The 109,801-nt window shown below is 38.5% G+C and overlaps 3 protein-coding genes across 6 annotated transcripts; 2 read left to right on the forward strand and 1 right to left on the reverse strand.

Moving 5' to 3' along the window:
- Nucleotides 1–7,414: 7,414 nt before the first annotated feature.
- On the forward strand, nucleotides 7,415–21,536 carry LOC113589894. Its single transcript, XM_027029761.2, has 10 exons — nucleotides 7,415–7,750; nucleotides 8,186–8,485; nucleotides 8,670–8,954; nucleotides 9,101–9,388; nucleotides 11,072–11,152; nucleotides 11,322–11,351; nucleotides 12,493–12,798; nucleotides 12,995–13,288; nucleotides 13,437–13,709; nucleotides 20,781–21,536. The coding sequence occupies exons 1-10, from the start codon at nucleotides 7,663–7,665 to the stop codon at nucleotides 20,804–20,806; spliced, it is 1,971 nt and encodes a 656-aa protein (XP_026885562.2). The 5' UTR covers nucleotides 7,415–7,662; the 3' UTR covers nucleotides 20,807–21,536.
- Nucleotides 21,537–33,689: 12,153 nt separating this feature from the next.
- On the forward strand, nucleotides 33,690–107,055 carry LOC113589895 (E3 ubiquitin-protein ligase rnf213-alpha-like). Of its 4 annotated transcripts, none has more exons than XM_035526126.1 (69): nucleotides 33,690–33,812; nucleotides 33,923–33,992; nucleotides 34,439–34,494; nucleotides 34,573–34,651; nucleotides 38,712–38,791; nucleotides 43,192–43,246; nucleotides 45,635–45,662; nucleotides 46,611–46,736; nucleotides 51,856–52,043; nucleotides 52,880–53,130; nucleotides 53,431–53,645; nucleotides 54,541–54,705; nucleotides 55,731–55,914; nucleotides 57,550–57,608; nucleotides 57,999–58,179; nucleotides 59,708–59,797; nucleotides 60,040–60,135; nucleotides 60,627–60,749; nucleotides 63,956–64,115; nucleotides 64,431–64,613; nucleotides 65,104–65,220; nucleotides 65,537–66,105; nucleotides 66,513–66,669; nucleotides 67,981–68,198; nucleotides 68,723–68,866; nucleotides 69,146–69,316; nucleotides 70,022–71,531; nucleotides 72,414–72,607; nucleotides 72,925–73,080; nucleotides 73,488–77,015; nucleotides 77,114–77,250; nucleotides 77,420–77,515; nucleotides 77,874–77,989; nucleotides 78,198–78,320; nucleotides 78,659–78,705; nucleotides 78,832–78,973; nucleotides 79,040–79,181; nucleotides 79,479–79,661; nucleotides 82,312–82,436; nucleotides 82,589–82,749; nucleotides 83,081–83,266; nucleotides 83,453–83,634; nucleotides 83,801–83,921; nucleotides 84,006–84,103; nucleotides 85,769–85,936; nucleotides 86,077–86,228; nucleotides 87,018–87,102; nucleotides 91,258–91,363; nucleotides 91,474–91,651; nucleotides 91,858–92,054; nucleotides 92,566–92,676; nucleotides 96,233–96,334; nucleotides 98,489–98,704; nucleotides 99,072–99,165; nucleotides 99,509–99,543; nucleotides 99,663–99,757; nucleotides 100,888–101,041; nucleotides 101,298–101,463; nucleotides 101,697–101,788; nucleotides 101,987–102,229; nucleotides 102,602–102,740; nucleotides 103,036–103,110; nucleotides 103,231–103,387; nucleotides 103,502–103,700; nucleotides 103,858–103,929; nucleotides 104,310–104,507; nucleotides 104,604–104,693; nucleotides 104,942–105,111; nucleotides 106,098–107,055. In XM_035526126.1, exons 1-69 carry the CDS (start codon nucleotides 33,768–33,770, stop codon nucleotides 106,255–106,257), a joined length of 14,511 nt encoding a protein of 4,836 aa, XP_035382019.1. In that variant the 5' UTR covers nucleotides 33,690–33,767; the 3' UTR covers nucleotides 106,258–107,055. The 4 variants fall into 4 exon arrangements, with proteins under 4 accessions (XP_035382019.1, XP_035382020.1, XP_035382021.1 ...); XM_035526127.1 differs by having other exon boundaries at nucleotides 79,043–79,181; XM_035526128.1 differs by having other exon boundaries at nucleotides 58,002–58,179.
- Nucleotides 107,056–108,380: 1,325 nt separating this feature from the next.
- On the reverse strand, nucleotides 108,381–109,481 carry LOC113589896 (patr class I histocompatibility antigen, A-2 alpha chain-like; the record flags this gene model as incomplete). Its single annotated transcript, XM_035525933.1, is given in 4 exon segments — nucleotides 108,381–108,453; nucleotides 108,685–108,794; nucleotides 108,796–108,962; nucleotides 109,196–109,481. Coding segments are annotated over 4 exon segments (636 nt in total), but the record flags the coding sequence as incomplete, so codon positions are not given.
- Nucleotides 109,482–109,801: the final 320 nt, after the last annotated feature.

Consider the following 109,801-nt stretch of genomic DNA (forward strand, 5'->3'; position numbering starts at 1 on the left):
TTTCCTGTTCTAACACCCTCCGTGTTCTCTTGGATGTATTTGTATTTTATGGGTCATAAAGTCTTAATCGGAGTGTTATGTAAAATCAGGTTCTAAACCATAAGCGTGAACTAAAGATTATCAGTTTGCTGCTAGTCTTTCAATTTCACTTTTCCTTTCTGTAGCCATTTCTAACAAAGCCTGATCTGACCACCACACTGACCCGGACTATGGTACATCACTGCTCAGTCGGGGCAGGGCTGCAGCTCCATGGGGTCCTGAACCAGCCCTGGTCCTGGAAGAGTCTGGATTCTCTACAGCAGAAACATTCTCACCAGGCCTTATCACACAGTCCTCCCCCTAGGCCAATTCCTTATTCTAACACCTTGTGGATGTATTTGTGTTTTGGCAGTCATAAAGTCTTAATGGCAGTGTTATGTAAGGTCAGGTCATAAAACATCATAAAAGTGAACTGAAGATTATCAGTTTGATCAGCAGATAACTGTTAGTCTTACTGTCTTCCTCCAAATATATAAAGTTCAGCAGCTGCAAACATCCTGATCAAACAATTATGTGCACTCTGCACTTTTTCTCCCTATAATGAAACTTTCCCTTTCTGTAGCTCACACTTATCCCAGACTTGACATTTACCTGGACTATGGTATGTCACTGCTCAGTTGGGGCAGGGTTGCAGCTCCATGGGGTCCTAACATGGACACTGCACTGTGGGAACTTCATGAGGCTCTCACACAGTTTCAGGCACAGCACCGGGACGCTGCACTTATTGTGGTTGGGGATTTCAACAGCGCTAACCTCAAGCGTGCGGTGCCCAACCTTTACCAGCATGTAACCTTCCCCACCAGGGGAAATAGGACACTAGATCACTGCTACACCCCATACAAGGACAGCTACAAGGCACTAGCTCATCCACCGTTTGGTAAGTCGGACCACGCCGCCATCTTCCTCCTACCAAAATATAAACAACGGCTGAAACGGGAAGCTCCGGTTCAGAGGGAGGTCGCGCGCTGGACAGACCAATCGGTGGCCGCTCTGCAGGACGCTCTGGATGACGCGGACTGGGACATGTTCCGGCGCAGCACTGATGATGTCAGCGAGTTTACAGAGGCAGTAGTAGGATTTATTGGGAAACTGGTGGACGACACGATCCCAAGAATCACCATCAAGAAGTTTTCCAACCAGAAGCCCTGGGTGGACAGAACCATCCGCGAGGCTCTGAACTCTCGAACTGCTGCCTACAATGCGGGGATCATCAGCGGGAACATGGACGAGTACAAGTGTGCAGCATACGGAGTGCGCAGGGTGGTGAGGGAGGCGAAGCGGCGCTACGGGAAGAAACTAGAGACACAGTTCCAGCAGAGTGGCTCTAGACCCCTGTGGCAGGGACTACGGATGATCACGGACTATAGGAGCCCACCCTCTGGGCTGATGAGTGCGGATGAGTCTCTGGCGAACGAGCTGAATACATTCTTTGCTCGCTTCGAGGCTACATCTAGCAGCGCTAGTGCTAACAGCGCCAATGCTAACGGCGCTAGTGCTAACAGCGCCAATGCTAACGGCGCTAGTGCAAATGGCACTATCGGCGCAGCCAATGGCACATGCGCGGGGCCCACCATGGAACAGCGCCCTCCCATCATCACGGAGAGTGACGTGAGGAGAGTGTTTAAAAGGGTGAATACCAGGAAGGCGATGGGACCAGACGGTATCTGCGGGAGGGTCCTCAAAGCCTGCGCAGATCAGCTAGCCCCGGTATTCACCGACATCTTCAATCTCTCCCTGACGCTCGGTATTGTCCCGTCCAGCTTCAAGCGGTCCACCATCGTCCCCGTCCCGAAGAAACCTCGACCCTCCGACCTCAATGACTACCGCCCAGGAAAATAATCTCCTCCTAAACGTCAGTAAGACAAAGGAGCTGATCGTGGATTGCAGCAAGAAGCAGGAGCGGCACTACCAACCTGTGAGGATCAGTGGAACCACGGTGGAGAGAGTAGATAGTTTCAGGTACCTTGGTGTTCACATCTCGCAGGACCTGTCCTGGTCCCGCCATACCAGCTCCCTGGCAAAGAAGGCTCGTCAGCGTCTTTACCACCTCAGACGCCTAAGGGACTTCAGACTGCCCTCCAAGGTACTGCGGAACTTCTACACCTGCACTATCGAGAGCATCCTCACGGGGAACATCACAGTCTGGTTTGGAAATAGCACCAAGCAGGACAGACAAGCACTCCAAAGGGTAGTGCGTTCAGCAGAGCGCATCACTCACTCGGAACTTCCTGACCTGCAGACCACCTACTACAAGCGGTGCCAAACCAAGGCCAGGAAAATTGTGAAGGACCCCACCCATCCCAACAATAGACTCTTCTCTCTGTTGAGGTCAGGGAGGCGCTTCCGCTCCCTGAAGGCCAAGACAGAGAGGCTGAAGAGGAGCTTCTTCCCACAGGCCATTCGGGCCCTGAATCAGGGAAACTGATAAACTGTGGGGACCACCACCACCACCACGTAACATGACTGTATATCTGTACATCTGTATATATAGATTTAGATTTATACTCAATTAACCTGTTACAACAACTGTAGATATGGTACTATACAATGGATCTGTACATTCTGTAGATTGTGTACATATATACTCAACCATATACATTGTACATTGTGTATATAATCATAATATACATATATTGTACATACATTGTTAATATATTTTTGTACATACATAGAATATATATTTATCTGTATATATATTTTTTTCTCTATGCACCCCTGGTTCTCTTCCTCAGTTTGGACAGAGCACTCTCCACCATTTCACTGCGTGTTGTACTGTGTATGACTATGTATGTGACAAATAAACCGAACTTGAACTTGAACTTGAACTTAAACCAGCACTGGTCCTGGAAGGGTCCGGGTTGTCCACAGTACAGACACTGCCACCAGGCTTTAGCCCAACACTCCCAGACCTTACCCCAACACTCACAGGCCTTAGCCCAACACTCACAGACCTTAGCCCAGCCCTTTCAGGCTAAACAGGTCAAACCACAGGGGGAAGCACAGTGGAAGGTGGTTCACACTGCAGCACAGTGGAAGCTGTCTCTCCACACTGCAGATGACACTTGGTCACGCCCCTGATGCCACAATAATATCAGTTCACTAACAGCCATTGACATGATATCTTTGATTAGATGTTTTAAGCCAGTTTGATAAGCAGAACATTTTGCTTTCATCTCTAGATACATCTTTAGATATGACTTTAGATACACCAGGTCAACAGCACTGAGACACGTGAGAGAAGTCATTCCTACATATACAATAACCACAGTCACTGTTAAGGGGAGGCTTTGATCTGAGTTTTCTGTCCCTCAGAGCACAGTGCTGTTCAGGATTGGTTTCATAATCTCTATTAAAACAGACATACCAATGTTCAATGTTTTCACTGAAAGTGTGTAAATGAATTTGGTCACATTATATTGTTATTATTTTCCAGTTGAGGAAACAGTGACTGTACACATAATACATTTATGGCATTTGGCAGTTGCCTTTGTCCAGAGCAACTTACATAAGTACTTTGGAGTCTCTATCTGTGACATTACAAAATTAATCAGATGCTTATGTATGAAAAAAATAAATTTTATTCATAGTCTTAACAAGGAGAGGGTCAAAACAAAGACAATGAGCTCTGGAAAACAAAATCAAACACAACAGGCAAAAGAATAGTTGAGGGGAAAAAAATGGGTTGTAGTCAGATATGCTTTTGACACAAAAACACATCCTCACGCTAGTATAGTTAAGCGCGTTCAAGCAAGTTTACGCCAAAATGTGAACACAGACACTCAATAATGCACAATGAACAAAAAGGGATTGGGCAGACAAGAGGACACAAGTGAGGCTGACAGACAAGATGACACAAGGTGTTTAAAGGTGTTTAAAGGTGTTTAATGTAAAACATTTCATATGCTGTAATTATCTGTATCAGTGGTCATTAAGCAGAGCAACACGTTTCAGTTCCGTCCTGTGAAGTGACACTAGAGGGAGGCATCGAGCCTCCTCGCAGTAATTGGGTAATTGGGGACATTCATCCACACCAGTAATCCAGCCTACGGAAGAGTAGCTAACAAACTCCGAGTTCTGACAAATGGCAAAGCCTGTAATCTGGATAGAGCCCTCCGAAGCCCTCTTCAGTTTCCTTTTTTCCTCCTTTTCCTACCCTTCCTCTGTTGGGAAAGCTGTTTTATGTACTATAAGCTTTCTTTTGTTCTTCTTGTTTGAGTGTGTCGACCCTAAACATATATCTGCTTCTGTCCCGTCTGTTAGGCTCTTATCAAGGAAGTGTGTCTGGATGAGCAGTGGAAAAGTGAAGCACACAAACCTCTGCCACTGGCAGCTTTAACATGTCTTAACATGTCAGCTGTGTGAAACATTCTTCATAAACATTATGTTTCTCTGCCACATGAAGTGGTGACAAAGATCTAAAGTAATGACGTTTTACACATATTACATATTAGTGGAAAAACATTCCTCGTATTGTCAGATTTTTTGACAGATGATTCATACAAAACAGAGAGACTCCCAGCACAAACCCAGGACTCATATTTATACATTTTCCCAGAATAGGTAGGAAAAGATTTGTCTCTTATTTATAATGAACTTAATGATGGAATCAGATCCTAGATCTGCTCTCTTCCTCAGACAAGCTTTTTAACTATGAAAGCGCTGAGTGTAGTTTGCGTTCACCTCTTTTGGTAGTAATATGCTACAATACTATAGAATACTGATTAATTAGTTCAGTAGTATTTTCAACTTCTGTCGAGCTGAAGCTGCCCATAAAGCCACCTGTTGTGGACCACAGCTGCCAATCCACCCACTGATCCCAGACCTGCTGAGATATTTATCCACGTTACATCTTAGTGTGAAACTCAGAAGAAATATACAATTAAAGTACCACTATTTTAAACGAACTGCTTTGGCAGCACTAACTGGGAAGCGTTTAAAGCAGCTACAAAGTGAGAGGACTGTACTGTTTATTCAGAGGAAAATGTAGTGAGGGTAACAGCACATCAGCACTTCCACTGAGAACACTGTACCTAAGAAATGCATCAGGTCACATCCCAACCAAAAGCAGTGGATGAATTGTGAGGGGCGGTCCTTAATGCACTGTGAGGGGCGGTCCTTACTGCCATGTGGGGGCAGTCCTTACTGCACACATCTCTGGTGTTGCTGCTGACTACAGAAAGGCCAGGTATGACCTACACAGAACCAGGTAAACGTAAAGCTCACAGACTATCAGGACAAGAGCAAACAGCCATTCCACACCACCAGATGATCCAAATGATTTATATGTCGGCTTTGAAGCCTTCGACGCTGAACCACAAATAGAGTGTTGTGACAGGGAGAAGCACCTAGAATGCATCACTCACTGTCTCACTGACGGACATCAGCAGTGCGATGAGAAAGCAGCTGTGTGTGTACATGTGTGTTGGCCAAGACAACATCCTTGTGTGTGTTTTACTGAAATGATTAAATAAATCCAGCATTTTTGTCAAAATGATTTACTGAAAATCAAGTTTTTGCTTCTTTATCCTGAAATGTACTCCAGCTGATTTATTTAGAAAATCTGTGTAGGTTTAAAGGTTGAAGGTTTGTCATTGCTAATATGTTATTGCACTTTGAGTAATTCCAAGTGAGAAGACAACATGTGCAGCTGGTTTGGTCTGCGTTTCAGTTTCACTGAGAAGGCAGAGAAAAAACAACAGAACCAAAGGAGGAGGAACTGGTTTCTATGGCAACACATGCTTGTGTAATGACATCACGGTTCTGCCAGAATCATATTTCTCTTCTTTAGAAACACTTTTCATTAATCATAAACTGTTGCATCATCCCAGAAATGACTTTATTTTGTTTATCATTTACATTTGAATGGTTAAACATGTGAAATTTAACACATTCAACAAAGTGTATTGTTTATTGGGAAAAGCACTGTAGTGTAAATGTATCTGATTTTTCTGGAGTTCTGCATTAATAAATGCATTTACAAGCAGTTTCATCATTTGGGTGTTTCAGCCTGTTTCTCAGTGAGCATAAAGTTACACTAGTAAATGTCGCCTTGCTTATTGTTTAGTGGTCATTACAGAATTAAAGGCCTAATAGGTCAAAATAATGTCAACAATAATTGTCCTTGTACATGCATTTAGTAATGCAGTTTTATTAATACAACTGAATATCTCTACAGTTCTGCCATCTAGTCTTAACAACTGCTTTCTGATTTCTGTTTTATTGTATGTTGCACAAGCTGTCACATGTTTTCACAAACTCCAAAACATCTCATTTTTCTCAAGGAGAGCAGTATTTCACTCTGCGCAGTGCAATTCTGCACAGTGAATCCAGGTTCTCAGATCCAGGGAGGAAGGGGAAAATTGGTGACAGTCAGCAGGTCTTTCACAGCATTTACTGCTGCTAAGCGCATCAGGTATACTGACATGGCCTTCAAAGTAGCCTATTGCTTAAAATGAATGACACACTAAGTTTTACAAACACTTGAGTACAAACATGAGATTATGACCAATACAGACTAATTCATTTGGTTAGCCTAAGAAACACATGAACACTAATAGCATCATATCATTCATTACTGCCATAATTTTCAGATCATATAATAATTCATCTAGTGTTACCAAGCTACCATGCTGCCTCCCGGCCAGACTCAAAGAAACTCAGACAGGCAGAAGGACGCACAACCCTGCTCTGCCAAGAACGTAATCTGTAGGAGGTCTGCATCGCCTGAATACTAATTCTACCCACCTGTGCATAGTTATCTGTTGTGCGTATATAGCTGTTCTTCGCAGTTCTACATTGCGAGGTATTGCCGATTCTTTGCAATGCATACTGCGCGGGTTCTTTGCCCTGTGACTTCTGGTATCGACTTTGTTCATGTTTCTGAATACGCCTTTTGGATTTGCCCCTGTGTTTGCATTGTTTGTTCCGATCTGTTTCTCACCTCTGTATGTTTTATCCTTTCATGTCTGGATTGCCTTTATAATAGTTAACGGACAGAAATCTTTTCAAAACACCCTAGCATGCTTTTCCCTCCCTTTCGTGGAGATTCAGCAGAACCCTTTGCTTGATTTATGGACAGTTACTGGCCTGTAAAGTTACTGTCCAATGCTATGAAGGAGACATGGAATTGAAAGGCGATGACTGTAGCAATAATGGTTTTTACGTGAATTTTAAACTTCATACGTATTAAGTCATTATCAAAGTAATTACATGCATTATCATCAGTAGGAATCGGAGCTAAGGTAAGAAACGGGACTATCAAGAGACCTTTTTTAGAAATAGGCTGTTAGACGTTTTTCACTTCCCTTTTTGGCAGTGATGTTGCTCGGTTGTTTATTCTGGGCTCGAGTCCCCAGTGGTTTGAGCCCAGGCACAACATGTTTTTCCTCTTCAGCAGCCAGAGTTGAGTGTAACGATAGTCAGGGGTTACAATTTTATCTGCTATAATTAAGCGCAAGACTGACTTAAAAAGAAAACAACAACTTTATTCTAAATAATCTTGGAGCGAAACAACTAAAGCATGGGAGATCCAAAGATTACATTATAATTTGCAGTGATTTCTTTGCGCGATACTTCTAGTTCGCTGAACTTTATAAAAATCTTTCTGTCCTTGGATGTAACTGAATGGATGTAAATGTGCTGGTTTTCTCCTTAGACATGAATAGCTACAGAACCCTCGTGTTCTCCATGTTACTTCTGCAGATCTCTGTCAGTAAGTCCATCAAACTGAAGTCTGTCTTGTATCAGTACATACTGAGTCATTAAGATGGTTCAGTTAGAGAATACATGTTTTCTGCTTTCTTTTCGCAGTTATTCTATATATTATTAATGTTTGGTATTTTTAGTGATGTTAATAGTTTTATTGGATAGTGTGTTGGGTGGGGTAATATTATTTGTCATGCTGTCTGTGATGTTCAGGTTCTTCATGCCTAAATGTAATTTGTTTTTCTCCAGTATCTCTAACATCAGCTTTCTGATCTATATACTCAGTGATGCTCATCGTCTCTATTGCACAGACACACGTTTAATGCATACGTTTGTTATAATAGATTCACCCAGTTGTATGAACATCTGTGTGATGTGTAACTGAACACACAAAGTACTAAAGTGCCGTTTGTGTGTGTCTAAGTGCTTTGATGTTCTCCAGTTCTTCCTCAACAGATTATAGAGGTGAAGCAGAATGAAGCTGCTACTCTCCCCTGTAATCGGATATGTTCTGGTCTGGTCACATGGACAGTGTTCCTGAAAAGACGCATAACCCCATATGTTGTGGCTGAGTGTAACCAGACATCATGCCAGTTCAAGAAGAGATTTAAAATGTCCCATGATCAGTACCTGAAGGGAGATCTCTCCCTCACCATCACTAATGTTGATGTCAGTAAGAGGACAAGGTACAAATGTGAGTGCGATGGTGTAAAGATCTGTGATGTGAGATTACGTCTTGAACGTAAGTAATCCTTTACTAGAACAATCGTGTCCTGTTCATATATCAAATGGAACAGTGGGTTAGCACAGTCTCAGTCTTTATAAAACTAGATATAGTGTGACTTTTGAGGAGTGTTGGAGACTGTATTGCTGCAACATGTTCATACATGTAAAGACATTAAATATACTTGTTTCTGTGTGTCCAGCTCTCAGTTTGGCTGTACATGTGAAGCGTGGACAATCTCTCATCATGGATGTCCCAGTGTCAGACCTAATTTGGTTGTTTTTTACTGGTGATGCCAGTCAAAACCATGTCAGACTGTGTGCCCTTTACACATATGAAAAAGTTAGTTCTAACTTTTGGAATGAATATGAGAATAGAGTGTTCTCCAGTACCGGTTTCCAACTGAGGGAGCTGAAAGAGTCTGACAGTGGCCTTTACTCCATACAGAGTGATTTTTTCAGTGAAGTCTTCAGAGTGAATGTAAACGGTACGCCTTGGTTTGAGTTTACTGTCTCTCGGTGTAGACTGCTGTTCAGTCAGAGATGTGCTTTCATAATTTATAACATTTTTATTAAAAAATGTAGAATTTTTAATTTTTAAAGGGTTTATTGTCTTTGCTTGTTTTCTCCTCAGCTTCCAGTATCCAGCCTGGAGTAACTCTTACCCTGAAATTGCCTTCATCCGCATGGCTGGGTTTTGCAAATGTGTCAGTTAATAAGGCTGATGATGACACTGCAAACTCTGTCAGGATGTGTGACATCTTAATGTATGATACAGAATGTATCTCTGAGTATGAGAAGAGAGTGTCGTTAAGTTTGAGTCTGCAGCTCAAGGAGATGAAGGAGTCTGATAGTGGCGTTTACACCCTATGGGACATGAGGAATGATGAAGTCATTGCTACATACACAGTGAATGTTAATGGTAGGTCTTGATTTGATGTTACTGCCTCTCGATATAACCTATGGTGAGGGGAATGTTGGTCTATGTAATTATAAATATATTAAATACATAGACTAAATAATAAATACACCACATAAATATATATATTTTTGATCCATTTAACTGAAATCCATTAAAATAGTTTGGCCATTTTGTCTTCTTAGGCTCAAGTTCAAGTTCAAGTTTGGTTTATTCGTCACATACATAGTCATACACAGTATAACTCGCAGTGAAATGGTGGAGAGTGCTCTGTCCAAACTGAGGAAAAGAAAACAGGGGTGCATGAGCTGGAAGTGGCTGTGCAGTCGTAGGTGTACAGTGAGTAGAGCAGGGGGCTTAGGACACAACCCTGAGGAGCTCCAGTGCTGAGGGTGAGGGTGGATGAGGCGCAGTTGCCCACCTGTACTGATTGTGGTCTGTCTGTTAGGAAGTTGGAGATCCAGTCGCACAGGTATGTATGCAGTCCTAGATCCCCCAACTTAGTAGTGAGTAGGGAGGGGATGATAGTGTTAAATGCTGAACTGTAGTCGACAAACAGCATTTTAACATAAGTTCCCCTCCCTTTGTCCAGGTGAGTCAGTGTAGTTATCTTACCGTGTAGCTGTACTCATGCTAAGCACTACTGCACATGAAAATAAAATATAAGAATATGTGACATACCACCATTGGAAGGATCCTAGTCTAGGGCTTAGCATAAACATAGGCTATAGCAGCATCTAAGATTATAACAGTACTCACATGATCAGTAAGAGATTTCCTATTTTAGCACCTTTTGTGTTCTCGTGGATGTATTTGTATTTCATGAGTCATAAGTCTTAATGGCTGCTTTGCTGCAAGGGGGACAAATAAAACAACCGGGGCATATATTCCTTCAAAGGAATGGAGGACGGGAAAATGGGAAAAGAGAGATCCAAGGACACCACGGGAAGAATGGCAGCCCTGATGCCCTGGGGAAAACCAAACTAAAACTTCCCAAACAAAAAAACAGAAAACAGGGAAGAACTGTAACGGCTATGGGGAACTTTGGCAGAGGGGACAGATTTGAGGGGGAAAACTGGAGAGGGGAGGGGACGTGTAAAAACACGAACACCCTCGCAGTGCAGAAGCAAGGTGTAGCATGAGGGCTCGCAGACCTCAATACCCAAAGTTACTGCCTCAGAGCTTGGCTCAGAACTTTAGCAAAGACACAGCACTGACCGACTGGGTCACAGGGCTTATATAAGGTCTAGCCCAGCTGTTGGACATTAAGTCTGATTGGTAGCGTGCCTGACTCGAGGCCTCCCTCTGGTGGCCAGAGGGGGCTTCAGCCTGGCACCGACCCCTACAGAGTGGTCATGATCCACCATGTTTTATTAGTGTTAATCTGGGATGTTTAGCTATAGTCTCGATCTGAACTCTCTCCCTTTAATGACACTCTCTTTGCTTAGCCACCACTTCCATCCATGACTCCTGGCCTGATTACAATGACTTTTATCCCATAGTCCCATTATCTCACAGTCCAGTCGGCCTGCAGACCATGCTTGGCCACACACCCAATGCCACTATGCTGTCAGTTCACTAACAGCCTTTGAAATGTTGTTGTATTTGATTAAATGATTTTGTTTATATTTTAGCCAGTTTAATAAACAGGACATTTTGCTTTCTACTGTCTACTGTCTACTTTAGATACACAGTCAAGCCAGGTCGACAATGCTGTGACAACTGCGCGAGAAGTCATTCCTACACATACAGCAACCACAGTCACTGGTAAGCGTAGTCTTGGATTTGAGTTTACTGTCTCTCAGTGGACATTAGCGTTTAATCAGGGGTATGGTTACATAATCTTTTTGTAAAAACAACCGCCATAGCAATATTTTTCACAGAAATATTGTAAATAAATTTGGTCAAATTACATTTTTATTATTTTCCACTGCAGGAAACAATGACTGGGATCCTTCTAATAGTGGTATGTCATTTTCTTATATTTAATTTTCATATTGTGCTGTAGATGTATCTTATCACGAATACAGTTAAAAGCCATAATAACTTTTAAGATTATAACAATGCTCAAATGATTTGTTCATTTCCTGTTCTAACACATTTTGCATTCACTCTTAGATAAAGAGTGTTCTAGTGTTCTCTGTCCTTAACCTGAGAGGGTTATGAAATTATTCTTTAACCTGAAGATTTTGGGGGTTCTTCCCTCAGCAACAAGGGGATGTTTAAATTTGTACCTACAAAATGTAATAATCTTTGTTGTCTGATATTTGAAAGGTCATAAAATAATATTTTTCATGTTGTAAAAAATATCTGAAAATTTTAGTTCTGCACCGTATGCTTTAGAGGATGCTGGAAACAAAGCAAGAAGAACAAATTTGTGAAAGTTCTTAATATTTTGGAAACATAGGTTAATTATAAAGGGCCTTGATTGTAAAGTTTTACATAACTGATAGTTATATGTTTAATTAACTTGCTAATGATAATTATTCATATATAATTTAAAATCTATTACAAAACATTTACACCACAACCACCAACTCTTTTTGGAACTTTAGTGTTTTTTACAGTTTAAAGCTATTAATGTTGTAGTAGTGAGAGTCAGTTAACTATTGCAAGTGGGTTTTACTCAGAACATGGAACAAGTGTAACATTAGGAGGCAGGATGCAGCGGCGAGCTGTTGTTCAAACAAACATAGACGTTTGTCAACACAACAAAGAATGAAACTAAAACACGAATGGCACTACACTAGCAGACAAAGCACAATAGACAGCTGAACACAATCAAGCACAGTCAACACCAGAGGATCGTGTACAACATGGGGTCTATCACTGACAAAGAATGACAATCAAATAGGGCTCTAAATACACACACTAACAAGGACGACAACTAAGGACAGATGTGACACCCGACCAATTAACATGATAGGGGCTTGATAATGGAGACACACACACACACACACACACACACAGAGGGGTCTAGTAGGAGGGTGTCAACAAGTAACTGGAGGTTTTGTGTAACTGAACACACAATACAAATGTAAATGAACACAAAATAACAAATACAAAAGTGCTGTTTGTGTGTGATTAAGTGCTTTGTTTTTCTGCAGATGCTCATCCTAGAGTGTCCCAGATTGTTATAGAGGTGAAGCGTAATGAGACTGCAACTCTCCCCTGCAGTCAGACGTGTTCTAGTTCGGTCAGATGGACTGTGTTCCATATGTTTCATAGTGTTCTGGCCTATTGTCATGAGAAAACATGCCGATTAAATGTCGAGGGATTTCAAATGTCCCATGACCAGTACCTGAAGGGAGATCTCTCCCTCACCATCACTGATGCTGATTACACTAAGAGTGGCCGGTACACCTGTGAGTGTGACCATGTAAAGATCTGTGATGTGAAACTACGAATTGAACGTAAGTAATCCTTTACTGGGACTGTCCTGTGATGTTCATATTTCAGATGGAACAGTGGGTTATAATAGTCTGAGTCTTTATAAAACTAGATATAGTGAGAATTCTGAGGAGTGTTGGAGACTGTATTGCTGCAAAATGTTTATATAAAATTAAATAAAAGAATCGATGTTACGCATACTTGTTTCTTTGTGTCCAGCTCTCAGTTTGGCTGTTCATGTGGAGCGTGGACAATCTCTTGTCATGGATGTACCCGTGTTAGGCCCAGTGGAAGTGTTTTTTACCAGTACTTCTGATGCCAGTCCAAACCCTGTCAAACTGTGTGACATTGAAGGACATAGAATTTGGTGTAACTGGAATGAGTATAAGAACAGAATGTCCTTCAGTTCCAGTCTGCAGCTGAGGGAGCTGAAAGAGTCTGATAGTGGTGTTTACACCATACAGGATGCGGTTTCCAAGGAAATCTTGGCAACATACAGAGTGAATGTAAATGGTACGCCTTGGTTTGAGTTTACTGTTTCTCAGTGTAGACTGCTGTTCAGTCAGAGATGTGCTTTCATAATTCATAACATTTTTTTATACAAAATGTAGAATTTTTATTTTTAAAGGGTATATTATGTCTTTGCTTCTTTTCCGCTCAGATTCCAGTGTCCAGCCTAGAGAGACCTTTACCCTGCAATGGCCTTCATTTGTGCTAGTGATATATGTGTCATTTAGCAAGTCTAATGATGACATGGCACACCCTGACTGGATGTGTATGATTACAAGGTTTGGTACTGACTGTAATGAGAAGAGAGTGTTGCTCAGTTCCAGTCTGCAGCTCAAGGAGATGAAGGAGCCTGATAGTGGCGTTTACACCATACGGGACATCTGGAACGATGAAGTCATTGGTACATACACAGTGACTGTTAATGGTAGGTCTTGATTTGATATTACTGCCTCTCAAAACAAATTACTGTGAGGGAAGTGTCGATGTCTATGTAATATATATACCAGCTTTTGTATGCGGAGCAACATTGAAGGCTTTCTTGTAATCAATCCAGGTGGTGCACATGTGGGTCTATCTGGTGTTAAAGTCTTAAGAGACTATCCACCGGTAGCTGGTGCTTGGCACCTCTGGTGTTCTTGGCAATGCCTTTCTGGGCCCTTTCATGTATTGAGCCCTTTGCCTACTCATCTTAACTTCACTAGTGCCTGACAGGAGCTTCCATGATATGCAGAAGCAGGTTATCAGCCGGTAGTTGGATGGAACTGCCCGTTTCTTGGGGTCCTTTAGGATCAGGATCAGTTAACCATTCAGGGTGGGTTGCATCCATTTGCAGCTGGTTCATCTGTGCTGCCAGATGCTCATGGAGTGCAGTTAAATTTTTTAGCCAGATCTACACACTTGAGACCCTTTCTTGGATATTTGCTAGTGTGATGGTTACTGGATCCTGTTCAGAGAGGCTGCTGTATGTGATGGTCCAGTGAAAAGGCACATGGGTCTGTCTTAGGTTAGGATGCAAAAGGAGGTGTTTATTCAATCCCGGTGCTCTAAGTGAAGAAAATGCAAATTTGCCCACTCAAAAGAAAAATATTTACAAATATATGGCAGTGCACAAAAATACTCATAATCAATTACAGATCTTGATTAATTTTTCAAACTCCCACACTTAATCCAACTCTCTTTAAGTCTCCTTCACTACTAATAGCAGGCCTTATATAGTGGTGTGCCATCGCTTCCCATTTTTGGGCGGGAAATTCAACTATAAAAGCACACCAATCAAAAGTTGTTTTTTTTCTCCTTGAATGAAGACATGGCTGCCTTTCTCTGGAAACTAGTAAGTACTCTTCCTTTCTAGTTTAATTCTAATTTATGTAAATAAAACATATTTTGTTACCCATCATTCCTGGCCGGACATAAAACACTTAAACTGCACGCTAAGGAAACATACATTATAAGAATACATTAGTGTCCCAGTAGTTCCTGTTCATCATGCAGGTTTTCTTCATCTCCTCTGTAGACAGTTAAGTTAATCATTATTAAAGGTTATTTAAATAAGCATGTGTTTCTTAGTTTATATATTTAAATATCCATATTAAATCAAAGGCATATTAATACATTTAGATGTCTATATCAAATGTCTTTTCATATATATTGTGGTGGAGGGCATCTCCATCACATCACATTACTTCAGTTGATGGAAGGGAGTCAAAGACACTTTCTCAGCAGCTCTGGACAATTAATCTGCTAACATGTTGGAAGAACCAGTCCTGTATTTAGCAGTATATTTAAAAGGTTGCATAGAGATGCCACTTGGTGATTCTAACATTTGAGTCCTTCATTTTGTTCAACTACACGAGCTCAGCGGTATGCTTCCAGTCTACCCTAAAGGTAGTATCTTAGAGTCCAGTGCTCACTTCACCAGCAGACGCTCCTCTTCAATTGTGGATTATCGAGTCTTTCAAAGACACTCGGGCTGATGAAAGCCACTGGTCATCATTCCTCTCCATCTTCCTGCAACAACATGGCCCCCAGTCCTATACTTGAGTCATCGATTTAGAGAATATAAGGCCGGGAGTCTGCAAAACCTTGTCTTCACATAGAGCCTCTTTCAGGTCTTCAAATGCCTTTTCACACCTATCTGTCCACTTTATAATTCCTGGTGCTGATTTCCTTGTGAGGTCAGTGAGAGCTTCTGCTCTGGTGGGAAAAGTGGTATAAATGTCCAATGCCACCCCACCAGACTCAGGAAAGATTGAAATCTCCTCTTTGTTGTGGGTACAGGAATTGACTGTATGGCTTCAACCTTCTCCACTTGATGTCGCACCAGTCCATCACCTAGCACATATCCCAGGTATGATTTCCATTTCTGAGCAATGACACATTTCCCTGGGTTAATGGTTAATCCAGCTGTCTGGATCCTATGAAGCACATCCTTGAAAAGTGACAGATGTTCCTGCCAGATGTGGATGAAGAGGGCCACATCTGTAATGTTGAGGAGGCAGAGCAGGATGCGGGGACAAGTCGCATAAAACCGATACATACATTTATTAGTGCACACAACAAAGACGACGTAGCTCACAGACTATCGGGGTTAAACATCCACAACATCCATGACTAGACAAGAGACTTATATATGCACACAATAATGACACAGAACAAGGATCAGGTGAAATAAGAGAGGGAGTGACCATGCAAATACACACTCACACACACACACACACACACACACACACACACACACACACACACACACACTCACACACATGAAAACTTCAAGGGGGAGGGGCCATATCATGTAAGAACCCCTCTCCAACGGTGTGTCGGCGCACCTGCCTTATCAGGCTATGGCCCCAAAACGGATGCCAAACTGCGAGGCAGGAGGACCAAGTGACCTGATACAGGCCAGCGTGAGCAGGACAGAGGGAAGGGAGTCTGGGACTAGGATAATGACAAACACAAGGCTGGACACATTAACGGTGACATGCACAGACACAAAGGAGGACAAAGTGAATGGTATACTGTCCTCCCTAGCAAACAGTTCAAGACTGTTTACTTCTATTTAGTGTGTATTGAGTAAAGATGCAGACTCTGGAACTAATTGAAGAGAAGAGCCGGTCTCATCTTTATTCTGAGCTCAATGTTACAAAAGAAGCGTTGTCTGGAGAACGTCTAACAGTCTCAGGTGGGCAACCTTTTATACTTTTTCTTCAAGGACCCTTACATCACCATTTTTATTTTTATTTTTTCATAAAACTTGTCCAGGTTCCACTATTGTTCTCCAAACGTTATTCAATATATGCAAATTGATATTCAATACTTACACCAACCGGTTCTAGGTACCATTATGTTCATCCTGAACTACTTCTATTTTTTAAAAGGTGTCCTATTCTATATCACCGGATGCCTGTATTGGTTCTTCTGGTGATGTCCATATTGTTTCTTCTGCTTGACTGGGATGTCCCTTCCTTGAACCCAGGCTCCCCCCTTGCCTGAGGCCCCTAGAGGCCTGTTAAAGAGGCCTCCTGAGGATTTACACTGCAGCCTACAGAGGCCTTTCCTGCATAAAACCAGTTTATTCTGGACCTTCCATACATTTCTGCTTACAATATCATTTTATTACCTCAATACTAAGGGTGACGGGGACAGGTACTGTGACACAAACAGGTATATACACAAAATTACACGACAAATTTTGAAAAAGTCTGGGGAAGTCTGCAGGAACCCCACCCTGTCCCAAAGTTGTCAGCTGGGTTGAAGTCCGACTGGCCTGTAGGGGACCGTTTCCTCACCAGTTCGGGTGGTGGTGGCTTTCCTGGCTTAGGCGCGAACTGGCCAGGAGGCGTACCAGCTGTTTTGCCTCTCTCTGGGGTGTGCACAGGTGACGCTTCCCTCTTGCCTTTACAAGGCTTAGGCATAGGTGCACAGGCTCTGGGGCTGTGTTCCTTAGGTAAGGGAGTGTCATGATGAGATGATGACATTGCCTCTCTGTGAGTCACACGGGGCAGCTTACTGGCTCCAGAGCAGGACACCCTGGGCAGAGCCTTGGGTGCCGGAGGCTCATCACTCTTGGAGTCTGCTGCTGTGGTGTCCATAACAGAGGGAGGATCCTTATGGAGGACTTCCTCCACCTCCATCAATGGATCCCCCACACAGTCGAATTCGGAGTCCGACTGGAAACTAGTGTCGCTATACTCCCTACTCTCTCCATGATCTGCATAGCTCTCCTGGTAGTCCATATAGGGATTGTAGGACCCTGCTGAGTCCAACTCTGGGTACTGGTCATCACCGTACCAGTCCCGGTAGTCCACTTTAGGTTTGTAGGACTCCGCAGAGTCTGACCCTGGACCACACTCAGGGCCCCCCCCCAAAATCCTCCTGCAGCACTCTCCCCTTTTGTGAGAGTCTGGAGTGTGCCCAAGAGCATGGAGGGTTTCCCCAAGAGGGCTATGGGAGGGCATTTATGTCCTTTCTTCCCCTTCCTCTTTTTGCCTTTTGTCGCAGGCATCCTTCAGTGGTCTATGTTTCTGTTATGTTGAAGATGCAGAGCAGGATGCGGAGACGAGTTGCATAAAACTGAGACATACGTTTATTTGGACACACAAAACAGACAATGTAGCTCGCAGGCTATCGGGGTTAAACATCAACAACATCCATGACTAGACAAGAGACTTATATATGCGCACAATAATGACACAGAACAAGGATCAGGTGAGAAACATGAGAGGCTATGACCATGCAAATACACACACACACACACACACACAGGAGAAGAATTCAAGAGGGAGGGGCCGTATCATGACCTGATCTAGCTATGCTGCTGAATTGTCTGCTGTACCCTCCATAGCCTTGTCCATTAATCACTGAAATATTGCTGGCACCCTCTGTGGGCCAAATGGCATCACCATAAACTGGAGCATGCCATACAGTGTTCTGAAAGCAGTTAGTTCTTTTGCTTCCGATAATAAAGGTACCTACCAGTACTCCTTGTTCAGATGGATGGTGTCAATGTATTTGGCAATACCCAGTCTTTCAATCATGTAATCAAGTCATGGCAATGGGATATTCTCCTTGAGATGGACCTTGTGTTGGACCATGGTGGTATATCCAGGCTTCTCTGTGAAGAGTAACAGGTCCAGGAGATTTGTTACATGCTCTTGTTCTGTCAATAAGTGAGACAGATCTGCATGCTGTCCTGTTGGTTGAGTGGGGAAATACTGCTCTTTCACTGCTCATACCATGAGTTGCTGCACTGTTTTGGTACCTCTATGATACTCTTTCAATAGTTTGATGTGGAACTTTTGATACTTCTTGCTCAACTCAGGCATAAAAGTTCATACATCATCGGACCCATTTCCTGGTGATTTTGTACAGTCCATGCCACTTTGTCAGCAGCTTGCATTTGCTAGTAAGCAGTAACACCTCCTGTCCTGACTTGAAATCTTGAGTGTGGGCTTTCTGACCATATCAGGCACTCTGTCTGCTCTGTGCCTTCTGCAGATTCTCCTGGGCCAGTGCTGTCATTTCCTCTAGCATCTCCCTCAATTGTGTTACACTGGTCACCACATTCTGTCCAGTGGCCTTGAAATCCTCCCACTGTTCTCTCAGAAGGTCCAGTGGGCCCCTTATATATTAGCAGTAGATCATGGCTGAAGTTGTAAGGTCCTTGACTCCTTCTTGCAGTAATGAAGACCTCAGCCAGCTGTGCTGCCTGCTCTGTGGTCTTGGGGCTTTGGTCCTTGATCCACACCTCCATCTCTATGTTTACCATTCACAGGAATTGCTCCAAGATCATAATCTTGGATATCTCCTTTGCTAATTTCTGCCCTGGTCTGACCCATTTAGAAAACAACTTCTTCAGGCAGACATACAGTTCAGGTGGTGTCTCTTCAGGCTAGACCTTCATTGCACTAAACCTCTGGTGGTATGTCTTGTTATTTTATGCTAGACAAGAAAAGGAGCCTTGACTTTCTCAAAATCATGAGCCTGCTCACTGTGCAACTTCATTACATTGCTGAAGTGTGATGGAAAAAAAAGATGTCTTGGTGATTGTTGACAAATTTTCCCATTGGACAGAAGTGTATCCAACAGAAAGGGACACTGCTAGTGTTGGACTTCATTCCTCATTGGTGCCTTCCTGAACAAATTGAGTCAGACTAAGGAATTTTGAAAATAAACTGGAAATTGCAGACCACAAGCTTCAGGAGAGATGGAACATGGACAAAAAGTGTCATCAATTAACTAAACTAATTAACTAAACTCCACAATCATGGGGTAAAATGGACTGAAGCCCTACCTGCTGTAGGCAGGTAGGCAATATAAAGGCAACCAGCAACAAAACAATAGTCCTGAGTCCCTCCTAAATCATTATCGGGAGAAAAATGATGGTCCCAGGAGTGATTGACCTCAGACAAGCAGATGTTCACTTACCATAAGACTCACTCCTTAAATACTGTCAGGTTCTAAGCTAAGCAGTACAGGGAGCTCAGTCAGGACCATGATGTCTGGTTCCCTCCCGAAGACGGTGGACATGATACTATTCCAGGTCAATGGGTCATGGTGAGGAAACACAATAAACAGACTTTAGAACTGTAATGAATTCCACGACCCACACTCATCCCAGTACTGCCATGCCTACCTCTTCCCACCGACATCTTCGATCTGTTTTGCCAGAGTACTACACCTAATGACTATTCTCTCCCTTACTACCCTCCTATTTAATCTCCCCTTGCTCATACACTCGTTGCGAGGTATTGCCATTCTCTTGTCACATACAGAGCCTTCCATGTACATGTTTGTCTTCCAGGTTGCCAAATCCTGCATTTATTACAGACCTTGTCTCCTGCCTGACCCTTGGATGCCTTCCAGACTCTGCCTTGTGTTTTCGACCTCGGACTGACCTGACCAAGATTACCTGCCTAAATCCTCTTACCTGACTTGGAAAGCTCCAAGCCCTACAACCTCTCCCTCCGGTTCCTACCTGCCCCGTAAACTAAATAAAATCTCTAGCAGTTGGATCCTCTCCATAGTGTGTGTGCCTTCATTACAAGCACCTAGGTTGGATGGTCCTTTCAGGTTCTGTTAGTTACAGATTCTGCTGTTAAGGAAAGAAAACATGGACACGTTTCTCACTGTAAAGCTGTACCTGCTAATCAGAACTGAGCATTAGGGACAGTCAGGGGAGGGTGAGAGAAACACTCAGAAAATGCTGTGGTCTTTAGGCCATGGGTGCCACCCCTGCAGATGAAGATTTCAACTCACTCTGTGGAAACACAACAGCTATCTCCTATGGACATATTATTTGGAGAAAGCAGGGAAAACTAACAGTTGTTAGAAACCAGTTCAAAAGTGATCAGGAAAAAATGAAGGAAAAAGCTTGAATAATTTAGAATTACTGTAGCAGTGATGAACAGTTCACTGTGCACATTTCTCTCTCTCTCTCTCTGTTTCTCTTTCTGTGTTTCTCTGTCTGTCTATCTCTCTCTCTCTTTCTCTGCTACAGATAAGGAGCTGATTGAGATGCCATGATGTAGCCTGGTGTCTGAAAGCCCAGTTTGCAAGGTGAACAACAAGCTGATTTCCTGATAACCATTGAGGACTTGTAGGATCTTTTGTGCCACAATGTGAAATTAGGAGTATCTAGTGTTTGTCATCTATGATATTGTCCTCATTATTGCATGTCTGCTACTAAAACTAATGGTGTCATGTCTGTACTCATAGCAAGATCATCTGAAATTGGTGTAATCTATTTTAGCACAGTGAGGTAATAAAACGATATTGTAAGCAGAAAAATGCAAATGGATTAAAATAAACTGGGTTTAGGTAGAAAAAGGCCTCAGTAGGCTTCAATGGAAGGCTTCAGAAGGCCTGTGTTAAGCCTCTAGAGGCCTCAGTCAAAGGCCTCGGTCAAGTTGGTACCGGAATAAACAATATTGCCACAATGGGCACCAGGTGGTTTGAATGAGATCACGTAAAAAAAAGAAACGAAAAAAAGTTTATGGTTGGATATAATGGTACCAAACTCTAATTTGTATAAGTAATGAATATCAGTTTGCATATAATAAATAATGCATGGTTTCGACATAATGGTGGAAATGCTGAAAAGTACTACGTTAAAAAATAAAAGCGGTTATGTAACTGTTCTTGAAGAAAGTTTATAATGATCGAGTCCTCCTCGGACTTTGAGACATTCTCTGGACTATGCCTCATTTGTACGTTATATTGAACTGCAAATAAACCTGCTATTCTCCTCAATTAATTCTTGAGTTTGCATTTTCATTTTTCTGTTTGAGTTTACTTAATAATATTACTGGAATTTGGGAAAAAATAAGGAACCACAACAGAATGCAGAATTGAGGTTTGACCATGTAGATTTTTGTCTAGATAGTTTTTGTTGAAGGGCAGGTTTGCCTGGCTAGCACTCCTGCGTAGGTTGACTCTCCATGGTGTAGGTTAACTAAACTTGTTTTTTTATTCACCCTTATGGATAATCAGAGGGGGAATTGAAGGAATCCATATGCATTTGTTTTATTTTGTGATTATTTTGTGATTAATTTTAATTGTTTTATATTTATATTTCTGTGCCTTTCTGAAGGTCTCTGTAACTCTTCTGTGCCATGGTGTCTGCTTGTGAGGTATCAAGGTCAGGAGGTGATAACTCCCATGCCTCATCCACCCCTCTTCCTATATATCCCCCATATCCCCCTCCTGCCTCCTGCTTCTTAGGTTTGATCTCACTCCTGTGATGTACTGACCGGCTAGTGGTAGACTGGCACCCTTCTTTCTTTCTAAGAAAAAAAACTGATCCACAGTTTCTATATGCACACAAATAAACATTGAGACTGCAGATCAATACAGGCTCATAACTCTTTATTGCCAAATTTGTAGAATTCCTAACAGGTTACTCCATCCAATCAGGTGTTCTCTGTTTTTAAATGAGCATTCAGTGATCAAATGCTGGGAGCATGCACTCTGAGGCCCCTCAGAGCTGAGTGCCAGCTTTTCCCATGGTGAGAGAGTGTCCTGCTCAGTGACAGTGATTCAAAATGACTTAGATTAGGTACAATTATGTTTACTCTTCGGAGGGATAGAAATGTCAGTCAGTCACTCCCCCCTAAGTCACGTGGTACGGCCTGCCGCATGCACGGGGATCCACATATTTACTGTGTTTATTTGTTGTGTAACCATGCCTGCCGGGATTGCATACATGTGTATAGGGTTTGTCGTTAAGTGTCATTGTGTCTATTTAAACCCCTATCCGTGTGTGCTCCCTTTGTTGGTCATTGTTGTTATGTGTGTGTTGTGTGTTTAACTAGGTCTGTGTAGCTTTGTGTAGTTTTCGTTAAATGTGTAGACATATTCTTTTAATGTTAAATGTATAGTCATGTTTATTGAAAATGTTGTGTGTTAGTGCCACCACTGTCTCACATGTTTATTGTTATTAAATGTTCTGCACAAAGGAGGAAGTCTGTGCACTCTGCCTGTGCCCTGCAGCACTCGAGCCACAAACATTACAGAATGACCAACCACCACAGGATGCCTACTTCCCCGTAATGAAATGGACCTCCTAGTGGATGGTGCTTAGGCAGGTCCCAACCTGCAGCCTGGATCCCATGAGTTTGGGGAGAGTATCGTGACCTAATATCGCAGAAACTCGAGTGGGAGAGGAACACCCCCTGGAAAATGTTTGGGGGGGGCCTAGGGCGATAGAGTCGACGAGATCTAGGGGCAAAGACCCCGTGTTCTTCTGCTTCAACGGACCCACCATGAGGAGGATTGGAGGGGTCCGCCCAAAGTCCCCGAGCAGGATTTCCTCTGGGGTGCTCCTAGAGCAACAGGATTAAGGAGGACCCATTAAAGGAGGCTGCATGTACGGAACCACGGCGGACGTGCACCCTCGTGTGTCCGATAGGCCCAAGGACATGTTAACAGTGCCTGTGGGGGTAGCTCACACTGCAGCACAGCACCTTATATTTTTGTTGATTGGTGCTATTGTTTGTGTGTGTCTGCACCTTGTATGTGCTTTTAAGCACATCACACTGTGGGGAGTGCATCAGACTGATCAAAGAGAGGCAGGCACTCTGCCATTCTTCCTTGTTTGAGGAGCTCTCCCAGGTGGGAGGTTCCTGGCCCACCTTGTGCTGGGTGGGCACCAGGCAATACCATGCAGCGTCTATTTGTGTGCATGGCAGCCTGGAGGAGTCGTCGTCGAGGTATGCCTCCTCCCCGTATTTCACATGGAGCGTGCCGGAGCACCCCGAGAGAGCCAGGGACACTGCCTTTCTCCTTCCGGAGAAGTCTTCCTAGATGGCAGTTCCTGGCCTGCCTTGTAGTAGGTGGGCACCCAGCAGAGCCGTGCAGTGTCTGTCTGTGTGTGTATGCATGGCAGCCTGGGATTTGCAGTCCCAAAGGTGGACGCTTGGGGAGCCACGCCCCTTGGGAGGGGTTCTGTCATGGACTGCTCCTTCCCCATAAGTCAGGTGGTATTGCCTGCCATGTGCAGGGGGATCCACATATGTATTTGTTTTTTAACATGTATATGGTTTGTCATTAAGTGTGTCCATTTAAACCCATATCCGTGTGTGCTCTCTTTGTTGGTCATTGTCGCTAAGTGTATACGTCTTCTAGGTGTCGCTATGTGTATATGTCTTCTTTTATTGTTAAATGTATAGTCATGTTTATTGTAAATGTTGTATGTGAGTGCCACCTCATTGCAGGCTGATAAATGTAATTAATATACTAACATCTATCGCCAGCATTATTTAGAGTTAAGCATGATTTTAACTGCTGATATCAATTTGATATAAAAAAAAACTAAACACCACACCAAGAATGGAAAAAGGGAGAGCAAAGGATGCCACGGAAAGAAATGGCAACCCCGATGCACTGGGGAAAACTCAAACTAAAACTTCCCAAACAAAACCAGAAAACAGGGAGGAACTTGAACGGCTAAGGGAAGCCTCAGGAGGGAGATAGACTCAAGAGGGGAAAACTGGAGAAAGGGGGGGATGCGTAAAAACACCAACACCCTCACAGAGCAGAAAAGAGGCATAGCACAAGGGCTCACAGACCTCAATGCCAAGAGTTACCAGCTAGGCACTTGGCTCAAAACTTTAGCAAAAACCCAGCACTGAATACGTGGGTCACTGGGCTTATGGGCTTATATAAGGTCTAGCCCAGCTGTTGGGTGTTAAGCCTGATTAGTGGTGTGGTTGACTCGAGGCCTCCCTCTGGTGGCTGGAGGGGGCCTCGGCCTGGTGCCAACCCTTCCATTACTATAAACATTCAAACTTTTGTTCAAAAAACGTTTAGAATATTTTTAATAGATTTAAAGATTTGTCTCTGTGGTAAGCCTTAACTTCTCAGCTTCTTCTTTTCTTTTCCTAGCATGTAAAAACTATTGTTAGAGCTCAAGTGGCGAAATTTTCTAAACATTTATGCCACAGTGTTTTTTTTTTAGTAATGTAATTAAAGATTCATGTTTGCAATAAATGTCCTAGCCACAATTACACAGATTTGTTTCCTAATTTAGTGATGTGAAAGAGTTATATTGCAGTCATGGAATCTCATTTAGAATTTATCACAAGCTTGATACATTTTTCCCAAAACACTTGAAAATTGAAATAATATTCATTACAACTAAAAAAAAAACAAAAAACATGCAAGCTTTTAATGTGAATCACAAACCTGATTCCAGCTACTTATTCATATTGGTGTTGAGTCTAGTATTGTGTTCAGTTTTGCACATTAGCCTTTAGAAAATGTATATATAATGATCTACCATGGAGAGAATACTTCTGTAAGTCACTATGGACAAGAGCAACTGCTAAATTTGTTAAATATGTCACTTATGTAATGTCACTTCTTTATATGATCCTATTTGTCATTACAATTTTGTCTACTCCTGACAACTTTTGACTAAAGATGTGACTAAAGATTACCTCATACCTGGGTTACTCACATCTGAGTTTCAGTAATCTTTTTCCACTTTTCCACAGACCCACATAAAAGCACAGGCCTACATGAGTGCTAGCCCTACAGAAATGCTTCATGTGAAAGCACCAGCTGGGTATCTATCTATCTATCTATCTATCTATCTATCTATCTATCTATCTCTCTCTCTCTCTCTCTCTCTCTATATATATATATATATATATATATATATATATATATATATATATATATCTCCAGGCTCACGGGTAAAGCTCACACTTGGGGTGCAGCGCTAGTCAATAACGCATTGCCCCTGTTCGTTTGGGAACTAAGGGCTGTGTTCGACCACCCCCATCAGGGGAGGTTCTGCAGACAAGCCCTCTTGCGTCTGAGGCAGGGTCTCAGACCAGCTGCTGAATACACCATGGAATTTCAGACCCTGGCTGCAGGAACAAGATGGAATGAACCTGCACTGACCGACGCATTCCTTGTAGGGCTAAGGGCAGAGTTGCAGGCAGAGTTGGCTTGAAAGCAGGAAGATGCCTCTTTGAACAAGGTAGTGTGTCTCGCCATCACCTACAACCGCTTCCTGCAAGAGCAGCGTCGGTACCTCAGCGGGGGATCACCACAAAGGGAGGGAACCTTGACAGCTGGACAGATTGACCCGGCAGAGGAGCCTATGCAGCTGGGCAAGGCAGGAGTATGGAACCGTTCCAGGGAACAAAAGAAAGGCAACACCAAATATGCTCGATGTGTAAAATACTGGTCGAGGTGTCATATAAAAACCACCTGCTCTCTGCTCTAGCCTTAGTAGACTCTGGGGCAGCTGGTAACATCATGGATTGAGGTTTTGCGAAAAAGGTCGGGGATAAGAGCCATTTTGCCCCTCTACCTCTCTGGCATCGGCCGGGGTCTTTTTTGTTAAAAGGACAGGGGCCTAAGACTTTTTTGAAATTTGAATAAACAGCAAGTCAGACGTGATTAAAAGAGTAATTTAATAAAGAAAATAGGACATACAAAACACAGCTGTGTGAGAGCTAATGCTCTAAAGCAAAAGCTCTAAAGGGGTAGACTGACTCTGTTCCTTATATCTAAACTTCACATCCCGGAAGGGTTGTTCTGTTATCCTGTTTACCCATTTCCTGCTCCTTATCGCGCTGAACACTCTTGCACATACCAGGACACACTGTTCCACCAGGAACAGGACACAGTTTGCTAGTTCCTCTTTATCAGCATTAGTCGCACAACACATGCAAGATCACGAAGCAGCTGATTCATAAAGCAACATTCCAACAGTCGTTTTGTTCACACAATATACAGAGACAGAGTATGCAGACTAAACTATTCATACAGGATTATATAATGAAAGGATTAACATGATTATATATGATATTACACATGATAATACATGATCGAATAATATTTTCCATCACAGTAGATTACCGAGGGCTAAACAAACTATTGGTTCAATACTCTTATCCTCTCCCACTGGTTCCAGCAGCACTTGAACAGCTGAGGGGGGATAAATATTTCACCGAACTGGACTTACGTAGCATGTATAACTTGATACAGGTGAAGGAGGGGACGAGTGGAAAAATGCTTTCAGCACGTCCATGAATACCTGGTCTTACCATATGGCCTGGCCTGGCCTGGCCTGCCATATGGCCGTATGGCCTGGCCATAGCCCCATCCATCTTTCAGGCCTAAATCCATGAGGTTCTGAGGGAGTACTTGGGAAGATCTGTCATCACTTACATCAACGACATCCTGATCTATTCTTCCTCCTGGAACCAACACATGCTCGACGTGCAGGCCATGCTCCAGACTCTGTTAAAGAACCACCTTTACTGCAAGGCAGAGAAGTGTGAGTTCCACCGTAGGGAGGTATACTTCCTGGGGTACGTCCTCCAGGAGGGCAGTGTGCACATGCAACCAGGCAAAGTGGAGGCAATGAGGGCTTGGCCTAGTTTCTGCGCTTTGCAAACTTCTACAGAAGGTTCATCAGGAACTTTACTTCCATTGCAAAACCCCTCACAGACCAACTCTGGGGACCGGTTAGGCATGTCAGGTGGACCTCTGAGGTGGAGACGGGCTCAAGGTCACTTTCACCACTGCATGGTACTACAGCAACCTGACCCGGAGAGGCCCTTCATGGTGGAGGGGGGCACTTCCGATACAGGAGTGGGCGCCACGTTATCCCAATACATGAGAGGGGGATGTAAACCCACTGCCTACTTTTCCCGGAAGCTAAGCCCTGCAGAACAGAACTACAGTGTAGGGGACTGCAAGTTGTTAGCCATGAAATTGGTCTTCGAGGTGTGGCGGCATTGGCTTGAGGGTGCACAACACCCCTTTACGGTATACACCTACCACAAAAACCTGGAGTACTTAAAGACCACAAAAGGACTGAACGCTAGGCAAGCCCGGTGTTCTATTTTCTTCTCCAGGTTCAAGTTCCACATAACCTACAGGCCTGGGGAGAAAAATGCCAGGGCATACGCGCTGTCCCAGCAACACCACACAGAAGCCCTACCAACAAGTGTGGAGCCTGTTTTTCCTCCCTGGTGCAAAGAGAGCGAACGGACTTGGGAGGAGACACATCAGCGACTGTGCAAGGCAATCACTGCGTTCAAGAGGATGGAGGACAGGCAAAGGGGGGAGACCCCATGATACGCACTGGGACAGAAGGTGGGGGTCTCAACCACAGATGGCTGCACAGGCACCATGGGAAACTGGCTGCAAAATACCAGAGCCCATATACAGTCAAGGAGAGGATCAATGAGGTAACCTACCAGGTTGGTCTGGCAGGGTGTAGTCTGGCTTTCTGGGCCTTCCACATTTCTGCATTGAAGCCCGTGATGCAGGGTGCCCTCGCTGTGGAGGACAGTCCCTCAACCAACCTGCCTCAGCCCCTGGAGACAGAAGGGGCCCTGGCGTACAAGGTGAGGACCCTGCTCGAATCCTGGAGGAGAGGCAAGGGGTTGCAATACCTCATGGAGTGTGAGGGGTACAGCCCTGAGGAACGTAGTTGGGTCCCGGCCTCCCAGGTTTTAGACCCTGGCCTCATCGCCTCCTTCCACAGGCTGCAAGCGGAGGCCTGCCTTGCAAGTGGGGTCTCCCCCCTTTGCCTGTCTGCCATCCTCTTGAACGCAGTGATTGTCTTGCACAGTTGTTGATGTTAAGATGGCGCTGGTGAGGTCAGCTGCCATCACGACTGCTCCGTCCACACCTGGCACTTTTTTCGCTCTTTTCGCTATCTTTTTCGCTCTTTTTGCTCTTCCCGCTACCCCTGATTTCTCCGCAGCCCTTCTCTACACACCACGGTGCGTATCTCGTACAGCAGAGATGCCCTTATTTCTCTTAATCTACATAGCACTCACCTCAAGCCGTCTGTAACCCCGGACCCAAGATGGCCGACGGAGATCCTGAGGGAAAACAGGATGCGGCGCGAGGAAAAGGCCTCGAGGGAAGTGAGCCGGCGCCAGGAACAGGCTGAGAGCTTGCGCACACCGAGCTCCCTTACCTAGCATCCTGCTAGCCAATGTCGAGTCTCTGGACAACAACCTCGATGACCTCTGGGCCAGGATAAAGTTCCAGAGGGACATTCGGGACTGCAATCTCCTCTGCTTCACCGAGTTGTGGCTGAACCCAGCGATACCACACCATCCAGCCGGCCGAGTTCTTCTCGGTTAACTGCATGGACAGGATGGCAGATTCGGGGAAGTCGAGAGGCGGCGGAGTGTGTGTGATGGTAAACAACAGCTGGTGCAACAATGCCAATGTTGTTACTCTCACCCGCTCCTGCTCACCCAACCTGGGGCTGCTCGCCCTCAAGCTTCTTCCTTTCTACTTTCCCTGGGAGTTCACTTCGGTCATCATCAACACCGTGTACATCCAACCTCAGGCTAACATGGACACTGCACTGTGTGAACTTCATGAGGCTCTCACACAGTTTCAGACACAGCACCGGGATGGGGCACTTATTGTGGTTGGGGATTTCAACAGCGCTCACCTCAAGCGTGCAGTGCCCAACCTTTACCAGCACGTAACCTTCCCCACCAGGGGAAATAGGACACTAGACCACTGCTACACCCCATACAAGGACAGTTACAAGGCACTAGCTCATCCACCGTTTGGTAAGTCGGACCACGCCGCCATCTTCCTCCTACCAAAATATAAACAAAGGCTAAAACGGGAAGCTCCGGTTCAGAGGGAGGTCGCGTGCTGGACAGACCAATCAGTGGCCGCTCTGCAAGATGCTCTGGATGACGCGGACTGGGACATGTTCCGGCGCAGCACTGATGATGTCAGCGAGTTTACGGAGGCAGTAGTAGGGTTTATTGGGAAACTGGTGGATGACACGATCCCAAGAATCACCATCAAGAAGTTTCCCAACCAGAAGCCCTGGGTGGACAGAACTATCCGCGAGGCTCTGAACTCTCGCACTGCTGCCTACAATGTGGGGATCATCAGCGGGAACATGGAAGAGTACAAGTCTGCAGCATACGGAGTGCGCAGAGCGGTGAGGGAGGCGAAGCGGTACTACGGGAAGAAACTAGAGACACAGTTCCAGCAGAGTGGCTCTAGATCCCTGTGGCAGGAACTACGGACGATCACGGACTACAGGAGCCCACCCTCCAGACTGATGAGTGCAGATGAGTCTCTGGCAAACGAGCTGAATACATTCTTCGCTCGCTTCGAGGCTACATCTAGCAGCGCTAATGCTAACAGCGCTAATGCTAGCAGTGCCAATGCTAACGGCGCTAGTGCTAACAGCACTAATGCTAGCAGCGCTAGTGCTAATGGTATTATCGGCGCAGCCAATGGCGCATGCGCAGGGCCCACCATAGAACAGCGCCCTCTCATCATCAGGAGAGTGACGTGAGGAGAGTGTTTAAAAGGGTGAATACCAGGAAGGCGATGGGACCAGACGGTATCTGCGGGAGGGTCCTCAAAGCCTGCGCAGATCAGCTAGCCCCGGTATTCACCGACATCTTCAATCTCTCCCTGACGCTCGGTATCGTCCCGTCCAGCTTCAAGCGATCCATCATCGTCCCCATCCCGAAGAAACCTCGACCCTCCGACCTCAGTGACTACTGCCCTGTTGCCCTCACATCAGTCGTGATGAAGTGCTTTGAAAAGCTAGTCAGAGATTTCATCACATCTTCACTGCCAGCCTCCATGGACCCACTGCAGTTTGCATACCGCCACAACCGCTCCACTGACGATGCAATTGCACATCTGCTCCACACTACACTGACTCACCATGCGCGAGACTACCATAGCTTACACTCTTCCAGTTAAGAAATGAGTAGGTTACTGCATTGTAGTGCATCAAAGCAAACCTTTTGAATGAGAAAGGTTAGCTTTAATCTCAATCACAGCATATGCATTCCTGACATCAAAAAGGACACAAATGTGACAGATTCCAGTTTGTGAATGCATCTATATGATGTTTTGTGCAACTAATATCTGCTTATGTTTATGCACATCTTCACATAACACACTGTTATGTAATTGATACTCAAATATTTGCACATTTCTGATATAAAACCACAGCTAGTAGTTTTCTTTTACTGGATACAAGGCGTGGTTATCAGTTATCAGTGCAGAAAACGGCATCCTAGTGCGTTAACAGTTTCCTAGTGTTTCTCGGAAATCACATGACTTACTAGTCTCTGCTGGCTTTATTGGCAGTTGGACGCGGGGGTGGGGTTGGGGGTGGGGTTGTGGGTTGGGGTGGTGCGGAGCTATATAGCTGTATATGTAAATAAAGTCTGAAACACAGGTATTTTGAATCTGACATTCTTCACAGGTAAGCTATCAGTTATGATGTATATTTTGTAGATATGCGTTTGTGTTAAGTCAATTTTATATAATGTTATGGTTGAATAAACTGGTCGCTTTTGGCAAGTAGGTGTGCATTAACACCGTATAACGATTTCTGTCTTAATATACATTTTTTATCCATTGAATATATTGTGCATTAATCGAGCATATGATACACGGCATACGTATATATGGCATAAACTGCAGTATTTTCATACAAGTCGACACAAACCGACCTTCATAAATCACGTGAAATGTGAGTGATCTTTTGATTATTGGTCACATATGTGGCTTTCCTTGTAAATTGCTTTTGATCTGTGATCGTTTTTAGAGTATAGGTTATGACCATTTGATTTTTTCATTTCTCGAGCTTGCCTACCAGATTTTGTTGCGTGTAAATTTTATTCATAGCGTGTATTTTATTCATAGCGTGTACTCTCAGTATTATGTGTATTCTGATCGTAGTATCAACCTGCCCCTTTCCTCACTATTCAGTGGTTGAGTCGATTAAAATAACTTCCTGGATTAAATCGAAAGTAAAGAGTAAGAGTTTAACTTTCACAGAACATATGTTGCATGTTACGCTTGCTCTAAAACGCATAAACATTTTTATGCCGACCAAATACCACCTAGTTGCATTCAAACTAATTTATATTAATTTATAATGTATGTATGCCGTGAGCGGTAGTGACTCGCCTGCACAAATCTTCTGTCCGACGGTTACATCCAAAAAGGAGGAAAACCGGATGCTGGAGGAATGACAGCAGCAAAGTGCACATCAGAGAAATTTGTCTATAAGTGTGCTCAGTAAAGTTGACTCTGCGTTCAAGAACATATTTTTTAAAAAATCTAGATATTAAAAAAAAAAACCAGGAAAAAAAAAATACAATTGACTTTGAATACAATTTCTGCTTATTGTGGAGTTGTTCGCGTGCATGATTTACCGCGGTCAAGATAATTCGCCTATAGGTAGTGAAGAAATGGTACAGTAAAATTTGTCCAAACTTACTCTGATAGTCAAGGGCTCCTGCTCTAATGTGGTAGTGGAGCACTTCAGTGTAGATTTATTAAAAATTGGTGCAGTAGAATATTTTCAAACTTGATGATAGCCAAGGGCCACCACTCAATTGGCAGTGGAATTTTTCATCCCTGGAGTACCCCATGCCCTGCACATTTGCAACAATTCACTAGCGATAACTCCATTTCTAGCTGGCAGTCAAGTTGTATAATAAACCTCTGTGAAACATTATAGAGAAAAAGCATGTTGCACAATGCTTATTATGCTATTTAAATAAATTACTAAATGTGTTTGACCTAATGATGCAATTGACTAGTTCAATCAAGAAAACTGTATTTTGTCATTTTAAATGTAGTAAAAGTACGTGTCCAAATGTCTTAAAAAAAAACGCGTCTCTGTTTCTCTTAAGGAGCGTTAGTCAGGTGAGCAGCGAAATACCGTAAAATCGCACATATAGGCGAGGTTAAATTTAAAGCGCGAATAGCTTGACCGCGGTCATGATTTGGTAGATATTTAACTGCTAGTAAGCTTATTCAAATCATTTTATAACATGAAAATATAAAGCTTTAATGTTGTGAGGGGAAATATATCATATGCTATGTAATTAATATATCTTTATGTGTATCCACAATCTGCCTTCAAAAAAATACACTGCTATGTAGTTGATACCAAGATATTTGAAGATTTCTAATATACAAATACAGCTAGTATTTTTTTCTGGACACATGGTGTGATTGTCTAGTGTAGATACTGGACAGTGTAAACAGTATCCTAGTTTTTCTCTGGAATAATATAACTAACAAGTCTCCAGAGGCTTTATTGTAACTACTTTCCATCAGTAGCCACACCACCTGGGGGGTAATTATATGATGTATCTCATTATTTAAGTCTACCTAGTGTTCATGACCATTGTCAGTCATTAACATTACGTTGGCTTCTTTTGTTGTAGTCACTAAACTTCTATGTATGGTGTCATTTTTGTTACTCTCATTAAAACCTTCAACCTTCAGTTGTAATTAACCGTAATTTAATTGTAAAAAACCTTTAATTAATGGTCATGGAACCAGTTAAAGATGACTTGTGCTTTGTGACATGGTGCATTAACATGCTGGAAATAGCCATTATAAGATGATCATTTCTGACCATAACCAGATACACATGGTCAGCAACAATATGTGGCTTTCAAACCATATTCCACTGGTATATAGAGGATCAGTATCTGCCATGAAAACATCCCCCACACCTTTACACTACCACCACTAGAAGCATAAATTGATGACACAGGAGGTCAACATGGATTCATGCTGTTCATAAGAAATTCTGACCCCATTTGCACAGTGCTGAAGAAATCGAGCTTCATCAGACCAGGCATAAGTCCAGTTTCTGTGAGCCTGTGACCACTGTAGTCTAATTTTTCTTGGTTGACAGGAGTGGAACCTAACGTGGTCTTCTGCTGTTGTAGTACATCAGTCTCAAGATTCAATACATGAATGATTTGAGACACTTTTCAGAAAAGAGTGGTTATTGGAGTCACCATAGCCTTCCTGAATGCTTCCTGTAAACAAATAAACAATATAAAAATGTTTTTGAAGTTTAACACTCTTGACTAAACTCAACATCTTTTTTAGGAGTCCATTTGTAATTTGGCTCTACATCATTTTTCCAGTTAAATACTACAGCCTAAATGATGAAAGGTTCATACAGTTGAACATGGATCATGTATTACAACCAGAGACCTCAGCAAAAACAGAAGAGGTAAGAAAATTGCAGGACAATTTTTGCTGCATGGGAGCCCTTCTTAGAGACTTAGATTACTATTAAGTGTGGAGATGGTTTGCCATGTTCCCACTGAAATGTCTTATCAGACTCCTGAACCTGCTGATTCAAGAGCTGACCACATGGAGTTAGACACCGGTGAAGTCAGGACATTTGAAGGTACTAAAATTAATAAGTACTCAAATAGGTTTTTAACATTTTGAATATTAACAATTTCATTTTCAAAAAAAAAAAAAAAATGAGCATGAGATTGTGCCCCACAGGCCATCGGCGAAAGTGCACTGGGCCGGCACATGGTGTTTTCAATCACTTGCTTGGTTAGACAAACCTATTAAGGATCTCTTTATAGATATCATGATTGGTTCAAACTATTCCCTATCTCCCACCCCCTTGTATTTTTCTAAGAGATGATTGACCAAGCATTAAATAGCTGATGAAACACGAAAATATCATACCATGCAAATTCATGACTCCTACAAATGTTTTTATATATATATATATATATAGCAGGCATGATTATTGGCTTATATAAATACCAAATTTACCTAGTATTGGTATTATATTAGCTGTAATATAATAATACCTTCAAATATCTTCCTCTTTAGAAAACCCTGTCACTTCAGGACAATCATCACCATTAACCACCAACACAGAGACTGAGGTAAGAGGATCTGAGAACAATAATGTAAATCACAAATAAATCCAATTTCTGAGAAATTTACATTTACATCATTTCAAGATGGAGAACCAGTGTGCGACACATGCAAGACCAGAGAGAGCAAAAGAACCTTCAAGTGATGCACAGGAAACCATAGCAGGTACATTGACTGTGTCTGGTAACCTATCTGTTTTATTATTTACAATTAGATCACACTTATATAAATATTTTTATTGGATAAATCAAGTGACTGATTAGTTGTCCTAATGACTAATTGCTTTGTGACTAATTAATAAATTAATTAATTTAATGACTAATTGCAATTAATTGCAATGTGCAATTTCAAATTTCAAGAAAGTGGCAGTAAGTAAAAAAAGAAACCAAAGAGGAGATTTGAAAAAAAAATGTAAAACTAGCACTTGACCTTATTTGCTTATATGTGGCATTCTGACCGGTTTACCTAACAGTTAGAACTGGGCTTCTGCATACAAGGGAAATTTAGTTCAAATTCAAGTGAATACTATAGCTCTAGCTTTCTTCATTGTTTGAAAAAGCACAGCTCAGAAAAGGAAAGCAACAATCTGTTACAGTACAGAGTTCTTGGTAACATTAATATAGTCATCACCCAGGAAGTTACCTTCACAATGAGATTCAAAATCAGTGAAAAGTATTTAAGTCAGAAGCAAAAAGGTTCCTGAGATGAGGAATGTAATACAAGACAAACAACAAATAAATAATATAAACAAATTAATGAAAAATCTTCAGTTTTTTTTTATTTGCTTTCAGAACAAAGCAAAAACTGTAATGATATTAGAGGGCACAGACAAAGCACTGATGGTTGTGCCTTAATGTTTTTTGGGGGTTACTGAACAGCTTTAATGAAGATTTTATGACATTAGCAAATGTACTGGATTTCCTTTTTGACTATACAGCAAGCAAAACATCACCAAACAACGACTCTCAGGAACAAAGTGTAAGTGTTTCATCGTATTAATTATGTGAAACTGAAAACTCAAATACACACACCAAAATGAAATTCATGAATAAAATATTTGTATAAATAAACAAAATGGGAGTACACTCTCTAACTATTAAAGAGTTTACTGCCACTATAGAAAATAACCTGAAAACAATGTATATGCTAAAGTCCAAAACATTATGCATGGATTTAACAAAATTCAAAATTATGCTATCAAATCTGACAATTTTCGACACTTGAAAGGCACTTAAAGTACAGTTGTGTAGCAATGAACATTTTCACACAGAAAATGCCCATCAAAGTCTACCCAATAAGACTGGCCGTGAAGACCCATCATGCTGCAAATGAAAAATACACAGGAATTACACAAAGCATATTCAGCAAAATGACCACACGTACGCTACATTTCTGAAACATGGTGCAAATTCAAAAAACCAGCCACAACACAACAGAAGTGTTTTCGGAGGACATGCAGAGGCAATGCATTTCTGTGAAACCAGCTGTAGCAGAATAGCTGATGAAAAATAATTATATTTGTGATTACTATGGTTATATTGTTAAATTGGTTAGGCTGATACAGAATGAACTGACCTATTCATGCTCTGCATTCTTGCATATTTACTGTTTCTAGGTTGAACAGAATGCATCGTTAAAGAACACTGATAAAAATCCCATTTAACAGATAAAGTGAACAAGTTCAGTGTTAGGTTCGTGTTCATATGCGCTTTATAATTATGTGGGGGGGGGGGGGGGGGGGGGGGGGGGGGGGTTTGACTGAGCTTTTTTGCTTTTGACCAAAGATGGAAATACTTTGGTGTGAATGTCTAATGCATGAAAAAACTGCATCTGAAAATAAGAAATAACTAGGAAACTAATTCAATTGATAAATAAAATAAATAAATCTAGATTAAAATAGTTTTCAATGTAAGTAATTAAAAACCCATCTTACCATTTTATCCCACAGGATCTTAGCATGGTCATTCTCCACCACCTTCAGGGGTGTATCCCACTTTGACCTTGGAACTTCCAGTCTATAATCAGCATATCTTTTTCTGTATACTATGCCAGCCACTTGGTTATGGTGTTCTGTGTACGCTCTGCCTGCTAGCATCTTCCATCCTGCTGTTATATGCTGGATTGTCTCAGGGGCATTGTTGCACAGCCTACATCTGGAATGCTGCCTGGGGTGGTAGGTCCAAGCCTCTGTTGATCTTGTATTCAGAGCTTGTTCCTGTGCAGCCATGATTAGTTCCTCCATGCTATCTTTCACCCCTGCCTTTTCCTGCCATTTGTAGGATTTCTCCATATCAGCCACTTCCACTATTTTCCAGTGACATTTACCATGCAGATGTTTATCCGCCCATGACGGCCCCTGCTCCTTGTCATTCCCATCCTCCTCAGGTTTATGTTGTTTAAGGTGCTCACTAATCACTTAATCATTTGAGAATGAGTGACAGTCCGTAGCCTCTTACTGTAGTGTTTAGGTTGGAGAAAACTTGTGGAGGGATCTTGGACCTCTCTTCCATGCAGAACATTTTGAATTGGGTTCAAATCTGGGGGGTCATTGCAAAACCTTGATTTTGTGTTGCTTTATCAATTTTGATGTGCTCTTTGGATCATTGCTTTATTTGAAGACCTAAGCATTGCCAGTTTCAACCTTCTGGCAGATGCAGCCAAATTTTCAGCAAAAATGTTTTGGTATTGGATGGAATTCAATACATTGCTGACCTGGACCACTGGCAGCAAAACAGCCCTAAAGCACTGAAAGAGCTCCCACCACCTTTTATCCTTGAGTATGAGGTTCTTTGTACTCGATCCCTTTTTTTCACCAAACACGGCAATGGTGTGCATGGCCAAAAAACCTTAATTTTTGTCTCATGTGAGCACAACACATGAGTCCAGTTGTAAATGCTGGATGGGATCAAGACACTGGGATTTGTGTCTTGGTCTCAGGCTTTTTTCATGGACCGTATACAAAAAGCTCCTGGTCATGAAGGTAGTGTCTTATTGTTAATTTTGAAATGGTGAAACCCCAAGATACAACTAAAATTTGCAGTTTTAAAACGGTGATCTGTTAGCACCACTGTATGTGGTGGCAGTATGCAAATATGTTCCCTTCCTGACAAATTATCAAATGTTCCATACTTTTTAAATTTCATTACTGTGGCCCTGATTGTGCTAACTAGTAACTTCAACTGCTGACCCATTTTTTAGATTCCAAAATGCATACAGCTTCTTTTCCCATTTGACCTGGGAGCGCCTGGGTTTTACGCATGTCGATATTGTTGGGGAACATTATTTATTGCTATTGCTTGTGGAGTCTAGGAACTTTACTGTTGTCTGTGACCATATATTTATATCCCAGTAAAACATGAAACGATCTTGTACAGCCATCTACATACATTCATACAAGCATATATATATATATATATATATATATATATATATATATATATATATATATATATATATATATATATATATATATATATATATATATATATATAATATGATCCTTTAAAGATTTATAGATAATCAGTAACATCTCAAAAGATTATCTGTAACATTGTCATGAATGAATCAGTCTAGAGTTTGGCTACAAACACAATCAGGTTTACTCACAAGTGGAACAGTTGAAGAGTCAGACACCAGTGATAGGTGATCAGATCAGTCAGACATCAGTGATCAGTCAGACTTTAAACCAACTCAACTAGCCTCAACCTCAAATGAAAAACTAATCCTAACCATCACCTTGGGTCTAATCCTGACCCTAACCCTAGCGAGGACCCACTTAAAATCCAGTTAGAGAATGTTGTCAACAGCATGTCTGTAATAGCTTGTTGAGGATGCTAAGGTTGTATGTACTATACATGTTACATGTTCAGTGATGTTAACATGTTAACATCTATAGATATGAATTTGGACGCACCAAATAATATGAATAACAACTGCATTCATCAGATTCTAAACAAATCTTATTAAACAGTTAAAAAGTCTCTTGATTAATCTGCTGAATATATTCAAATGCTTCATTACTGCTACATCATGGATATTAGAGCACGTTGAGTGTTTATTTAATCTAAAAATGACCACCTTAAAATCCTAAAGATGTGAAAAATTAGGTTAGTCGTTATGATGGGTAATCATGATGAATGTATATAAATGTTTTGAGTTGTCTCTGTACCATTTTGATACCTACTGAAACCTTTGGACCTGATCCATGGTTCTCTTCCTTACATAGGTACTCTACCTGGATTAAATGATACTGAAAAGTTTGATCGTCCAGATGATGTACCTCAGAATCGAGATGATGAATATGTGGTAAGGCTCAGTTTAACACGTTCTTGTGCGTAGTCTGTACCTATACTCAGTGGCACTTTCCTAAAAACATCTTAAATATTAAAAGGATTTCTTGTAAGTTGGGTACAAGACTTTCTTGTATGTTGGGTTAGAAACATATGAAACAAAGAAAGCATGGTTTAGGACCAAATCCAGACTCAAAATACAGATTTCAAACTTTCATTATGCCTTCTGCAAATCACCCTTCACAACAAAATCATAACAAAAAAGGGTGGTTTTCTTGTTTGCAAATATACACTGTTGATGGTAACACTGGTGGATTTGCTATGTCCTAACTCCACCAACATCAGCCACAGCACATAAGCCACAGAGAGAGCCTAGAGCATGCCTCATTAATTCATAAGTGTAATGTATTGTTTAATGTATAAAATGTATAACGGTGATTGGATGCAAGTCCTTAGAAGAGCAACTTTTACTTTACTTTTACCAGCTCTTCAGAAGGTTGCTGGTTCAAGTCCCACCACTGCCAGGTTGCCACTTTTGGACCCCTGAGCAAGACCCTTAAACCTCAATTGCTCAAAGTTGTGTTCAGTCAAAATTGTAAGCCACTTTGTATGAAAGCATCAGCTAAATACCGTAAATGTAAATATACTGAGAGCAAACCTAGAAACATGGTCAAAGGTACAGCTCTGGATTGAAAAGCAGGCAGATTTAGAAAGGAAAACAAAATTGGAATACAATACATATGTAAGAGACAAAACATGAAAACTAAACAGGATTACAAAAAGAACCAAACATTGAATAGGTGAATAAAACAGGCAGTACCTAGAACTCAAAAGCATAACATGGAGAAAAGGGGCATAGTGCATAAACTCAAGTGTAATGACCAGCAACAAGACAGGGAATACACAGGGTTTAAATACACAAACTAACAAGGGCTAATGAGACACAGATGAGACCAGTAAGGGGCACAGAAAACAAAACAAAGGGCTAAACACAAACAGAACTAAAAAAAAAAGAACAAATGACTAGGTATCACCACGGGAACCATGACACAAGTGGAGGGGAAATCATGACAATAAGTTACATGTAATCAAATCTTGTGAACTTTGGAGCCTGTTATGTGTAGTGACACAACACTTGTATGTTGCCACATAAGTTCTGTTTGAATTAAATAGGCTCTGTAGGGGTTTCTGTTGGTCTATTGTAACAGATTGATGTGAGGCAGTATGCAAGTGCTAAAATGAACATTTTTTGGGGGGAAAATAATCCATAATTAAGATATCCATAAAAGCTCATGTAGCTCTTATGTAGCTAAGAAACAGAGAAACATATCCTGAAACATAAAAGCAAAACATAGAGTTAGAAACCCCAAAACAGACATAATTACAACAATGATTCATGAAGAACACAGGAGGGCAAAAGTTATACATGTACATCTAGATTAGGGGCAGAGCCTGAGCTGGACCTTTCCCAGGAGCAATTTAAACATTCAAATATCAAATAGAGATGCAGACTTCAGAATTAGTAGGAGAGAATAGCTGGTCCCATCCTTTATTACAGGTTAATATTAACAAGCATTATTGAGGCACCCTCTGGAGAATGTCTAACACCCAAACAAAGTACCCACATTTTTAAACTTTGGTCAGAAATAATTATGTATTCACCCCACCTTCTTTTACATACTAGTGCTTGCATTCACCACCATTACATCCAAACCATACATTATTCAATATATGCAAACTGATATTCAATACCCACAACAGCTGGAACCTGTTACCACCACATTCCAAGAGAAGACTTCTCTATACCTTGTCCTAAAGAAGATTGTTTTTCTATACGGCCCTGAGCCTGGTGAAGAGGTCATATATCTTACCCTAAGAGCCACCAAAGCCTACCCAGGATCCTTTGCAGAAGACTGCACACAAATAATTCTGAAAGGACACAATCTCTATACTCCCTTATGTTTTTTGTTATTAATATGTCTAATGCTTGGTTAGGTCGCTTTTTCCTGTTAACACACGTTTCATTATCTCACAACCCTGCATTGTGTCTGCCCACTCCTAAAGTAGGATACTTTGTAAGTGGTTCTTTGATTAAAGTTATACAAAGCTTGACAACCAACAGGCATGCTCTAAAATAGTGCTGGCACTGGTGCAAATACATAGCGCGCTTGCCTGGACTCTCATTGTCAAAGTGGGGGGGATCCTGCGAGGGTCCCGTGAGGAGCTCTTTTCTTCAAAGGGAGGATAAGGCTGGAGACAAATTCAACTGAAATGAAAAAGTCACCAAGTGGTACATGAAACGAAATGCAATGAACGTCAAGACTATTAAGCTACTACAGTGTAGCGGTATTTGTTTAAAATGTATGCATTATTGATAAATGGGCACAACTCTAGATATAGGGAAATTATGATTAATTATTAATGATTCATTAATGAAAATGAATACTGTATGAGTCTCTTTCTGAAATTAGATTTCGAAATGTGTGCAGTGACCTAATATCATTGGTCAAAATATACTAAAAAGCTGATATTTATCTGTAAAGTGTCCTTGAGTTCAAGAAAGGTGCTCTATAAATATAACTACTAATAAGTCTTGGATAGTTTTCTGGAAATTATTTTCATAATATTGGATTTACCTGAGAAAGTTCAAACAGAGTCTAGAAATAAAAACAAGTAATAAAACATCAACAATATAAAGAAAACAGTTATGTACTTTCATAATACAGGCTACTTAAAGACAGAAACTAAAGTAGCTGTATTATTTTCCACCAGAGCACATTGTAGCGGTTTTAACACTTTAATAAATTGTCAATCACAGTTGTTATGGTTAAATTGGGGCACCACCCTGAGTAACCCAGAGGGAAAATGTATAGTTTTATCTAATTTATTAATGATTAATAATTCAGTCTTAACTCGTGAAAGTCACCAGTTAGATAATGTGATTATTTCTCATCTACCAAAAATTAGAACATCGCTCCTTACTCAAAGACATAAAAACTAAAGTAAGTAGAGAAGAACATGAGAACAGGAGAACATGCATAAAAATCATTGATGAAGATTCTACTAATGACCAGAGATATGGAGTCTTCCAAAATTGCTACAACAAACTGTAACGCATGTGGCCTGAGTGCCGAAGGGCGAGGGGCAGGACGCACAGGCTCCAGCGACATGGACGAACATTTAACATATAAACACAATAAACACAATGGCACTCACACGTATTACAAAAAAGGAACATAAAACGGTTAACATTAAACAAACACGATAAACAGGAATACATTTACATTAACACGTTACATCAACAATGACCAACAATCCTGCACACTATGACGAGGGTTTAAATACACAGACAGGACGAGGTACAGGTGTGTGCAGGCGTGGCCACAAATGTGGATCCTCCCACTGCACGTTGCGGGCCAAACCACATGACTCGCGGGAGGCGAGCACTAGATAACAAACTAGATTTGTGGTGACTAACAAGAGAAGAAAAAAATGGAAAGGAAAAAAAACTATTTAAGTTAATTAACTGTATAAGTTATTCATCTGCAATGATTATGAATGATCAACCCGGCAATCTCTTTATCAAACTACAACCAACAAAGGGAAACTTATTAACCAAGCCAGATTTGTGGCGAGAGAGCATGACTATGTATATCAGGAAGGCTTAGAAGAGAGGAGAAACTGTTGTGAAACAGCCTGAGATAGGATATCTGTATCCACATATGAGAGGGTTAACTGATCTAGTTTGATGTATAAACAGTAGATATACTACTCATGCCAACTGTTAATGTAAAAAGCAAAATGACTGTTCTTACATGTCATTTGGCTCAACCATGCAAACTGCCTGGATGGCACCAAGAGAGAGTGTCTGTTTTCCATTGAAACCATCTGGATGGCACTGAGAGAGCATGTCTGCCTTCCATCAAAACTGCTTGGATGGCACTGAGAGAGACTATCCATTAAAAAAAAAAAAAAGTCTGGATGGCACTGAGAGAGCGTGTCACAGCATTGCTTTCTTGACAGTGCACGAGCAGTGTAGGCCAATGACTGGCCAGGATTCTCAGTCCATGGGATTGGCTCTTCAGAGCTGGCTCAGTTAGATACATAGACCTTCATGGACAGGCCTTTCTGAACAGGAGTTGTGGATTCCTTGCTGTCCGCACAATGTAATGTCAGTCTTAATCAACAAAACCAGGTGAGTTTGGTTGATATATACGCTGTGAAGAGTGAATTCTGACAAACAAAACAAACAGAGAAAGTAAACAAACAAAGTAAAAGGGTGAAAGTGCTGAAGAGAGGGTGAGCGGTCATTCTCTACTACAATAATCATTGTGTTGCAGACTTAACACAGGACTAAATGCAATTTTTTTACTAACATTTTCTTTTTCAATTTATCATTATTTTATTTTTTTTCAGCTGGTGCCTGAATATTTGCCAAGAGAAGACAACACTGAAACTCAACTGCGTACAGGTATCAAATCAGTACAAACTACTAAAACTGTCAGTGGTGATTGTGTAAGCTTGTGACTATATTATTATTCAGATTCTGGAGAGGTATACTCTCTCCCACCACTCAGTTGATTGACATGAGCCCGGCTGGCTTGATCCGGGCACTACTGTGCAATGTTAAAACTTTTTTGCTTATAATTCCTTTGGGTAAAGTCTTTACATGTTTGGATTTGGGGTGGGAAAAGAGTATAGAATTTCTCCAAGTTATAGACTCAATTCTTTTTTATTAATCCATGGATTCAAATAAATTTATTTTTGTCATGATTAATTTTTTTTATAATCAAGCACCACAAAACCTAAATGGTAGGTAGAGTTACAGTACAGTTACAGTTAGGAGCTTGATAAGAACATATGTAGTTTTATAGCTGCCACTGGGGTGTGTACTAATATTTCTACAAATGAAAACAAATATACTTTATAATTTTTATTTTTCAGTAGGCCTACAAAACAACATTTTACAATGTGCCCCCATGTTAATTGGCTATAGCTCCATGAAGAGTCTACTAACTATTTTTAAAAATTGGTAAATTCCTCCAAAATATCATTTTGAAGAGATTTGCATTATTTGGTAACAATCTGCATCAAGGAAGACTACTCAAACTACTCAGACTACAGGGTTAGAGATAGAAATCTAATCAAAACAAAGAGTACGTGGTGTTAATTTCCAATCTTGATACCAAAGGGGGAATCTATGACATATATTTTTATCTATTCACACTGCCTAACTAACATCAAGGTTAGCTGGGTGCTCTAATGGTTTCAGTGTAGGTATCTTGTGAAACCTTGTTTTTCACAACAAAATACTGTATAATTGCATGAAAGAAGGAGACAATACCATTTCTTCTCCAATAAAGGCTTTTATTCAATAGTATAGTCTCTAAAAAGACTCACACAGAGAACCAGCAGAAACTGTAACTGAACTTATACCATGTTATACCATGTATGACTATGTATGTGACAAATAAACCAAACTTGAACTTAATGTGGAAAAATGAGAACCAAAATTCAGGCACTCACAAATAGAGTAATACATTTCTGAAATGCTAGTTAAATAAAACAAATATTAAATAACTCAACTAGATGATATATAACTCAACTAAATGTAGCTCTACAAAAGATATTTATTGGCTAAATGAGGTTTTAGCTGTCTGTCTACTTAGCAAATGCTATTTATTAGATTAAGCTTCTTTCAATCAGTGAGGTAATGCAATCTTTTGTTTGTAAGGTGATACATGCATCTTGTGTTGGCAAAGGCACAACAAACAGCGCAATGCAAATTTGTACTGTTTAAAGCATTTTTCATTGTTACACATATCCAAACAGAATTGTATATACTTACAAGGGGTGGAGCTAGACTCTTAGTACAGAGGGAGCAGAGCATTCTCAACGGGCCCTGCTGCTAAGTTTGTCATTTTAAAATTCACAATTATAAAATATCTGATATATTCTATTCTACTCAAATATAAAATAGACACAGTGGTCTACATCACTACAAGACCTGATCAAATCCAAGTAGACAGTCTACAGTGCCACAGATGGTGTGGTAAACATGGACTTCAAACAACAATATAACATTCTGACTAATTTCTTCATAGCCAAAATTGAAATGAATAAAGACTAATTATGGGTGTTTCAGTCTCCAATTGTTGTCTCTACTCAACCTGCTGTAGTTTAGTGTACTGTAGTCCACGTGTTCCTCCATCTAGAAAAAATAAACTGAACAGGTTATCTAGTTTGTTAGCTAATGAATTTTATATATCACGGACCCTTTTTAAAACTACATCAGTAACATTGATCCATTCCATCATCACTGTTTATGACTGTCAAAGTTACTTTATTAGAAACATGCATGTATTAGAAATACTTTATAGGCATACAGTTAAGGTGATAGTTATCAATCCTCATCCCTTCAACAGTGGTCAGTTTCTCACCACAGGACTACACTTAGTTGGATATTTCAGGATGGCAGAACACTCTGTCCGGTAGATATTAATCCAACTGATTAACATGTGAAAGCAATTTTCTTTCTCATGTGTAATACATTCATATCAGCTCAGCATTTACAACCATACCTCTACTAAGTCACTGTAGTCTTTAGAGTGGTCTCCCACCCTAATGATGTTCACTGAACAGTGGTCCTTGGTCAGATACTGACCAATAATGAACAGGATAGAGGGTGGCTGGAAGATTGTGTATGCCAACCAGTACACATATTAAATGCAACTAGAAGATAGATGCACCTTAAAAAGTTGCCAGTGAATGTGAATAAGGTAGGTGTTTCTTAAAATGTGGTTACAAATGTTTATATTTCTTATTTGTAATATTTATTTATAATATTTATTTTATTTAGGAACAGACGATCAACAAGATCATTACAGGTATGAAAAATTATCTTTACATCTGGGTAAAATGGAATTTAAAAAAATTCCTTATCCTCAGAAATTTTTCCTTTTGGGGGGCTTTCTGGAATAGACAACTTATGAGTCTGCCAATTTTACCAAAAGTTGACACTATTATCTCTGCTGATCTGTATACTATGGATTAGAGTTGCACCAATTGATTAGCCAGTGACCAATGATCAGCCATATTTACACTAGCACACCACATGTAGCACATTAGCACATAGGCTTAATAAAATTTTCTCTGAATGTTGTCCAATAACCAACCTGATATGTTTAATTTCTCCTTCTAAAATGTATTATAATAAACGTTTCCACACAGCACAAGCCTCAGATCATCACAATTTAAGATGGAAAGACATTTTAAAACTGTAATTTGGTGGTGATCATTTCAAATATGGGCCCTAGCCTATTACATTGTGAATGTTTTAATTATAAAATATTTAATGTAATTAATAGGATTTGGGCTTCACTAAATTGGATCATTAATTGACACAAAAGTAGTGATTCACAAAATTAGTTACATAATGTATTTTGGCATTTTGTGCATGAAATGTTACATCTGGTGCCTCATACAGATGTGTTCTTGGTCTTCTAACATTGAGATTTGTGGCGCAAAAGTGTGTGTTTTGTGTTCTGAACACCAGCATTCTAAGTATGTGTTTGTTTTGTGTTCTGAGCACCAGCATTCTAAGTATGTATTGCCAAGTCTCGGATTCCATGATTGTTGATGTGCATTTTCATTTGTGTTGCTTAGTTCAGTCACAGGGACTTTAATGTTAGGTTATGTTAAAGTAAAGAAACATGAACAGATGAATATCAGAATATATTCTTATAAATTAATTTACCAAAACAACTTGTGCACTGAATTTAAAATGTTACATGAATGACAAAGTCTCAGCTATAACAAAGATTTTTGTTTAACAGTGGAATTGAACCTGAAACAATTTGTGTGAGATTTTATGCTGTTCTGCGAAATGGTGTCTGTTCTGACAAGGAAGTCTTGCATCTTGTTACCTCCAATGGACAGAAATATCCATTGAAATTTAAAAGGTAAGCTCATAAATCAAGTTTTAAAGAAAAGAACGGGGTTCTAGTGGGTTATACACCCAATTTACCTGATTTCAAGTGAAGACTTTAAAGTTCTCCCCTTTCTGACAACCAGGATATTTTACAGATGTTCACTGTTTATATCACCCCTTTTCGATATAAGTAGGCGATGTCACTCAAACAGTAAAATGTAAATGTAATGGACAGTTACTTTATCCATAACAAACAACTCTGTTGAGAGGAGTAATGTAAGTCAGACAGATGATACAAAATAATAAAATAGAACATGATCAAATTAACATAATAAATGGAATGTCTAACAAAAATAAATGTAGTACCATCATAGATAATAAAAGCACTCTGCTCTAGAGTACACTCACACAACTGAGTAAATATCTACAAATGGCATGACCCACACAAGAAGACAAAGTATATTTGTTTGAAATATTGCTACAAATCTATAAAATGATGAATATTTTTTACTATTTACAGAAGGAATGGAACACATTTATTTTTTATGAAAATAATGTATCGCACTTTCATTGCATACTGTAGCAGCATACCATAACATCTGTCTAAAATGTGTCTCGGAGCATCTTAGGTACGTTTATACCTGCATTTTCATGTGGATAATATCTATCCAGATATAATCCTGATACTCGAGATACAAGAAATGACCAGGTGTAAATGGGGTCTCAGAGATGCACTGTAATTCCATCATTCAGACCACATTTTGAGGTGGTCTGAGAGGCCTCAGGTCTACACTACCTCTTTACTGTGAAGGCTAATGTGTCCTGATGCATTCTCGACAGCAATGAAGTACCACCCATATCAACTGCAAGCTTTGTTTATGGCTGGTGTACAAGTAAAAAGAAATGCATAATTTCCATTTGGGCTGAGTGTAGTGGTTGATCAAAAGTCTGTTATAGCCCATACTGGAATGTGAGTGAGGATTTGTGTCACAGACATTTCTGTCTGTGTCATATCGCCCAATTCCTCATCACACTACAACACCCAGCAGGCTGTTTATGACCCAACCCAGGACTCCACCAATCATGAACTTCATGTCAGATCGTCATCACCAGAATATTGAAATCGCCTGTGCACTTGATTATTTAAGCCTGTTTTGAACATTAGGACTCTGCGAAGTGTTGCCTCTAGAATCCTATGCATACTCCCTGTTACTACAATAAATCCCTGTTTTTTATCTGCGAGCATCTGATTTTTGCCTGGCCTGTAACAGAATACTTCACCCCCATGCAGATAGCAGATTCAGATGAGTTAAAGGAAGCCTTGGCTAACCATGATCAACTAATCCACCAACACCACCAGTTGCTTGAGGGTTTCACACGGGCAATGGATACTATAGCCAAGCAACAATCGGATCAACAAACTCAAATGTTGGAACTAGGACAAAGTCTCAGAGAACTTACCTCCCAGCTACAAATGATGACTACTCCTTCTCAGTTCAGTCCCACGCCTGCACCTACTACCACCGTGAGCAGTCTTCCACCAACCCCTGAAAAATATGACAAGTGTCGAGGTTACAATGTTCATTATATTTCAATAGCCTTCCAACCTGTTCCAATCAAGATAAAATTAACTTCATTACCTCTCATCTCACTGACAAAGCTCTTGACTGGGCAACTTCCATCTTGGCTAACGTACAACTGGCATCTTATGATGATTTAATTGAGCAATTCAAAGCTGTGTTCGATCACCTGCATGAGGGAATAGCCTGGGGGGAGATACTTAGAACATCTAGAACATCATGCCCCAATTATACCATGGTCACATAAGGAAATCGCTCAGTGGTTGTCTCAATGCCTAAGAAATTGTTTGTCATTACCAGTTGTCCGGTTATGTTCCACCACTGTTGAGAGCCTTGCTGATACACAAGCCTTTTCCCTCTCTCCAGAATACCATGATCTCTCTTTGGTCTTTAGCAAGAAAAAAGCTACCCTGTTAACTCCCCATCATCCCTATGACTGTGCTATTGAACTCTTGGAGGGAGCCGTGTTTCCCAAGGCTTGTGTTTATCTTCTCTCCCAGGAAGAAGAGAGGATCATGGAGGAATGTATAAATGAAGCATTAAGTCAAGGCTTTATTATGCCATCCACTTCCCCCATGGGGTTGGGATTTTCTTGTAAAAAAGGACGGAGGTCTTGACCCTGTATTGACTATCGAAATTTCAATCATATTTCCAAGAAACATGAATACTGATTACCTCTCATTCCCATCGCTCTGGAACTACTATGAGAAGCCAAGATCTTCACCAAATTAGACCTACGTAGTGCATATCATTTGATAAGGATCAAGAAAGGTGATAAATGGAAAAACACCTTTATCACCACCAGAGGTCACTATAAGCCCAAAATCATGCTATACAGTCTCAGTGTGGCTGCATCTGTCTTTCAGGGTTTTATCAATGATATCCTCCATGAATATATTGGAAAGTTCGTTATCGCTTATATTGATGACATCCTAATCTATTCCCACAACATTAAAAGCCACATACAACATGCAAGAAAAGTATTGAAGAGTCTTCTGTATAATAGGTTATATGTCAAGGGAGAGAAATGTGAATTCCACCTTCCTACCATGACTTTTTTGGGATACATGATCAGCCACGGTGGGATCACCATGGATGACAAGAAGATCAAAGCTATCATTCAGTGGCCTATTCCGATCAGCGTTAAAAAGATCCAGAGTTTCTTGGGGTTTGCAAACTTTTACTGACAATTCATACAGAATTTTAGTAGTATTGCAGCCCCTCTCACAGCCCTCCTGAAAGGAGCAATGACCAAGTTATTATGGAATCAGGAGGCTGACCAAGCATTCAAAAACCTGAAACAAACTTTTAGCATGGCTCCTATACTTAGGCATCCGGATTCTTCTATTCCCTTTGTCATGGAGGTTGATGCTTCAAACATCGGGGTAGGAGCTATACTTTCACAACAACAATATAAATCCAAGTTAAACCCAATATCTTATTTTTCCTGTAGGTTATCACCAGCAGAATGTAATTACAGAATAGGAGAATGTGAACTTATAAGAGTGGAGGCATTGGATAAAGAGGGCGAATCACCCCTTTCTTGTTATCACCAACCACAGAAATCTGGAATACATGCATACAGCTAAACAACTGAACCCATGTCAAGCCCGTTGGTCTCTGTTCTTTTCAAGATTTGATTTTAAGGATGCATTATCCCGACGTTTTCTTGGAGGAGACAGGAGATGACCCTGGAAAAACAGAAACCATCCTTCCTAGCTGCACCTATCATCTATATGATGGGAAATAGATGATGAAATAGAACAGGCCATGCAAGACACAGTCATCCCAAAGGAGTGTCCGTCGGGGAAACAATACATTCCTACCTCTTGCCGTGACCGCCTATTGATGGGGGCTCATTCCTCGTTAGTTTCAGGGCATCCTGGAGAGACATGTACTCGATAGCTTCTGGCTAACTGGTACTGGTGGGAGACCATGATGGGCGATGCTCATAAATATGTTTCTTCATGTTCGGTTTGCAGTCAAAGTAAAACACCTAAGATTCTCCCTGGAGGAAAGCTCATGCCACTTCCCATACCCAACAGACCTTGGTCTCACATCGCTTTAGATTTCGTTACAGACCTCCCATGTTCTGAAGGTAACACTATGGTCCTCACTATAGTTGATCGTTTCTCCAGGGGTGTGTGGTTCATTGCATTCCCGAGTATGCCTACAGCCTTCCAAACTGCAGAAGCATTGTTTAATCAAGTGTTCCGTATATTTGGCATTCCTGAGGACAAATGATCAGATTCGGGACCTCAATTTACATCACGTGTTTGGGCATCCTTTTTTGAACATGTAGGGGTGGCTTGAACATATAGGGGTGGATTGGTTTCAGGGCATCCTAACCGGTACTGGTGGGAGACCATGATGGGCTCCCAGTGTCCTTTCAGATTTCCATGCAAGGTTCCCGGAAAGGCCTGCACCTCGCCCTCGGGGTCATCCTCTCCGCCATACCGCTACGGAGTCTTGTCCTGAAGCGTACTCTGCCTTGTGTACTGGGAGTCGTCACGGGTGACCTCGTACCTTGGCCATCCCGGACTCTTTGGAGGGGGTTACTGTCATATCGCCCGATTCCTCATCACACTACAACACCCAGCAGGCTGTTCGTGACCCAACCCAGGACTCCACCAATCATGAACTTCTTGTCAGATCGTCATCAGCAGAATATTGAAATCGCCTGTGCACTTGATTATTTAAGCCTGTTTTGAACATTAGGACTCTGCGAAGTGTTGCCTATAGAATCCTATGCATACCGAGCGTTCTTTTGGATTGTTTTTCTGTGTACCGAACCTTGATTTAGTCATTCCAATTTCTGATTTTTGCCTACCCCTTTTGGATTCTACTGCCTGGATTATTGGATGATATTTATGCTTTTTTGACATGGACTCTTTTTCCTACTTTTGAGTTACTCCCTTTTTTGTGACCATTTCCACTACCTGTTACTACAATAAATCCCTGTTTTTTTATCCGCAAGCATCTGATTTTTGCCTGGCCTGTAACAGTCTAAAAACTATGTAAGAAATCCAATTGTATGTGGTCACTCAAGACACATTAAAAAGGCCAGGTATAAATGCCATGTGTTTTGATGTACCCTTGTGATTGGCTCACCCAAGGTGCATGTAATGCCAGGTGTGAACAGGGCCTAAGCTTTTGACTACCAAACTGTAAATTCATTTGGTTACAATTAGGATGAAATCTAAATACTATTGAAACAATTAGGTTTGAGCTAAGAGCTGTGGAGCTGTTATCCACACATGCATTAACTGGAGCCTTAAATATAACAGATCATTACTAGCACCATCATTAGTATGTGTATATTAGAAAATTACCTTCAAAGATGTTACTCAGCACTCTGGCCACATGTTCTCAACCTGTACCATTTGTTTTTGAAAAACAAATGAAAACAAACTGTCTTTTCCACAGGCTTGTTTTTTGGAAAATGAGAATAAAAAAGAATATGACTCATTCGTCAATATGAGAGAAATTAGATTAAAAGCTATTTGAAAATGATCACTTATAAATATATTTTAACAAATATTTACCCTTTTTTCTCTGCATTGTGTCTAGGAAAGATCAAGCTGGTTATATGTTCACGTGTGACCTCTCTGTGAGGAAAACAATGGTTGAAGAATTCTGTTATACCTATTGTATTACTTCTACTGTGGATAGAAGAGACTATTTTGAAAAGCTTCAACATGAGGACCGTTGCTATACATACAGAAAATTGCTTGGAAATAGCTCTATGTCTCACAAGGGTGAGTGCACAATGATTGTCTTAAAATAGTAGGATGACAGGCAGAGTGCTCTGCTTCTTGACAATGTGTGGGCTTGAAAAGTTCCTTTTCTCCCATATGTGAATTGTGAGCTTTAAAAGTCATGTAGGAACAAAGTCTTCTGCAGGGTCCAGACCAAAAAAAGTCTGATATACTGCCAATGCAGCAACACAGTATTTGCCAACGGTTGGGCTTTTGAATGTTGTGGGAAGTGATGTGTCCACTTTCCACTGCAGATAAGCACATTAATGAAGTATGTAAACAAGTGTGAAAGGTTTTGCAGAGAAAAAACAGGTTATAAAAACAGGATTATGTCAGAATAACACATTTCAAGCTAATGAAGAAATGATTTCATGCTAAAGGTGACTTTTAAAATACTTATATATATTTGAACTGTTCTCATATAGAAGCCTATATGAGAAGTTTTGCACAGACATAGAAATGTTTGAAAACACAAATGTGCAGAATTGCATATGAGTTTACTGAGATTATATACTTTGACATTGGAATTATCTTTTTTAATTTGATTGGTAACCAGAACCAGAAGGGTCCTGTACTTCTCACAGGGTTTTACAATGAAACTACCATCTTGAACTTCTTATATCAATGAAATAAGTCCTCATATAACTCCATTATAGACAAGTGAATATTGTTGTTTAATATATGCTATAATAATTACTAACACACTATCAGTCATCAAATGAAAACTTGGAAATCACCAGTAGTATACTATTATTATGATGGTACTTACTACTGAAGAAACAAGTAATGAAAATGTGTAAATAAATTAGAAATGTTTTTGTTTGTCATTCTTGCAGTTTTCCACCAGTTTGATGATGTGTGCCTGCTCGGAGGAGCACATACTTTTTTCGGATTATCAGTGGGAGGCAAAGCCACAGTGGTTAACAAAACCCGCAGCAAATTCATTCAAGTAGCATTAACAGACTTAATGCTGTGCACAAATAAAGATCTATCAGACATGCAAACCACATCTGTATTTTTAATGAACTGTTTACAAATAAGGCTTGTTTTCATGAATGGACATTGTGCAACAATACCAGCATTATTGGTAAGTACTACTGATGTATGCAGTACATGATGCTTATGAACATTTGATGTTGACTGTCCTGTAAGTTTAATTTATCTGTAACTAAAAGTATTCATTATGTAGCTAGAACAGATATCTAAACCTAGCCTAGGCATCATCCAATTTTATTCCAGCATTCATCCCTTTTGCCATTTCTGCCTATACACATTTAATAAGATCTTTTTCTGTTCTTCCACTGAAAACAAAAAAGTAAAAACCACTCAAAATCATCAAAGTGTATATCACTACCTGTTTTATCGTATACTCTTTCCTCTTTTTCAGCATGAAGACCAAAAGAAAATAACAAAAGCATTTACCCGAGCAATTGATAGTCTGAAAAATAACTCAACTGTTCAGTGTGTTCTTGCAGCTGCATTTCTTGCAGATTTTTTCAAAGTCAGTCTTGACAAACCTAGAACTGAAAAACTCTCTGAAATAGTTCGACGAAATGGTGAGCTACAAGGCTCTCTCGCAAGTCTAGAAGACTCAGCAAAATGGTGAGCTCTGTGTTTATATTTTCGCTACATCTGCTAGATTAAGCTTTTATCTACCCTGAGCATGACCCCACACGAATTCTTGCTACAACTGTTAAAATGGCAGTCACATCACAGTTTTCGTGTAAGTATTAATTGTGCTGAATCTATAGACAGTTTTAATTTATACTTGCTTGTGCTTTATTGGGTTAGCCAGCTGTTCCACCAAATGACAGCTTGAATTAAGTTTAATGTTAAGTTCAAAATAATGAAAATTTGTTTGGTGCAAAAATCACTGTTTAGCAGGAGTACTTCAAGGATGCTTATTTCATTCTCCCATGAAAGTTAAAGTTGTACTGAAATTATTTCAAGAAATAAAAAAGTATAATTCACTAACAAGTATAGAGCTGGAGAGCTGTTACTAATGTTGTGAATCAGGCTTCACTCAATGTTTATTATCTTCTACCTAAAAAATTTAAATGCTTGAACCCCTCATCCCTGCATGTATCATCACTACAAAACTCATGTCTATGAAAATTCTGAATAGGTAAATTAACATTTTTCTGTGTAATAGACAATTTTCCCCGAAATAGTAAAATTTGAACTTTAGTGGTTTATCCTGTGGTTTTGGGTTCAGAAAATTATGCTCAGATGTGAATTGAAGTGAATCCAGTTTTAACAAAAATAGCAGTCCAAAAATATAAGGGTTACATTATTTAAAAAACCCAAACCATCTGAATTAGTCTTTTGTAGCACATAGACCATAGTTCCATTTTGAATGAATTTGTTTTTGCATGAGGCCTATTGAGTGCTATATTATCAAGTAGCTGGGCTAGTAATAATGTCAAAGAATTACTAGTAACAGTTTCTATAACTTTGCAGTTCTGTTTTACTCATAAAAATGAATTCCCTACTTTAGTGTAATTGCCAAGGCTGTGCAGTATGTCTTCGACCAAGCCTGCAGAAACAAGTCAAAAAAAGGAGCTGTATGGATGATGTCACTCTTTTATGCGGTGTTGCCAGCAGATTATGATCAGATGCTAAAATATGGACAAGAATATATACCATGGATGTCAACACAAAGGTTTAGTTACTTTTCATCTACATACATGAGTATCATGTAAATCATAATAAATACTTAATAATTGACTAATTTTAAGTTACAGAAGTTGAAATGTCAGTGAACCAGATTAAAGATAGTACAGGGGTGTGGTGACAGCAGTAATACTTTCATATATGTTGGAAATAATGCCCATGATGACGAGCATAAAATAATGCAATTGTGCTTAATATTTAGTTATAGCAGCAATGAGAATGAACTGCTTTGATGTGTTGATTTGCACTGGATTGACCTTTTAAAGTGTATATGGAAAACTTCTACTGAGGCACCCACCAGCGAATGTCTGAGGGGTACACAAGAGTTTAATTTTTATACAGTTTTCCAAGGGCAATTATATAATTGCCCTGCCTTTTTTTAAACTATTGATCTTTGCAGTTTTCACCATTATGTCCAAATCATGCATTTTTTACCATTATGCAGATGAATATTTAATACGTATACCAGTTAGAGTTTAGTACCTTTATATTCAAATGAGAGATTTCTTTTTTTTAATGATCTCATTTTGCACACCTACTATTGATAAGTGTTTCTTGTACCACTTGATACCTGTTGCTAAAACAGACGTGAATAATCCACTTTGCTCCTGCTCAGTGGCCTTGAAGCTCTCTGCACCATGTCCTGAGATACCTACTGAAACACATTTTCATGCTTTCAAACACACTTTAAACCTGAAAGAGAGACCCTAAAAGGCCACTCTACTGAGATCACAGATCACCTTATGAGAATACAGGCTCACTACTTTACCTTTCTTTTACTTAAACATTTTATTACATTAACCCTGTACAGTAAAACTAAAGTTGAAGTAATATCAAAGCCTCATTATAACTAAAGTGAGTGAAAATTTACTGTACACCTAGTACAACCTTTAACTCAACACCAGCCTTTTAGTATAAATTCCTTTGCATAAAATAAATGTAGTTTTTTTTAGCATTTAAGTTGATTTATTGTAAATATACATTACTTACTAACCTTTAATCCATTTTTTTCAGAGACCTTTGTGAAATGATCAAGACACACTCTAGCCAATTAAAGAAATGCAAAGGATTTACTGCTTCGGTTTTAGATGTGTTTGATGTGGAACATGACGAGATGAAGCTTTTATCTACCCTGAGCATGACCCCACACGAATTCTTGCTACAACTGTTAAAATGGCAGTCACGTCACAGTTTTCGTGTAAGTATTAATTGTGCTGAATCTATAGACAGTTTTAATTTATACTTGCTTGTGCTTTATTGGGTTAGCCAACTGTTCCACCAAATGACAGCTTGAATTAAGTTTAATGTTAAGTTCAAAATAATGAAAATTTGTTTGGTGCAAAAATCGCTGTTTAGCAGGAGTACTTCAAGGGTCCTTATTTCATTCTCCCATGAAAGTTAAAGTTGTACTGAAATTATTTCAAGAAATAAAAAAGTATAATTCACTAACAAGTATAGAGCTGGAGAGCTGTTACTAATGTTGTGAATCAGGCTTCACTCAATGTTTATTATCTTCTACCTAAAAAATTTAAATGCTTGAACCCCTCATCCCTGCATGTATCATCACTACAAAACTCATGTCTATGAAAATTCTGAATAGGTAAATTAACATTTTTCTGTGTAATAGACAATTTTCCCCGAAATAGTAAAATTTGAACTTTAGTGGTTTATCCTGTGGTTTTGGGTTCAGAAAATTATGCTCAGATGTGAATTGAAGTTAATCCAGTTTTAACAAAAAAAGCAGTCCAAAAATATAAGGGTTACATTATTTAAACAACCCAAACCATCTGAATTAGTCTTTTGTAGCACATAGACCATAGTTCCATTTTGGGAACCAACAACTGGGCTATTGGTACAACCAATCATAATTACCCTTTGATTCATCCGGGCTCCTGCCGACAGTGCTCAACCATGCTTCAGATGCCACTTTCTTTTTATCCTGTTGTGTTCACTGATCAAAGATCAGCAAAGATTTCAGAAGTGCTAGTCACTTTTTTGACTATCAGCTTGTGTTGCTTTTTTCCCAGACTTGAGCTTGGACAGTGTCAACAACTCTACACTTTTGTTTAATCCTCTTAGGGATAATTCTTTTAGGAAACACTGTTCTGAGATATATTGAAATCTGGAAATTCACCCTTGAGTGGTTTCTGCAAATGAACAACCTACATATCTTATTACCACTAGGATTTTTATAGTCTTAAAAATATTAAAACATAGAGGTCACGGTAAGGGAGGCATTTTTAAAATATGTCTTCCTAGACATGGCTATATTTACAATTATGGCTGTAACGGTGAGTAGTAAGGAGGTGGACGCATGTGTGGAGAAGAGCAAGATTTATTAGGGGCAAATCCAGAGTCGTAGTCATCAGAGTAGTCCAGGGCCATATTACCAACACAGAGAGTTTTAGGAATACATGTTAGAATAAATGTTAACTAGACACAGGTGCTACAAATGAAGGTCAGAGAAAACGAAATACGGAAGCAAAGCAATCACATGAGACATGGAAACAATAGAAACATGGATACTAGGCGTGAACAACCATGACAACAACATTTGGCAGACACTGTTATCCAGTGCAACTTACAATGTATAGATGTGGCAGAGCAGGTTTTTGCATTTGAAACATAATTTTTGCATAATTTTGAATTTGAAAAATGGTGCCAAAGACTTCATACATTTGTGTCTGTGCCTATAGTGTCTGATCTGAAATATGTGAGAATAGCTGTTATTTTACAAATATATGTTACTTTCTAAATATGTGATAACTATTGAGTGCACTTATGAATTAGGCATTCAGAAAGGATCTGATGTGCTTCTGATTTAATCTTGCAGAAACTGCATAGAGTTGTGAAAACTATTGCTGAGCAGATCAAGGAGTGGCTAAAAGAAAGGTAAATTGATTAACTGAAAATGTATTGGTATATCTACAGAATAACTGCCGTATATGTATTCTTTGTAGCAAAGAATGCACCAATACCCATTCTGTATTTAATTCAGGATAGCATTAGTGACTTTCCTGTATTAAATACAGATAGTTGTGTGCAAAAGCTGCATGTGGATTGTTATGTTTTGTATAGTTTTTGTTCACATAAAATGATTTAATCTAATAACATTCCAATGTTCCATACTGTTATAATCTCTCCTTATAGCAATGCTGACCATTCATGTTTGGCCCTTTATATTTATATATATATATATATATATATATATATATATATATATATATATATATATATATATATATATATATATATATAATTTTTTAATTTTTTTTTATTAAGCAGCGAAGAAAGGTCAGAACTGTCAAAAAATGATGTGCACTGCTGTCTGGTGACAACGATGGACGTCGTTAAAAAGTCTCTATCGGATGCTGGTCGGATAACGCACTATGAGAATGTTCTCTCAGTATTATGGCTTTTGAATGCCTTCACTGTCTACTTTGTCTATCATCCAGATGATGAGGTAAATTATCTTACTTACAATTTTGATTACAAATTATATTTTTATATTATATAATGGCTAAGAAACTGATCTGAAGTAAGTAATGCGATCAAAAATATAATGCAATGCAGAATCAAGCATCATGTGTAACGCTGAGTGGTAAGGAGGCGGACGCATGTGCGGCAAAGAGCAAAATTTGTTCAGGGTAAATCCAGAATCAGAGTCGTTAAGGCAGTCCAGGGTCAAAGAGGCGACACGGAGAGTACATGGATACATAACAAAAACACATGAAGGCAAACGGGAGAAGCAGGCTATAACAAAAGACACTTGGAAAACTCGGGGCTAAGAAACACAAAGGCTGGGAAAACAAACTTAAGCACAATGATTCAAATATACATACACGGAGTCAAGAAACAAGCATAGCCACATAAACAAGGTAGAAACTAGGGACAGGTGTTGAAAATCAAACGAAGGGTAGAGAAAACGAAACTATGGAACGGAACTAAAAAACACAAGACAAGAAAAACACGGAACATGGGACCTGGAAGGGACTGATCGTGACATCATGATCATTTATGCATTTGTGATCACTTGGAATGTTGATGACTAGAACTGGAAGAACGTGGGGATGACTGGAATTTTAAAAAGGCTTTTCCTTATAACAAATCCCACAGATGGCTCCTGTACTTATCAGGCTCTTCTCCAAAATCCTACCTGACCGTCTCACTGATCATGTTTTATGCAACTTAGATATTTTGAGTAGGTATTTTAAATAAATAATATTTAGAAATTTTTTGAAGGTTGACGAAGAAAGGTGAAATAAATCGCACAAATATGACATGCCTGTCAACGGCTGGTCATCTAGTAAATTTTATTTTGACCACTTGTAGGAGCCCGAGTGCTGCAGGACACACAGACTCCCTCGACGCAGACAGACGTTTATTACACAAACACGAATAACAAACACAGTGGCACTCACATAGAACAGACAAGGAGAACATGTGTAACCTCGAACACGGCTTACAAACATAATGTGCAACACGTACGTGAACATGATCAAGAACAAAGACCGACAGGGATGCACACACCAACCGGGATTTATACACAAACATTACAATAATAACCTGGTGCAGGTGTGTGCTGACTACATAGGCATGGTTACAAACAAAATGATGAACTCCTACAGCACGCGGCAGGCCATACCACGTGAAGAGTGGGAAGGGGCACATTCTGTGACACCTTTTCTGATGATTCCAAAGGCCAGGAGATATTCATATTTCCTGTATTATTACAATGATTAGCTCCAGTAAAAACATTAAGAATGGTTTCAGATGTGTGAGACACTGGACTTTTTCAGTGTAAGATCTGGTTAGATATTAGATATGTTAGATTCAAGTGCTTGAGGTTTAAGCAGATGGCACAAAAGCAAAATTACAGAATATTGTTTGAATTGGAAGGAGTGGATCATTTTTGGCTGCTGTTCCTTTTGTCAACAGATACTAAAGGGATTTTGCAGAATGTACACTGTAATGTGAATTTTTAATTGCAGATTTTAGAGACTCTTGACATTTCAAAATTAATGCAAGAAATGTCATTCTGCATCAGAAGGCAGAAACAAGGCGGGGCATTGACCATGAAAGTATGTATATTTCTTTCAGTTAATTTTGCAATAATTAAATATTTCCTTAATCACATTTTCTATGTAAATTGGCAAGTATTCAGAAAAAAACTAATTAAATATATGGATGTTGTTACTATGTAAAGCTCTGTACATAGTGCTTAAAATAATTAATACCTGTGTTTCATTGCTAGAAATAATTCACCAATACCCATTTTCCATTGCTAGAAATACTAAACTAATGCAAGTGTTTTCTTCTTCAGGACTGGAATACATTATTTGAACTTCCACTGCCAGATTTTTGGCAAAGACAGTGGGAGAAAGACTTAAAGGCACTCTTCATAGAAAACCTGCAAAAGGCAAGTTAAAGACATAGTTATTTAAAAGGTTCCCAGATTTAGAAGTGGGCATGCATAATTTTTTCTATCCCATATCAATCCAGGTAGGCAATGATTAATATGTCATTTTATAAGTATAACTATAATGTAATTGCACATAGTTGATGGTGGAGTTAGGTGATTACCTAGCTATTTCTTTCAATTTGAGAAGCAGTCAGTTGCTAACTGCTAGCCAGAATGGCAAAATTGACATTATACATCATTATACACATTATACACAATATAGACCTAACAGTTTTACAGTCAAGGGGCATTAAAGTCAAAACAATCTCTAGATATTAACACTTGCCTAAAGGAACGAGGTAATGCAGAAAATACAGTGACTTATCTTTCTACCGAAAAGTCTTTGACTGAATTCTTCCATGGATACTATGTTATTATTTATATTTAATGTTTGTTTCTCTACACAATATAATACATTTGAACCCCAACACACTAATGTGTTTGAACAGAAAAGTGACATGGAACAAGTGAGAATCTACTGTGATAGGTCTGCTGTTTGTCCAGCAATGGAGGATTGTCTGTCAAGTTGTGCAGAAAATGCAGTTAAAAGATTGATATTGCATGATTTCAAGGTAAGATATATAGCCTAAAGCAGTTAAAAGTTTGATATTGCATGGTTTCAAGGTAAGATATATAGCCTAAAGCAGTTAAAAGATTGATATTGCATGGTTTCAGGGTAAGATATATAGCCTAAAGCAGTTAAAAGATTGATATTGCATGGTTCTAACTTGGAAAGAGGTCTAGAATGTTGTGTAAGCAAAAAAGAACAACATTGCAACTGTCCTGTTCTGTATTTATTGTATGTTACCTAATCCTATAGCGGAACACGGACAAGCTAACAGAGTACACTATGCTAAAACTATCCAATAATATGGGGCACCCACCCACATACCTAATGCGTCTGGACAAACCACGTGTACCTACATGGTGAGGGATGTAGATGCGCACATATGCTAATCTGTCTTTAATCCAAATAGGTAACAAACACAAGATGGAACAAACACAAATTACAAACACTAGGACACAATACACAACAAACATCCAGCCAAGATACTCAAGACATATAGGGGATAAAAATTGCAATATGAGAAGACACCAAAACATCACTTTTCTAGTTGTTGGAAAGAGCAAGAGTCGGATCATCTTGATAAATAATGCATGCTCTCATTGAAATTGTTTGAAAGTGTATGTTAGCTGCTTGAACCTGAACTTAACAAATCACCTTAACAAATCACCTGTCACATTTATCAGGCATACTTAAACTGTTGGGAAGTTACCATGGTGACAGTAGACATGTTACCACTTATTTACCATGAGAATCACTTTTGCCTTCACCCTCCACATCTTTTCTAGCTCGTCTTTCAGCCCTTGGTATTTCTCAAACTTTTAGTGTTCCTTGTTCCTTGTTCCTTGTTGCAATCACTTGGGACTGCTACATATGTCACTATGGCCCTCTTCTACTATATGTCCATCACTACTAAGTCTGGTTGGTTAGCCATTACGATTTTGTCCGTCTGTATCTTAGCTTGGTCATTCTCCAACACCTTCTGGGGTGTACTTGGGGAATTTCCGGCCAATACTCAGCACAGATTTTTCTGTGTATTATGCCAGCCACTTGGTTATAGCATTCCCTGCATGCTCTGCCTGCTACCATCTTGCATCCGTCTGTTATGTGCTGGATTGTCTCAGGTGCATCTTTGCACAGACTGCATCTGGGGTCTTGCCTGGTATGATTGATCTTGTATTCAGAGCTTGTGCTTTTGCTGCCATAATTACACTTACATTAACATTTTACATTTTAAATGATAAGTGCCTCTGTGCTGTCTTTCAGTCCAGCCTTTTCAGCCATCAGTAGGATTTTTCCCAAATCAGCCTGTAGTAGAGAATGTAGACTTCTCTTGATCCTGACCACATTCTCACCCCTAAGATAACCCACAACCCACAACAACACCCATCCTACAGGACCTCAGTTATCGAGACCAGAACCCTTCCTGGTTCAGCGAGGGAAAGTTTCATTTCAACCCTCTTATCAGGTCTTCAAAGCTTTGGTAAGAAAGGTTTACAAGTCCCGCAGGGACACATGTCTCATGCAGACTTAGCTTTGTGAACTCAAAGACCATACAACACAGTTCATGGAACTTTCAGATAAATTCACATTCCAGAATAAGATGTATTAAAAGTCCACATTCCTGAAGGACCACTGAATTCTAACCTTTCTCAAACGTTGCCTCCCAAATATGGCAACAATACCAAACTTGAATAAAGGTTTTTTTTTTCTTCTTTTTCTTCACACTTGACTGTGTGAACTTTGAGTCCACAGTGCTCCTCAGTGACTGCAACAGGGTCCTGAACCTGGATCAATTAATCTATTTTAACAAATGGTATTGCACAGGATATTAACTAATTCGGAATGAGACTGATATGATACAAATTCACCTTCAGTAATTAATTATTAATAATTAATAATCATTTCCCTATGTTTAGGGTGTTGCCCCAATCAAGAATTCATAAATGTATGCATTTTTACTACACAGTCAGTGGTAAATACTGTGCAGGGGTTTATCTTCCTATGATGGTTCATGCTTCTCTTCATTCTGATCCTCCTCAGGTCTCTATGGTCTGTGGTAGTAACTAAGCACTTTATCACTTGGGACCATCATCCTGTTGTACCCGACGGATCTTGGTTGCTTAATCAATGGCTCTGGTGCTCACTAGTCCTCAGCCCCCCTTCCTTCTACTTAGTGTATGCTCTCACAGTGCTGGATTCGGGACGAATCCCACCATGCATTGCGAGGAGTTTCCTTGTCTTGATGTCAGTGGCTTCTAGCTCCTGTTTGACCATCTTATTATGTCAGCAGGTCTGATGACTGGTAATGTGTAGGTGTTAATATCCTGGATCCTGTCCTTCCCATTCATCTGACTTCTCAGGACTTGCCTCACTCTTTGTAGGTATTTGGCTGTAGCTGAACTCTCTTTATAATTCCCATTTGTCTGTGGGATTCCAAGGTATTTGTAGCCGCTTTCATCATCTATTATGTTGCCTTTTGATAGTACAATCCCCTCAGTTCTAACTACCTCTCCTCTTCTTGTAACCATCTGATCACATTTATCCAGTCTGAATGACATTCTGATGTCATTGCTAAATATCTTGGTGAGGTGGATTAGTTAGCCAATATCTCATTCACTTCTGGCATACAATTTGATGTCATATAGAGGATCCACTCTTTTTGAGGATTTCAATGATGGATTCTATGCAGAACAGCACCAGGCATCTCTAGCAGTGGGCAATCCCCCACTTGATGGTGACTTGTGCTATTGGCTTGGAGTGGGCCTCTAGGGCTGTCTTCCAAAGCCCCATTGAGTTCTTTGTGAAGGCTCTTAGAGTCCTGTTGATGTTATACAGTCTCATGCATTACAGGATCCATGTGTGGGGCATGAACTCATTAAATCAAATTTTCTTGCAGTAAATCAGGTGGTGCAGGTTTGTTTTACAGTCTTGGGTTTGAGCCACCAGTAGCTGGTGCTTGGCTCCTCTGGTGTTCTTACCAATGCCTTTCTGAGCCCTGCATGTATTGTGCTGCAGTGATGCCTGATAGGAGCTTCCATGTTGTGCAGAACAGGTTATCAGTAGTGTGTGTGTGTGTGTGTGTGTGTGTGTGTGTGTGTGTGTGTGTGTGTGTGTGTGTGTATTTGAAAAATATCAAAAATATTTTCAGTTTATGTACAGATTGTTCAGTGGCACATTTTTACAAATATAAAAATCTGTCTTTTCAACTAGTTTAATCTCTTAAAGAAGATCTCAGAGACTGAAAGACATAAATATGGAAATTTGATGTCAGTCATTATTGAAAACAAACTGAGCAACATAAATTGGAGCTCTGAAGATTACTTTTATCTACTTTATGATAAAGAACTGAAATGTGTTTTCTCGATTCTGGGTAAGACTTTCATCCTGTTTTTTTAAATTTAGATTAGTTTATTAATACACTTTTGCATTGATAGTGTTTTCTGTATTTCAAGTGCAGATGTCATTAATAATTTGTGTGTGTGGATATTAGAATAACCCTTATTAAAATCCATTTTTGAGGAAGATCAAGAATAAGTTGAGATAAAGTAAAATTAACTGTGATCAATTATCATTTAATGACTGAGTTACAATATCTTTATACCCACACTTGCCACTGAGTAACTGATGTAATCAACTGAAATATTGGATATTTCACAGTATATAACCTCTTCTCATCCTTTTGCAGATGAACACCAGCAAAAGCACAAAGACCACATGGCAAACCTTTCAACACAAGCACAGAGCCTGATTGACAGAACTTACACACTGATGGAGCAGTTGCTTGAGGAAATTATGAACAAATCAATACCATGCAAACTAATTAAAACCATCATTAATGAGCAAGAAAATGTCAATAGGTTCCTACTAGGTAAGGAACTTTTTGTAAAATTGTGGAAAGCTTGAAATCTAATTTTAAAAATTTAATTAAAAGATCACAGATCATTTTTAGAGTTACATTTTCTCTGTAATGTGTTTTTTAAAAAAGGTAAATCACCTAAATGAAGTAATGTAGAAATGTTTTGCATTGTGTGACTAGTTTTTCTACTGAAATTTGCTCTTCTTTTATATTTATACAGTGCAATATATAATATGTATTTAATCAGTTTTAATCTTTGGTCTTTCTTAGTTCAAGTTAGTACAGTAAATTGGATGAGAGTTAAGAATTTCAACATATACAGTGTGTTCCTAAGACCACAAAATTAAAACTGCACATGTGTAGTTTTAATGTTTTTTGTTTAATTTAATGTTGACACTTGTTGCATAGCGATGTACTGCCAAAGTTAATGAAAAATGATGGATAGTTTCATGTAGTTGGGTAGTGATGTGACTGTAATATAAATAAACTGATTTTAATTTAGGAAACAACAGCAAAAGATTCCAAAATGGATTAGAACAGGCAAACAAGGAGATCAGATCCTTTGAAGAAAGGAAAAGCCAAATAAAAGCACTCTATGATCTCAGCCAGGGCATGCAAGGTAAGATTTGTTTGTTACCTTTGTTAAGTTGTTAGTTAAGATTGACATTATTCTTTCTAAATTAACAAAAAATTGACAAACAGTTGGACATGAAGCAATTTTTAAATGACAGTGTTGCACAGAAAACCAACTTTGGTTATGATCTGGTATGAAACTGAGATGTGTAGTAATCAAACCTCTTTTTAGTTACACTGTTGATTACATAAACAGGTTCTGTTGGAAGCACTAGACTTACTAATCATTGTGACTGCCCTAAAAGTGTATATGTATTAACTGAAGGTAAAATTATTGTAATACTAATAGTTGTTTTTTTCAGTTGATGTAGAACTGCTTGAGTCTACTTCTTCAATAGACCTTGTCAATGAAAAACGTTCTCTGAAAGCTATAATGGAAATGTTGCTCAAGGAAGAACCTGAATCAGAAGGTGGAAATTATACATACTTAATTGATATTCAGATGTTTGAAAAGATTGAGGTCTTGTATAAAAGTACATATTTCAAAGAAACATGGAAGGAAACAGTAAAACAAGCCAAGGATACTGACTTTAAAAATGTTGAATTAATTCCACTGGATCAAGTCCATGGTAAAATTTTCAAACCGACATTAGAAAAAGTTAGAAAATCATACGAGGAGCTTAAGGATCTCTCAATGAAACTGCAAGACTTCGAGAATAAACTGGGCAAGTTTAAGCATTGTGTGCACAAGGAACTGCAGATAATGGCTGAAGTTTTTAGTGAAGATGCCAATACAACCTGGATTAATAACACAGAAGAACGCATTAACCGTTATAGAGAGCTTCAGTTTGCAGAAGAAAATGCAAAAGTGATCAATGATTTAAAAGGTCATCTTCAGCTTGGAGACTTTGGTGTGATTGAACATCTTGGGGTATGTTATAAATTATATACATATTTTTTCCCAGTCAAGTTGAAATATCATAGGGAAAACACAATGTAATTTTACCACATCAAAACAATGGAAAATAGAGGGTGTTTTTGTTAAATGGGTTTTTTATTTGATTGTATTTTGTACTCAAACCATTTCCAGTGAAAAATCTCACTCCTTTGAAAAAAACAATTTCTTTCACTTAATCATTTAACGTAAATGCAGATATTGCCTATTAAAATCCTCAGTAATCCTTCAGTTATTAAGAATATAATGACAGGGTAACCTAGAGTCAGTCCAGTGGCATGTGCCCTTCTATGATCCATGGAGAATCTGATGACTGTAATAGTAATTATGCCTTTTGTTTTTATGTGTTCAATTGATGGTATATTGTGTAATTAAAACAACAGGATATTGGCAACAAGTGCTTGCATGATCTCACTCACGACTTTTACAAAGTTGGGAACAAAGTGAAGGATATCCCAAAGGATGCAATTGGTTTTGTGAAAGAACTTAATGAATGTTTCAAAAGAGGATTCATCTCCTGGATTAAAGAGATTATAAAAGGTAAATGTACAAGCAATGAATACACACACACACACACACACACACACACACACACACACACACACACACACATACATATATATATATATATATATATATATATATATATATATATATATATATATATATATATATATATATATATATATATATATATATGCTTTGTCCCACAATAAAAATATATCACAGGAATCTCAGAAATATGTTGCAGATGATTTGAGTTGCAGCTGATCCTAGGGAGTTCCATAATACCTGCCTCAGTTGAGCAAGGTGGTCATGAAGGGCTATAATGCTTCAAGATAATAACAATGTAAAATCTAGGCCAAGAATAAGGCTTCATAATCATTGCAAATCTTAGCAGTATTTGCAGAAAGCCAGTATTTGTAAACAGAATAAGGGTAATTATCTCTAACTTACTTTTACTAGTAAGGATACAGGCTGCTATGTTGTAAACCAGCTGAAGCTTACTTATAGAGTCAGCAAGGCTTCCTTATAGAGTCAGCAACAGTGTATAATCAATATACAAATTAAAGCCAAATTATGTCTGTGAAATGTCCAGAGAGCTGTTTATAGAAGAACAATAAGGGATGTAAAACAACTCTGAAAAAACATATTGCACTCATGTTCTGAAAAACTGAAGCAGTCTGTCAAATAGGATCAAAACCAAGGGCTAGTTTACCTAAACAGACTATGCTAACACTTACTTCTAAAAGCTCATTTAGAGTACCAAAACATACAAACAACATCAACAGCCACTTCTTGTCATGATTTTTGTTTGTATAACTGGGTTTGCTTTTCAATAAAGAACCTTGATTTGTGTTTTGATGTCATCAAGTTCTTTGCTCAGTATCTGATGTACCAGTCATCCCATTAAAAAAAAAAGGATAAATAAATAAAATATTATTACATGTATTTATATGTATAGGTAAAATGTATTATATAGCTATACAAAAAAAAGTATATGAATAAAGATATGTATGGAAAAAGAATAATTTATTCTTTGTTTTTAATTCAAATTTATTTGCAATAGCAATAATGAAAGTACAATGCTTTATTATTAAATAAGGAAAAATGAAATAACATTGCAGAATAACCTTGTAATGAGGAAAATGTACCCAAAAACACAAAAAGTTTAGAATAGCCTTCTGTCTGTTGAGGGAACATATTTACTTTGAGGATCCCAACTTATTGCTGTACAGAACAATGTTGCCATTGATTTCTTAATTCTTGATCTTTTGAATATTTGTTGTTTTCATTACATTTCATTACCATTTATTGATATAAATAATCAATGTATTTTTGTTTTTGTAGACACTGGAGAGCTAAGTGCATTTGTGGAGCTTGCGTCCATTTCTGCTGGAGAAAATGCCATGGATATTGGCAAAGTGTGCTGCTTCAGAGATGCCATATCTGCTGCTGCACCAATAATATTTCAGCTCTCTGAAAAATCTGGAGTTGAAGACCTTCTGCAAGCCATCTCCAAGCTCACCTCTGCTATAGAAAGTGACAGAAACCTTGAAGTTAAACTGGTAAGATGACTTGTAACGTGTCCTGTGGATGGTGACATTAGTTCAGTGCTCTGTGTGAAATGCCCCTAGTGGCCAGGAGCACTTCTGTTGGCAGTGACTTTAAAGGGTTTTCATTTTGCTTAATGCTATCAATGCTGTTGTGTTTAATAAAAGCCAAAATCCTATCTGAGTTGCACAGGTGAGGGTGTCTGTCCCAGACCCAAGACACCCAACGAACCTTCACTCGTTCATCACTGAAGATAGGTTTATGTTGCACAGCAAGTTGTATTTAAGAAGTCTTTGCAAATGATAATACTCTAAATCTAGTCGCCTTATGAAAGAGAATGCAGTGTTTTAAAAGGCAGCCATCAATAAGACTCAGGTGCTTCCAAATGTATCCAACCTCTGGTGCACCCGGGCTGCCTCTCTGTCCCACAGAAGATGCTCGGCCATTACTCCACTATCACAATCACAATCACATTTCTGCTTCAAAAACATGCCTCTTTATAACATATCATAAACACTTTATGATCACATATTTTTAGAGGGATTCCTGCAACAATAGGGAGTGGCTGAAAATAGCCTATGAAACACATGGATCTGTGGAGAGGTCATCCTTGCGGCAGGCCACAGATATAAATCAGAGTGGCATTTACATTATTAAAAACACATCTGCACCTGGATCAAAGGTACATACATCAAATGTTAATTAAGCATTTTTCTGGTCATACATCACAGTCTTGTAAGTCAACATAACTTACATGTCATCAATTATCTCCTAATTCAGAAATTTGAAAAGGTTTTTTGCTTTGACTGTTGAGTTAGTTTCAGCACATTTAAGATGCAGAGCACAGTTTTAACTGATTTGCTTAGAGTTAAAAACTTTGATTTAATTTAATCGAATTATGAAAGTAGAAAAGTTATTCAGAGTTTTGCCCAATATTAATTGTTGGATAAATTTATCACAGATTACTCTGGAAAACTGCATCACTTTAAGGTGCAAAGAAAGCTCAGTAGATGGAAATGATGATAAATACAGGGAATACAGCTTGTCTGAGCTTAAAGACTTGCAAAACAAACTCATGCTGATTACTGCCAGTGCTGAAAACCGTGAGGATGAAATCACGATTTACACCGAGGTAGGCCTCATGTTTATGTTTGAGATTATAATTCATTCCATGACATTCATATCACAATTAAACTTTGACATTGTGTCCAAGTGTCCAAGACACAAGTCTCCAACTGAAGTGTTTAATGAATTGAACGAAAACAAAACCAAACATAAATGTGCACTACCATGTACAAAAGAGCCAACATAACGTTAATGTCCGACATTGGTCATACCAACTAAACAGGCTTAAATAACATAATAAGGCAACAGCCTGGGCATGTGGCTACTAATGTCTAACATACACCAACTGAGGGAGGCGTGGACAAACATAAGACATGTGATAAGATAAAAGCAAGAATAATGGTTGCTGGTAGATGTCAGTAGTGAGGGGAAGCAGCATGACATTAAAGGCCCCCTCCTCAACATTCCCACTTCCCTATTCATAAACACTTTGGGCAATGGCAGTTGATTTTACATGTGCTCTATAAACAAATTTTATTTACTTGGCTACATGAGCCTAAAACAGCACGTAAACTGACTTGGTTCAACTACATGATGGCCGCAACGCACAATAGATATTATATATAATATTTGTTCACCTTTATTAACAGTGTAGCTGGACCTAGCAATTTAATATTTATTATTATTGTTTTTGTTGTTTTTAGAAGTAGTAGGAGTATTACTAGTAGTAGAAGCACCAGTATGAGTTGTATTTACTTGATTTTTCCCACAGGTTTTAGAGCATGTAATCAATGTGGGGGAATCATACCTTGAGCTCCGTGATGCTGGACATATTCTGTTTCAAGACTGGGAGATGAGAGCATACTGTCAACATACACAGGATGCAAAGATCTGGGTGAAATTTGATATCACAAATGTGGACATTAGGGGACACAGACCTCTGCTTGATGAGCTGAAAGGCCTGTGTGAAAGCATGAGAGGTTGTCTCACTGAATGGCTAAAGTACATAGAGCAGAAGAGGAACATGTACTACAACTTGAATCATTTCACAGCGAAACAGTTGGTTTATCTCTGCTGTTCTGTGGCAGCTTTCAAGAAGGATAAGAAAAGTAGTACTGGCCTCCTTAACATGTTGTCCATCATGAAAGAAGACATTAAAGATAGTGATGTAGAACATGCATTCACCAAAGCACTCCAAACCCCAGCTGAGACTGGTGGGTCACAAACTTCACTTGATCTGAGGAAATTCCTAAACGATTTTCCAGACATGATAAAATATTTTCTTGATAGTGGATTTAGTGAGGAACAGATCAAAGCTGCAATCATATTTTGCGAAGAAAACAATCAAGCACCAGAAGGGTATGGAGAATCTGAGGTCACTGATGAGTATCGAGATATTGTGATGGAATGTATTGATAAAAATCAAAATGATGAGGAATGGGTCCAAGAATGGTGTGACAAATATGAGAAAATGAGGGACAGTGTCCTTAAAAATCAAGTGAAATTCAAAGGGGGGCATGGAACTGATGAAATCTCTTTTACAATGACAGAGGACCAGATTGCAGCAGCGTTTGAAAACCTACAGACTTCTGATGAGAAGATTGTAATGCTTTGGAAGACATACCACAGCAAACTGTCAGGACTTGTGTCAGATAAATTTGTGGACTTAGATGTGCTGGGGGAAACACTGAACCATCTTGCAAAATCTGCAACATTTACTGTTAAAAGAAAACTGGCATTTAGTTTGGAAGAGGATAAACCCAATCTGATTACCTGTAAAGGTGTTGAAATACTTCCACTTTTCCTATCACTGTATAGTGATAATGACCAGCCTTTGCCAAGTATTGATGAAGTTCTGGTCTGCACCCCTGACACCACTGCAGAAGAGGTGGAGCTGATCATTAGAAGAGCTGTGCAACCTGGCAGTACCCATGAGAAGATCTACTCCTTACTGAATGCTGACAAACTCAACCATGATGTATCTAGAAAATTTGAATCAATTTTCTACAAGCTGTCCAAAAGTCTAGGAGACACTTGTCCAAACAATTACCATTTAATAATTTTCTGTGACTCAAAGGCACATCATAGTTATGTTGCAACTGCTTTTGATGTATACAAAAAGACAGTTACTGAGAGACCTAATCGGAATGAGGAAATTAAACAGTACCTTAGATATAAGCATCAAACATCATCTGAAGCTAAGACTGGATTCTCAAAATTACACAGTAATGAGCAATTTCAGCTGAGGACAAAACTGATTTTATCAGAACATGCCGGAATGGGTAAGGTCCATGTTTCACTAAAATGGTAAAGCCTCAATATTGCTTACAAATTTGAACAGATTTGTAATTTTTAAAATAGTTTTTCTAGCAAAGTAACTAAAGATCCAACTTTCCCCTGTTGAATGCAACCATATAAATCATACTTCTGTTAAAAATGATAAACATAATTTGATAACACTTTACTAAAGGGCATGGTTTAGAAGGTTACAAGGCACCTACATAATCCATTCATGAAAACTGACATGAACATACATAAACATTTATAAATGCTTCACTTGGCAAGCTGTGTCACCCTAACATAACATAAAAAAAGTTGAGTTTCAAAGTCAGTGTCAATGGTCCATGTCATTTCACCCCACAAAGTGACATGGCATATCCTAATGTCACCAAAATCTGTGTCAGTTGGCAAAAACAGCTGTTAGGACATTTTACACTTGTTGGAATAAACATGTATAAATGCATATGTATGTTTGTCAGTTGTAAAGAAGGGCTTATGTGTCATGTAGCCTTCTATACTATGCCTTTTAGTAAAGTGTTACCTATCATCTTTTAAACATTATAATGGTGTTTAATGAAAAGAAAATCACTAGATTTTCTATTCTACAAGATAAATGCAAAACCTTCAAAGATAAAGAAACATAATGTTCCTTAACATAATGTTCCTTAACTACATGCACAAGCAAATGACCACTAATTATATATATATATAATATATATATATATATATATATATATATATATATATATATATATATATATATATATATAATTTTGGTTTCATCTTTCTTTTAGACTTTTAAACATTGATCATTTGACCAATTATTTAATTTGTAATAGTTAAATGTATTATTTTTAATGCATCACACATTCTACATTTAACAGGGAAGTCTCTGTATGTGAAAAATCTTGTCAGTGTGTCTGAAGAAAATCTCAAAAGTGAGGGATTTACACACAAAACCATACGGATAAGTGAGTCACAGATGCGGACTGAAGACATTGCCACCCAGCTACAGCAGTATGAGGACAAACCCCTGGATAAAGTCCCAAGAGTCTTCCACTTTGACATTCCTCCTGTGGTAAGTGCTATTCCCCAGCTCCTAGCTTTAGTCACCTGGAATATGAGTAGTTTAATTCCTTTAATTTCTGCTCTGTGAATTGATATCTTTATTAAAAACTTTATCAAACAAACCTAATAGATGTATTTGTAATATACTGATTCACCAGAGATTTTCAGTAAGTCATAGAGACAGTCAATACAATTTATACAAGGTAAAAAAAATATTAACTCTTGGGGTAAGAGGCCATAATACTGTAAACAATGCCAAGCTTTTACTAATAAATATAATCTAATTATTTTACTACATTTCTTTATTGACAACTGCTATTATTTCAGGTGTCCAAAGGTCTGTACAGGTTCCTTATCCAGCTGTTTGTGTTGAGACGTATCCAGTGCCCAGATGGTCGTATCTGGAGGTGCAATGACTCCCACATCTACCTGGTGGAATACACAAAAAGAAAGAACAGGGAATGTGATCGACACAACTCTGAGGTCATAGCCACTTTTACCAAACCCACTTATCAAAACTAAGGTTGATGCAATGGTTATGTATTTGAAAGCAATCAAATATAGAAACTAAAAGTGTAGAAATGAATGGGATCAAATATAGCAACCTTTACAGACACAATGGAGAAAAATCTAAAAAAAAAATTAAAAATGAAATAATTGAAAATGATCAAAAACATTCTTCAAATATACTTTATGCAAAGTATACTCAGTGATTTTCAGCCCTGATTTGATGTAAATAGAACAATGCTGGATGAATAAAATACATCGCTGTAACTCAGCCAAGGCCCAAAATGAGTGTATTTTGACTCACAACTGGTTTTACACATTATGGTGGCTGTCAGTGAATTCATTCATCTCTGAGATTACTTAGAATTCTTTTTCACTCACAGATTTCATCTCAAATGGAAGACATATTTCTGGAAATGTTCCCAAGTGTTAAATGTCTGTCACCTGAAGAAACAGTGACACATCCAGAACAGGATGGCTCTTGTGACAAAGATTATCAACTGATGCATAATTCAGAATTTTGTAGTGAAGCCTTTCAACGCACATATCAATACTTTAAGAGATACAAAATGAACAGTCTTGAGAATTTTTTCTTCATACCTGGATCTGTTGAAGATTCACCAAAAGAATGGTTAGAGTGTCTTTTACACTTCTGTGACATCAAAAATCCCTCTTGGGGAGAATTGAGGAACTTTACACACTTCCTAAACAGCCAGCTGAAGAAATGTGAACAGTCTATATTCTGTAGTGAGGCTGTGAGAGACTGTCTGACTGGCTTCAAAACATTTGTAGTAAAATTCATGATCACAATGTCCAAGGATTTTTCTATGCGTTCACTGACAACATCTGATGACAGTGATGAGAAAGAGTCAAATGCAGTAGGAGAAGACACTGTTCTCAAAGAATTTCAGCTCCGAAGACGCTGGGAACAACAGGCTCATCCTTACATCCTGTTCAATGCTGATAATGAGTCCATGTCATTTTTAGGATTCCACATTCACAAACTAGACGCTGTTGATGCTCAAACTAAGGTTGTCGTGGAAAAGAACATAATTGATAAGAGACTGTTTAATCAGTTAAAGACACAACGTGTGCCATTTAACATTGATTTTGAGACAATGAAACGTAGTGCGCAGCTTGAAATTATAAGCCGAGTCCTTGGAGTCAACAGTGTGACAGACCCAGATGACACATATCAACTGACATTAGATAATGTGATGAAAATCCTTGCTATTCACCTCAGATTTGAGTGTGACATTCCTGTCATTATTATGGGTGAAACGGGATGTGGAAAGACCCGACTGGTACAATTTATGTGTGATCTACTCAGATCTGGGAAGAAGAGACAAAACCTGATTGTGGTGCGGGTGCATGGAGGCACAACTTCAGAAATTATTTACAAGAAAGTGAGAGAGGCAATTAAGATTTCCAAAGAGAATGAAGTTCATAAATTGGACACCGTGCTGTTTTTTGATGAAGCCAACACAACAGAGGCTGTGAATGCAATAAAGGAAGTGATCTGTGACAAGACTGTGAATGGAGAACAAATTGATGCATCTCGCCTTAAGGTCATTGCAGCATGCAACCCCTATAGGAAGCACTCCAAAGAAGCCATAGAGCAACTGGAGCAGGCTGGATTAGGGTACAGGGTTCGATGTGAGAATACACAGGAGAAACTTGGTCAGATACCCATGAGGCAGTTGGTCTACAGAGTTCAGCCACTGCCATCAAGCCTGACACCCTTTGTGTGGGACTTTGGAAAGTTAAATGAGCACACACAGGAACTCTACATCACACAGATGGTCAAGACTTTCTTTCAAAAAGAAAACCTTCCACATGAATACAAACCTTTGTTCACAAAGGTAATCTCTGCCTCTCAGAAACATATGACAGAATTAACTGATGAATGCAGGATGGTCAGTCTTAGAGACATAGAACGCTGCATGAAAACTGTTATGTGGTTCTACAATCAAAAAGAGAAATTGTTTACTGAAATCGATAAAATTAGAGGAAATAAAGGAAGGATGCATGATCTAGTGAGGTCTCTCATTCTTGCAGTGGGAGTCTGCTACTTGGCATCATTACAGAATCGACAGGCATACCTGGTTAGAATTTCAGAAGCTTTCTCTCTGTCTGACAGTGATATCGACACAGAGATTGATCTTTGCAAAAAAGCTTTCATTTCTAATGTTGACTGTCCTTCATCAGTGGCAAAGAATGAAGCACTAAATGAAAATGTGTTCATGATGGTTGTATGCATAAACTTAAGAATCCCTTTGTTTCTTGTTGGAAAACCTGGAAGTTCGAAATCTTTGTCCAAGACAATTGCTGCTCATGCAATGCAGGGTAAGGCCTCGCAAAATGACCTTTTCAAAGGTTACAAGCAGGCACAGCTGGCCTCTTTTCAGTGTAGTCCACACTCATCTCCTGATGGCATCATCTCAATCTTCAGGCAGTGTGCCCAGTTCCAGAAAGCAAAAAATTTGGATGAATATGTTTCTGTTGTGGTTCTTGATGAAATTGGATTAGCCGAAGACTCACCAAAAATGCCACTGAAAACATTGCACCCTCTTCTGGAATATGGGTGTACTGATGATGAAAATGCTGATGATTTCAAAAAAGTTGGATTTATTGGAATTTCCAATTGGTCATTAGATCCAGCAAAGATGAACCGTGGGATTTTGGTTCTAAGAACATCTCCTGAGACAGGCGAGCTACGAAACACAGCTTGTGACATTTGTTCAAGTGATAATGAGCACATTAAGACTGAGATCGAGTTTTTGATTCCCATGCTTACTAAGTTTTACCTCAATGTACTTCATAATCAGCCCACTGAATTCTTTGGACTCAGGGACTTCTACAGTCTTGTGAAGCTGATTGTGTCCTATGCTACAGAAACAAATGGAAGACCATCAGATGAGAATCTAACAAAGGCTGTGCAAAGGAATTTTGAAGGTTTGGATTCTATCAACATTTTGGAAATATTCTGGGATGTTTCCAAACAAAGAACAAATCAATGTGACACAATTTCACTGCTGAGAGAAAACCTTGACATGGGAACCTCTGGATTTACATCCAGGTACCTGTTATTGCCGACAACCAATCACGCTGCTCTTCAAATTTTGAAATCACAAAACATAATTGATGAGAGCAATGTGGAAGTTATCTTTGGATCAGGATTTGCACATGATGAAGAGTACTCGCAGGTTTGTCGCACAGTAAACAGAGTCAAGACCTGCATGGAGACAGGAAGGTCAGTTGTCCTGCTGAATATTCAGAGCCTTTATGAAAGTCTCTATGATGCTCTGAATCAATGCTATGTCAAGTTAGGGGGGATTTACTATGTAGACCTGGGACTTGGCTCTCATCGTGTCAAGTGCCGAGTCAAGGATGAATTTCGACTAATCGTCATTGAGGAGAAAAGCACAGTGTATGAGCAGTTCCCTACACCACTACTGAACCGGCTAGAAAAACACTGCTTGGACTTCAGCAGTATCCTCCCAGATCATGCTAAACAGATGCTGGCTGAACTGGAAGACTGGCTAGATTCATTTTCGACAAATTATTCAGGTGAAACTTACCAGCTCAAAGAAAAGTCATGCTGCTCTAGTAGAAAATATGATGTCATAGTTGGATACACAGAAGATACATGTGCATCAGTACTTCTACAGTGCTGTCCACAAATAGTGACTCAAGAACTGGATCGTGATGAAAGAGAGGTAGTTCTTGAAAAGGCCAAGGAAATGCTTATCCAGTGTGCAACGCCAGATTCTGTTTTAAGAACACCAAAATACCTGGAGAACAACTCGGAAAAGTTGCTAGAAATGTATTTTACAAAGCAGACACACAGCAACCTGATAGCTGTGCTAAAAAAATACAGAAAGACCATCCCTGGAGGAATCTGTCTTGAGGTATGCTTATTATGTTTATAACATAAACATAATATGTACTTATGATGATGATAATGATGATATTTTAATCTGAATGTTTATGGTTCAATTGGATGCAGGTATCCACATATTCCCGACTTCTCAACAAAAGAGATGTGGAGCAAATCAATAAAGAACTGAACATTGAAGAGAACCTTTCATGTCTGTTCCTACTTAATGAGTTTTACACAGAACAGTCATTTTCCCAAACAGTAAGGTAATGATTTTACTACATTATAGAGCGCATTTTGTCATATTTATTTCATCAAAATGAATTAAAAAACAATATGTGAACTAATCCATAACTCATGTAATACATGTCATTATTGTGACAATGTCATGTGGTGATATATGTACTATAAGTGCCTGGTTATGTTTTTGTCTAGTCAATTTCTCAGTGATGGAAAGGCACGGAAACTACTATTACTGCAGTCTTATTTTGATGAACCAAAACAAAGCCAGCGGCTTCTCTTCTGTGTGAGGTAAAAAAAAGAAGAGTAAATTATTTTTCAACTATATATGAAATTTTATATTCAAAACATAATATGGATAAGTTTATCCAATGAAAATTACTCTAATAACTTAGTTAACTAGCTGTGTATACAACTCAGTCTATTGCCTAAATGAGTTCATTTACCCTTGATTTGCAGCTTTGTTCAAAAGTATTGAAGCAAACAGTTCATCCAAAGATGATATAATTTTCAGGATTTTCTCTAATGGTTACAAAGATCTTAACACTGTTCTTTTCAGACAAATATCTCATTATTATTTAATTATTTCATATTCCACCTTAATTCTTCAAAGCGCAGCTAAAATCTCCTTCTCACATATAATCTTTAGACACTATATTACGCAACTCAGAAGGTCAATCCATGAAGGGACTGCCTTTGATGTGGTTCTTCTTACACGATTGCCACGGATTTCAGGAGGATGTGGATACATTGCTTCATTTGGAGGTTAGTTCTGCTTTATGTGTTGAATTTATTGTTTAAATGTAGAAAATGTTTTACACAAAGTTTTATACAAACATAAATTGAACATACAGGTCTCATCACAAATGAGTTTCTTGGTATGGTTTCACCTTCATCATCTATATGTGTCAAGAAAACTCTTGTACACTGTGGCATCCATTTCATCTTCAATATACAAAACCCTTGCTTTTAGATGACTGGACTTCAATACACTTGGATGAACTTATCTTAACTCCAGGATTCCTATGTGATATATATGAGCTTCAGAAAAAGACTGTCTCCAAGATTCTAAAGACAAGTTCCTCCTATTGTAAAGGTATTATTAATATTTACTTGCATTCGTATATACACTGCCTGGCCAAAAGAAAAGGTCACATGCTCTAATATTTCATTGGACCGCCTTTAGCTTTGAATTATTTATAAGATTGATCCAAATATTGGTTTCAATTTCACCTGCAATATTCTCTATACTTTTATGATTAGTAACAAGTTCAATGTTACATTTCATAGGAAATAAGAATGCAACATGTCATTATATATATTTAACAGAATTTATTTTGTATAGTTAGGATAAAAGATTCTGTCTTGTGTGGAAAACTGATATCTATGTGTTATTTATGGAGTGTTTATTTAGCAATTCTTTCACACATACAGAGAATCAAGACACAGAGAGTGGCCACACAACAAACCCTGAAGAACAGGTAGGCTGTGTACATCACTGTAGTTTTTAAAGTAGGTACTGGATAACAATTTTAATACAAAACTTTGGAGAAAAGTCATTATTTGTACTAAACATTAAAATACAGAATCCTTGTTTTCTATGACAGGACATGTTGGTTGATCCACTGCTCCTGGTGAAGAAGTCTTTGCAGAAGGGCATTATGCAGCTTCAGGACAAATTAGACAACTCTCAGAGAGCAACAGAACGTATAGAAATACTCCATGGCCTGCTGCACAACAAATATCCTGGTGAGAATATTTTTGATGACTACTGTGTTTGGTTTTTACATTTGATCATAATTAATTTCTCCTCAGCAGTGTCTGAGCCCTTCATACAATCACTGGAGAAGAGAATTGTCAATCATCTTTCAAGGCAAGAAAAAATGGAGAAAAAAGAGAATTGGGTAATTGCTCAGGCTTGGTCAGATCAGTTTGTTGCTGAAGGTGGCTCATTCAGGTAAATGCAAGTTAATTAAAAATAAAGTTCACTTAAAAAGGAGTGGCATATGACAACTCTGACATGTAATAATTAATGTTTAGTAATGTATTAATGCTATTTTATGATGCAATTTTTGAAGGAGTAAACCTTAAACTCGTTCAGATAAATAAACATCAATTGAAAACAAAATTCATTTATAAAGGAGTTGCATAAGATAAAAGTGATTGAAAGTGATAGAAAGAAGCTTGAGGCCCACGATGGCTACCAGTTTTCACTAATTCTGATGTGACTGTCCTCAATATTTCCCCTTTGCAGACACGTGCTCTGGGTGCATCTGGAAGACACTGTAGCATCAACCCTTGCCCAGATCATGGCAGTCATTGATGGAGACAACAACTTGGATAACCTCATTGATGATCAGTTTCCCGAAAAGTCAAAATTGTGGCTGAAAATATTCCAAGGGGATCAGTGGGATCTGCTGAAAATCCCAGTTACTGAGTGAGTACAAGAGTACAAGAAGGCCTTTTACATTTACATTCATGCCATTTATCCGATGCTCTTATACAGATCGAGCTGCAAAATCCAGTCCCTTATCCGGTGTTTCTTCTTGACTTGAATTGATTTTTTTTGTCATTTGAGAAACGCATGCCTCTGAAAGCCTGTTGTAGGTCATTTTTGCATATTTTTTATTAAGCCCACATTTAAGAACAGATCCTAACAAGTAAATCACACTGAAAAGTGCACAAAAGCTTAAGCTTTTGACAAAAAAAAAATTCTTATAAGAACTTATCTAATGAAATTAGTCAACCTTTAGACTCATTATAATACACTGTACTTGTAATGAGTGGAGGCTATGCAGGATGCAGGGACGAGGCACGTTAAACACATACGTTTATTCACACAGAAGTATGATGAATGAAGCTAACATAACATCAAACACTGACAACAGACAAGAGAACCATAAGGGCTTATATACATACGTAAATGACAGGCAATTACAAACAGGTGTGACACATGGGGGGCGTGGCCACACGGACAAACACACATACACACAAACACAAACACAGGGAGACACTTGGGAGGAGGGGCCCTACCGTGAGAGTAATGGTCAACATTGCTGTGTAATACATATTCATTAGAATGAAAACTCAATTATTTTAATAGCTTTAAATTCAATTAATTATTTTCTAAATGATCTAAAAATGTTGAGTATTAAGGAATAATATGCAGTCAGTTGCATGTCTAGGTCTGGCTTTAGTAGTGACACCATAATATCGTAAGTGTAATGTGACAAAAATAGACAGATGCTTACAGACATTCAGTGAAACAGGTTTACCGGTAACAAGAGAGACCCAACACATAAACTGAAGACAAGCAAGGATCAAAACCAGTACAGAGTAACCAGTACAAAACAGGCGAGTCCACAGAGTAAACTGTGACAAGCGAAGATCAAAACTAGATAAGCAGAAAAAGTGCCACAGTATGCAGGGGCTAAACTGAGTATACGATATCTGAAATACAGGCAGGGATTAGTAAACAGAGAAACCATTTCAAGAAAAATATGCTCAGTATGTTGTAGATACATTGGCAATACCTCACAATGTGGAAGTGGTAATAACAGGCTTAAATACACAGGCAAACTAGGAATAGCTGAAACAAATCAGCATTCCAGAGATGCTGACCTCCACTGGTTTCCTGGTGTATTGTGGGAAGCTCAGTTCTGAGCAGCAGGACAGCAGGAGGGCAGCATGACACTAAGCTGTAATTGGCTAACTAACTCAGTGGCAGGTCCTTCTAGCCAATGAAAGCATTTGATATGTAGATAGTTACAGCAGGAATGTGTCAAGAATATAGTTAGTTAATGGTTGATCAACTTCTGGGGGAAAAAAAACAAAACAAGGAAAAATGTGAAGTACTTGTAATTATCACAGATAACTCCTTAATTTGATGTAGCTAACTGGCTAGCTAGGTTACTTAACATACAGTATGTAAACTATAGATTGTTAAAAGACATATTACACAAAATACTAAACGGATTCATATGACTATTTTGCAGCATGAAAAAAGTGAAACTATTTATACATTGTTCAAAAGGAAGAAATCAAAAACTGCTAGTGAGGGCTGTGAGCCAGCACATTAGGCTAGAGGCTGGAGTCCAGACAATGATAGGGTGTACAACCAGATCCTGCAGCCTGGGCTAAACTCCACTGTAAAGGCAACACCTTTTATAAAAGGCTACTGGTGCATGCAAACATCTAGTCCTTATTTCTCTGTGAGGTCACAAAACAAATTTAGACAGTAATCATATACAATAAAAATAAACCACCGCAAGACTGTCGATAACTGTAGGAAACGTTAAGTATCAAATAGGTATTAAAGTATTAAGTTTAAAAACTTTTAAAACTTTTAAAATGCCAAGTCTATTATTAGGTAATGGTTGCATCAACACAAACCTTAAATTTTAGATTAAACGTGCATCTAACAAGGGAAAAAAAATCTGCATCAATAAGTGCTAATCAGTAAATTCCTCATAGATCACTTTTTTTTAGTAAGCATTCATTTGTCCACCTTTGGTAATACTTCAGGCATTAAAGTTTCGATGAAACTTTATTTACTTAAATCTTATTATTGATCAAAAGTGTAGTAATCACTGTCAGTTAAAATTACTTGTGTTATTTGTCATTACTTAATGAAAAAAAAAATTGTGCTATAAGTTCAAGTTCAAGTACGGTTTATTTGTCACATACATAGTCATACACAGTATAACTTGCAGTGAAATGGTTTGAGAGTGATCTGTCCAAACTGAGGAGAAAAAAACAGAGGTGTATAGGGAAATATATATATATATATATATATATATATATATATATATATATATATATATATATATATATATATATATATATATACACACAAAATATATTAACAATATATGTACAATATATGTATAATATGTTTATATACACAATGTTCAATGTATATATGGATATGTATAAGTGTATGTACACAATGTACAGTGTAACAATGTAACACAAAGGGTCGCTTAAAGTGTGTGTCCCCCTCAGTTCACACAGTCAAACATGTCTGGACACACCACTTATAGCAGAGACTTTAAATATTTTCCTTGGTTTCTTTTTCCTTTCTTTAGCTCTCAAGGCAAGGTGTCTGTCCTGTCTACCAGTGGACATAAATCAAGGACGTGCCTTTTCCCTTTTAGCTGGCTGCTAAAAGACATATTTGAGCAGATGTGGTTAAACATGATGAACGTGGAAGGTACGATCTCAAAAAAACACCTGATTATTATTTAATAGATCGCTTCTCAGTGGCATTAGTTAGTCTGTGTGTGTGTGTGTGTGTGTGTGTGTGTGTGTGTGTGTGTGTGCGCGTGTCTGTCTTTGAATTTTTTATATACACTTTTCAATTAGGTCTAGCCCGTGCGCCAAACAAGGAGTACATAGAGAAATTTGAAGAACTTATACCCCTGCCTTGGATTAAAAACATCAAAAAAGACCAAGACCTATTTGCGATGTTTTCTGAAGATCTTGTGAACATCTCAATGCCAGCATACCCATCTGAGCTTAATAAGGTGAAAGATCATTAAAGCCTGGTTCCTTAAAAAAGAGTAGTGTTTGGAACATGTGTTTAGAGCTAGATATTACTGTATTAGTAAATATTTGAAACTGGTTGGAGATTGTGATTTTGGAGTAGCTGTTCAACAAATTTACACCATTTATAAAATATTGATTATTGTCTTCTAATATGATGGCACCTTTTTACTTACAGACATATAAACATATATAACAACCTGAATATTCAAACTTATTATTACTGAATCCATAGTTATTCATTGAATGTAACCTGTTGCCATACAGTAGCAGAAATGTAGAAGCCTGTAAATGAACATTTGTGTGTGACAGTCTTTTTCAGACACACTCCTCAGACTCACCCCACGTTTCTATCACGATTTAACTGGAAATGACCCTGAGAATGTCTCTCTACCATGGCTGTATGTTGCTAATGAATATCTGCATAACAACCATCAGCTTTTCTACAATTTCTACCTCCAAAATAAAGACTTGCTAACTGCAGGGGAAGCAACTGAGGTGAGTTTAATTTATAACAAGGTTTTCATTTATTTACTACTAAATTATGTGTCTAAAGAATAATCAATATATTTTATATGTTGATATTTCAGTGGAAAATAAAGATGAATGTTGCTTCCTGCTAGGAAACCTTAATCCTGATTCTACCTGCAAAACCTCCAACTTTTTTTCTTTTCATTTTTCAAGGCACTCCGACAGACACTACAATGCCTTCAACCAAAAGAAAATCTATTGAAAGACTTTGCTAGTTGCCAAGACTGGCTGACAAGAGTGAAGTCATTGTCTATGACTGTTGACCTGATCCTTTCTGAGGATTCTTTGGTGACAAGACATGGTGAAAATACTGCAGAACTAATTGCAGATATCAGGTAGGCCCTGTGTCACAGCTGCTCATATTATTTCAACACATTACTTCAAACTGCATTAGGCTATTTAGATATCTTATACTTGTGAAAATGTATAACACTGCCAGAACACATAACATGCTTGCTGCAAGTAAAAACAACTGAGGGTAACTGAAAATGATATTTCCAGACTCTTCTGGAGAAGCACTTGGATTATCTACCTTCTCATGGATCATCTCCTACAGAATGAGTCAGAAATGGAAAAAAAACTACTCACCATTCTTGTTAGATACCTAATATTTGCTTGGAAGGTATTACACACTTATTTATTCTGGAAAGGTTTTATAGATCTTTAGTTTTACCTGGGAGTAATTGGCGATGTTTCATCTGTATAGAAACTGAACACAGAGGAAGGAAAACAGATGGAATACGTGATTGAACAGGTCACAGGAACACTAAAGAAATGCAACAATAATGCATGTAATGTGTTCAGGTGAGTCAGTTGTTTGAATTAATGGGTGAGTCTGCAAAAGTTATTGTTTCTGATGTTAATAATGAGACTCAGGGTTAAAGATGTTATAATTCATAACGGATTGTAAAACTGGAATAGTTATTTACATTAATTTAAAAGAAAGGAAGGTGTGGATTGCTGTTAATGTTTAATAAATCTTGTCAAATCTGATAACTAAGACATTTAAATAAATATCCATGTAAAAGCATATGTGAGTCCAAGAAATTCTCATAGGCAACATCATCAACGCAACATCAGGGGCTGGAGTAACATGCTCAGAGGACAGTACCATTTACTGCTTTCTATTCAGCCCCTTTGTCACCGAGGCCTGTGATTGGGTGTTGTCACTTTTATTGATAGAGGAGAGCTCTGAACGCATCCTCCCTGAGAGTGCAGTGGGTTTACATCTGCGTTGTGTATCAATCTTTTATTTGTGACCCAAGTGATGACGCCAACACAGCTTGACTTGAAGGGGCATTTATCTCATCCACCTTCCTCTCCTGCCCTTTCCTGCATAAAGAGCACACACAGCAAAAACAGGCTTTAGCAGGCTTGTCTCTCTCTCTGCTGCATCTCCTCCCAACAGGGCGTTTCTCAAAGAGCATACATTTATCAATTATCAATAATAAAAATTTTTTTGAAATGACAATTTAAAAAAAATCAGGTGATATGAATTACACGCTTCCCACTTACTGAACAATATACATTTCATATACATTTTTAAGAGAGTAATTTAACATACCTGCATAAAAAGCACACACAGCAAAAACAGGCTTTAGCAGACTTATCTCTCAAGTTGCACTACTAACTACTAAAGTAATAAAACTAAACTCTAATAATGAACATTGGAATACATTACAAGTCAAAATATTCTGGCAATGACTAGCATCCATCTCACTTCATAATTAACATTCAGATTAGCATTACCCTTTATCGCAACTCGCACCCAACAATGAACAGAAAAAAGTTCCTAAGCATATAAAACAGCATTCCAGCCACACAGACACAACCAATACGTTACTGAATGAACCTGGCCCATGTTGAAAATGAGAACAAGATAGATATTTGGAGCAAAAATTGTGGAGCTGCACCAGCACACACCTTCTCCCAACAGGGCATTTCTCAGGGAGGACTATTAACTTGCCTTCACTCTCCTCACACAACGGTTGCCAAAACTCCGCCCACGTCCAACCCACAACAATCCTGCCCTGTCCTCACTGGGTTGCTCCCACACAAAAAAACAAAAAAAACAAAAAAACACTCCTACTCATCTCAAAACAAAACCTAAAGGCTATAACAGAGTGTAATAACATTACACTGCTAAAAGAGCACAGCCATTTTGCTCTCTCAGGCTTCCAGCCACAGATGCTTGTGGTATCATCGGGGATCAAACTTACAATCTCTCCATGATAGGGTGAAAGCTTTTCTGCTGTTCTATACCATGCACAGTATCTTGGTAAGGGTATATTTATATTTTTGATAAGCCTATAATAAATATCAGTGAGAAAGGTAACTGATTAATTAAAAAACTGACATAAGCTGAGTCTATAGCTCTCCAATATAAAGCTGTTGTTGTTATTAATGCACTGTCAAATCACAGTGAATGTGAAATACAGTGAATGCAATTATTTTTTCACGTTTTGTCAGGGTCCTGTGTGGGTACTGTCGTAAGGAATTCACAGAGGATGACACAGCTGAACTGCAGTGTGGACATATGTTCCATATGTCTTGTTTAAAGGACCACAGTGACACACAATGCATAAAATGCAAGAAGGAGATAAACCAAGATTACAAACCATGCGGACCTGTTGATATGTAAATGTTTTGAATTCTGTATAAAAATTATGCTGTTCAATTTCACAAGTGCAGTGATGTTTAGCCAAATGCATAACTACATCTTTCCTTTTTTATTTTCCTTAAGTACACACCAAAGAATTTTTTCTTTCTTTTCTCAGACAAACATTCCTTAAAGTGAACAGATTTAGAAGAAAATGCAACTCTTTTTTTGTGGAATTTATGTGGAACTTTGTCAGCAGCAAAGAACAACTAACTGACAAAGTAGTGAACAAACTCATGGACTATGTGAGATGTAGTCCATCTACTGAAGGTAATTAATGTAGAGCATTATGTGAGATGTAGTCCATCTCCTGAAGGCAATTAATGTAGAGCATTATGTGAGATGTAGTCCATCTACTGAAGGTAATTAATGTAGAGCATTATGTGAAATGTAGTCCATCTCCTGAAGGCAATTAATGTAGAGCATTATGTGAGATGTAGTCCATCTACTGAAGGTAATTAATGTAGAGCATTATGTGAAATGTAGTCCATCTCCTGAAGGCAATTAATGTAGAGCATTATGTGAGATGTAGTCCATCTACTGAAGGTAATTAATGTAGAGCATTATGTGAGATGTAGTCCATCTCCTGAAGGCAATTAATGTAGAGCATTATGTGAGATGTAGTACATCTACTGAAGGTCATTAATGTAGAGCATTATGTGAGATGTAGTCCATCTCCTGAAGGCAATTAATGTAGAGCATGATTTGATATGTAGTCCATTTTCTGAAGGTAATTAATGTAGAGCGTTATGTGACAGCTCAAATAATAAATATTATTAATGCACATTTAATATACTTTCTACCAGTCCTTCAGTGGGTGCCATGGGTGAACTGAGAACTTTGTTCATATGATTTCTGTATAATTATTGTGTGATACCAATATAACACAAATCTGTGCATGTTATATACCAATTAGTGACGCAACATAACTGCCTTGTGTCTGTATAAAATATACATATAAAAATACAATATAAAAATATTAAAATCCTATATTTCTAGTAAAAAATACACACCAAAACACATAACTGTTTGTTCACTGCTGATTATCTATATCTACAGAACCTGAGCAGTCCTCTCTGCAGAAGTATATGAATCCTGACCCTGTTGTCCAGTCCCTGGTGCTCAAGATTCTACTGAGATGCGGGTACTGGACTCATTTCCATGTTTATCTGCTTATGATCACTCAGGAGACATAGCAAGCAAAATGTATAACATGTATGTGGCTTGTCATATGTAATATAATCTATTTTCACCAACGTATGAAATGTTTTACATGTTTAAATTGTAATGGTCCAGCTTGGGGTTGGGCGCGCAGCTAAGCTAGCCACCAGAGGGAGCCATGGGGTCACTTCACAGTAGCAGCACCTTTTCACCTAGCTACTTAAGAGTAGCACACATGCTCTCATGTGCTAAGTCCTTGTTCATTGTTCTGAATAGACTAGGCTGGTATTTCAGGTAGGGACCTCAAGGGCTGTCTCTTGGGTCTCCTTTCTCTCTACCCCTTGAGCTTCTCTACAGTTTTGAGTTTTGCTTTTCCACCCATTTGTCTCTTCCTGCATTTCTTTAGCCTTCCACATCCTTGGTTGAGAAAGAGTGGTGGTTCAAACCTAAGATTTGTGGCCCAATCCTAAGGGTGGTGGTTCAACCCCTGCCTTGAACTCCCCAAACCAGGACCCGCTTGTATTAGCTCCCCTTTGGGTCTGGTGTTTCGCATTTGTTTCTTTGATTTAGTTTTTCGCACTCTCTAACTGCACTGCACTTGCGTTCTCAGTCCTACTTTAGCCTGCTGGTGCCTCATACAAGTTCACACTGGTCTCTTATATACAGGGGCCTATATTTGAATCCAGCTTGGGGTGACTCACCCTGTTGTACAAATGCATATGAAATGTATTACTTCTTATGTGTATTTGACCACAGACCTGAAATTGGGGCTCTATCATATGGCTTTATAGTGACATAGTCACATATTATAGTCACATATGTTTCATTTCTTGAATATCCTTCAAAATATAGCTGGGAGGAGGCTAGGTGATACTATTGTATATTGCATAGTCCCATAGACTCCCAAATAAAAATATAGGAAAAATTATACATACTCCACTTATTTTGTCAAAACTTTTACATTTGCAGCTGTGCATGATTATTATAGAAATATTCTCAGCATCATATAGGACTGATAATGGCAATGTAGGTGATGTGAATGCAGAGTGGGACTTTGTTTTTGGTATTCTGTCAATTCAGAACATTGGAAATTTATGGCATATGCTCAGTGGACACATTAAGTACAGCTTGCTAGTACTGGTTTGGACCCCCTTTTCCCTCCAGAACTGCCCTAATTCTTTGTGGAATAAATTCACCAAGGTGCTGGAAACATTCCTCAGAGATTTTGGTCAATGTTGAAATGATAGCATCATGCAGTTGCTGCATATTTATTGGCTGTCTATCCATAATGCAAATCACCCATTCCACCACATCCAAAGGTGTGACGCTGGTAGCACAAAGGTAGTGAGAAGGCAAAGGAGTCTTTATTCTCCATTATTCAACATACGTCAGGAAGCTGCAATGCAGCGATAAAGAAAACAGAAGTGACTTAAATATATAGAGTTAGAACTATGATGAAGAGCAGCACGTCGTTCAAAGGTCCACTAATGTGCTGTGCCAACTTCAGGAACCTGTGGGCTTAAATAAAGACAGACAGGGGAAACAAGGAACAGGTGAGTATGAGCAGTAAATGGGTGATTGGGACCGGGGCAGGTGCTGTGCATGGTTCTGTGCAGCAGTGGGTGTGTCCCTCATGCAGAATGACTGACCTACCATGACAAAAAGATGCTATATTTGATTGCGATCTGGTGACTATGGAGACAATTTGAGTACAGAAACTCAGAAATTGGCATGTTCAAGAAACCAGTTTATGACATGACATGTTATCCTGCTAGAAGTAGCCATCAGAAGATAAGTACACTATGGTCATAAAGGGATAGACATGGTCAGCAACAATACTCAGGTAGGCTGTGGTGTTTAAACAATGCTCAATTCATAACCCCCAAGTTAAAACCCTCCAGTTTTAAGATCATTTTTTAACGAATTGTACTTTTTCACTTTAACACTAGTTATCTGGAATTGTACACATAGCACAGTGATCATTCAGGATTGAAACTGAAGTAGGCACTTTGGCTAGGACATTCATTCACATCCAGGCTTATTTTTCCACAATTTAGGTTCCATTTGAGCTCACCTAATACAGAAGAAAATGTCAAAAAATCAAAAAGCGCCTTTTATTTGGGGGATTTATAATGTGTATTTGGATGCTGGAAAATTCATTTTCAGTCATGCTCTACATTTCCTGAGTCACCAGGGTGTTGTCAGATAAAGTGAACAATATTGAGCATATACATGAAATTACTCAGGAGCTACACAGCATTTTCCACTAGGTGACCTAGACATCTCCAGAGTGCCCAAAAACCTCTCCAAATGCACACAAAGTCATCAGTCACTATAGACTGAGTGTGCAAGATTTATTTTACTAAAACATCACAACAATGTTCAACATCTTACTAAAAGACAATATTAGCTTCATTGCTATTAGGCTAAAAGGTTATGCTAGAGAAAATACTGTAATACTGTAAATAAAGAGCATGCTTTCTCATTTATACTAACAATTTGTAGCAGGATTACAAATTTCTTCAGCATTGAACGGAAACATTCAGTGATTTGCGATACATTGTAGTCCATGATAGAAGCCATCCCTCAGCTTTCAGCTCATAACTGCATCCAAACATAAACTTAAAAACCATATAAACTTCAGCTAAAATAAGCTTCTTACTTTCCATGATGCCCAGAGGTATTTCAGATCCAATCATTCACTAAAAACAATATCCAAGACTGCATCAGTTTCGCCAAAGTGTCACACGCATGCGCTACAGTTTTTCTGATTAGAACACACAAGCAATGTTTTACTGTGCATGTAGCTCTAGCTCGCACAGTGGGTGACCAAGTGAGGTGTCTATGTTTTCGTCTAAGCATCCTCAATTTGTAGAGACGTCTGCCACTCACAATTGTGCCTGGAAAACACTTGTGAAATAATTTGATAGCTCCCCACAACACCTTGGTACTCCTAAGTGTGAATAAGCATCTCTCAAAGAAAATAGCTCTTTATGGCCCAACAACAACCACAGAATCTCAAAGAGGAGGGTGTTAGCTGTCTATTCAGGATCACTGCTATGTAAGTAATGTGCATTTAGTGGTAATTAAAGGCTTTCATATTTTGTGTTAAGTTACGAAGGAAAGGAAGGCTTGTTTTTGTACAAAGATGTGAGCTCTTTTGCATACCTTGGTTTTAACAAGTGATTGAGTTACTGTTGCCTTTCTATCAGCTCAAACCAGTCTGACCATTCTCCTCTGGCATCAACAAGGCATTTTTGCCTAGAGAACTGCCATTCACTGGATATTTTCTATTTTTCAGACCATTCTCTGTAAACCCTAGATAAGGCTGTGCATGAAAAACCCAGTAGATCAGTAGATACTCAGACCAGCACCAACAACCATGCCTTGTTCAGTCATTTATCACTAGTATGACTGAAATTTCTTAGTTCTGAAGACATCATCCCTATTTCTTGCCAACCATCAGAGGGCCATCCACCAACTTTTATTATGAAAATGCCTGACAGAGAACCATTAAGACTGCAGCTGTGTTGTGCATTATGTTACCTGGGTGATATACTGTAGTCACAATAAATTCCAGTAGATCAGCAGTTTCTGAAATATTCAGACCAGCCCCTCATTGTTAAGCACCAATAACCATGCCACGTTCAAAGTAATTTAATCACATTTCTTCTCCACTGTGACGGTCAATTTGAACTTCAGCAGATTGTCTTTTCCATGTCTAAATGCATTGAGTTGTGCTGCCTTGTGATTGCTTCATTAAATACTTGCGTCAACAAGCAGTTGAACAGGTGTACCTAATAGAGTATCCAGTGACTGTAATACTCTTAAATTTCACTCAGCTTTAAACCCATGTTTTGCATTACACCTTTAATGTTGTTCAACACTATAGTTTTTGTGGTGCAGTATAGTTGAGCATGACTTTATTTTGAAAAGATATCATGTTTACATTAGGTAGGAATTGTATTGCAATTTTTTGCAGGGTCTCTTTTGTTACTTTTTAATAACCAGGCCATCCTTGTGTGAATGTCTGGTGAATAGCAAGCACTTAGCCTGCTTTAACACAGAACAAGGACTGGGCTCCTACTTGAGACTTTTGTCCTCCATTATTCGCAAGCACCTCTCTGTTGTTGGACAGAATGGACGAAACGGCACCCCAGCTGCAGAGGTTCATTGAAGAGGCTGTGAAGTCTAATCAGAGAAACACAGATGAGCTCTACTTCATGGTGGTGCGCAGCATCGAGGTCTGATAGCAGTTTGGCTCTTCATTCATACTCATCCTAATACACCGATATTACAAAAAATATTAATCATAATTTAGAGTGAAAAAAGTTCTCTATATAATATTTTATAGGATCACATTCATTCTTCAAGTCAAGGGTGTCTCATCAAGAGGGCAATTGTATGTCTTGACAATGCCGTGTTCATAACGTCTGATCAAACAACGATTTCTGAGGACCTACACACAATTGCAACATTACGATTTGCCATCTCTGTGGCCTCTGACATCATCAGAAGTGTACTATCTAAAGGTTAAAGTTTTATTTAAATTTGATTTCTATGGAACTTTTTGTTAGTTGTCAAATACCTGTTTTGTGTGTGTGTGTGTGTGTCTGTGTGTGTGTGTGTGGGTGGGTGTGTGTGTGTGTGTGAGAGAGAGAGATTTTGCTTGCTTGCTGGGCCTGGGGGTGTAAACTACTAAAAATATATTAATTGGGTAAAACAATTCATGTTCTAGAGTGTGCTGCTGATTCTGAGGAGAGGGAACAGCTTCTGAAAAGTCTGAAACAGCTCATTTCAAACACAAAGAATCCATTAATACAGATATTCCTGTTATGGAATTTATACATAGTACATGGAGTCAGCATAATCCATGATCTTGGACAGAGTCATACATTTCAGTGGACAATACCACATGGAATCTTCCAAGAACAGGTAAAATTACTAATTCAATAAAAAATCTATTTACATAATCAAACAATTGGGAATTTGACAGTTACTTTCAAAAAGTAAAAAACAAAACAAAACAAGACCTGTACATTACAGTTGTACAGTTTGTACAAACAGTCCCCCATTCAGGGTCTGAGAGGAAAGGCACCATTGTCAGAACTAAATTTATTATTGTCTCAAAGGTACATTCACAGATATATTAAACAACACAGTAAGAAGAACATGGCAAAATAATGCAATGTCTGCAAAATAAAGTAGCAAAAGATGTATAACAAGATGAACATACATCTTGAAAATACAAGGTGTATATTCATTTTGCAATAATAAACTATAAGCAAATATATTTAAAGTTTTGGGTTTTTTTTGTATTTTTTGATGCATAACTGATGCACAACTATGTTTAGTAGTTAAAACCTGAGTCATCACACATCACATAGCTGAGGATGTTTTTGACTGAACTTTATTTGAACATATTTGGCTTGAACCCACCCACTAGGACATGCATACTGGGCCAGTGGATCAGTTCCTTATGTATGGAGACGTGTATGAGAGGATCACCATTGACTCAGTCAAAGCATTGGAAGAGCCAACATATGAAATTGCAGAGGTAATATATGCTTATTGTTGTTATTGTTCATTGATATATAGTTTGTATTAGCTGGTTTTAATAGTTTAAAGTAATATTCCAATGCTAAATCTCATTTCCTGCACTTTAGAGACATTTATTATTATTATTATGTAAATCTGATCTGAATTTGAGAAGATCCTATTTACAGTATCTGAAAGTGTAACACTGTTCCTACTTATATAAACATGTCATTGTCAAAACATATTTGTCTGAATTGTACCATACCCATAAAAACTGGCACTGATGGATGCTAGACACTCAGAGAGTTATGGAGAATATGCTGTTTCAGTAATGAAGAGTGACTTGAGAGTGGATGCAAGCATTGAGAAGAGTGATCCTTATTTTGGGCAAATTCATACAAAGAGTCAGAAGTATGTTCCAGAGTCGAGTAACCAGAAAATCCACAGACAGACATGCAACTGGAATACATAAGATGGCTAAGGAACAGAGCACAGGAATCCAGAGAGAGAACTAGACTTAACAGAGAGCACAGAAATAGGATAGGTACACTGAATAACAAACAGGGTACACAGTGACCAGCAACATAACTTGGGAAATGCAGGGCTAAGGATGACTAGAAACAGGTGAAACGAATAAAAGACTAGGAACTGAAACAAGGAGGCCAAGCTAACAGACCAAGGAGCAAAGCAAGGAGCAAAACCAAGACAGAGAGCATGTGGAATCCATAGCCAAGGGAGCTATGCAGGAAAGGGGGAAACTGTGATAGTTATATTGCTTTTATGTTGCTACACGAGGAGTATATTAGAGGGCCTATCAGGTAGCTAATATTAGCAGAATCAGTCATTCTAAAATAAATCATTTGAGAAATGAATATTATAAAAACATTGCACACAAGGTTTCCAGAGAAAAAGGATGCTTCAGAGAGGGAATGATCATCAGCTGGTGCAAACAACGTGCTTCTGAATTTGTAGTAGGAGCCAGTTTATATTAGAACAAGTTGAAGTCGAAGTTGACTTCATAACATTCATTCACATGGTTCGTAAATTCTTAGATGAGTGTAGATGAGTTTTTTTTCTTTGAGTTTCCAAATGTCATTGCTACTATAGCAACAACTGGCCATGCAAACAGATATGTCATTAGAAACTAGTTCCTCCTCATAACTGGTTCCTTTTCCTAGATATACTCATTACTTGGAGCTTGCTCCTAGCTAATTTTATATGTATTAGATAAAATTACTTGTTTTTGGTGTGAACAGCAAGGTAAATTAAAACCATGACTATCTAGATGCCTTGTCAAGTAACACCTCTGTGGTGGACAAGATAATGCTAGCTAGAAGGCATGAGCTATAGAGTGAGATCTCTAAACAACAACGCAGAAGCTAACAAGCTAGCTACTTTTATGTTTATAAACTATAAATTATGTGGAAATGTACTTTTCCAGGGCATTGTCAAAGATGCATTTCATATTGTAGAGACTATTTAAAGTCCCCTATTTGAATGGAGGACATAGGAAGCAAAATAAAATGAATCCTGTAAATAAGCTAACTAGGTCATCATACTATTAGTTTGTTTGCTAACTTAGCTATTCTAGCCAGTTTCTTGGAGCTTGCTAGTAGCTAACCTTAGTGTAACGTGTTTGGCCCGAGTGCCGAAGGCTGAGGGGCAGGACGCACAGACTCCAGTGACGTGGACGAACATTTATTGTTACATAAAGACAGCGGCACTCACATATAACACAAGAAATAAACAAACACGAAACCGTTAACATTAAACAACAACAATGATAAACACGAATACATGTAACAATGACAATTGGAACAAGAATACAGCGACACCGCTAACATTTAACATCAACAATGACCAACGACACTACACACACTGATGCAGGTGTGTGCAGGTGTGTGTAGGCATGGTTACAAACGAAGATCCTCCCACTGCACGTAGCGGGCCAAACCACGTGACTTGTGAGAGGCAAGCGTTCTGTGACACTTAGAGCTGTAGCTAAATAAGCTAGGTCATCATACTAATTACTTGGAACTTGCTAGTAGCAAATGTTACCTATATTAGCTACTTGCATTTGATCTCGACAACAGCACAGTACATTAAAATCATGGAGCATTCAGGCATCCAGACGTATAAGTTTGAGCCTGCATTGGGGGATATTTCTGTTCCCAACAAAACAGATTTTAATTGACTAGCTAAATGTCTTGTCAAATGACAATGGTTTCCACTTCAGCGGTGGACAAGGTAGCATGAACTTGAAGGAGTGGGTTAGCTAGCTAGCTATAGAGTGGATATCTGTAAAGAAAAGAGCTATATAGTTTTGTTGATGAACTATAAATTAAAAAATACACAACACAAAATAATTTGTTGTTAGCTAGCTAACTCACAAATAGTTGTTAACTAGCTAGCTCACTATGAAAATTTCAACCTAAGATGATCTGGCTTCAACCAATAAAATGTAGATAAAATCACATAGCTATTTAGATGTTGCGGTTGGGGTTGTGATGCCAGTAAAGTTGGAACTGCTCCTTCAATGTCAGTGCTTTACATTTATATGTCAGTTATTTCTAACCAAGTAATTTGATTAGATAAAATACATTCCATGAGTGCTGATATAGAGTATAACAGCTTTGCAACATATCTTGCAAAACTGCAAAAAAAACCAGCATCAAATAAAATTATGCAATGGTCATAAAGAGAGGATGGAACAGAGGAAAGAAGCTCACTAAAAGGTTACTGGGAACCATCCATGGAGAAGATCTGTCTGATCACACTGTCTGATTAAGCTTTTAACTCACTGGACTCACACATGAGACCAAAGTGACTATCAGCAGACTCTTATTTCACTGGTTGCACAATAAATGGAAACACAGATACATGTAACTACATGACAGAAAATTGCAGTCCTGCGGTAACTTACACAAGTAGAAAATGTTTGTATTGCTTAGCATCAGTCCAGTCTCAGTCTGTTTGCTGGAACTATTTGTATTGGTGGAGCTAAATACATTATTAATCTATCTATATCTATCTATCTATTGTCATATTAGTGTTAACTAATAAATTGCACTTGAAGGACTGTTAAAACCAATATCACACTACATGTTGTGCTTTGTATACTGAATATCAGCACAGCTGTGATTGTCTTCAGCCAAAATTCAGTATAACAGCACTCCCTCTTATGTGATTATTGCTTAATTGAAGGAGGTGACAACAGAGTTTGAGGTTCACAGTATGTCAGTTCCATGTACCAAACTCTCATTATTCAACTATGCCAAGGTAATAGTTGTACAGTTTTCCATTCTATGGCACCTTATGCAATATATGAGATCTTTCATGAACATATGGTACATCATGGATATTAGGCTCCGATCATTAAGAATGTTGCTAGTAGATGCCATTTGGAGCAAAAAAGTCTAACTGATTTAAAACCACTGATTTGTATGTTGCTTCACACCACCATCCATTATATATCCTAAGGTGATCATTAATAGATTACAGTACATTAAAATGTGAGGTGCAATATTGTTATGCCTTTGTTAAATGACATCGACTTTATCTTTCATTTTCTACAGGAGTTTGATGGGAGGTCTCCACATTTCCCTGTGTGTATGGCATTAGCTGCAGTGAGACAGGGCACACACAACAGATCCACACAAGAAAATGAAGGGTGTCTGGTGAGATTTTCATAGTTGTACTGACACACTCTTAGTAATCACTATCTGAAATGACTATATAATAGATCATTTATTATGAGTATGAAGTTTAATTGCCTGATATTTTACAAACACAAGATGTGACTTTAACAAGTACTGAGATGATTTACTATACATTGCATTTAACAAACATATGCATGTTTTACAAATACCAGAAGAAATGGAAAGAAATCAAGGATGTTTGTAAATAAATCACATTTTGAAATAAAATCTAAATTTGTAAAAATACAAAATTTAAACAATCATACACCTTTATAAATCATGTGACTTTTGGCATGATTTTTTTCCACTGTTTTAGAATTTGTGGGTCAAAGATTCTTGGAAAACAATGTTTTTGTAAGAGCTTATTTGTCTGTCAAAATCACTTAAAGTTATCCTTGTTAAAGGTTGTTCAACAAGCTACTGAATAGTTGGATGTACTTATATTTTTTCCACAAAATGTACATTTTTGCTAAATACAGTGCATTCATAGTTTTCAGACCCTTTTAAGTTTTCCACATATTGGTATGTTTCAGACACATCTTAAAATTGATTCAACTCTTTTTTTATCAATCCACAGACAATACTCCACAAAGACAAAGCAAAAACTGTTTTTTGTAATATTTTGTACATGTAAAAAAACTAAAAGACAGCATTAACATAAGTATTCAGAGCCATTGGACCGCTGGTGTATTTTACCATTATCAATAGTCCTTTTGAAACACTTTTACAAATTTATTGGAGTCCATCCTAAAAAATTGAATCAACATAACTGAGAAAGACACAGTTTGACTCATAGTTGATGGTGTTGCAGTGAAACTCAAGCTATGAGGTTGGGAAAATTGTCTGTAGACCTGCAAGAAAGGATATTTCCAAAGCACAGTTCTGGGGCAAGATACAAGAAAAATTCTGCAGCATTGAAAATGCCATGGTAGAACATGGTAGCCATCATTCTCCTTCAAACGTTTGGAACTACCAACAGATCTGGCAATATTCTGCTGAAATGATTGAATTTGGCCAAAATTCCCAGTGTCACGTAAACCAGGCACTGAGAATCACCATATTAATACCATTCCTACAGTCAAACAGAGTGGTGGCAGTATCATAAATGATGGATGCAGAACAATATTTTCCTGGGTGAAAAGCATTTCAACAAGACAACAACCCAAACCATACCTTCAAGAAAACCCATAAAAGTCCTGGAATTGCCTGCCAGACCTGAACCTAACAGAGCATTTCTGAAGAGACCTGAAAACAGATGTACTCTGACACACCCCATTCAATCTGGCTGAGTTTAAAGAAATAGGAGAAACTTCCATCAGAAAGGTATAACAAGCTTGAAAAATAATTTTCATAAAGACTTGAGCCTGTCATTGCTGTCAAAAGGTGCTTTAACCGAGTACTAACTGAAGAGTCTGAATACATGTGACATTGTGCAATTAGAGGCAGGATGCAGACGCTGAAAGAAGCAATGTTTATTAAGGCCAAATCCACAATTATTGTCATAGGATCAGCCAAGGTTTGAAAAGCCAGAGAAGTAAAAACACAGAAAAAGATGACTAGAAAAATAAAAACAAATAAAAATAAGGTGAAACTGTAACATAGTCCAGATTGCATTTAACATCAACCAACCACCAATACCAAAACAGGAAAAACACAAGACTTAAATACACAATAAACTAATGGGAGCCACCTGGGGCTGACAAAGCAGAGATAGGTGGGAGGCACAGAAAGCACATACATAGACAAGAAACCAAAACAAAAGAACACATGGTAGCTTGGGGATTGCAACAATATGTAAATAGAATTTCAGTTTTCATTTTTATTACATTTTTAAAAAACATTCCAAAAGCCCATTTTTGCCTTATCTTTCTGGAGTATTGAGTGTAAATTGATGACAAAAACATGCCAAATATACAAAAAAAAAAAAAACACAAAAAACATGAAAAACTCGAAAAGGTCTCAAAGCTCTGAATGAACTGTAAACAATGATAGTTTGTTTGTCACCTGAGTTTAGATTTACTTAATTTTAAACGTGTCAAAATCCATATGAATTATAATTGTTTCTTACTGGTAATTCATAGATATCTAACCTACTCTACATTTCTATTCATGCAACTCTGTAACTCTTTTTAGATTGCAAAGATGAAGTCAAGAACAGATGCCACCTGGGGAGAGCTTGTTAAAATCTGTGAAAAAATGCTTGATCATTTGGGGAAAGTAAACCCAATTCTGTCAAACACTGATGCTCTGTCTCAGATTGTTCTACACACTGCACTGGTAGCACAGCTGTCTACAGCATCGGAGATGGAGCTACTCAGGACATTGTGCTTCAGTCCTGGAAAATGCAAGGTACACTCTCTTTAGACAGCTGATCTCATCAGTGATCTCAATGGCTTGATGGCTTATCAAAGTTATTTTGAAATAATTTTCCTTCTTTATGAATTCACTGACATTGTAAGGCACCATGAAAAACCAGAGTCACTTAGTGAAGAAAATGTTTCAGAAAATAATTTGCTACTAAGTAAATGTATATAACTAGGAGATCCAAATTCATTTTAGGTGCTTTTTAGGAAATGGCTAATGCATTTACAGAGGTCAGTGTAAGACTGCATCTATTTCCCACCATAAATTGAACGTTTGCTATGCTGAGCAAGTTTCCTTGGCATCACAATTTTAAGTAGTGTACTAACACCACCACATTCTTTTTTGGTACCAGGATATCTTTGTTCCAACAATGCCGAGTTCAGTAAACATAATAAAAGTCTGGACAAAGCAAATGATAGAAACGGGCATGATCTTAAAAATATGGAGTAAGTATTCAGTGTGCATGTCTAATTTCTTATTAAACTTTACAAAAAGGCTTTTGTGTGTGTTTACAAAACTATTCAAACTAAGCCTTAAGTCTCTTATGTCACCGTCAGAGTTGTTGGGGGTCAGTAAGAATTTAACTGACCTTGTTCACACAATTGTGACAGGATGTGAGTCAGTGTGAGCAGAGTACTTGTTGGGTTGCTGCTGGCTGGGCAGTTAGAGTTTCCTACAGGTTCCCTCAACTACCTGGTCTAAACTGCTAACTTATTGCTCATTGTTACTGACATGAATTATTAGCTGAAATCTTACAGCAAAAATATTAACGAAATTCTTTCTCTCCAGTGTGCATGTGTGGTGAACCTGTTTTAATTGGTGAAGTAAGTTATCAGCATAATATTGATAAGCAAGTTTTCTTGGTTTATTTGAATGCTTTATATTAAATTGTATTCAGGTTACACTGCTACTAAGCTATTCTCTAACCAATATTTCAACACAGTGTGGGAGACCAGTGGAGAAAGCACAGTGTTCTAACTGTAAGAGAGAGATTGGTGGAAAGTCACACATACCAGTGAAAGATTTTACTCATTTTGTGTAAGTAATCTGCATGGCACTATGATACCATTACAACCACAGAGTACATTAGCCATTACACATGATCAACCCAGCTCTGAGAATATACTGTATGGTGTGTACAAAAAATATTATTTACATATTTAACAGTAGGGTCTTTAAAACAACATAGGCTGGTTCAGTAGAATGTTTGATGGGTATTTTACATCTTACTACAGTGACTACAATAGACAGAGACGTGTTCCACCTGTGCAAATAATCCATGTTGTGCAATTTCCTTATATAACATGTATATGAAATGGAAGAGTTTGAGGCTGTGGTTTTAAACAAGACATCTATACATGCCTAGATTTACCATACAGCCACTTACTGCTCAACCGCACAACATATGAAATGCTTGGAAATCTCATAAGTAAACAATTCTAGTTACTGGTCTGCCAGTCACTGGTCTGTCACTGGTTCCCAGTGCCCAGCTGTATTGATAGCTAATTTACTGCTTGGTGTGCCGAAATATTAGTCCATTTTGTACTTGTCATTGCTATTACCACTACTAGCAATAAAAATTAAACATGAAGTCCCTCGGCTCTCTTGTTTAGGTGTATGTCAGAATTGGGTGGGTTGTTACTCATCTAAATACTCTAATGTTAACCTTGAAAGTAAAGCAAACCAAAGCAGACCCTAAGTTCTTCACTGTAGCATTCGGGGGCAGTGTCCAATAAATTTTTGATACATTAAAATAAAATGTGTCTGATCTTTCCTGTTACATAGCAAATAAATACCCTGTGCAAATTTTTGTTTGTTTGTTTGCTTGTTTTTAACATTATGAAACATGCAGGATTAATATTACTTTACTTTTTAGCTTTAAGCTTACTGTAACAGTAATATTAATTAATCACTATTAATGCCATCACAAAGATCACACATTACAAATCAGCAAGTTAGAATAACGACAAATGTCATGACAATAACTAAGTAATCCACCCATGTAACTAGTCTAATGGACTGTTACCAATTCAGTGATTAGTGACAGACCACTGTGTGTACCATCAACCTAGCAAGACAAATATGCTTCTACTGAACTGAATACCCAGGAAATAATCACTAATTACTCGTTTGTCAAATTGTGTGTGATGTTCTTATGGTGAAATAAGAAATGGAGAGGGCAGTGGAAGAGGTCATAATCTTGGTGACCCTGCCATTCGGAAGGAACAGGACGGAGAGAGGAATCTCTACGGAGCAAATCTCTTCCTGGTCCGTGCAATGATACACTCAGCCATGCTCTGGGGCACAGTGGAACATGCTGAGGTATGTCAGCAGTGAGAGTTAAGAGTGTGTAGGTGTTCACTAATTGGTATATATAGTATATACAGCAGTTTAGTAATGATTAACATATGAGGATATCATTGAGTATTAGGTTTAGTAGTATTGCTAAGGTTTTGGTAAAGTTATTATTATTATTGTTATTGGTGTTAATATTATTATTAATATTGTTGTAGTCGTCGTTGTTGTTGTTATTAGTACAAATATTACCGAGTTTGATCATATGTGTGTTCTTGTCTAGGATGTTCAAAGTATCATTCAGACTCCACATGAGGATATCAGCAGGCATCTCTGTGACCATCTGCTAAAGGACATTGAAATGCTTGCCAGAGCCTTAGGAAAGAGTACCGAAGACGCTGAAATGACAGTACACTTGTTTTTGAAGTTCATCTTGGAGAGTAACTCTGGTAATACATTTTTATTTTAAGCTTTTAATTGCTTAGAAACATGTACTTCTATTAAACCTAATATGTAAATATACATACATACACATGTATGACAGAAAAACAGTAATTTCAATAATTTGATTACAATAGAAATTATGGATTCATGGAAATGCATTTTTGGTTATCAAACTAGTGATTTTATATGTGCCATTTTTTAAAAATGAGAACAAAACATCTCTGTGCTTTCCTTACAGAACCAAACAGCACAATTCACCTAACAGATACCGAGGAAAAAAGGAAGGACTGGGAGAATGCCGTTCACAAAAAACTTCAGACGTTCCTTCAGGTAACACCAAATCCTTCTTAAAATGGATTCCAGGTTAATGTCATGACTGAGTTTAGTTAAGGCTGATAATCATCTGTTACAGCAATAGATTAATAACTGCAAACATTTACCCTAAAAATTAACTATGATTTTTGTGGGCAAATGATTTTCCAGAAAATCTTCCAAAACGTTTTTATGGTGTGATTGATATTTTTGAAGGATTTTGAGGCGGAGTTCTCAAGCATGAAGAGTAACATTCTTAGAAAGGGTGGTGCGGAAGCTTTGGCACAGATAATGTACAGTAAAGAACCTCATCTGAAGGACATATCAACCACTGGAGTGTTTAATGTGCCACTAATGTGGAGGTTCGAGCACAGGATGACCATTCAGCGCCTCATTCACTTGATTGAGCAGAAGGATGAAAGGAAAAATGTTCCTGTTCTCTCTGAACTCCTAAAAAATGTATGATTTTACATAATTGTAAATCTAAAACTTTATATTTTTTATAACTTTTCTTTTGTCACAAAACACCTTATGGCAAACGGTATATTAAAGTCCTAATATATTTGTTAAAATATTATTTGTCTGTTTGAAGACTCAGGTTTGTATGGTGATCAAAAGACCCATCTTGCTGCAAATGAAAAGATACACTTCAAATACACAAAGCATATTTATCAAAAAGACAATACATTTTACAAATGCGGTGCAGATTCCTGAATACTATATAAATTCAGAAAACAAGCCAGCACAATGGGTCTTCTCAGCCACCGTAGGTCTGTGATAATGAAGAATGAATAAATGAATAATCATCATTAATGTTTCCTTTATTGACAGCACATCCATATCCAGTATATCAGATATCTGCCTCAAGTGCTGAGCTTTCAACAGAAATTGATTTGTCACTTTGAAAATTTGAATCCACATTGTTACACTGATGTACATATTTCCACATTTATGAAGGAGAATGTGGCAGGTGAGAACAAAATACTTTGAATAATATATATATTTTTTGTTATTATTCATTATAAAGAAGAAGTTCACCTTTTCTTATTGGATTTTTAAGAATTCATGCATTAGGCCTAACATCTTTAAGATCTTACATCAGGGGTATGTTAAGATGCCCTTCCAGTTTGTCAGGTTGATGTTGCTGCTGTTTGATGCCTGTTCTGAGCATTCATTGTATGTGTGCATTTTTGAGAGCAAAAATGTGGGGTAGTTATTGTAACTACTTTTAATAAAATATTTATTTTTATTTGTTTACCCCTCAGATGATGCAGCACAAAACTTCATTGAAAACACTGAAATTGTTCAGAAGATATGGTCACATTTATGCTCAATTAATTGTGAGTTTTAACATTGTTTTAACGAATTTATCTAAATGGTGCAACGTCCAGTTTTTCTTCTGTGGAGGTAGATGAAAAGATGGGGGAATTTGTTAGTGCATCACCAAATCTTTGTTGTAGACCCTCAGATCCCAAAGGAGCTGAAGCAGAAAGATGCAAATGACTTAAAGATCCTGGACTTCCTGCCAACAAAGCACTCTGTAGCTCGAGTGGTAACAGAGTTTCTCATAAAAATTCAGAATCACCTCATAATTCTTGCCAACCCAAAAGAAGACAGGTATATTAGAAGCCACACATTTTTAATGATGATACAGCCTTCTATAATTTTTTATTCATATGTGCATATTGATTATTGTGAGAATGAACATCTGTTTTCTTATTTTTATTTAAGGATCATCAATGCTAATGAAGTCAAGTCATCCCACGTAATTGCGTGTATTCCTGAGCAAGACTTCCTGACTGTAGCGATTTCAAATATCGACCATGTCATATATATGGATAAGAAAGAAAGCACCAACTACAATTTCAAAACTGTGGAGAGACAGCTAGTGGATCGGTTCTTCACGGAGAAACCTCTAATCAGACTCACAGTAAGTGTTTAAGGTCATTCAGCTAATCGAGATCTTTGTGTAGGTCATTGTGGTATGTCAGGGGAGTCTTAACTTTAAATACGTTTGATGAAACTTGATTTATTTCTGGTTAAATTCTAAAAAAATCTCAGATTCATTTAAAGTCTTATTGTTCCAGACAATCCCATTGTTTGAATACAATACTGGAACAACACTTCGTGCCTTCTTCATTACTGTGAAAGACAAGCTGGTATGTACATGCAAATGTTTATTTTATCAAAATGTAAATTTTACATTGCTTGCAATGTTATTTATTTTTGTGCTCAGCATGGATCACAATAAAATTCAGTTGATTTTGAATTCTGCCTTTTAATTGTGTCATCCATTCTTGTTTTTTTTAAAATAATTCAGCAAGATTATCTGACATCTGAATAGTGATTCTAAAAAATTATAATTATAAGTTTAGTAACAAAGTATTACCATTTATTGGTTATTGGTTACCTGACATTTAAAATATGAGTTGGTTATCACTCTAGAATATAAATATGGTTATCTACTTTTAGGATCATTTGGATTAATGAAAAATAGTGGTCATGAAAGACATCTTAAAAAGTTTTTTTCTTCCATCAGGAGCCTTTAAATACCAATGACAGGAACTGCATCATGAATGACTTCAGATTTTTGAATGAGATTTCTGCAGCCCTTTCTACTCTGAAGATTGCCATTGGATTTATGAAGCTATCGTTTCCTCAACCAGAACAGTACCTCATGGCATACTTGAAAAAAGATCTGAAACTGGAGGACAGAGTGCAAACTTTGAGCTTACCTGTATATTGACTTTGCTGATTTCTGAAAATGATTTATAGTTACATGTCTTAGATGTTCTCACAATTAAAAATAGTCTTTTTTTAAATCACATTTCAGGTACTGAGAACAAGCAGAGTAAAACATATTCAGTCTCTTTGGGAAGTTTTATCTTTGAGACAGGCCTCTTTACTCATTGAGATGAATCAGGTACTATTAATCATGTGGGTGTGATCTTTTTTATAGAAAAGAAAGACTGAGCCCATTTTTACTCTGGGAATTTTCCCTGTTAAGTAGCATTTCCAAGTTTTTTTTAGAAACTTCTAACTACTAAGGCTAAGACTACTAAGTATATACTTTTGTCCCACATTCACAAAATCAGTGATTTTGAATGAAAACAGATTGGGTTGATTGTAGATCATGTGCATGGGTAACATAAAAATCATTTTGCATTTCAGAATCCATTTTTCATGATTGAAGATCAACACTTTCATGAGGTGTTCACAGAAGATCAGAAGACTGAAAAGAAGAACATTCTGGCAAATGTCCCCAACATGGATGTCCTGATCACAGAGCTCCACTACGTGATCAAGAACATCAAGGTCAAGGATGTCGGCCCAAAGTGGACGTAAGTGCTTGTGCTACCTTTGATCTCCAAAACATCCTTAGTCAATACATTTTACTATTACAACAATCTATAGAGACGTTTAAGAAGTGTTCTATACTGTTCTTTTTCTCAGTAGCTTTATGTTGCCTCTTACATTTCCTCCCTGAGTGGGATGCTCATACACCATTTGTTGTAGCTCTCATATAACAAGGCAGTTTATTTGCATACACCACATTTTTCTCACCTTTCAATTTTTGAAGATATGACAGCAGATTATTTATTATTTTGTAATTGGGTTTGAAATAAAAAATAAAACAAAAGCCTGGTGTATCATTATAGGTAAATTGTTATCAAAAAAGAACAAAACCTGGCATAATATTACAATAATAACCAATATTTTGTAGTCCCTTCCCAATATTTTGTAACATTTATCCTTCAAACAGCTAGCCAGCAGAGCCCAACCAGTTCCACATTTATTTAAAGCAATTATCTCAAATTAGATCATTTGCTAGCAATTAAAAAAATCTGGAAAAATGCAATATCAAATGTATCAAAGGTCTTCTGAGTGTAACGCGGGGAGGCTTGGCAGGATGCAGAAGAGGAGCCGTGATATATACAATGTTTATTTAGACACACGGAAGACAATGTAGCACTAAGGCTATCATGGAATCAAACACTGACAACGTTCACGTTTACACAAAGGACGTATATACGCACACATTAACACAACGAGGAGCAGGTCGGCAACACGGGTTCGTGGCCACACATACGAACACACACACACACACACACACAGGGAGACGTTTGGGAGGAGGAGTGGTACCGTGACATTGAGTATAAACTACTGTATGTACTATATACATAATGTTATGTATGTACTATATTCTTAATAATTTAATCAGATTAGAAATGTATAGTCTATAATATTTTAGTTACACTTCAGTGTAACTGAAAAGTATTGAGTATTAGTATTGAGTAGAGTATTGTTTTTTTCCACAAACTTCTAGAATCCATGAAACATTTGAAGCCTTCATATACCATTGTGAAATTGAAGAGAAGGCCATCATTTGTCTGCAGCATCTTCAGGAGGTGGAGATGAGACATGCCATTGCACTATGGAAACTGGCAGTGCAGATCAAGAAGGGCATCAAAGCCACTGAACCCTAGTGAATCTGGACAACATGAATGTCCAAGATAGTCTTCATGTTACTGAAATTACAACCGGTGTAGTTGCACTGGCATGTTCAAATGCTATATCAGCATTGATTGAAAGAAGAATAATGATCATTAAGTCTCAAACATTGCCTTGCTTGAAACGTATTAAACTTTGCAAATGCACCACTATTTAATCCTAAATATAAGACCTTAAATCGGTAAATGTTAGCTTTTGTTTTGAAGTATGTCTTGGTATCTTAGCATTTAAAACTTAAAACTTTCTTTGCTATCTATAGTTACTCTTTTGTACTAAAAATTGTAATAGAAAGTAGTCATGCATCCTAAAACCAAAGTTTTCCAAGGTACATTTCTATAAGAATTTACCTTAATTTCATGAGAAAAATGTTTTAGTGTCTTCTGCATGAGGCCTTCAAAGGATTTGGATAAATTTGGCTAAAATTGTATAGCTTGGAGTAATAAAGCAGCTAAACTCTACAATAAACAATTGAACATGCATCCAAAATATATGAACATGAAATTATTTACAATCATATCCTTTCCATTATGAAAAAAAAATCCTTCTTTTTTTGTCACTAAAAATTCTAACTTTCTCTGTGTTAGTTGGGTTTATTCATTCATGCTTTATTCATTTATTCTTTGATTTCTGTAGGCACTAATTTGTGATTTAATATGTTATGAAAGTGCATGATTGTGCTTCTGTTATTGCTCAGCAAACATTCATCTAATTAAATTCAGCTAGACTTGCTTAATTCTTTCCACCTAATCATTAATAAAAGGCAGGTGTAGGAACTGGGTGTCTTTCTTTATTATTTTTGCTACATTGTTTCTGTTATATTGAAGAGCCTTAATAGAGAGAACTAAATTCTTCACCTTTTTTGACCACTGCAGTCATGCTTTTGGATCAACCTACTAAGAGCTCCTAGACGTCTAATGTGACTTTAATTTGTTTTGCAGTTTCACTCCCTCTTGGTATTAAATATTTGAATGTCCTTTATGCTTATATGAAGTTACACCTAGTCCTGTGCTGCTTTTCCTCAATGCTCACAGCAAATTATGTGCAAATTGCATATGTGCATTTGAGTGTTTGTAACATAATGGCAGTTACATTTGCAAGAACACCACTAAGCATTACTGCTACTTTAAATCAGAAAAGTCAGTGATACCCAACTATTTGCATCCTTTGTATATAGACTTAATATTAAATGAAACTATTTTAGAATCTGCCAGGTGAATGTGTGAGTAGCTTATAAAGCCTATTATCAATGTTTCTTTCAGAATTTCTACTAAAACATTTTCCTTTATTTTAAAGCATTAAAAAGCCTTGTCTGCTCCTTTTTGTTAGAAATGATTTCTGCCACTTCTGCTCAATTCTTGTCATTTTGACATTCCACAGTTGAAATGGGTTCTTTCCAAATTCACCAAGTCAAGCTAAGGATTAATGATGATCTTAACCAAGATAAGGATTAATGATGAGGTTAGCCAAGCTAAGGATTTCAGTGATTCATTGAAGAGGAACCAGCATGTTTTTTTCATTGCTCAGTACTTTTCCACTGCTGGGTGACATTGAACAATATTGGTTAGGATTAGGGTTAAACTTTGGAACTCAACTCAAAAATCCAACACTTCTATGATACCAGACATTGAAACTTCTCTGAATGATGCTGACCTGAAATTTTTCAAACTCATAGGACTTTTTACATCACTCAGTGTGGACAAATGAGCCCCAAAGATTAAAATCAGTGACCTTGAGAATCACACTTGTACGAAGTCTATGCATTATTATCCAGAGCTGAGGGTTTGGAAGGCTTGCACCCTTCATGTTAACCTTCTTCATGGAGCCGCTCGGTGACAGTCTTCTGAATACCCCTTAAATTGTACATCAGCTATCCTAATGCCCTTGTGCTAGGCCCCTGTGCCTGCTAAAATAAATATATATGAACCTGATGACTCCAATAAAGATGTTTCTAATGAAGTATGGGTGTACTTGCAGCTATAATCTAATAAATTCATCTTAATTAATTAATTAATCTCAGAATGTCCACCCTGTCTGTATGAAGATTTACATCTGCTCTGTGCTGCTGATTCCAGTGTTCACCAGACGTCCAAGTGAAAAATCAAACACTGAGGATGAGAAGGAGAATCACCAAGCCCACCAACACGCCCCCTAAAACTCCACCTGAAACACCAGAGGGCCATCACTGTACCTCCATTAGCTGCATAGTGAAAATGATTTTCAGATTTACATCTTTTTTTCTTTTGAATCGGATTTCTACTACTTGTGTTCAGGACACTGTGATAAGCCACTCTTAGCACTCTTAGATTTTTGCATTTAGAGTAAGACAATATTTGTTTCAATTGATACAGAAAAAGCTACAGAGGCAATAAAGAAATACAGCACATCTTCTATAATTTTATTGATCTGACAGGACTCTGCGATCAGCCACTCTCAGCACTAACTCCTTCTCCAGTCCACTGTGCTGAACTACACAGGTGTGCTCATTCTTATGAAGCTCCTCAGATGAGACTGTCGAGAATGCTTCTCTTCTGGAAGGGCCCATCATGGATGGGTGACGTCTCTCTGAGCTCCATGTTCTCATGCAGGCCCTTTCCATTCTTCTGCCAGGAGAAGAAGCTTGTAGCATGACACACCACTGGAGAAGAGGAGTCCTTCTGGAACAGGGTCACCTCAGGAGGGTCTGGAGGGAGACAAAGAAGGTGTGGCAGAGTTATATATGCATCGTGCAATTCATAATATTCTAACAGCACATGATGAAATATGTAGTGATAAAGGCCAGTGATCATTAGAAAGAGACAGGGACTGACATGCATAGCAATTACTCTGAAAATGCATGTAATAAAAAAATATTTTCATGTTTGGGGATGTTTACCTTATTTGGCTTTCTTCTAAAGTCAAAAAGTAAAAATCGACTTTTCCTCTCCAGAGCATCTCTGCCATGAACCACATACTTCTGTAGCCACTCGATACAGGTGTTCTCCAGGTAGGCCTTAGCCTGGGCAGTCCATGCTCTTTGCTCAGTAATTGCCCACTTGAGTTTGGTAATAGCAGCTTTAGGTTTAGCTGCAGTCCAGGTGAGGGTGTTCAGATCCAGACTGAGGAAGTCTTCTCCATCATAACCGTACTGCATGTATCCTCTCTTGGTTCCATCATCATCCAACTCACATCCATACATCAGTTGCACATTGTGAACCCTTAAAGAGATACACAGACACACACACAGACACACACACACGGACACACACACACACACACACATGGTCATTTCTACTTTGATGGAACAAAACAAAATGACAAACAAATAAACAACAGGTCAATAAAACTAAATGAATGAGTGGGGCTTTCATGAGGGGTAGAATCTTCCCACAGTCTGAAAGGATGCAAGGTCATTTAACACTGAAGTGTTCAGTCAGTATATTCACAAAGGTTTGCTCCTACTGCAAAGTGCTGCCTCAGCTGGCTCTGTCAGGGACTACATGTGTGGGAACTATTCTGGCTCCTGGTGTGTCCAGTCCAGGT

This window comes from Electrophorus electricus, chromosome 5 (genome assembly GCF_013358815.1).
Source record: "Electrophorus electricus isolate fEleEle1 chromosome 5, fEleEle1.pri, whole genome shotgun sequence".
NCBI lineage: Eukaryota > Metazoa > Chordata > Actinopteri > Gymnotiformes > Gymnotidae > Electrophorus > Electrophorus electricus.

Coding starts and splice junctions, on each gene's coding strand:
- LOC113589894 (XM_027029761.2), top strand. CDS start 7,663: ATGGATGTAAATGTGCTGGTTTTCTCCTTAGACATGAATAGCTACAGA. Junction 8,955..9,100: donor CTTCAGAGTGAATGTAAACG/GTACGCCTTGGT, acceptor TTTTCTCCTCAG/CTTCCAGTATCCAGCCTGGA. Junction 11,153..11,321: donor TACAGCAACCACAGTCACTG/GTAAGCGTAGTC, acceptor TTTCCACTGCAG/GAAACAATGACTGGGATCCT.
- LOC113589895 (XM_035526126.1), top strand. CDS start 33,768: ATGGATCATGTATTACAACCAGAGACCTCAGCAAAAACAGAAGAG. Junction 43,247..45,634: donor TGAAACTCAACTGCGTACAG/GTATCAAATCAG, acceptor TATTTTATTTAG/GAACAGACGATCAACAAGAT. Junction 85,937..86,076: donor CCATGCGGACCTGTTGATAT/GTAAATGTTTTG, acceptor TTCTTTTCTCAG/ACAAACATTCCTTAAAGTGA.